The sequence below is a fragment of the Nicotiana tabacum genome, chromosome 1 (genome assembly GCF_000715075.1).
Source record: "Nicotiana tabacum cultivar K326 chromosome 1, ASM71507v2, whole genome shotgun sequence".
NCBI lineage: Eukaryota > Viridiplantae > Streptophyta > Magnoliopsida > Solanales > Solanaceae > Nicotiana > Nicotiana tabacum.
Genome location: NC_134080.1, coordinates 101,382,321 through 101,526,499, shown reverse-complemented (window position 1 = coordinate 101,526,499; position 144,179 = coordinate 101,382,321).

Genomic DNA, 144,179 nt, shown 5'->3' with positions numbered 1-144,179 from the left:
AAGAATATGGAAAATATCAAAAACAGAAGTAAAGAAGATGTCTTTCTATTTCATAAACATTGGCTTACAATGGCCCTGGAAGGGTCCTTACATACAATTATAAAAGCCTGCAAGGGGTCCTTACATAGAAACAAAGGGGTATACACCCATAGTGAAAACCTAAGAACCTAGTCCGTCCTCGAAGGTTCATCTCCGATAGCAGCATCTTCAAGCGCCGCCTCCTCGAGCTTGCATCCTCGAAGGCAACTCCTTCAATCGCCACCTCCTCTAGGTTCCCAGCTCGATCCCGTGGAATAACCTTGCAGAAGGAGAAGATGAGGAAAGGGGGGGGGGGTGCAGAAGAGGCAGAAAAAAGAGACATAACCTGCCGAAGCCAAAGGATGAAGATTCAGCGGGCCCCAGCCTCAACGGCCGGTTGTGCCATTTTATCTCTCGGGAAAGAAAAAATCCAAGGGATGAAGTGTCACACCAGGCTAGGGCAGGAGAGTGAGTAGCGGTGTATAGTCCGAATAACTTTTTGAAAAAGGGGAAAGTCGATTCCCCGTCTATCGTCATCTCGAGCCAATAAGGACAGCAATAACAATTGCGACAACAACGACAACAACGACAAGACGATATAATCTTGCTCGACAAAGGGAAGCTCAGGCAAAAGGCCATCACCCGGCCGGTGGGGACGCAACCAAACAACCTTAAGGCCGTGAACTTCAAACATGGTGATTAACAATATAGAAAGATAGTGAGAAGGAGGGGATAAGTGAATGGAGAAAGACACTTGGATAGAAAAATGACCAGAATGCCCCCATTTATAGGGGATAATGACACGACTATCAATGCCTTTGGAAGATTGACCGGCGGGTATAATTAATGTGTTCTTGAAGAGCCGAATCGACGACGGTATTGTCACTTTGAAGAACGAGAATCGACAACGCATTAAATGGCGTCGAAAAGACAAGTCCATGGGATGTCCCGATTATCGTAAGAACTTACGCCATAGGTTGCATCATAGGAACCCCGAGAAGTCGGGTATCAGAATCGTTTCCCATCGCTTCGTTCTGAGAAAAGCGGAGACTATCTGTATGCGGCAAAATCAGAGGGTCTAATTTTTTGCTATCGAGTCACTTCAGAAGAACACCTCGAAACCCCGAGGACGCGAAGGTGTGACCGAGTTCCCTCCCCCGGAGCTCGTCGAGGTTCGACTTAAAGAGGACAAATCGAGGCTAGAGTAAAATGGGTAATTCCCAAGGCACACGGCTAAGAGACAAAGCCGGCCTACCTAGAGCCTGTATCAAGGCGTCGCGTCTAGCCGTCCCATCTCCATGCCTTTGCAATTAATGTATTTTGTACTATGACGGGATTCCCCTCCTATATAAAGGGGATCCTCACCACTTTGTAAGGTGCTGCTGTTGCTCCAACTATTCTACACAAGATCAATAACAACTCTCTGTTTTCTCTCTAATATATTCTCTCGACGCTATTGTTATTGCTTATTACTTTCATACTTGTTCTTCATTTATCGCTTGGTATCGTCCATAAAGAGCCTCCTTTAATTATATTCCAACTGTTAGTCCCTTCCCGGTTACCCCCGACAGCTCGAGCCCGAGCCCAGGCATTAACCTCGAGGCCCTTCACCGGTTAGTCCGAGGCCCGGACGGCTAGCCCCTCGGTTCGATTATAACTCTGCTTTAGTTCGTAATTCCGTCGTTAAGCTTCACATATCTAGCATCAACTGTTCTAACAACTAGCATAAAAATAGATCACGCATTTTTAGAGTCCCATCAACAAATTAAATAGATATAAGTATCACGGAAGCTCATGCGCTAGTGCATACACTATTAAACTAACCCCATTTCCAGTTCCTTGCTCTATAGCACTTTAAGCGGTCATTTGGTAGGGTGTATAAGAATAGTGCGGAATAATGTGTATTAGTAATGCATGTATTAGTAATGCAAGCATTAGTTATGCAAATATTATTTCTTATCTATTGTTTGGTGTGGTGTATTAAAATTATAATGCATTGCATAATTTTTAAAAAAAATAGTTGCTTACAAAAATGTCCTCCATATTCTCTAGCTTTAAGGGACTTTAAGGACAATTTTGTCTTTAACCATGCTAATGCATGCATTAAAGCCTTGGTATTACTAATGCCATGGTTTTCTATGCATTACTTATGCATAGGATAATGTCAAGTATGATGTATTAGTTATACACAAGTTGAAAAAAGATAAGTTGAAAAAAGGTACCAAACAAGGTATTAGTAATGCATAGAGCTAATGCTTGCATTATTTTTTCTAATACCTCCTGCAAAAAGACCCCCAACGACTATATATACAGCTATATTGTCAAGAAAGTGTATGAAAACTCAACCAAGGAGGCATCTTGCAACTGAAACATTGTATATAATTCTGAATGAGATTGGGATACTTTATTTTAAATGGGAGGCTAAAAACACAACAATTGAATTTCACAGATGTTTGGGCAACTGATGCTCCTGATAACTAAAACTTATAAACCTCCCTTCAGTTAAATATCACAAATTCAATTTTTTACACCCAAAATTAGTTTTCTTGAGTGTTGGATACTGCATAGGTGATTTTACCAGATTGAGTTTCTCTTTGACAATCAGAGATAACTTAGTATCGAGATAGATGTAGAAACAAACCATTCATTGTCATAAAGACACATGTAATATGATTATAACACGTGTCTCCTTATTTCATTTGTACTGATTCACGTTTCCAGAAGCTACACCCTGCACCAAATCTTAGTAGACCAGTTTCCAATATCCTCATCATTAGTTTGTTCTCTGTGGGCTTCACTGGTCTAATAGTTAAATTTCTAGATTTGAATTTTAAGTTCTCTATGGTTTGAGGCTTTGAGCTTTACTTTTTCCAGTTCAAGCTTGGTTCTGTTCAATTGTGTAGTTTCGGGTAGACAGAATGAAATTCAAATATGAGTAAGGGATATCCATTAATCTTCCGAGGAGGGAATAGTGAATACATTCTGATTTGGTGGAGAAAAAAAGAAGGATCAAATGCATGAAGTTTATGAACCATGCAATACAATACAGACGTTTACAGATCACAAGGAAGGGCACAAACAAGTACACCAGCAGAGCATCTTGAATGGTGATTTTCTCATCAACTGTTGCAGCTCTGTCTTCATCTATTCCAGGGTAATGTAAGGGATCGTTTACACTGGTATATTAAACAACTGAAGTGAACTTTCTGTGCATCAAAGAGAGGGAGGTAATACTCTATTTCCTATATTTTCATTATTGTTGTCCCCTGTTGAAATGAAGAGGATTATATGTTACTCTTTTACATTGAATAAAATAAGAAAGTATTTATTGACTTTAGGCTTTAGGTTGTTTATACATCATTAATTAGTTGCTTTATTATTTTACTACCTTGCATGATGAAGCAGTGGGATGAAAGCTAATTTCAGAAATTGGAACTCTTAGAAATATTATATAACTTAATTGTCTTTGCCTAGGTCCTAAGTAGCTCTCCGAGGCAATTCTTTAGCTCTTCAATTATGTCATGTCGAATTGCATTCTTTTTTTCTAGGTCACTATCTCTAGGGATGACATTGTCATTCTTGACTGTGCTGGTTGGAGACAAAGATGAAAGGTGTGAATATGTTGTTGAGCTTGCATATAAACTAATATCAACATAAGAGACATAATTACTATCCAAAATGTGTTATTGAATATATGTTGGTCATCTGTATTTTGACATATTAAATTAGTACTAATTGTGTTGAGAACACCTTATCATGACAAAGAGAAGTTATAGGAAGGATTAACTATGCTTTTTTTAATTACCCCAAAAATAAATAACAACTTTTTGTATATGGACTTTGCAACTTTTAGTTTGGGATAACTATTCAAGGAACTTTTCTTTTCTTTTAGTCTTAAGTTCTTTTATATGTCACTCTCTCTAATTTCTATTTATGAACTTTTTGTACAATTTTGTTTTGCCAACGGAGATTTAAGTATCGAGTTCAGGGTGAGAACATTTCGTTGTATTTAAGATATGTATGATATTAATTACTAATATTTTTCACTACCTATAGATATTTTATTCGTCTAATTGCTACTGATTGAATATTTATCCTATTTTTCTAAATATAACTTTTTTTATTTACGCTTCAGATGTTCCGGATTCAACTCTTTGGTGCTCTAATTTGAAAAGCGACATCAAAAACTACAAACATGCTTCACAAGCAAGGTAATACCCTCATTCACCTTATCATTTTTTTTCCAAATGCCGGTATTCAATTAATCACATATTGTCTTGTATGAAGAAAAACAATTGTGACGTAGAGAGTTGCATTATGAAATGCTATGTGTGAATCTTTTCTCTGAAATTCAGTTAGAGTTGAACAAAGTCAATAAAACTTCATAGTAGAGTTGTCAAATTGGATGTAGATATATACATCGTAGAGGCCAGGCATGTTGCCTCTTAGGACATTGTATACTCAACTAGCAGTTGCTCCTTCAAGGTAAGCTACCAAGTCACGGTTAGATTCAAAATTCTATAATTTAATTGCATTTACTTAATGACTTGCTACCATACTTTCTTAAGGAGAGGATTGGTAACTGTTCATGTTACGAACAGTGCAGGGACTGAAGAATTAGTGTAAAATTAAAAAATTGGTGTGGCTGTTGCTCTTTCTCAATAGACTGTCTTTTTTTAATTTTTTTTTACCTTTGTTCTCGATATGAGTATACTACTAAATGCTACCAGATAACGAAATAGTGCATTTGGGATGCTGAAAACTATTTCTATCTCTCTTTTGGATTCATTTATTCTAGAAAAATTATGCCAGGTAAGAAGAAAATTATTTATAAAGAAAGAGTTGTAAGTATTTTATGACCCCAAAACCGACCCGGTCGTGATGGCGCCTATCGTGAAACTAGGCCAGCCAACCCATTTCCAAAATAAATCATATTTCATTTTAAAACTTAAGTAAAACCATTTTTCAACTGAAATCCGATAAAAGATATAAAGTCAAAATCAAACAAAGCGGAAAATACAATCCCCATCTTGGGTCTCACTAAGTCATGAGCAACGCCACAATAGTTCCGAAACAAGACAAGACCAAAATAGTCTGGAAATAACAACAATGTATTAATAGGAAGATAGAGAAGGAGAAAAGCGGAACTGTAATCGCCAGGAAGCTACCTCGCTATCTCCGTGAAGTCCACGACTAGAATATCAACAGCTGCTACTGTGGCCTGAGATACCTGGATCTGCACACAAGGTGCAGGGAGTAACGTGAGTACACCAACTCAGGATGTAACAAGTCCAAACTATGGACTGACAGGTAGTGACGAACCAAAACCTCAAGAGATAATACAATTAAACTGTACAGTAAAGTAGGCATGCTTGCAGTTCGAATATTCAACTCAACAGTAAATAAATACAATTTGAACAGTGTGGAGTATAAAGCTCAACGAAACTCTATGTACCAATGCATAGAAGGAATGAAAAATGCACCATGTACCTCCACTCTCAGGTCCTCAACCACTCGGTACTGCATATGGCCATCCGGCCCAGGGAAGATCCATCCCGGAATATATACACATTATAACCGCAGTCAACCAGTACCGAGGAAGGCCATTCCAGCCCTATGGAGAAAATCCATCTCCAGGTATACATACTTCGGACAAGATACATGTCTAGGGAAGATCCATCCTTCAATAATATCAACTGCGCTCACTGGAGGTGTAAAGATTCTGGAGGGGTTCCTTTCAGCCCAAGCGCTATAACAAGCCAACGAATGCATAATCAATATCCTGCTGCGACGTGAAGTCCGATCCTATACTGTCACTCAATGCCAGGCTCTCGGCCTCACTCAGTCATCACTCTCCAATCTCACACACACGGGCTCAAAATGCCATGATACTAGCCCGAAACAATGATATGATGTGCCAAATAATAATAATCGAGACTGAGACATGATATAATATGCATAAACAGGATTGAGTATAGAATAACAATGAAGCTAATGATATGACAGCAAGAAACGACCTCCCGGGTCTCAACAGTATCGACGTGAAGCCTTAACATAATAATTAGCATGATTTACAACTCATTAACTTAATCACAATAATCACAACACAGATATCAGCAAGAAAGAGTCACTAAGCGGTGCCATGGAATGATCCAAGCCGCTATTCTCACGGTGCACGCCCATATGCCCGTCACATGGAATTTGCGTCACCTTAGTATTAATCATAGAACATATAGTTCAAGGTTTCTAACCCTCATAACCAAGTTTGGAAGCATTACTTACCTCAAGCCAAGCCAAAACTCTAGCCCACGACGCCCTTGCCTCTCGATTCGGCCTCCAATTCCCCGAATCTAACCAAAATTAGTATATTACTAGCAATATACGCTAAAGGAATGAAACCCATACGAAAATCATCAAATTAAGTCAAAATCCTGAAATTGGTCAAACCTGACCCCCGGGTCCACGTCTCGGAATCCGATAAAAATCGCAAAACTAGAAAGCTCATTCGCTCACGAGTCTACCAATATCAAAATTCACAAAAATCTGACATCAAATGGCCATCCAAATCCTCAAATTCAATTCTCCAAATTTTCTTCAATTTTCCCCAATTTTCACCCAAAACTCCCAAATTAAATGATAAAAATCAAGACCTAATCATGGAATTTAACCAAATTTGAGTGAAGAACACTTACCCCAATCAATCCTCTAAAAATTCCCTCCAAAATTGCCTTCTCCCGAGATCCCTAATGAATTTTGGAGATATGGACGAAAACCCTCGATTTTGATCTTAAACTTTCTGCCCAGATGTGTCCTTCATCGCGAACACGACCATCTTCTCGCGTTCGCGAAGAACAAACCTCCACTGCTCACTTTTTTCCTCTTTCGCGAATGCGAGCTCCTTCTCGCGAACGCGAAGCTTCAGCTGCCAAATCCTTCGCGAACGCGACCCTTCCTACGCGAATGCGATGAGCAAACTCCTGGGGTCCCAACTACTCCAACTTCCCTATGCGAACGCGACACCTCTCACGCGTTCACGATTCTCTGGAGACCAAACCTACGCGGACGCGTCCTTTGACTCGCGAACGCGAAGAGCATTTTCTCCCCTAGGCCAAGCTCTTCTTCGCGAACGCGACTGCAATAAAATACCAGCAAAAATCTGCCATCTCCCAAAACCAAGGATTGGTCCGTTAACCACCCGAAACTCACCCGAGGCCCTCGGGACCTCAACCAAACATGCCAACACATCCCATAACATCATTCAAACTTAGTCAAGCCTTCGAATCACTCAAAACAATACCAAAACATCAAATCAACCTCGGATTCAAGCCTAAGAACTTAGAAACTTTCAAATTCCACAAACGACGCCGAAACCTATCAAATCAACTCCGAATGACCTGAAATTTTGCACCACACGTCACAAATGACACTACGGGCCTACTCCAATTTTCGGAATTCCATTCCGACATCAAGATTTCCACTGCCGACCGAAAATGCCATAATTTCCAATTTTGCCAATTCACGCCTAAATCTACCACGGACCTCCAAACCACATTCCGAACATGCTCCTAAGCCCAAAATCAACTAACGGAGTTATCCGAATCATCAGAATTCATGTTCGAGACCTTCTACACATAAGTCAACGTCCGTTGACTTTTCCAACTTAAGCTTACTCAAAAGAGACTAAGTGTCTCATTCCTCTCCAAAACCACTCTGAACCCAAACCAACCACCCAATACCACATAATATAGTTGAACAACACATAAAGAAGCAGAAATGAGGGAAACGAGGCTGAAATTCAATAAACTACCGATCGAGTCATTATATCCTCCCCCTCTTAAACAAACGTTCGTCCTCGAATGAGTCAAGAAATATACCTGAAGCCTTAAACAAGTGTGGATATCTGCTCCGCATCTTGCGCACGGTCTCCCAAGTAGCCTCCTCCACTGTACTTTCACTCCCGCTATATCTTTTGATCTCAACTTTCAACCTGCCGCTCCAAAATAGCCATTGGGTCCACATCATAAGTCAAATCACCATCTAACTAAACCTTGTTGAAATCCAAAACATGAGACGGGTCACCAATATACTTCTGGAGCATAGAAACATGAAATACTAGATGCATACTCAGCAAGTTAGGTGGCAAAACAAGCTCATAAGCCACCTCCCCAATCATCCGAAGCACCTCAAAAGACCCAATGAATAGAGGACTCAATTTACCCTTCTTGCAAAATCTCATAACACCCTTCATAGGCGAAACCTTTAGTAGGACCTTCTCCCTAACCATATAGACACATCTTGACCCTTTTTGTTAGCATAACTCTTTTGTCTTGACTACGCTGTACGAAGTCGCTCCTGAATCACTATCACCTTGTCCAAACCATCCTGTACCAAGTCTGCACCCAACAGCCTAGCCTCACCCGGCTCAAACCAACCCACTAGAGACCTACACCGTCTCCCATATAAACCCTCATATGGAGCCATCAGAATACTCGACTGATAACTATTGTTGTAAGCAAACTCTGCGAGCGGTAGAAACTGATCCCATGAACCCAAAATCAATGACACAAGCGTGCAACATGTCCTCCAATATCTGAATAGTGCGCTCGGACTGTCCATCCTTCTAAGGGTGAAAAGCGGTGCTCAACTCGACCTGAGTACCCAACTCTTGCTGTACGGCTCTCCAAAACTGCAATGTGAATTGAGTACCTCTATCTGGAATGATGGAAATTAGGACACCATGCAGGCTAACAACAATTTCTTGGATATAAATCTTAGCTAACCGCTCTGAAGAATAGGTAGTGCACACAGGAATGAAGTGCGCGGACTTGGTCAGCCGATCCACAATCACCCAAATAGCATCGAACCTCTTCAAAGTCCGTGAGAGTCCAACTACGAAATCCATGCTGATCCGATCCCACTTCCACTTGGGAATATCCATCCGCTGAAGCAAGCCACCCGGTCTCTAATGCTCATATTTCACCTGCTGATAATTGAGGCACCGAGCTACAAATCCCACATTATATTTCTTCATTCTTCTCCACCAGTAGTGATGTCTCAAGTCATGATACATCTTCGCGGCACCTGGATGGATGGAATACCGCGAGCTGTGGGCCTCCTCCAGAATCAACTCCCGAAGCCCATCCACTTTAGGCACACATATCTGGCCCTGCATCCTCAATACTCCATCATCATCAATAGTCACATCTCTGGCATCGCTGTGCTGAACTCTGTCGTTGAGGACAAGCAAATGAGGATCATCATACTGGTGCTCTCTGATACGATCAAACAAGGAAGACCGAGAAACGACACAAGTTAAGATTCGACTGGGCTCTGAAATATCTAACCTCACAAACCGATTGGCCAAAGCCTGAACATCAACCGCAAGAGGTATCTCCCCAACAGGAATAAATGCAAGACTGCCCATACTCACCACCTTTCTATTGCAAGCATTGGCCACTACATTGGCCTTCCCCGGGTGGTACAAGATAGTAATATCATAGTCCTTTAGCAGCTCCAACCATCTCCGTTGCCTCAAATTGAGATCCTTTTGCTTGAACAAGTGCTGAAGGCTACGATAATCAATAAACACCTCACAAGACACACCATAGAGATAATGCCTCCAAATCTTCAACGCGTGAACAATGGAAGCCAACTCCAAATCATGAACGGGGTAGTTCTTCTCATGAGGCTTCAACTAACGAGAAGCATAAGCAATCACTCTACCCTTCTGCATCAACACACACCCGATACCAACTCTAGAAGCATCACAATATACTGTTTAGGAACCTAAAGTTGATGGCAACACTAATACTGGAGCTGTGGTCAAGGCAGTCTTGAGCTTCTAAAAGCTCACCTCACACTCATCCGACCACCTGAAAGGAGTACCCTTTTGAGTCAATTTGGTCAAGGGTGATGTTATAAATGAAAACCCCTGAACGAACCGACGGTAATAACCCGCCAAACCAAGAAAGTTGCAAATCTCTGTGGTTGAGGACGGTCTGGGCCAACTCTGGACCACCTCTATCTTCTTCGGATCAACCTGAATACCCTTGCTGGACACTACGTGCCCCAAGAAAGCCACTGAGCTGAGCCAAAACTCACACTTGGAGAACTTTGCATATAGTTTCTCCTCCCTCAACCGCTGCAATACAACTCTCAAATGCTCGGCGTGCTCCTCCTGACTACGCAAGTACACCAGAATATCATCAATGTAAACAATTACAAATGAGTCAAGATAAGGCCGAAACACATTGTTCATGAGATGCATGAACGTTGCTGGGGCATTGGTTAGCCCAAATGACATCACAAGGAACTCATTATGACCATGTCGGGTCCTGAAAGTTGTCTTAAGAATGTCCGAATCCCTGATCTTCAACTGGTGATACCCTGAATGAAGATCAATCTTGGAGAACACTCGCGCTCCCTGAAGCTGGTCAAATAAATCATCAATACGAGGCAAATGATACTTGTTCTTGATTGTGACTTTGTTCAACTGCCTATAGTCAATGCACATCCTCGTCGTGCCATCCTTCTTCTTCACAAATAGAACGGGCGCACCCCTAGGTGACACACTAGGTCGAATAAATCCCTTATCAAGGAGTTCCTGAAGCTGCTCCTTCAATCCTTCAACTCTGCCGGTGCTATACGATACGATGGAATAGAAATGGGCTGAGTGCCTGATACCAAATCAATACCAAAGTCAATATCCCTGTCCGGTGGCACACCCGGCAGGTCTGCAGGAAACACATCCGGAAAGTCCCTCACTACCGGAACTGAATCAATGGTAGGATCCTCTGTACCAATATCCCTCACGAAGGCCAAATAAGAAAGAAAACCCTTCCCAACCATTCGCTGGGCCTTCAAAAAATGAAATCACTCTACTGGGGACATAATCCGTCGAACCTCGCCACTCAATCCGTGGCAACCCCTGCATGGCTAACGTCACTGTCTTAGCATGACAGTCCAAAATAGCACAATACGAAAGTAACCAATCCATGCCCAATATCACATCAAAATCGACCATACTAAGCAATAAGAGATCCACTCGGGTATCCAAGCCCCTAGTAGTCACCTCACACGACCGATATACGCGGTCCACAACAATAGTATCGCCCACCAGAGTAGATACACGAGCAAATAAAAAAGAGACTCGCGGGGCGTATCCAAATAATGAGCAAAATATGACGACACATATGAATAAGTAGAACCAGGATCAAATAATGCAGAGGCATCTCTGTAGCATGCAGAGACAATACCTGTAATTACAGCGTCTGAAGTAATAACATCTGGCCTGGTTGGGAGTGCATAGAAACGGGCCTAACCACCACCTGATCGACCTCCCCCTCTAGGGCGAGCCCTAGTTGACTGTCCTCCATCCCGAGCTAGCTGGGCGGGTGGGGAAGTAACTGGTGCTAAAGCGAAGGCTGACTCCTCTACTGGGATGGACCTCCCGTAAGACGGGGACAGAACCTCTTGATATGACCCAAATTTCCACACTCGAAGCAACCTCTCCCAGCAAATGGCGGCGGGGACTGAAGGGAGCCCTGAGCACCGGGATACCCACTAGAAGAACCTGGCATAGATAAGCCCTGAACTGATGGTGCATGAGCCGAAATCTGAGCTGGAAGGGCATTAATAGATGAGTGACCCTGATGTGAACTGTGAGAACCATGACCAGATGATCCACCACGGTGACCCGAACGGGCTGGCTGAGCATGTCTGAATGGACGGCCTCTGCCGTGCTGAAACTGACCTCCCAAAGGAACACCACAAAAACTACCAGATCCCCGAGGCCTCTTGGCCTCCCTCTCATCTCGCTCCTGGCGGCGAACTGACTCTATCTCTCTAGCAATGTCAACCACCTCCTCAAAAGAAGTGCTAGATACTCTCTCTCTGGTCTGAAAAATCTATAGCTGATAAGTGAGGCCATCAACGAACCTCCTGATCCTCTCCCTATCCATGGGACCTAGCCAGATAGCATGACGGGCCAACTCGGAGAATCTCATCTCATATTGCGTCATGGTCATATACCCCTAACGCAGCTGCTTAAACTGCCTGCGCAACTCCTTTCTGCGGGAATACGGTACATACTTCTCTAAGAAGAGAATGGAGAACTGATGCCAAGTAAGGAGACTGCACCAACAGGCCTACGCCTCTTATAAGCCTTCCACCAAGTGAAGGAAGCTCTAGAAAACTAAAAAGTAGTAAATGAGACCCCACTAGTCTCCAAAATACCCATTGTAATAGAATCCTCTGGCACTTGTGCAAGAAACCCTGGGCATCCTCGCCCTCTGTACCATTGAAGGTCAGAGGCCGTAGTCTACCAAATCTCTCTAATCGACACTGCTCGTCATCAGGCATAACTGGAACCACATAATCCTGAGCAGGTGCAACCGGCTGGGCTGGTGGTGCCTCCGATTCTGGAGTCCCTGCACAACCTGCTCCGGTGTACGAACGGCGGGAGTCTGAGTACCTCCCCCGACCTGAGAAGTAGCTGTTGTAGTGGAAACTGCGACCGCCTGAGCAAGACTAGTGCACATGGTCAAGATCTGAACCAAGGTCTCCTGGAGATCCCGAATAACAATAGGCACAGTCGGTGCCTGGGTTGGTCCTGCTGGAGCATCCCCTACTAGAGCCTGATCATGAACTGGGGCGGCTGGTGGATCTGCAGGTGCTGCCCTAGCTGCTGTGCGGGCTACACCCCTGCCCCTACCACGGCCTCGACCGCGACCTCGGCCTCTAGTGGCCCCAACTAGTGGTACTAGTGGTCGTCCGACCTAACCGGTAGCACGTGTCCTCACCATCTGTGAGAGAAAAGAATAACAGAAGTTTAGTACCAGAATCAACAGATTCATACGACAAGAATTCAAGAATGTGAAGTTTTTCCTAAAGGTTCTGCAGCCTCCCGAGGATAAGTACAGACGTCTCCGTACCGATCTGCGAGACTTTACTAAACTTGCTCATGACCCGTGAGACCTATATAATCTAGGCTCTGATACCAACTTTTCACGACCCCAAAACTGACCCGGTCGTGATGGAGCCTATCGTGAAACTAGGCCAGCCAACTCATTTCCAAAATAATCCATATTTCATTTTAAAACTTAAATAAAACAATATTTCAACTGAAATCTGATAAAAGATATAAAATCAAAATCAAACAAAGCGTAAAATACAATCCCGACCTTGGGTGTCACTAATTCATGAGCAATGCTACAATAGTTCCGAAACAAGACAAGACCAAAATAGTCTGGAAATAACAACAATGTACTAATAGGAAGATAGGGAAGGAGAAAAGCGGAACTGCGATCACCAGGCAACTACCTCGCTATCTCCGTGAAGTCCACGATTGGAATAGTCATCAGCTGCTACCGTGCGATGAGATACCTGGATCTGCACACAAGGTGCAAGGGGTAATGTGAGTACACCAACTCAATAAGTAACAAGTCCAAACTATGGACTGACACGTAGTGACGAACCAAAACCTCAACAGATAATATAATTAAACTGTACAGTAAAGTAGGCATGCTTGCAGTTCGAATATTCAACTCAATAGTAAATAAATACAATTTGAATAGTGTGGAGTATAAAGCTTAGCGAAACTCTATGTACCAATGCACAGAAGGCATGAAAAATGCACCATGTACCTCCACTCTCAAGTCCTCAACCACTCGGTACTGTATATGGCCATCCGGCCCAGGATCATGACCGTAGTCACCCAGTACCGAGGAAGTCCATTCCAGCCCTATGGAGAAGATCCATCTCCAGGTATACATACTTTGGACAAGATTTATGTCTAGGGAGGATCCATCCCTCAATAATATCAACTGCGCTCACTGGGGTGTAAAGACTCCGGAGGGGCTCCTTTCAGCCTTAGCGCTATAACAAGCCAACGAAGGCATAATCAATATCCCGATACGGCGTGAAGGCCGATCCCATACTGTCACTCAATGTCAGGCTCTGAGCCTCACTCAGTCATCACTCTCTAGTCTCACACCCACATGCTCAAAATGCCATGATACTAGCCCGAAACAATGATATGATGTGCCAAATAACAATAATCGAGACTGAGACATGATATAATATGCATGAACATGACTGAGTACAGAATAACAATGAAGCTAATGATATAACAGCAAAAAACGACCTCCCAGGTCTCAACAGTATCGGCGTGAAGCCTTAACATAATAATTAGCATGATTTACAGCTCATTAACTTAATCACAATAATCACAACACAGATATCAGCAAGAAAGAGTCACTAAGCGGTGCCATGGAATGATCCAGGCCGCAATTCTCACGGTGCACGGCCACATGTCCGTCACTTGGCATTTGCGTCAATATTAATCATAGAACACATAGTTCGGGGTTTCGAACCCTCAGAACCAAGTTTGGAAGCGTTACTTACCTCAAGCCAAGCCAAAACTCTAGTCCATGACGCCCTTGCCTCTCGATTAGGCCTCCAATTGCCCCGAATCTAACCAAAATCAGTATATTACCATCAATATACGCTAAAGGAATGAAACCCATATGAAAATTATTAAATTAAGTAAAAAATTCTGAAATTAGCCAAACCCGACCCTCAGGCCCACATCTCGGAATCCGATAAAAATTACAAAACTAGAAAGCACATTCGTTCACGAGTCTACCCATATCAAATTCACCAAAATCCGACATCAAATGGCCATCCAAATACTCAAATTCAACTCTCCAAATTTTCTTCCATTTTCCTCAATTTTCACCCAAATTAAATGATACAAATCAAGACCTAATAATGGAATTTAACAAAATTTGAGTGAAGAACACTTACCATAATCAATCCTCTGAAAATCCCCTCTAAATTCGCCTTCTCCCTAGATCTCTAATGAATTTTGGAGTTATGGACTAAAACCCTCGATTTTGAACTTAAACTTTCTGCCCAGATGCGTCCTTCATCGCGAACGTGACCACCTTCTCGCGTTTGCGAAGAACAAACCTCCACTGCTCACCTTTTTCCTCTTTCGCGAGCGCGAGCTCCTTTTCGCGAACGCGAAGCTTCAGCTGCCAAAGCCTTCGCGAACGCGACCCTTCCTACGCGAATGCGATGAGCAAACTCCTGGGGTCCCAGTTACTCCAACTTCCCTACGTGAACGCGACACCTCTCACGCGTTCACGATTCTCTGGAGACCAAACCTACGCGGACGCGTCCCCTGACTCGCGAACGCGAAGAGCATTTTCTCCCCTAGGCCAAGCTCTTCTTCGCGAACGCGACTGCAATAAAATACCAGCAAAAATCTGCCATCTCCCAAAACCAAGGATTGGTCCGTTAACCACCCGAAACTCACCCGAGGCCCTCGGGACCTCAACCAAACATGCCAACACATCCCATAACATCATTCAAACTTAGTCAAGCCTTTGAATCACTCAAAACAACAACAAAACACCAATTCAACCGCGAATTTAAGCCTAAGAACTTAGAAACTTTCAAATTCCACAAACGACGCCAAAACCTATCAAATCAACTCCGAATGACCTGAAATTTTGCACACACGTCACAAATGAAACTACGGACCTACTCCAATTTCCGGAATTTCATTCCGACTCCGATATCAAGATTTCCACTGCCTACCGAAAAATGCCAAAATTTTCAATTTTGCCAATTCATGCCTAAATCTACCACGGACCTCTAAACCACATTCTGAACATGCTTCTAAGCCCGAAATCACCTAACGGAGCTATCAAACTATCAGAATTCACATCCGAGACCTTCTACACATAAGTCAATGTTCAGTTGACTTTTCCAACTTAAGCTCACTCAAAAGAGACTAAGTGTCTCATTCCTCTCCAAAATCACTCCGAACCCGAACCAACCACCCCAATACTACATAATATAGTTGAACAACACATAAAGAAGCAAAAATGGGGGATTTGGGGCTAAAATCCATAAAACGACCGGCCGGGTCGTTACAAAGTATTTTATTATTATGTTTTGCGCTGAATATGCCAGTTAAATCCCAAAGCATCTCCATATTGGAAATATAGTTTCTCATTTGAATCATTTCTCAGAATCAAGTTATTCTGAAGATAGTTGAGACATAAATTTAGTTGAAAAAATAAGTAAAGTGGCAAGAACTGTCACACCTCCTTTTTCCGCTCCCGCGAGGGTGCAAAGGAGTTTTCTCCAATTAAAGGACAGTCGAAACGGGATTTGTTTATTTGTTTCAGAGTCGCCACCTAGGAATTTTAAGGCGTCCCAAGTCACCGGTTTTAATCCCTGAATCGAGGAGAATATGACTCTGTTTGTTATTCTGCGAACCAGAAATCCTGAGTAAGGAATTCTGTTAATTCGGGAGAAGGTGTTAGGCATTCCCAAATTCCGTGGTTCTAGCACGGTCGCTTAACCATTTTTATATTTGGCTTAATTATCTTGATTTACTAAATACCCTTTTTTTTGTTACCTGAATTTTATTACCGCTTTTGTTTAGATTGTTTACAATTATGTAAACGAATCACGCGTACGTATATTCGTATTATATTCCCTTTGTAAAAAATCGTGCCACGCATACGTGTACACAGAAAGGTTAATAATATTATTTCTTGTTTATTTTTATTATAAAAAAAATAAACTTATGTTCGAAATTGTGCTTAAAATTAAGAACGTTCGTCGCTCTTGTATGATTAAATAGTGGACTGCATATCTCGGGTTATGTGAAATTAATATTGATATTCTCCGAAGAACCCCCTTTTTATTAAATGTTCGCTCGAAGTTGCGCGAACGCATAATCCGAATTGCTTTTAGAAATATAATCAGGTTACGCGAACACATCCCTAATCACGCAAAATATTCTTAATAGTAGTATAGATTTTCCATAAATTGTTTATTACGTCCATGCATTTTTATGTGAAAGTCATGAGAAATCAATATTTTTCTAGTCTCTAAATTCCTCGTTGATCACAAATTATATTTTTTTTTCGTGTATAAATTATATTCCTCCGAGCCATTCTAATTTAAAGAATAAAATAAACAACGTGTGATTAATACTACCATTTTTCTCGTAAATACAGTATATGTATACTCAAATGCGAATGTATATGAAACTAAAAAAAATTTAACTCATGACAGGGAATGCTATTTTTGAAGAATTTTCATTATTCTATTTGTAACGAATGCTATTTTTGCACTCTTAAAATTGTTACACATTATAAATCTAATCTACTCTTACATCGTTTGTTCTTAATCTAATAGGCGAAATTATTTTGATTAATTCTGCTTATGATTGAGTTTGGGATGGATATATATATAATCAAACCAATTTGATTCTCAATCTATGTGAACTATTGCTAAACACTAACTTTCGCATAGTATAAATTCCTAGGCCATTTGTTATTAAGAAAGAGAACAAATTTACCTGTTGACTTAATAAGATGATATTACATATAACATTATTCACCATATTTCAACATTATGAACATAACGGCGGATTGTACTAATGCATCTTTCAACTATTGATTATAAACATAACCATTATTATGCCATATATGAACAAAATAAACTAACATCATTTGATCTACAACTAAATCGGATGGTTGACAAAATAGGCTAGCGATATAGTTTTTGCCATTTCCATACTATTCTTTACTTAACTAACAATGCCACAAGACTTAATTAATGGCCAACTTTATGCCGTATTTCCTATTTCTTGATAATTCAATCACAACTATACATAATGAAATTCTGAAATATATAATACTATTACAACACTTATGCGAACTCCAAATCGGAATGATTAACTATAGTCGTTATGTCAAGCATACTACCATGTTAAATAACTAAAACAAAACTGAAATTGAAACTAATAGATTTAAACGAGTAAAAGACATAATCATAATCCCAAACTTCATTTTTTCTTCCAATGTTCTTTTCACAACATGAGTCTTAAAAAATATGTACCTGGAAATGAGGGCAGAAGGGGTAAATTTCAGCAGTTGCAGCAGTAACAAAATCAGCAGATTTGAGCAACAAATGGGACCCGTGAAACCCAGATACACAATAGCAGTATTTTTTTTAGAAATTTCAGATTTTTAACTAAACAATAGGATCACATAAATCCGGACAGATTCAATGAAAAACAATATTTCTGATTTTTGAGACTTAGGACAAAGCAGACTGAGAATAAAAAAATTTTCAATTTCAAAACACAGAATCAGCTTCAATACTAGTTTCTGATGTAGAATTCTATTTTACTGTTTCTGCTTTCCTTTCTTTCTATCTTCCTCTTATTTCAGATTTCTTTCTATATGGTTGTTCTGTTCTCTATCTCACTCTTACAGGTCTGCCTTTTTTTTTTTCCTTCCAAAATCAGTCCCAACTCCTCTCTTATATAACTCATTCCCCTAATGCTGTCCGGACCCTTTCTTTCTTTTAAAATCAGAAAATCCTACTGAAATTCTGTTTTTATTACTTTAAGTTCGATTAAGTAAAACTTTTCCTGATTTTCAGCACTCCCATTACCCTTTGTTTCCCATTATCTCATTAAGTAATAGCCATTATCACTCCACTATCAGCACACTACTATTATCACATTACCCTACTGTTTCTATCCCAGAAATACCCTTGAAAATCCCTTAATATTACTGTTATTACTGCCCCAGACCAAAGACTGCCTAAACCTTAACAGATTTATCTGAATTAAACTATTTAGCAGCTAATAACCAATTCCTAAATCAAACAAACATTCTGTCCTTACAGACTATGCTAAATAGGGAAATGCATTAGTTAATGTACAAAAGCTAAATTCAGATTGAACACTGAACTTGCATACAAACATATTAACAAATAACAACTTAACAGAACAAAATTTGAATCGAGATTGAAGTTGGCATGAATTCAGGGGCATTGTCAGTATTGGCATTACCTGAAACTAACTGCCCAGAAATCAATATACACACAACATCCATTTGACGGACTCATTGATTTACAAACAAGCATGATTTAAAAGACTAATCAACTGACTATCTATAACAATTGTCAACAAACAATAGGTAAACAGATTGTTTCAATCAGTATTATCATAAACGGGAATCCATAATATAACTAATCGACGAACCTAATCGAGTCGATTACACACATTGTAAACAAACATAACATACAGAGACAAATGCCATTATTTGATCACAGGAACAGGTATGAGACAGAATCACAAAACTAAATAAACAAATATGAAAAGCACGCAGGCTATTGAAACAGGCAACAATATACACATAAAATACAGAAAGAAATAAGAAAATACCTCTGAATCTTCAAATGAATACGGACCCAAGCTTAACTTTGAATTCGAACCTTTTTGAGGCTAAACAGACTTTATTCGAAGTATTCTCAATTGAGAATACTTCGATTAAAGTCTCTTAGACCTAAATCCCTCACTTGAATTGAACAGATTCCATGACTGGAAATTTTTAGGGTTTCAAATTCTTCGATCTCAAATCCGAACATTTCTAGGTATATTCGAATCAAAGCAATGGTGTTCTAGGCACGAGGGGGGTGAAGTGGATAACTAGTGTGAGTTTGAGGTAGGTTGGAATAGGGTCAGGTTTCACTCGAATCTTCAAATGAAGATTCGAGCAGTTCCAGGCGGATTCGAACCATGCTACTAACAGATCCGTGATGAGGATGGACAGGGGAGACTGTGGTGTTAATTTGGAGGCCATCGGAGAAGGTTGGTTTTTCAGACCAACCTTCAATCGAAGATTCGAGACTATGTGATCTGATTCGAAGGAAACTAATATTAGATCCGTAAAGAGGGGGTTGTGAGGAATCGAGGGTGTTTAGGAGGTGACCGGCGGCGTTGTTGCCGCCGGGTTTCAGGCAATGGGGAATTAGGGCGGCTAGGGTTAGGGGTGTGTTTCGGAGATGACGATGAACAGGAGAGGAGGGGGGGTGTTTAGTTAGGGGGCTGGGGTAGGGATTTGGATTTATATAGGATTGGGGTGGATGGATCAGGGCCGTCGGATTAGCCGAGATCAAAGGCCTGGATTAATTGGTATGAGAGGAACGGTGTCGTTTGAATTAAACTGGGGTATGGGTTGGCCCGGGTACTGGATCGGGTAGGGATCACGTGTTAGGTCAAAATCCTGGGAGCCCTTGGATCAGAAATAATGAACGGCCCCGATCTATTTCAACCATACGACGCCGTATGGTTTGCATTTGTAATTAAATGACCGGGCATCATCAAACGGCGTAGTATTTGCCCTATACTACGTCGTTTGATGGTCTTTGGGTTGACTGACCTGGGCTGGGTAAAATGCATTGTTTTGGGCCTGAATTTTTTGTCAAAATAATGGCCCAGTCCGTTTTTCTTTACATTTTAATCAACTTTTTTCCTTTTCTAATTTTGTTCCTTAATTATTAAATTCTTAATTTTAATTATAAAAACAAAATTACCCTTACAAAAAATATTAATTACCTTTTAACAATTATTAACACATAGACAAAACATTAATCACACAATGACATAATTAAATGACCAAAATAAGGTAAATGCATATTTTTTTGTGATTTTCTTTTAATTATCTTTTAAATGCATAATTAAATCCTAGATATGCATGCAACATGTATTTTTTGTTTTATTTATTATTATTTAACTATAACAAAGTAAACATTTACGGACAAAACACAAATAATTAATAAACGCCACATAAATTCTAAAAACTACATACTAAGAGAATTTTTGTTTTATTTTTTGATTTATTTTAGAGTAGTTTTTGTGAGGAAAAAATTACGTGCTCACAGGTGCCCCTCTTTATTAATAAACTCGAAGAGTTTACGTGCAAAGATAAAGTGAGCGGATACGAGCGATTTTTGCCTGTTCGAATATTCTGTGGGAAGCATTTTTTGAAAGATTTGACCGAACCTCTGCTTCAAAGGTTTCCTACATATCCTTGGCTATAAAGGAATCAGGTCAATGTAGTTCGGGAAGTTTTGGGTAGCTGGGACTACCCTGGGACTGCCTTCTGCTGTTGCTACTGATGTTACCTCTTACTGACCTCCTTATTACACCCCTGCTTTAAAGGTAAAATAAAAGCTAAACTAGACTATGGTATATGAATTACAAGATCTTATCTAGATCATGCCCTTGCGTTTCTTGTTGTCTTGATGTCTCGGTGACTCTCGGGCATCTTTTGCTTCTGACTTGTTCCGCATTTCCTTTCATTGTGCCTCATATTTCCTTTATTTGTTTGGGGCTCTTGTTGTTTCTTGCTGGGGATTTGGTTGGACTCCTCTGCTTTATTGACTTTACGTGTGCTCCTTTCTCATATGGGCGAGCTTTTGACTTCAACCCGTAATGTCAAACTACATTGCCATTCTGTTCTTCAGGTGGGCGTCTGACTGCTGATCCATCAATTGTATTCCCTTATTCTCCAGGTGGGCGCCTGACTGTTGATGCTTTAATTGTATTCCCTTATTCTCCAGGTGGACGTCTGATTGCCTTTTCGATTCTTCATCCTCATTCTTCAGGTGGACGCCTGATTTCTTCTTCAATTTTTCATCCTCATTCTCCAGGTGGACGCCTAATTTCATCTTTAATTCTTCATCCTCATTCTTCAGGTGGACGCCTGATTTCTTCTTCAATTCTTCATCCTCATTCTCCAGGTGGACGCCTGATTTCTTCTTCAATTCTTCATCCTCATTCTCCAGGTGGACGCCTGATTTCTTCTTTAATTCTTCATCCTCATTCTCCAGGTGGACGCCTAACTTCTTCTTAAATTTTTCATCCTCATTCTCCAGGTGGACGCCTGACTTCTTCTTAAATTTTTCATCCTCATTCTCCAGGTGGACGCCTGATTTCTTCTTTAATTCTTCATCCTCATTCTCCAGGTGGACGCCTGATTTCTTCTTCAATTCTCCATCCTCATTCTCCAGGTGGACGTCTGACTTCTTCTTAAATTTTTCATCCTCATTCTCCAGGTGGACGCCTGACTTCTTCTTTAATTCTTCATCCTCATTCTCCAGGTGGACGCCTGACTTCTTCTTAAATTTTTCATCCTCATTCTCCAGGTGGACGCCTGATTTCTTCTTTAATTCTTCATCCTCATTCTCCAGGTGGACGCCTGATTTCTTCTTTAATTCTTCATCCTCATTCTCCAGGTGGACGCCTGACTTCTTCTTAAATTTTTCATCCTCATTCTCCAGGTGGACGCCTGATTTCTTCTTTAATTCTTCATCCTCATTCTCCAGGTGGACGCCTGATTTCTTCTTTAATTCTTCATCCTCATTCTCCAGGTGGACGCCTGATTTCTTCTTTAATTCTTCATCCTCATTCTCCAGGTGGACGCCTGATTTCTTCTTTAATTCTTCATCCTCATTCTCCAGGTGGACGCCTGATTTCTTCTTTAATTCTTCATCCTCATTCTCCAGGTGGACGCCTGATTTCTTCTTTAATTCTTCATCCTCATTCTCCAGGTGGACGCCTGATTTCTTCTTTAATTCTTCATCCTCATTCTCCAGGTGGACGCCTGATTTCTTCTTTAATTCTTCATCCTCATTCTCCAGGTGGACGCCTGATTTCTTCTTTAATTCTTCATCCTCATTCTCCAGGTGGACGCCTGATTTCTTCTTTAATTCTTCATCCTCATTCTCCAGGTGGACGCCTGATTTCTTCTTTAATTCTTCATCCTCATTCTCCAGGTGGACGCCTGACTTCTTCTTAAATTCTTCATCCTCATTCTCCAGGTGGACGCCTGACTTCTTCTTTAATTCTTCATCCTCATTCTCCAGGTGGACGCCTGACTTCTTCTTAAATTCTTCATCCTCATTCTCCAGGTGGATGCCTGACTTCTTCTTTAATTCTTCATCCTCATTCCCCAGGTGGACGCCTGATTTCTTCTTTAATTCTTCATCCTCATTCTCCAGGTGGACGCCTGACTTCTTCTTAAATTTTTCATCCTCATTCTCCAGGTGGACGCCTGACTTCTTCTTAAATTTTTCATCCTCATTCTCCAGGTGGACGCCTGATTTCTTCTTTAATTCTTCATCCTCATTATCCAGGTGGACGCCTGATTTCTTCTTTAATTCTTCATCCTCATTCTCCAGGTGGACGCCTGACTTCTTCTTAAATTCTTCATCCTCATTCTCCAGGTGGACGCCTGATTTCTTCTTTAATTCTTCATCCTCATTCTCCAGGTGGACGCCTGACTTCTTCTTAAATTTTTCATCCTCATTCTCCAGGTGGACGCCTGATTTCTTCTTTAATTCTTCATCCTCATTCTCCAGGTGGACGCCTGACTTCTTCTTAAATTTTTCATCCTCATTCTCCAGGTGGACGCCTGATTTCTTCTTTAATTCTTCATCCTCATTCTCCAGGTGGACGCCTGACTTCTTCTTAAATTTTTCATCCTCATTCTCCAGGTGGACGCCTGATTTCTTCTTTAATTCTTCATCCTCATTCTCCAGGTGGACGCCTGATTTCTTATTTAATTCTTCATCCTCATTCTCCAGGTGGACGCCTGACTTCTTCTTAAATTGTTCATCCTCATTCTCCAGGTGGACGCCTGATTTCTTCTTTAATTCTTCATCCTCATTCTCCAGGTGGACGCCTGATTTCTTCTTTAATTCTTCATCCTCATTCTCCAGGTGGACGCCTGATTTCTTCTTCAATTCTTCATCCTCATTCTCCAGGTGGACGCCTGATTTCTTCTTTAATTCTTCATCCTCATTCTCCAGGTGGACGCCTGATTTCTTCTTCAATTCTTCATCCTCATTTTCCAGGTGGACGCCTGACTTCTTCTTCAATTCTTCATCCTCATTCCCCAGGTGGACGCCTGATTTCTTCTTTAATTCTTCATCCTCATTCTCCAGGTGAACGCCTGACTTCTTCTTAAATTTTTCATCCTCATTCTCCAGGTGGACGCCTGATTTCTTCTTTAATTCTTCATCCTCATTCTCCAGGTGGACGCCTGATTTCTTTTTTAATTCTTCACCGGGTGTTTCCTGACTCAAATGTTGTTTTTGCCCCTATTTCAAATCAAAGAAAACTTCGTTAGTTTAAAGCAGGGTGGTTAACTGGGGCATTCTTGCCGACGGTGGGGCTTCTCTTCGTCTTTGTTTTATTGCCTTGGAATGGTTGAAAAGACTGTTTTGTCCTTATAATTAATCCTTAACTATAGGATCCCCAACTGTATGTTTTCCTTCAAACCCTTTTAACCCTAATCATATGTCTCTCCTGACATTGCTGATCCACTTTTGATTCCACTTTTCTTACACCCATATCTTATTTTTTGTCCTATTACCTCCTGCCCATCATGGCCGTATTTTTGTCCTATGCAACCTTGAATTTTGGTAGTATACCTTGACATTCCTCCTTATTTGTTTGGAACAAAGCTCATCTCAAAAGCTTTAGAAGAGTAAGATTATTAGTGACGAAAACATGACGATTTCGACAATCTAAAATGAAAAGAAAAATCCAAATTTGGATGACTGTTGGAGAAAGAATAAAGGACTTATCTGATTGGAGTCACTGGCACCAATGATCATGGTATGCATTTTGGATTAATCAACCCAGTCTTTTAATCAATCTCCTTTCAATTGTTTCATTTTGTTTTCCCAAAATTTCCATAACCCAACTTCACTTTTTTTTTATTTGACTTGCAATATCTTAAAGAGTTTTCACCGACAAACCTTCCTCATTTGTTCATTTCTTAATTCCTTTTCGCCTTATGGTGCCTGCGAAGGTTTTCACCAATAAAACTCTCTCATTTTACTTTCTCTCAACTTCCGTCGTCTCATGGTGCCCGTGTGGGTTTTCACCTATAAGACTCTCTCATTTTTACTTTCTTTTCTTCCGTTGTCTCATGGTGCCCGTGTGGGTTTTCACCTATAAGACTCTCTCCTTTTTACTTTCTTTTCTTGTTTGGACCAGAGTGTTATGAACCATTTTTATTTGCTCAACTCGGCATTTTTCTAAGATTGATCGAAAGGTCTTTTTTGGTATGTGGATGGAATCAAAAGTTAAACAATTTTGATATGGGTTTAAAATTACAAGTTTTGGAATCTTTTCTTATTACCAATACAATTCCTGCCCCAGTTTCTTGATTGGGGTCTCTTGATGTTTCTTTTTGTGCACATTATGCATATCGTGCACCCTATGACCGAGCCGTGAGGCGCCTACGTATCCTCTTTGAGGAATCAGGTCAAACGTAGTTCACTACAATAATAGTGATTTTCTAATTTTATCCCTTTTATTTTTCATATTTGATTTATATATATTATTTTATTTGACTTTCATCGATTCCAAGAGAGGGCAAGAAAGAAACGAATGTGGTTCAAAGGGGAAAACAAAGGGTACAGTGTTTGGATAGCAGAATAAATTGCCTTTGTCATCCCAATCTTCGAAATAATGCCGAATACAAACATTTAATAATTATACCAAAAAATCATGCATAATATCTCTTTACCGCATCAGAATTGATAGCCATGTCTATGCATTTGCCTTCAATATCTGTTAAACATAATGCACCATTGGATAATACTCTGGTCACGATGAATGATCCTTGCCAATTCAGGGCAAATTTGCCTTTTGCCTCAACCTGATGTGGAAGAATACGTTTCAGCACATGGTGACCCACTTCAAACTTCCGAGGACGCACCTTTTTGTTGTATGCTCTTGCTATTCTTCTTTGATACAATTGGCCATGACATACTGCGGTCAATCGTTTTTCATCAATCAAGTTTAACTGTTCCAGACGGGTTTTGACCCATTCATCATCATCAATCTTAGCTTCGGCGATGATCCGAAGGGAAGGAATTTCAACTTCTGCAGGAATTACTGCCTCAGTGCCATATACCAACAAATAAGGAGTTGCTCCTACTGAAGTGCGAACAGTAGTGCGATATCCCAATAACGCAAATGGTAATTTTTCGTGCCATTGTATTGAACCTTCTACCATTTTCCGAAGTATCTTCTTTATGTTTTTGTTGGCTGCCTCGACTGCTCCATTCGCCTTGGGCCAATATGGGGTAGAGTTGCGATGTGTAATCTTAAACTGTTGACATACTTCCTTCATTAAGTTACTGTTAAGATTAGCACCGTTATCTGTGATGATCACCTTTGGGATTCCGAATCGACATATGATATTTGAGTGGACAAAATCGACCACAGCTTTCTTGGTTACTGATTTGAATGTTTTGGCCTCAACCCATTTGGTAAAATAATCAATGGCTACCAGAATGAACCTGTGCCCATTGGATGCTGCCGGCTCAATTGGTCCAATCACATCCATGCCCCAAGCGACGAAGGGCCATGGTGCCGACATTGTGTGCAATTCGGATGGTGGAGAATGAATCAAATCTCCGTGTATCTGGCATTGATGACACTTGCGCGCAAAACTGATACAATCTTGTTCTGTGGTAAGCCAATAGTAACCAGCTCGGAGGATTTTCTTTGCCAACACATATCCGCTCATGTGGGGTTCGCAAACTCCCGAATGTACTTCAGACATGACAGCCGTAGCTTGTCGGGCATCTATGCATCTTAATAATCCAAGGTCTGGTGTTCTTTTATACAAAACTCCTCCGCTTAAGAAGAATCCATTTGCCAATCGCCTAATGGTTCTCTTTTGATCCCCTGTGGCTTGTGCTGGATATATCCCCATTCTGATATACTCCTTGATGTCGTGGAACCACGGTTCACCGTCAAATTCCTCTTCAACCATATTGCAGTAAGCGTGCTGATCGTGGACTTGAATATGTAGTGGATCCACATAAGCTTTGTCCGGATGGTGCAACATCGATGCCAGGGTAGCCAATGCATCGGCAACCTCATTATGGATCCTTGGAATATGCCGGAACTCCACTGATCGAAACCGCTGACAAAGATCATGTAGACATTGTCGGTATGGTATGAGCTTCATGTCTCGGGTTTCCCATTCTCCTTGAATTTGATGTACCAGAAGATCCGAATCTCCCATGACTAAGATTTCCTGGATACCCATGTCTGCGGCTAGCCTTAACCCCAAAATACAAGCTTCATATTCAGCCATATTATTGGTGCAATAAAATCGTAGTTGAGCCGTAACAGGATAGTGATGCCCTGTTTCAGAAATGATTACAGCTCCTATCCCGACTCCTTTCATGTTAGCGGCCCTATCAAAGAAAAGTTTCCAGCCAGGTTTTTCAATTTGCTCCATCTCATCTATATGCATTATTTCTTCATCGGGAAAATAGGTTTTCAATGGCTCGTACTCCTCGTCGACCGGGTTTTCAGCTAAATGATCAGCCAGTGCTTGGGCTTTCATTGCAGTTCGAGTCACATAGATGATGTCAAATTCTGTGAGCAATATTTGCCACTTTGCAAGTCTTCCCATTGGCATAGGCTTTTGAAAAATATATTTCAACGGATCCAGATGCGAAATGAGGTAAGTAGTGTAGGATGACAAATAGTGTTTCAATTTCTTAGCTACCCAAGTTAGGGCGCAACATGTCTTCTCCAGATGAGTATACTTAACCTCATAAGCTGTGAATTTCTTGCTAAGGTAGTAGATGGCCTGTTCTTTTTTGCCGGCGAGGTCATGTTGCCCCAATACACAACCAAATGAATTTTCCAAGACCGTCTAGTAAAGAATCAGAGGTCTTCCTGGCTCTGGCGGGACCAACACGGGTGGGTTCGACAGGTATCCTTTTATCTTATCAAACGCCTCTTGACACTCATCGGTCCATTTGACCGTAGTTTTTTTTTTCAAAAATTTGAAAATAGGCTCACAGGTTGTTGTGAGCTGAGCAATAAACCTGCTGATGTAATTCAACCTCCCCAACAAACTCATTGCTTCAGTTTTGTTCCTTGGAGGTGGCAATTCTTGGATGGCTTTGATTTTTGATGGGTCTAACTCGATGCCTCGCCGACTGACTATGAATCCCAGCAACTTTCCAGATGGAACTTCAAATGCGCATTTGGCAGGGTTAAGCTTGAGGTTGTACCTGCGAAGTCTTAAGAAGAATTTCCTCAAATCCCCAATGTGGTTGTCCTGATGCTTTGATTTTATGATCACATCGTCCACGTATACCTCAATCTCCTTGTGTATCATATCATGAAACACTGTGGTCATTGCTCTTATGTAAGTTGCTCCGGCGTTCTTCAAACTGAATGGCATTACCCGGTAGCAATAAGTTCCCCATGGTGTGATGAATGCCATCTTTTCTGCATCTTCTTCATCCATTAGAATTTGATGATACCCGGCATAACAATCCACGAAAGATCCTATCTCATGCTTGGCACAATTATCGATCAAAATATGGATATTGGGTAATGGGAAATTATCCTTCAGACTTGCTTTGTTGAGATTGCGGTAGTCGACGCATACTCTAATTTTGCCGTCTTTCTTTGGTACAGGAACGATATTAGCTAACCAAACAGGATATCGAGTGACTCGAATGACCTTTCCTTCTAACTGTTTGGTGATTCCTTCCTTAATTCTCACACTCATATCAGGCTTGAATTTTCGCAGCCTCTGCTTGACAGGAGGCACCATTGGATCGGTGGGCAATTTGTGAACCACTAAATCAGTGCTCAAGCCCGGCATGTCGTCATATGACCATGCAAAAACATCTTTGAATTCTATGAGTGCTTTAATTAACTCTTCTCGGATCCTTAGTTCGAGATGGACGCTTATTTTAGTTTCCCGGATATTATTCGTGTCCCATATATTGATGTCTTCGGTATCACTCAGGTTAGGTTTGGTTTTTTCCTCAAAGTGAATTAACTCTTTACTAATCTCTTCAAAAGCCTCATCTTCATCATATTCTGATTCATAATCACAATATATTTCTTGAATTATTATTTCGGAACCATATTGATTTTTAAGACTGGGCTGAGGATTCCTCATGCATGTCATATCACTAGAGCCAGCGTAAAAAGAACTGTACAGAAAAAGAAGAAAAGGCAAAGAAAACTATCAGGAATGATAATGAAAAGGGAAACTGTATTTTATTGGATGATGAAAGATAACAAGGTTTGCACACTTCAAACAAACTGTAAGATAAGCATTGGGATTACAACCCTGAAGTAACCCAAACAAACTGAAGGAAAATCAAAAATAAACTACCAAGACTCCTTTCGAATGGGGAGAGGAGTGACTTTCCAATTATTAAGCTTTGTTTTTGGCCCAACGAATTGAACTTCTGCGTTGCTACAACCTTCCCCGCTTTCCACCATATTCACATCGTCAAACAATTTCTCGAATCTTTCAGTTAATTCCTCCTCAGGATTGACCACGGATTTAGGAATTGTTGTTATCGGGCGATTTTTAGCACCGGTCTTGACAAAAGACTTTGATAGATGTGGGACTGGTTTTGGAAGAACCCATGCCTTTTGTTTCAGCTTTCTGGCCTTTCTCACGTCGGTGACAGTGGGTATGAATCCCAAACCAAATGTTCCCCAGTTCTCGGGGAGAGATACTGGTTGTATAATTCCTTGCAAAGATGAGCCCAGACCTTTGCCGAGTATAAAACCATTTTTTAACATTTCATAGGCTACCATAACTGATGCAGAGGTTATCTTTGGATTCGGAAGGTACTTCCCCTTTGGAATTTTCTCTACCGACACTGTATCGGACACTTGGTATACCCATGGTCCCTGGTCATTTTCTATTCCCTCGACTAGTACAATGGCACTGCTGTGAGCATTTAAACTTTCTTCCCCATGAATAACTATTTCTTGATGATCCCATTCAAACTTGACCGCCTGGTGTAGTGTTGACGGGACTGCTTTAGCAGCATGGATCCATGATCGACCCAACAACATATTATAAGAAATAGTTATGTCCAGTACTTGAAACTCCATCGTGAATTCAACTGGCCCTATTGTCAGTTCCAACACTATGTCTCCAAATGAATCTCTGCTTCCACCGTCAAACCCCCGTACGCAAATGCTATTCTTCTGGATCCTCTCCTATTTGATTTTCAATTTGCTTAAAGTGGAGAGAGGGCAGATGTTGGCACTTGACCCGTTGTCAACCAATACCCGGGTTACTACGGAGTTTTCACATTTCACGATGAGGTAAAGAGCTCTGTTGTGCTCAGTCCCTTCCACAGGCAATTCATCATCAGAAAATGTAATTCTGTTCGCCTCAAAGATTCTGTTGGCTATTCTTCCCAAATGATTTACAGAGATTTTATCGGGAACGTGAGCCTCATTCAGGATTTTCATCAAAGCCAGAGGTGCTCCTCTGAATGGATCAGTAATGACAATAATGAAATTTGAACGGGCGTCTTCTTCAGTTGATCCACAACAGAATAGTCATGGAGCTTCATTTTTCTTAAAAACTCTTCCGCTTCTTCTTCCGTCACAGCTCTCTTTATTGGTGTTGGATTATTTTTAGTTTTTCTTAACTCTTCGGGAGTAAAACATCTTCCCAAACAAGTCAAGCCTTGCACCTCACAGACTTCTTCCTTGACTTCTTTTCCCTTGTACATTACAGTCACCCGTTCATAGTTCCATGGAATGGCCTTGTTGTTGATCACTGGTAGCTGGGTTACAGGTTTGATAATAACCCGATCTATACGGTCTCCTTCCACGACTATAATGGGTTTGCTGGCAACCCCTGGTACTATCACTTTCGGCCTTTCTTGCTTTGTGGCTACTTTGCTCGAAGATCCCTTCTCGACTACCACAGATGGTTCATCACCATTTCTGTTCTGCTTAGGTACCGACTTCTCCTCTGTTAACTGCTTATCCGGCTTGGCTTCATGAGACCTGATCATCATGACGGTTTGTGACGGCTTCTTTGTCTCCCCATCAACCTGTACTATTTCTATCATATTAGCCTCCTGATGGGCTGGCATTGGATTTCTATTGATATTGGGAGCTTCGGGGGTTTGAACCTCGATTTTATTAGTATCAATCAGCTCTTGTATTGCATTTTTTAAATGCCAGCATTTTTCCGTATCATGGCCTGGTGTACCGGAACAATACTCACAGCTAATGGTATAGTCCAGATTCTTTGGAGGAGGATTGGGTAGCTTAGATTGTATTGGTCTTAGCATGTCCAGCTGTCTCAGCCTGTGGAACAGACTAGTGTAGGACTCTCCCAATGGAGTGTAGGTTTTCTTTTTCTGCCCCCTTTCACCCCTGAATACTGGACTAGGTCTGAAACCTGGTCCGGAGTGGGCTCGCGGATAAGGGTAGGTACTTGGTATGACAGGAGCACGCCAATTAGCGTGAGCAGGTGGATGATTGTATGCTTGTGCATGGTTGATGGAAAAATGAGGTTCCGAAGGGTGATAGTAGTGTTGAGGTGAATTGTGGTGGTGAGTTGATTGGTGAGGTCGATGTTGATTATAGTAAGGAGGTGAACCTCTGGATCCCGACCAAGTTCCTGAATCAACTACCGCTGCTTCCTTCCTCTTCTTTCTTCCGATTCCTCCTATCCCGCCTTGAATAGCTTGAGTAGTCGCCTTAATATCCGAATAGCTCATGATTTTATTTGTCTTGAGGCCTTCTTCCACCATACCTCCCATCTTCACTACTTCGTTGAATGATTTTCCTACCGCTGAAACCAAATGGGCATAGTAAGTTGGTTCCAAGGCTTGAAGGAAGTAGTCTACCATTTCACTCTCCTTCATAAGAGGATCCACTCTTGCTGCCTGTTCTCTCCACCGGAAGCCATACTCTCTGAAACTTTCATTGTGTTTTTTCTCAAATTTTGTGAAAGATAGTCGATCTGGGATGATTTCCAGATTGTATTGGAAATGGTATGCAAATGCCTGTGCTAGGTCATCCCAGGTGTACCATCTCCCATGGTCCTGGCGTGTATACCACTCCAAAGCTGATCCGCTTAAACTTTGACTGAAGTAAGCCATCAATAATTTGTCCTTTACCCTAGCTCCTCGCATCTTGCTGCAGAAACCCCTTAAGTGGGCTACTGGGTCGCCGTGCCCATTGTATAGGTCAAATTTAGGCATCTTGATGCCAACTGGTAATTGTACGTTTGGGAACAAGCACAAATCCTTGTATGCTACACTGACTTGCCCACCTAACCCTCGCATATCTTGGAACGATTGTTCTAGGCTTTTGACCTTTCTGAACATCTTTTCTTGTTCAACATTTTGGCTGGCTTGTCAATTTCGGTTGGGAGGTCAAAACGAGGAGTAGTTGAATGGATTTCGGAGGCTTTGAGGGTGGGCTCCGGGGGGTAATATTGGTTGTCCTGGGCTAGGAATGTAGGCTCACTAGGAGATTTGTGGAGTGTAGCTGTGGGAGGTGTCACAAAGACAGGAGTTACAGGTGGAGGAAAGTATGGAACTGGTTTAGGAGGGGGAGACTGCGGTGTCTGAGAGGTGGTGCCTCGGTAGTGTTGGTAGATGGGGAAATTTGGGGATAATTCAGTGGTAAGATTATCCTGAGTTTGGGCCATTGATGGAGCAGGGTTAGTTGGGTAAGATGGGGGTAACTGCCCTATAGACCAGGCCTGGTACATTTCAGCCATTTGCTGCTTGAGTTTAAACATCTCTTCTTTCATTTTCCCGACATCCATCTCCTCTAGCTCAATACCTATGTCAACATCTGGGATAGACATACTTTCGGGTATTGGTCCTTTTGATCTCGTGTGATAATGATAATATGCCAGTATACTCTTTAGAGAAACTAACTGCTTGAATTCTGGAAATGAGCAAACTTGTTAGTTTTGAGAGTTTAACACATATATAATTACACGTTGAGATGCAATGCTCCTAGACAAATAACCCATTTCTATTATGCATTTGCTTGGCTGCTTGTGTCATCCCAGCTTTTATTGGTCTTTTATTGTTGTTCACTCTTATTTTATTTTATTTTTTATATATTTTTTATTGTGGTCGAATCTTATAGAGATTGCCTACGTATCATGACCCCGCATGAATCAGACCTTACGTAGTTCGGACGTAAGGCAAACATTTTTATTTATTCTTGAAAATAATACAAAGATGGAACAAACATTACATTTGAAAAACTTATAAGAAAATGGTCTGAAACACACACACCTAAATCAAAATAAAAGACACAACTCTTAACATCTCTCATCATGCTCCACTTTCCACTTTTGTTGTCAATCATTGGATTATCTGCTCAATGTGGGGCTTGACCTGGATGACCTCCCAGCGTACGATACATCCTTTATAACTCCATTGCCAGATGACGGGCAAAAATAGGTGCATGTTCTATAAACCTTTCATAATCCATCTCTTGGCAGTTCACATAACTTTGAGAGGTGTAAACCGCTAAATCATGGATTTGTGCCCTGAAATCTTGGAGACGTTGGTCTTGGTTTTGCAGTTGCTGTTGGCGAGTGGTGGCTATATCTCTGATACGGTCCTCACGATCTAAAGCTGACTCTAACTAAGCTCGGAGTCTGGCCAGATCGAGTCTTACCTGTGCCCTTTCTCTATCGATGTCCGCATGTTGATGTTCTCTGTTGTATCTTCTCGCCTCTTCCAGTTGTGTACGAAGTTGGTCTTCTGAACGTATCCAATGGTCTTTTTCCTTCTTGAATTGTGCCCTGTCTTCTTCGGATTGCCTTACTTGGAGTTCCTTATTAGATCTGGCTTCTTCGTTTAATTGTTGGATTCTTTCTTTAGCTTTGCTCAACGCCCTTTCGTTTTTTGCAAGAATGGAATCATAATCTTGCATTCTTTCAAAAAGATTGGCGATGGTTTTTTGATCCTTCCAACTCCTAATTGGTGTTTCAGAAGCTTTTTTCATTTTTTGAAATCGAGCATGAAGATTTTCATTCTCACAAGCTAGACTCTTCTTCTCGCCTTCGGCTTCTTGTGCTTGCAAATCTTTCTCCAGACTGAGGCTCCTCAGATTTTCCTTTAGGGCATGGATAGTTGCTTTGTACCCTTTTTCCTTTTCTCCCCAAATCAACCGCTCTTGGATTTTATCATTAAAGGTTTGAACATGGGGTCTTTTTGTTGGCCTTCTTAGCTCGGGTTCTGGTACATCATCCACGCGAGACCGTTTCTCAAACCACCTTGCATATCCTGGATTTATCTCGCCCCTTGTAGTGTCTGGGACTTGAGTATCACTTTTCAAGTATCGACATCCATTCCACATCTGCTGAATTAGAGCCTCGGGAATAGTGGCTTCAGGGTGTAATTCGATTACTTGCATACTCAAATCTTCATCATCAGGAACTACTTGGTATCTCCCTAGTTGTCTTAGAACTCTTAGTGGCGCATATGGCTGGATGCTTCTCAATCCCAATAGTAGCAAATAACTATTTGAGGTTGACATGTGTATCACTTCCCTCATCGGGAGCCATCCCAAAGTCCACTCAATTTGATTTGCCGTTAAAGCCCTTAGATGAGATACCAGGCTTCTATCCTTTCTGGGGACTTATAATCTTTTATTCTTTCCTCATAACTCTCGATGGAATTATCATTGCTTGGCCCATACTGTATGATCTTGGGCTGATGTTGGAGATGTTCAATCACCCACATTTGCAACAAAATTTTGCATCCTTCGAAGACTTTTGCCCCTGATTTACATAAAGTCAACGCCCGATAAATGTCTGAGAGAATGATCGGGACAAGGGTGTGATTTTCCTTGGTGGTGAGGACCTGTACAACTTTCGCTGTGCGAATATCAATTGTTCGCTCTTTGTTTGGGAAGACCATGATTCCTAGAAAAGCCACCATGAAGGTGAAGCGACGGTGAATCTGCCAGGTGTCTTTGTTTTTCTTGTTAGTAAGGCCTTTCTCATGAATTTCAAATCCATCTGGCTTTCCGAACATTGAATACAAGAAGTTGAAAGAACAACATCCGTTGATGACCTTGCTTTTCCTGATTTGATTACTGATGTTCAGAAGACCGAAGAATCGATGTACCGAGGGAGCCTTTGTGAATATCAGGTTTTGATTTCTTAGACTTCCGTCAAAACCAGCATATCCAGCTATCTCTTCTAATGTAGGAGTAAGCTTGAAATCAAAGAAACGAAAGACATTGTGATCAGGGTCCCAAAAAGTTACTAACGCCGCAATCAAATCATCACGTGGTTTAACTTTCATAATATCTGTGATATTTCCCAAATGCTTAACGACCCATTTTTGACCATCTTCGCCTAACTCATACCACCACATTTGAAGCTGAAATAGAAACTCGTTTGTATTCGTGGACGGGGGTTTTGTGTGGTGCTCATTTTGTATCTGAAATTTAATTTTAACAAAATCAAGACTCATTTTGAAAATATACACTCAAAAAAATCATTTTTATTTATATAACACTTTTTTTTTCAAGATTTAAAAATATTTTTTGGGAATTTTCTAAAACAACCCATTTTATTCCTTGGCTCTCACAATGATTTCAATTAAGCTGGTCAACAAGCAAATCCGAGGCAAATGAATGCACAGGTAGCAAGTAGGATGCATCAGGATAGTCATTTCATCTTGGGTTCACCTGTCCTAGACAGACCCAACCTCTGTGTTGAGTCTCCAAGGCCAAATGTACATGATGCAAATAGACGTTCCTACTAGGGATCCGGTACATGGCTGAGTTATTCTAGGTGAAAAACCTGAGGCATATTGTTCTAAACCTGGCTCACCCAAATGGACAGTTTGAGCCGAAGTGGGGGCAACGTACCAGGAGCACGAAAGTCTACCCGGCCTAGTTACTTGTCCCAACTTCGTCTTATTTGGTATGACCTTTAATAGAAAGGTGGGCCACGCGCACGTGTGCACCATAAATTCAGAAGACTCAGAAAGAAGGGGGTTTCGTAGGAGTTGTATATATTCACAATTCAAATAATATTAAAGCGGTAAAAGCAACATTTAGCATATTAAGCATAAACGTGTGAAAATCATATAATAAATAAAGCCAACTATAACAATTATTTTAAGCTCGAATTCTTTAAACCCTCAACCAGTGGTTCTGGGTTACAGTTTTCACTTTTGTCCCCAGCAGAGTCGCCAGAGCTGTCACACCTCCTTTTTCCGCCCCCGCGAGGGTGCAAAGGAGTTTTCTCCAATTAAAGGACAGTCGAAATGGGATTTGTTTATTTGTTTCAGAGTCGCCACCTAGGAATTTTAAGGCGTCCCAAGTCACCGGTTTTAATCCCTGAATCGAGGAGAATATGACTCTGTTTGTTATTCTGCGAACCAGAAATCCTGAGTAAGGAATTCTGTTAATTCGGGAGAAGGTGTTAGGCATTCCCGAATTCCGTAGTTTTAGCACAGTCGCTTAACCATTTTTATATTTGGCTTAATTATCTTGATTTGTTAAATACATTTTTTATTTGTTTCCCAATTTTATTACCGCTTTTGTTTAGATTGTAATTATGTAAACGAATCACGCGTACGTATATTCGTATTATATTCCCTTTGTAAAAAATCGTGCCACGCATACGTGTACACAGAAAGGTTAATAATATTATTTCTTGTTTATTTTTATTATAAAAAAAATAAACTTATGTTCGAAATTGTGCTTAAAATTAAGAACGTTCGTCGCTCTTGTATGATTAAATAGTGGACTGCTTATCTCGGGTTATGTGAAATTAATATTGATATTCTCCGAAGAACCCCCTTTTTATTAAATGTTCGCTCGAAGTTGCGCGAACGCATAATCCGAATTGCTTTTAGAAATATAATCAGGTTACGCGAACGCATCCCTAATCACGCAAAATATTCTTAATAGTAGTATAGATTTTCCATAAATTGTTTATTACGTCCATGCATTTTTATGTGAAAGTCATGAGAAATCAATATTTTTCTAGTCTCTAAATTTCTCGTTGATCGCAAATTATATATTTTTTTTCGTGTATAAATTATATTCCTCCGAGCCTTTCTAATTTAAAGAATAAAATAAACAACGTGTGATTAATACTACCATTTTTCTCGTAAATACAGTATATGTATACTCAAATGCGAATGTATATGAAACTAAAAAAAATCTGACTCATGACAGGGAATGCTATTTTTGAAGAATTTTCATTATTCTATTTGTAACGAATGCTATTTTTGCACTCTTAAAATTGTTACACATTATAAATCTAATCTACTCTTACATCGTTTGTTCTTAATCTAATAGGCGAAATTATTTTGATTAATTCTGCTTATGATTGAGTTTGGGATATATATATAATCAAACCAATTTGATTCTCAATCTATGTGAACTATTGCTAAACACTAACTTTCGCATTGTATAAATTCCTAGGCCATTTGTTATTAAGAAAGAGAACAAATCTACCTGTTGACTTAATAAGATGATATTACATATAACATTATTCACCATATTTCAACATTATGAACATAACGGCGGATTGTACTAATGCATCTTTCAACTATTGATTATAAACATAACCATTATTATGCCATATATGAACAAAATAAAACTAACATCATTTGATCTACAACTAAATCGGATGGTTGACAAAATAGGCTAGCGATATAGTTTTTGCCATTTCCATACTATTCTTTACTTAACTAACAATGCCACAAGACTTAATTAATGGCCAACTTTATGCCATATTTCCTATTTCTTGATAATTCAATCACAACTATACATAATGAAATTCTGAAATATATAACACTATTACAACACTTATGCGAACTTCAAATGGGAATGATTAACTATAGTCGTTATGTCAAGCATACTACCATGTTAAATAACTAAAACAAAACTGAAATTTAAACTAATAGATTTAAACGAGTAAAAGACATAATCATAATCCCAAACTTCATTTTTTCTTCCAATGTTCTTTTCACAACATGAGTCTTAAAAAATATGTACCTGGAAATGAGGGCAGAAGGGGTAAATTTCAGCAGTAGCAGCAGTAACAAAATCAGCATATTTGAGCAACAAATGGGACCCGTGAAACCCAGATACACAATAGCAGTATTTTTTTTTTAGAAATTTCAGATTTTTAACTAAACAATAGGATCACATAAATCCGGACAGATTCAATGAAAAATAATATTTCTGATTTTTGAGACTTAGGACAAGGCAGACTGAGAAAAAAAAGCTTTCAATTTCAAAACACAGAATCAGCTTCAATACTAGTTTCTGATGTAGAATTCTGTTTTACTGTTTTTGCTTTCCTTTCTTTCTATCTTCCTCTTATTTCAGATTTCTTTCTATATGGTTGTTCTGTTCTCTATCTCTCTCTTACAGGTCTGCCTTTTTTTTCCTTCCAAAATCAGTCCCAACTCCTCTCTTATATAACTCATTCCCCTAATGCTGCCCGGACCCCTTCTTTCTTTTAAAATCAGAAAATCCCACGGAAATTCTGTTTTTATTACTTTAAGTTCCATTAAGTAAAACTTTTCCTGATTTTCAGCACTCCCATTACCCTTTGTTTCCCATTATCTCATTAAGTAATAGCCATTATCACTCCACTATCAGCACACTACTATTATCACATTACCCTACTGTTTCTATCCCAGAAATACCCTTGAAAATCCCTTAATATTACTGTTATTACTGCCCCAGACCAAAGAGTGCCTAAACCTTAACAGATTTATCTGAATTAAACTATTTAGCAGCTAATAACCAATTCCTAAATCAAACAAACATTCTGTCCTTACAGACTATGCTAAATAGGGAAATGCAATAGTTAATGTACAAAAGCTAAATTCAGATTGAATACTGAACTTGCATACAAACATATTAACAAATAACAACTTAGCAGAACAAAATTTGAATCGAGATTGAAGTTGGCATGAATGCAGGGGCATTGTCAGTATTGGCATTACCTGAAACTAACTGCCCAGAAATCAATATACACACAACATCCATTTGACGGACTCATTGATTTACAAACAAGCATGATTTAAAAGACTAATCAACTGACTATCTATAACAATTGTCAACAAACAATAGGTAAACAGATTGTTTCAATCAGTATTATCATAAACGGGAATCCATAATATAACTAATCGACGAACCTAATCGAGTCGATTACACACATTGTAAACAAACATAACATACAGAGACAAATGCCATTATTTGATCACAGGAACGGGTATGAGACAGAATCACAAAACTAAATAAACAAATATGAAAAGCACACAGGCTATTGAAACAGGCAACAATATACACATAAAATACAGAAAGAAATAAGAAAATACCTCTGAATCTTCAAATGAATACGAACCCAAGCTTAACTTTGAATTCGGACCTTTTTGAGGCTAAACAGACTTTATTCGAAGTATTCTCAATTGAGAATACTTCGATTAAAGTCTCTTAGACCTCAATCCCTCACTTGAATTGAACAGATTCCATGAATGGAAATTTTTAGGGTTTCAAATTCTTCGATCTCAAATCCGAACATTTCTAGGTATATTCGAATCAAAGCAATGGTGTTCTAGGCACGAGGGGGTGAGGTGGATAACTGGTGTGAGTTTGAGGTAGGTTGGGATAGGGTCAGGTTTCACTCGAATCTTCAAATGAAGATTCGAGCAGTTCCAGGCGGATTCGAACCATGCCACTAATAGATCCGTGATGAGGATGGACAAGGGAGACTGTGGTGTTAATTCGGAGGCCATCAGAGAAGGTTGGTTTTTCAGACCAACCTTCAATCGAAGATTCAAGACTATGTGATCTGATTCGAAGGAAACTAATATTAGATCCGTAAAGAGGGTGTTGTGAGGAATCGAGGGTGTTTAGGAGGTGACCGGCGGCGTTGTTGCCGCCGGGTTTCAGGCAATGCGGAATTAGGGTGGCTAGGGTTAGGGGTGTGTTTCGGAGATGACGATGAACATGAGAGGAGGGGGGTGTTTAGTTAGGGGGCCGGGGTAGGGATTTGGATTTATATAGGATTGGGGTGGATGGATCAGGGCCGTCGGATTAGCCGAGATCAAAGGCCTGGATTAATTGGTATGAGAGGAACGATGTCGTTTGAATTAAACTGGGGTATGGGTTGGCCCGGGTACTGGATCGGGTAGGGATCACGGGTTAGGTCAAAATCCTGGGAGCCCTTGGATCAGAAATAATGAACGGCCCCGATCTATTTCAACCATACGACGCCGTATGGTTTGCATTTGTAATTAAATGACCGGGCATCATCAAACGGTGTAGTATTTGCCCTATACTACATCGTTTGATGGTCTTTGGGTTGACTGACCTGGGCTGGGTAAAATGCATTGTTTTGGGCCTGAATTTTTTGTCAAAATAATGGCCCAGTCCGTTTTTCTTTACATTTTAATCAACTCTTTTCCTTTTCTAATTTTGTTCCTTAATTATTAAATTCCTAATTTTAATTATAAAAACAAAATTACCCTTATAAAAAATATTAATTACCTTTTAACAATTATTAACACATAGACAAAACATTAATCACACAATGACATAATTAAATGACCAAAATAAGGTAAATGCATATTTTTTGTGATTTTCTTTTAATTATCTTTTAAATGCATAATTAAATCCTAGATATGCATGCACCATGTATTTTTTGTTTTATTTATTATTATTTAACTATAACAAAGTAAACATTTACGGACAAAACACAAATAATTAATAAACGCCACATAAATTCTAAAAACTGCATACTAAGAGAATTTTTGTTTTATTTTTTGATTTATTTTAGAGTAGTTTTCGTGAGGCAAAAATTACGTGCTCACAAGAACTAGCAACCTTGAGAAACTATTTTAACTTTTCTCATGAGATCGAACCTTTGCAAAGCCTGCAAGTGAATCTGCTTCAAGGAAACTAGTAGTTTCTTTTATAATTTGTCTCTACAAGGTCTTAACTTTATTAGCTGATTCTAATCTTATAAAAAATGTTGAGCCTATGACTTGGTATAAATGTGATCATGATCTATCATTGAAATATCGTGTACTCGCTCTGCCATTTGAGGTACGTCAACAATCAAGCTATAATACTTAGAATTATCATGCTAAGAAAGTGCTACTACCTTTCAGATTTGTTGCATAAGAAGAGCTAATCCTCAAAATTATTGGACAGCTAGCACGGGAAAAAAGGTTCTTGAACTTCCATTGGATACTATCTTTATGTTGCAAAGAACATTTGTGAGATAAAATGTTTTTACTGGGAAAATAGGTTATGAAGAATTTAATTAACAATCACGAGAAGTGAAATGTAAGATTGACCATTAGAACTATGATAAGAAAAGAGCCTAATTAAATTAGGAATGACCATTAGTACATTGCTATTTTAAGTGTTGGATTTAATAAGGTTTATGAATGACTTTATATATAATATGGCTCTTCCCTCACCACTGTTTATATCTCTTATGCAATCATTTGTTTTGCTTTCAGGTGTATGGAGGATTGACGATACCTTTGATATGCTTTATTTGGTTGGAATATCAAGTTTGATGTCATTCTTCTGCATAGCCTCTCAAAAATCTGTAAGTCACCCAATTGCAATTAAGTATGATAGATTAGTTAAGGTGATACCAGTCTCGATAAAAGTTTTTGTAAGTGTTAGTACTTGAAGTACTTGATGGAAAAATCTTTTGCCAATTGTTTAATACATGAAATATATCTACTTTTAGCCTGATGATATTACAATTGAACTTTTATGATCTATATGAATCTACAATATCGATTAGCCCCTTAACCCCTTCCCCGAACATGTCCACGTATGTACATATAAATATTATATTCATAATAAATATTTGTCCCGCTTTGGTCTTCTCAAGTTGAGGAGGAACATAATAAAAGATATATAAAAATTCATGAATGGTTAAATAGGAGGCCAAATTTAAGCTTTTAGTTTTCTTAAAAGGCTGTAAGGCTAGATAATTGAACGTGGAACTTGTAGACCTTTTCTTTGTTGGATTAGTGATTTATTTCATGACTCCCTTTCTTGGAAAGATTGGTAAAAATAATAAAATGAATTCAAAGATTCTTAATTATTTATTTTAATTGAATATGTTGGTTTTTCTTTTGTTGAAAGCAATTGGTCTATTTACGACACTTTGTAAGAGAAAGAATAACAAACAACTTTTGCTAGCCAAAACACATTTCCTTTAATATGCCTTTTAGAAACAAACTTTTAGGATCAAAACAAAATTGTTGGTAATGCTGTTTCCCAATAAATTTAATGTAAATCTCCGGATCCCTAATCAAGAAATGCGTTTGTAAGCTATTTACTAACAAAATATTTCATACAGAAAGAAAAATATAGTTCGTGCATAACTTTGATATGAGATATCTAAAAAATAGGTTTACTATACTTTTAAGTTAAGTAGGTATCATTGTGAGACAACCTATAAAAGAAAAGTGATCATTCAATTTGAGATGAGAATAGTACAAGTTTTCGCCAAAAAAATAATTCAGCAGGGAAGGGTCAAACTATGGATATTTTAGTCTATATTTAGGTGTCAAATTCTTTACCTACTGACTTCATATAAAATACAATTATGAAAGTATTTGTGTGCCCTTTTCATGTACTTTTTGACTGGTCAGAAATTTAAAAATGTGTATAAGGAATCAACTGCTCAATATTATACTTTAAAATTTTAAATTGCCAATAACAATTGGATATCTGAGAGTGCTTCTCTGCTATCTTTATTTCTTCTCACATATCTATATTTACATAGAAGATTGATGTTTGCTTGTCTTTTGAAGGAAATAAAAACTTCTCCTATATTGTTCTGTTCACTATGCTCTTGTTTCGAGTATAACAAGAGTAACTTCTGAGCTGGCCAATGTAGCTGATACTTAAAAGGGAACGATGAGTCAGAATGTGCTTGTGATGTGCTTTTAGACACACATTCCCTCTATTTTGTGGGTGTTGCATCAATAATAACTTATTATAATAGGTACATGAAAAGCAGTAGAGTAGTAGAGTGTTTTTACGTCCTCTTTTGCATATGTTATACTAGCCTACTATTTATGATGTCTTTTTTTATTTCTAAGGAAGGAGCACTATTCTATTGGCACTGGAATACTTGGACAAAAAAGAAAAAGTTTCTTATGTTCTAAGTTTACTCTTTTACAATTTTAATTATTAGATGCAAGGATTGGTACCATTTAACTTTCCTGAAAAGGAATCATATATTGCATATTTTAAATCAAGTTTAAAACCTTTAAGTTTGCTTTTGTATTCTCTCTCTGCATGTGTACTTATCTTACTGTCTAGTTGTGACGATCCGTCCAGTCGTCTCATGAGTTACCGCTCTGTTTTCTCCATTTCTGTTTCTTATTGCTTTATCTATCGATTCTATATGTGATCGGGTTGGTTCGCTCAGGTTCGGAAATGATTTGGTAAGGTTTGAGACACTTAGTCTCTTTTGAGGAATGCTTAAGTTGGAAAAGTCAACCGGATGTTGACTTATGTGTTAGAGGGCTCGGATGTGAGTTTTGATGGTTCAGATAGCTCCAGGAGGTGATTTGGGACTTAGAAGCATGATCGGAATGAGTTTCGGAAGTTCAGAGTAGATTTAGGCTTGAATTGACAAAGTTGGTATTTTGGCGATTTCCGGTTGGTAGGTGAGATTTTGATATAGGGGCCGGAATGGAATTTCGAGAGTTGCAGTAGTTCCGTTGTATTATTTGGGATGTGTGTGCAAAATTTCAGGTGATCCGATTTTGGAATTCGGAAGATTTTGGAAACTTAGGATTGAATCCGATGAGTTTTGGTTGATCCGATGTTGTTTGAGGTGTTTTGAAGATTGGTATAAGTTTGAGTAATGTTATGGGTCATGTTTGTGCTTTTGGTTGAGGTCCCGGGGGCCTCGGGGTGATTTCGGATGGTTGAAAGAGGGTTTGGAAGTTTGATGAAGCTGTAGATTTTCTGCTTCTGGTGTTTCCGTACCTGCGGATTAAAGTGACAGAGATGCGAAGAAGCGGAAAGGGCCTGGGAAGGTTGGAGCTGCAGAAGCGGCTAAGGAGCTGCATCTGCGATGGCGCAGGTGGGGGAAAGGGATCGCAGAAGTAGAAGTGGGCGTTTAAGTGAAAAATTGCAGAAGCGGTGTTTGGACCGCAAAAGCGGTGCCGCAGATGCGTTGGATTGACCGCAGGTGCGAAAATGCCTGGGTCAGAATGTATATATTTCTTCCTTCGCGATTTTCAGAGGGTTTTACCATTTTTAAATGCGAGTTCTGGAGTTTTGGGCTATTTTGAAGAGAGAATTCAATGGGACTTCATTTAGGTAAGGATTTTGGATATAAAACTCGTTCCTATGGTGATATTTCACGGATTAGAGCTATAATTAATGGAATTTAAGGGTTAAAAATTAGGAAAAACTAGGGCTTGGTATTGGAGACCTAAACTTGAGGATTACAAGGGCCATTTGTGGTCGGATTTCAGAACTTTTGATATATATGAACTCGTGGAGAGATAAGGAATCTATTGATGTGAATTTATCGAATTCTGAGACGAGGGCCCGTGGGTCGGGTTTTGACAACTTCGAGATTTTTGGTATTATTTGATTATTTTCGCTTGGGCTTCGTTCCCTAAGCATATTTTGACGCCGTGATTCTGATTTTTGATAGATTCGATGCGAGTGGGGGCCGATTCGAGGGGCAAAGGCGCCGCAGAGTAGTATTTTCATCGGTTTCAGGTAAGTAACCATTGTAAATTTGGAACTGAGGGTACAAAACCCCGATATTTGAACTGTTTTGATAAATACGGTGACACACATGCTAGGTCGTGTGGGCATGCACGGGTAGGGATTGTGACTTGGTCCGTCCCGTAACGACTATTAAGCCGCGTATTTGATTTGAAATCTTATAATATTCCGTACTTTAGTCATTTGTACTGTATTATGGGCTGTATGCCATGTTTGAGGCCTTGTGCCGACCTGTTGAGACCCATAGGGGCATTTCTACTATTTTTCCTCACTCTATTTGTTTGAAAGCACATCCTCAGTCATGTTTTACCTGTTTATTGTTTAAAAACTGGTTTTTCATTGTACATCTTAAAATGTGAGAACTGTTCGGACCGAGTTCCCTTATTCCCACTGTTATGTCCGAGTGACTGTGAGGTTAATGACTGAGAGAGGTTGAGAACCTAATGGTGAGGATATTCATATATATGCAGTAGGCCTTATAGGCTTTATTATTATATGGATCGGGACTGTCCGCCTGCGGTAGGCCATATTGGCTTTATATTACGCTTGGGCTGAAGGAGCCCCTCCGGAGTCTGTACACCCCTTGTGAGCATAGATGATTATACATATTCGGGATGGACTTCATGCCGTAGTGGTTATTATTATTATTATTATTATTATTATTATTATTATTATTATTATTATTATTATTATTATTATTATTATTATTATAAGACATTAGTGAGCCTGAGTGTTGAGATTGTGTACTGAGTGACGAGAGCTGAGTCACGAGTGACTGAGAGGTAGCCCGAGAGGCCATGTTCTGAGTGATACCTTGCCCGGGGGGCCCATTTATGATAGTTTTCACTGATTTTACTCTTCTCTTAAAATAAGCCTCTATTGAAAATTGCTAAGTAAATGATTTCAAGTATTCCAATTGAAACTGAAGTTTTTATGACAAAGTTGGTTTATAAACTGTGGAATTTGATCTGTTATTATGTTGTTTACTCCTTTATATGATTTTAACTGCTCGTCACTGCTTTCAGACCTTATTTACTTTAGTTATTTACTGAGTTGGCGTACTCACGTTACTCCTTGCACCTTGTGTGCAGATCCAGGTGCCCGAGTGGCAGAGTGAGGGTCCTCAGCTTATCCAGAGTTTGCCGAAGATAGCAAGGTAGCTGCATGGCGTCCGCAGCCCTGCTGTGCTCCTTCATATCTTGTTCTTTTCTGTATTTTTAGACTTATGATGTATTAGACAGTCGATTGTGTATTTAGAGGCTCTAGACTCGTGGCACCAGATGTTTTAGCTGTGTTGTCTTATGTTTTATTGATTTCCACACATTTTTAGTTGTTTTAAACACTTATGAAAATTGGTATTTAAACCCGTGTTAGAAAAATTTCTTTATAAAAGAAAAAGGGTTGTAATAAATGTTTGGGTTGTCTTGCCTAGTAATGTGATAGGCTCCATCACGACCGGTTATTTGGGGTCATGACAAGTTGGTGTCAGATCCTAGGTTACATAGGTCTCGCGAGTCATGAGCCGATTTAGTAGAGTCTCGCAGATCGGTACGGAGACGTCTGTATTTATCCTCGAGAGGCTGCAGAACCTTTAGGAAAAACTTCATATTCTTGAAATTCTCGTCGTGCGAATCTGTTGACCCGAGTACTAAGCTTCTGTTATTCTATTCTCTCATAGATGGTGAGGACACGTGCTACCGGGTAGGATGGACGACTACCAGTTCCACCAGCTGGGGCCACTAGAGGCCGAGTACGCGGTCGAGGCTGTGGTAGGGGCAGAGCAGCTAGGACAGCACCTACAGGCCCACCAGCTGCCCCAGTTTAGGATCAGGTCCCAGTTGTGGATGCTACAACATCACCAGCTCAGGTACCAACTGTGCCTATTGTGATTCCAGACCTTCAGAAGGCTTTAGCTTAGATTTTATCAGTGTGTACCAGTTTGGCTCAGGCAGTCTTAGTTATTACGGTCGCATCTACTTCTCAGGCTGGGGGAGCTACCCAGACTCCTGTTGCTCGCACACCTGAGCAGGTCGTGCACAGACTCCAGACACTGGGGGCACCTCCAGTCCAGCCGGTTGCACCAGCTCAGGAGTATGTGGTACCAGTTATGCCGGACGATGAGTAGCGTCGACTCGAGAGGTTTGGTAGACTCCAGCCTCCGACTTTCAGCGGTGCAGAGGGTGATGATCCCCAGAGTTTCTTGGATAAGTGTCAGAGGATGCTTCGTACAACGGGTATTCTAGAGACCAGTGGTGTAGCATTTACTACTTTCCAGTTTTCTGGAGTTACCTTTACTTGGTAAGGGGCTTATGAGAGGCGTAGGCTTGTTGGTGTAGCGCCCCTTACTTGGCAGCATTTCTCTGTTCTCTTCCTGGAGAAGTATGTACAACAGTCGAGTAGTTGCGTCAGGGAGAGATGACTGTGACACAATATGAGTTGCGGTTCTCTAAGTTAGCTCGTCATGCGGTCTGGTTGGTTCCGACAGATAGAGAGAGGATTAAGAGGTTTATTGATTGTCTCACTTATCAACTTCGTATTCTCATGACCAGAGAGAGGGTGACAGGTGCTACCTTTGAGGAGGTTGTAGACATTTCTCAGGAGATAAAGTCAGTTTGTCACCAGGAGCGAGAGGAGAGGGAGGCCAAGAGGCCTCGGGGATTTGGTAGCTTTAGTAGTGCTCATTCGAGGGGTCAGTTTCAACACGACAGAGGTCGTCCATTCAGGCAGGCTCAGTCAACTCGCCCAGGTTATCGTGGGGCATCATCGGGTCATGGATCTCACAGTTCTCATCAGGGCCATTCATCACTCAATGCTCTTCCAGCCCAGAGTTCGTCCCGTGCTCCATCGGTTCAGGGTTCTTCCATGACAGGTCCTTCTACTGGTTATTTCGGTGCTAGGGGTTCCCTTCAGTCCCCATCTCCAGCACCGGGGAGTTATTATGAGTGTGGAGAGTTTGGGCATATGAGGAGGCAGTGTCCTCATCTTCATGATGGTCCGTCTCAGCAGAGGGGTCAACCCTCGACTTCAGCTCCAGTTACTTCACCACCCACCCACCCATCTAGGGGTGGAGGTCAATTGGCTAGGGGTCGCCCTAGAGGGGGAGGTCGATCAGGTGGTGGTCAGGCTCGTTTCTATGCCCTCCCAGGTAGACTAGATGCTGCTGCTTCAGATGCCGTGATTTCAGGTATTGTTTCAATCTGCCACAGAGATGCCTCTGTATTATTTGATCTCGGTTCCACCTTTTCTTATGTGTTATCATACTTTGCCCGTTATTTGGATACGCCCCGTGAGTTTATTGTTTTACATGTTCATGTATCTACTCCGGTAGGCGATACTGTTGTTGTAGACCGTGTGTACCGGTCGTGTGTGGTGACTATTGGGGTCTGGAGACCCGAGTGGATCTTTTATTATTGTGTATGGTGGATTCCGATGTCATTTTGTGCATGGATTGGCTATCTCTGTGTCGTGCTATTCTGGACTGTCATGCCAAGACAATCACATTGGCTATATCGGGTGTGCCATAGATCGAGTGGCGAGCTTTGACTGATTATGTTCCCAGTAGGGTGATCTCATTCTTTAAGGGCCAACGTATAGTTGAGAAGGGATGTTTTTCGTATCTAGCCTTTGTGAGGGATGTCGGTGCAGAGACTCCCGGTATTGATTCTGTCCCAGTTGTGAGGAATTTTCCTGATGTGTTTCCTGCAAACCTGTCGGGCATGCCGTCGGACAGGGATATTGATTTTGGTATTGACCTGGTTCTGGGTACTCATCCCATTTCTATTCCGCCGTATCGTATGGCATTAACGGAGTTGAAGGAGTTAAAGGAACACCTTTAGGAACTCCTTGATAAGGGGTTCATTCGGCCTAGTGTGTCACCTTGGGGAGCACCGGTTCTATTTGTGAAGAATAATGATGACACTATAAGGATGTGCATTGATTATAGGCAATTGAACAAGGTAAAAATTAAGAATAAGTATCCCTTGCCTCGCATTGATGATTTATTTGACAAGCTTCAGGGAGTGAGTGTTCTCCAAGATTGATCTCCGTTAAGGTTATCACCAGTTGAAGATCATGGACTCGGATATTCTTAAGACATCTTTCAGGACCCGATATGGTCATTATGAGTTCTTGGTGATGTCTTTTAGGCTGACCAACGCCCCAGCAGCGTTCATGTATTTGATGAACAACGTGTTCCGGCCTTATCTCGACTCGTTTGTCATAGTCTTCATTGATGATATTCTGGTGTATTCGCATAGTCAGGAGAAGCACACGGAGCATTTGAGAGTTGTGTTGCAGAGATTGAGGGAGGATAAGCTTTATGCAAAATTCTCCAAGTGTGAGTTTTGGCTCAGTTCAGTTGCTTTCTTGGGGCATGTGGTGTCCAACAAGGGTATTTAGGTTGATCCGAAAGGGATAGAGGTGGTTTACAGTTGGCCTAGACCGTCCTCAGCCACAGAGATTCGCAATTTTCTTGGTTTGGCGAGCTATTATCGCTAGTTTGTTCAGGGATTCTCATTTATCGCATTGCTCTTGACCAAGTTGACTCAGAAGGGTGCTTCATTTGTATGGTCGGATGAGTGTGAGGAGAGCTTTCAGAAGCTCAAGACAGCCTTGACCACAGCTCCAGTGTTGGTTTTGCCATCAGCTTCCGGTTCATATACTGTGTATTATGATGCTTCGAAAGTTGGTATTGGTTGTGTATTGATGCAGGAGGATAGAGTTATTGCTTATGCTTCTCGTTAGTTGAATCCCCATGAGAAGAACTACCCCGTTCATGATTTGGAGTGGGCTGCCATAGTTCACGCATTGAAGATTTGGAGGCATTACTTGTATGGTGTTTACTGATCATCGTAGCCTCTAGCACTTGTTCAAACAGAAGGATGGCAGTGGAGGTGGTTGGAGTTGCTAAAGGATTATGATATCACTATATTGTACCATCCGGGAAAGGCCAATGTGGTGGACGATGCTTTGAACCGAAAGACGGTGAGTATGGAGAGTTTGACATATATTCCAGTTGGGGAGAGACCTCTTGCAGTTGATGTTCAGGCCTTGGCCAATCGGTTCGTGAGGTTAGATATTTCGGAGCCCAATCGGGTATTGGCTTGTGTGATTTCTCGGTCTTCTTTATATGATCGCATTAGAGAGCGCCAATATGATGATCCAAATTTGATTGTCCTTAAAGACAGAGTTCATCATGATGATGCCATAGATGTGACTATTGGTGATGTTGGGGTGTTGAGGATGCATGACCGGATTTGTGTGCCCAATGTGGATGGGCTTCGGGAGTTGATTCTGGAGGAGGCCCATAGCTCGCGGTATTCCATTCATCCGGGTGCCACGAAGATGTACCAGAATTTGAGGCAGCACTATTGGTGGAGGAGAATGAAGAAAGACATCATGGAATTTGTAGCTCGGTGTCTCAATTGTTAGTAGGTGAAATATGAGCATCAGAGACCAGGTGGCTTGCTTTAGCGGATGGATATTCTAGAGTGGAAGTGGGAGTGGATCACCATGGACTTTGTAGTTGGGCTCCCACAGACTTTGAGGAAGCTCGATGCTATTTGGGTGATTGTGGATCGGCTGACCAAGTTCGCGCACTTCATTCCTGTGTGTACTACCTATTCTTCAGAGTGGTTGGCAGAGATATATATCCGAGAGATTGTTCATTTGCATGTTGTCCCAGTTTCCATCATTTCAGATAGGGGTACTAAGTTTACTTCACAGTTTTTGAGGTCTGTGCAGCGAGAGTTGGGTACTCAAGTGGAGTTGAGCACAGCTTTTCACCCTTAGACGGACGGGCAGTCCGAGCGCACTATTCAGATATTGGAGGACATGTTGCGTGCTTGTGTCATTGATTTAGGAGGGTCATGGAATCAGTTTCTACCGCTTGCAAAGTTTGCTTACAACAACAACTACCAGTCGAGTATTCAGATGGCACCATATGAGGCTTAGTATGAGAGACGATGTAGATCTCCAGTTGGTTGGTTTGATCCGGGCGAGGCTAGGCTATTGGGGATAGACTTGGTGCAGGATGCTTTAGAAAAGATGAAGGTGATTCAGGAGAGGCTTCGTACAGCGCAGTCGAGGCAAAAGAGTTATGCTAATAGGAAGGTTCGGGATGTGTCCTACATGGTTGGCGAGAAAGTTTTGTCGAAGGTTTCGCCCATGAAGGGTGTTATGAGATTTGGGAAGAAAGGTAAATTGAGTCCTCTGTTCATTGGGCCTTTTGAGCTTGCTTTGCCACTCAGTGTCGAGTGTGCATCCGGTATTTCATGTTTCTATGCTCCGGAAGTATATTGGGGATCCGTCTCATGTTCTGGATTTCAGCTTGGTTCAGTTGGATGGTGATTTGACTTATGATGTTTCCAGCCAGCAGCTATTTTGGAGCGTCAGGTTCGAAAGTTGAGAACAAAGGATATAGCTTCAGTGAAAGTGTAGTGGAGAGGTCGGCCCATGGAGGAGGCTACTTGGGAGACCGAGCGAGAGATGCGAAGCAGATATCCTCACCTATTTGACGTTTCAGTTATGTTTCTTAACTCGTTCAAGGACGAACGTTTGTTTAAGTTGCGGAGGATGTGACGACCTGGCCACTCGTCTCATGAGTTACTGCTCCGTTTCCCCCATTTCTGTTTCTTATTTCTTTGTCTATCGGTTCTATATGTGATCGGGTTGGTTGGCTCGGGTTCGAAAATGATTTGGTAAAGTTTGAGACACTTAGTCTCTTTTGAGAAAAGCTTAAGTTGAAAAAGTCAACCGAATGTTGACTTATTTGTTAGAGGGCTCGGATGTGAGTTTCGATGGTTCGGATAGCTCCGGGAGGTGATTTGAAACTTAGGAGTGTGATCGGAATGGGTTTTGGAGGTTAGGAGTAGATTTAGGCTTGAATTGGCAAAGTTGGTATTTTGGCAATTTCTGGTTGGTAGGTGAGATTTTGATATAGGGGTCGGAATGGAATTTCGAGAGTTGCAGTAGTTTCGTTGTGTCATTTGGGATGTGTGTGCAAAATTTCAGGTCATTCGGACGAGGTTTGGTTGGGTTTTTTTATCAAAAGCGGAATTCGGAAGATTTTGGAAACTTAGGCTTGAATCCGATGAGTTTTTGTTGATCCAATGTTGTTTGAGGTGTTTTGAAGATTGGTATAAGTTTGAATAAGATTATGGGTCATGTTTGTGCTTTTGGTTGAGGTCCCGGGGGTTCGGGGTGATTTCGGATAGTTGACGGAGGGTTTGGAAGTTTGATGAAGCTGCAGATTTTCTTCTTCTGGTGTTTCCGCACCTACGGATTGGGCACTGTAGGTGCGATGCCGCAGATGCGAAGAAGAGGGGCGCAGAAGCGGAACGGGCCTGGGAAGACTGGAGCCGCATCTGCGATGGTGCAAGTGTCGGAAAGAGATCACAGAAGCGGAAGTGGGCGTTTAAGTGAAAAACCGCAGAAGCGGCGCTTGGACCGCAAAAACGGTACCGCAAATGCGGTGGATTGACCGCAGGTGCGAAAATGCCTGGGTTTAGAATGTATATGTTTCTTCCTTCGCGATTTTCAGAGGGTTTCACCATTTTTAAACGCGAGTTCTAGAGTTTTGGGCTATTTTGAAGAGAGAATTCGAGGGGACTTCATTTAGGTAAGGATTTTGAATCTAAAACTCGTTCCTATGGTATTATTTCACGGATTAGAGCGATAATTATTGGAATTTAAGGGTTAAAAATTGGGGAAAACTAGGGCTTGGTATTGGAGACCTAAACTTGAGGATTTGAAGGGCCATTTGTGGTCGGATTTCAGAACTTTTGATATGTATGAATTCGTGGGGAGATAAGGAATTTATTGATGTGAATTTTATCGAATTTCGAGATGTGGGACCGGGGTCGGGTTTTGGCAGCTTCGAGATTTTTGGTATTATTTGATTATTTTCGCTTGGACTTCGTTCCCTTAGCATATTTTGATGTCGTGATTCTGATTTTGAATAGATTTGACGTGAGTGGAGGCCGATTCGAGGGGCAAAGGCATCACGGAGTAGTATTTTCACCGATTTAAGGTAAGTAACTATTGTAAATTTGGAACTGAGGGTACAAAACTCCGGTATCTGAACTGTTTTGATAAATGCGGTGACACACATGCTAGGTGACGAGTGTATGGGCATACACCGGTAGGGATTGTGACTTGGTCCATCCCGTAGCGACTATTAAGCCGCGTATTTGATTTGAAATTTTATAAAATTCCGTACTTTAGTCATTTGTCTTGTATTATGGGCTATATGCCATGTTTGGGGACTTGTGCCGACCTGTTGAGACCTTTAGGGGCATTTCTACTGTTTTTCCTCACTCTATTTGTTTGAAAGCACATCCTCAGTCATTGTTTACCTGTTTGTTGTTTAAAAATTGGTTTATCATTGTACTTCTTAAAATGTGAGAACTGTTCGGACTGAGTTCCCTGATTCCGAATGTTATGCCTGAGTGGCTGTGAGGGTAATGACTAAGAGAGGTTGAGAACCTAATGGTGAGGATATATATATATATATATATATATATATATATATATATATATATATATATATATATATATATATATATATATTGGATCGGGCTGCGCGCTGCAGCGATATGATGCTTGGGCTGTAGGAGCCCCTCCGGAGTTTGTACACCCCCAGTGAGCGTAGTCGACTATAAATTATGGATCGGGCTGCACGCCACAGCAGTTATTATGATTATTATTATTATAAGATATTAATGAGCCTGAGTGCTGAGATTGTGTACTGAGTGACGAGAGCTGAGTCACGAGTGACCGAGAGGCTGCCAGAGAGGCCATGTTCTGAGTGATACTTTGCCCGAGGGGCCTATTTATGATAGTTTTCACCGATTTTACTCTTCTCTTAAAATAAGCCTCTGTTGAAAATTGCTAAGTAAATGATTTCAAGTATTCCAATTGAAACTGAAGTTTTTATGACAAAGCTGGTTTATAAACTGTGGAATTTGATCTGTTATACTGTTGTTTACTCCATTATATGATTTTAACTGAACGTCACTGCTTTCAGACCTTATTTACTTTAGTTACTTACTGAGTTGGCATACTCACGTAACTCCATGCACCTTGTGTGCAGATCCAAGTGCCCGAGCGGCAGAGTGAGGGTCCTCAGCTTATCCAGAGTTTGCCGGAGATTGCAAGGTAGCTGCATGGCGTCCGCAGCCCTGCTTTCCTCCTTCCTATCTTGTTCTTTTCTGTATTTTTAGACTTATGATGTATTAGACAGTCGGTTGTGTATTTAGAGGCTCTAGACTCGTGACATCAGATGTTTGGGCTGTGTTGTCTGATGTTTTATTGATTTCCGCACATTTTAGTTGTTTTAAACACTTCTTATAAAAATTGGTATTTAAACCCTTGTTAGAAAAATGGCTTTATAAAAGAAAAAGGATTGTGATAAATGTTTGGGTTGACTTGCCTAGTAACGTCATAGGCGCCATCACGACCGGGTATTTGGGATCGTGACACTAGTCAAACATCTTCTCATATTTTTCTACTTTAATTACTAAGCTAATTTATTTTGGATCAGTAGCTACCGAGGAATAATTGGAGTTTTATTCTTTTTTGTCTCATAATGTTTACACGTGAGATTTGGTTGGAAACAAGTTTAGAATGTTGCAAAGTTTGTGATCATTTGCCGATAGCACCGGTTAGTCTATATGCCTTTTAGATTATGGATAAGAGAGCCTCCTTAACCTAATGTACGTAATCGTTTTTTTCCCTTTAAAACTGAGGATTGCTTCAGTTTAGGGTCATACGAATTATAGACTTGCTTTAATACCTTTTACCGGGAATTAAAATTTGTGTTTGGTGTGAATGCTTTTAGAATGATTTGATAGTATTTCTATCTTCAACAAATTCTTCTCTATTTTTTACCTGTTTTGCATGATGACCTTGTATCTTAAGTATCATCTGGTAAAATACTATGCCAATAATACTTCTAATTTCTTATTAATTATATGTATAATCAATCTTAAGATGTTTAGTTTGAAGAGAACTAAACAAATTGATGAAGGATATCTCACGTTGGAGGTCATTGTCCGCAGTGTATTTTAATCCTTTTAAAGTTTCGATTTTTTTTTTAAAATTTTCATATATTGAGAACATTAGGAAACGTTACAAATATTTTATTTTTGAGCCTTTGTCTTTTTATATTTTTACATTAGGAAACATTACTAGGATTCTGGATAGGATCCATTCACCTTTAACTAAAGGTTTTGGGTTCGAACTGTGGGAATGGAAAAAAAATCTTGGCCTAAAGCACCTTCCCTTTAGTGGATCTCACAAGGTACAAATTGGATTAGTCGAGGCCCAATGCAGATATCGAACACAGAATATTTCCAGGTTAACTTTTGTTTAAACTATGGTACTCTTGCAGAAAGAAGATAATTGTTTACCTTGAAAATGGTATTAACAATTATATTTGATTTTTGTGGTTCTAAAAATATGTGATTATTTCAATACTAGTTGTTAGGCAATAGATGCTAAGTGTAAGTAAAGAGAATAAGATATGCAAACTGATGCTGTCGCAAGACTGGGTCTCGAGCTCGCTGGAACAGGGGGCCTCGAGGTCTAGTTAAGGTAGTTAGCAATGAACAATTGACGAAGAAACAATGATATCGTAGGCCTTGAAGATAGCCTTTTGCGGTTAACAATGGACTATAAATGAAGAACAATAAATGAACAAGTAATAAATCTGTAAAGTAATTGTTGAGCACGTTTAGGCAAGAAAAGCAGAGAATGTTCTATTGTATTGAATATTCATGTCCGTTACAAAATAACAAGGGTCCCCTTTATATAGGAGGGGAACCCCAACATAGTATATATCTAATAATGATGAGGAAATGCTATTGGTACAGATGTATAGTGGCTCAGTACGAATTTGTACTATTCTAGCAGACCTAGTCAGCTCTAACCACGTGTCTTTGGGAGCTTTACCGCCTTTCCATGACGATCATCGGTGTGTACTGCTCCGAGATAGACAACAGTGAACCTTCGATTTTTGTCAAAAAGTCGAACTCTCCAATTTTGGCCGTATATAGATAGTCCCCGCGTTTCTTAGAATGAAATGATAAGAAACTGTCACGACCCTAAAACGGATCCGGTCGTGATGGCGCCTATCGTGAAACTAGGACAGCTGATATAAACCCCCAAACCAACTAAACAGTTATAATAAGCCTTTTTAAAATCATTAATAAGCTATAAATCCCAAAATATAGAGTAGAATAGAGCAGTGCGGAAACAAACACAGCCCGACATCGGGGTGTCACCAGTCATGAGCATCTAAAATTTGTCTAAGAGTATGACAAGACAACATAGTCTGATACAAAACTAGTACAAAATGAAATAAAGATAGGAAGGAGAAGCATTGGGCTGTGAACACCGAGCAACTACCTAGTCAACTCCGAACAAGCTAGCTGGAAGGCAAATCAGCACTCGCTAGCGTGACCCGAGACTCCTGGATCTGCACACAGGGTGCAAGGAGTAATGTGAGTACGCCAACTCAGTAAGTAATAAAAGTAAAGGCAGTTGAGCGATAAGAAAATACGTAAAATACAACATAATGCTACAATAAAACAATATAAAATCAGAACCATGCAATAAAACTGTAAAAGCTCGTAAAAACACCTTAGTTCAGTAGAAACCTCTTTAAAACATCTTTCAGTAGTTCAAACGAGTGATGAAAATAGGGAGAAAAGGATAGAAGCATAAATCAGCCCCTCGGGCAAAATACCAACAAAACCAGCCCCTCGGGTTATCTCACAATCACTCGTATCAGCCCCTCGGGTAATAACATGAAACAATAACAGCTCCTCGGGCAATATCACATCTCACACTGGGCACCCGCGCTCACTGCGAGTGTGTAGACTCCGGAGGGGCTACTACAGCCCAAGCGCTATATCAAGCCATCTCGTGGCATAATCAAACTTGCCCTCGGCCTCATAACAAGCTACCTCGAGGCATAACAAATCAGGCCCTCAGCCTCATAATCATGAATCAATATAACACTATTGCGGCGCGCAACCCGATCCTATAATATCCTCACAACAAAGGCCCTCGGCCTCACTCAGTCAGAAATCTCTCAAGCCACTCGATCAACAGTAAAACATGATGCTCAGCCCAAAAATATCATTTAAAAAGTCAAAACGGAGTAAATATGGCTGAGTTATGAAAACAGTAGAATATAATATGATTGAGTACAAATATGAAGTAAAACTAGTGAGGAACATTAGTTAAAATCCCCTAAGGGTCCAAAACAGTTGGCACGATGCCAAAATAAGGCATTTAGCCCAAAACAACATAATACTTTCCATAACACGATAATACTTTCCAAAACACAATGATAACAAACAGTTTTTAATCAAATACGCGGTTTAACAGTCATACGGGACGGACTAAATCACAATCTCCAACGGTGCACGACTCCATGCTCATCATCTAGCGTGTGCGTCACCTCAAAGTAGCACAACGATGTGAAATTCGGGATTTTATACCCTCATGATAGCATTTACAATTATTACTTACCTTTATCCGGTCCAAACTCTAGCCTGTGATGCCTTTGCCCTTCGAATTGGCCTCTGGATGCTCCAAATCTATCCAAAAATAGATTTATACCATCAAAATATGCTAAGGTAACAACTCCCACTTGAAAATAACCAATTTACATAAAAAATCCCGGAATTGGCCAAACCTGACCCCCGGGCCCATGTCTCGAATTCCGATAAAAATCACAAAACTAGAATCCTTACACTCTCAAGAGTTCATACATATCAAATACATCATAATCCGACCACAATGACCTATCAAATCCTCAAATCAAAGTCTCAAATTTCAAGCACTAACTCTCCAATTTTAGGCTTTAGATTCTACAAATTTCATGTTTAATTAGGTAGAAATCATAATAGGATCGAGTATTAAGTCCATAAATCTTACCTCCAAGTGTTCCCCTTTGATTCCCTTTTCAATCCTTCTCAAAAAGCTTCAAAATCACTCAACAATAGTGTAACATAGACCCAAAATCACGGAAGTGGTCTTTTAAACATTCTGCCCAGCACTTAAATCCCTTCTTCGCGAACGTGGTCAATACCTCGTGTTCGCGAAGCACAAACTTCCGTTGACCACTTATTCCTTCATTGAAAATGAGACGCCCTGTATGCAAACGCGAAGCTCCGGCTTCTCAATTCATCGCGAACGCGAAGCACAGATGACCTGGACCCAAGTGCTCCTATTAGCTCTACGCGAACGCGGTAATACCATTGCGAACGTGATGCACACTGACCTCAGCCCTTCGCGAACGCGGGACCCCCTTTGCGAACATGAAGGCCAACCCTCTTGCCTCACATCCTACCCCTTCATGAACGTGAGAGCCCACTCGCGAATGCGAAGGCCAAACGTCTACAATACCAACAACAGATTTTCTGAAACTTTTTCCGACATGAATTGATCCGTTCAACCACCCGAAACTCACCTGAGGCCCTCGGGGCCTCAACCAAACATGCCAACATATCCCATGACATCATTCAATCTTGTTCCAATCTTCAGAACACTCAAAACAACATCAAAACACCAATTGACATCGGATTCAAGCCTAAGAATTTCAAAAACTTCCAAATTCTGCTTTCGATCAAAAAGTCTATTAAACCTCGTCCGAATGACCTAAAGTTTTGCACACCCGTCACAAATGACACAACGTACCTACTCCAACTTCCGGTATTCCATTTCGACCCCTATATCAAAATCTCACCTATCAACCGGAAAATGCTAAAATTCCAATTTCACCAATTCAAGCCTAAATCGACTTCGGACCTCCAAAACACATTCCGATCACGCTCCTAAGTCCCAAATCACCTCCCGAAGCTATCTGAACCATCAGAATTTAAATCTGAGACCTTTTTCACATAAGTCAACTTCCGATTGACTTTTCCAACCTAAGCTTACTCAAACGAGACTAAGTGTCTCGTTCCTTTCCAAAACATCTCCGAACTCGAACCAAGAAACCCAATAACACATGATATAGCTGAAAAAGACAATAAGAAGCAGAAATGGGGAAAACAGAGCAGTGACTCATGAAACGACCGGCGGGATCATTACAGAAATGATATTGTGTTCTTGCCTCTTCGATACCCCCATTGTGATGTCAGCCACGTTAGATCATTAAATGATGTGACAGAAAAGTCATACATAGGTCTTGTCAACACGGTTCTCGAAAAGCCCACGAATCTCTATTGTTCGCCCTTTCGAATCCTCCAATACACTTAGATGACTCTTATAAATACTCCAATTCCCTATCTTTTAAACCTTTACAATATCTTCAAATCTTCAAATCTTTGTTAACAGTTACCTGTCTTCATCCTTTTTCTGTGTTCACTTCTTTGTCAGCTTACTTTGAAACTTTGTTATAACCATAGCCAAAACTTCTAAGATTGTACCTCAAAAAGAGGAAGCCCTTTCTTTGTCATGCTCGTCTAAAAGCAAAAAGATAGTGCCTCCTCGTTTTGAGGAGTGTATTCCTGGGCCCTTTGAGACATCCTCTGATTTCAAAATTGATAAACCTTCTTTGGTACCCGGCCGACGCGAGCCCATGTCCCGGTACATTAGTGTAATAACCGACATAGAGAAGGTGAAAACAGATTGCTACTGGGGAGAGGTGGTACAAGTAGAGATCCCTTCATCAGAAGAGGATATAATTACACACAGGGCTGGTTTCCTCAGCGTATATACGTATCCCTTTATCTTAGGTCCTGTAGATTCTTCTTCTCCACTGATAGACCCAGTGATCCTCGATTTTTTCCGACAATATCGAGTGACGCTTGGTTAAATTTATCCTTCTTTTTGGAGAATCTTCTATTTGATTAGATATTTCTCGAACATGGTCGAGGGGATGCCTTTCACTCTTGATCATCTAATTAGATTGTATATCCCTCGTCTCTATCGAGGGGGCCTAGTCAAACTGCAACGTTGATCCACCAAAGTATTTTTTGCGAGCATTGATAAAGAAAAAGATCGAGGGTGGATGAGCCGCTTCGTTCGAGTCAGGACCTCGGACCTCATCCCTACTAAGAAGATGCCATTCCTTGAGGAATGGAATATGAGACGTATGTGTCATTACATCGAGCATGTTTTATCATCTGAATGTCCTCTTTTCCTCTTTCGAACTAATTCCTTTCTTTTTTGAATTGATTATCCTCTGATTGCGTAGCCATCGTGTGGTTCCCCGGCGCGGTCAAGGACGTCCCGGGCTGGATTAAACTCTTAGACTCCACCTCCTCATATGACAAACGCGTTTGGCGTGATTTGGCCAAAACTCGATGGGAGGTTAAAAATCATAGTACGCCCTCACCACTGTCACTTCTAAATTCCTTATAAATATATTTCTTGGCGGTATGTTTGACATTTTATGCTTGTACAGACCTTCAATGAGACCACCTCCTCTTGACGAAGAGAAGACCCAAAAGCCCGCCAACGATAGAAAGAGAAAGAAAGAAACGCCGGCGGAGTCCTCAAAACCAAAGAGAGTTAAGGGTCGAAAGCGTAGGGCCGATGCAACGGTCCTAACTCTGGCAGCTGTTGAGAGTCTTCGTGTTGAAGACGAAGACGATGACAGTTGCCCACTGGTACATAGGGCAAGACAAAGCGCTGATGCTTCGAAGGTTGCTAGGTAGAAGACTGTCGAGTTAAAGGTGGCCGATGCGGTCCCACCTCGTATTGAGGAGACCCTGGAGGAGGGTTTGGATGTAGTCCCCGAGCCAACCATTGAACATGATACAACTTGTGTCGATGAGCACTTGGTTGGCGCATTCCGAGTATCCAACTCTGAGGCCCTTCGAGGGCGAGAGGAAGCCCCGATAGAGGTTGATTCCATAGGCGATCTTCAACCAAGCTCGTCGTTTTCCCTAGGGCAAATACGGGACACCCAGAATAGGGAGACTCCGGACGTAGGGGCATCCCGGGGAGAGGATTATGCATTTGGAGATTTTTTTGCCGGTGTTAAAGAGGATGCTAATCTCGATGCCCCAGTCGTTCTAGAGGAGGTTGCGAAGATCCAAAAATATGTGATTTTTGACATAACCTTTGTGCCTTGAGTTTTGATCTTTATTTTTCTAACTTCTTTCCTTCGTGCTATAGGTCACGATGCTGTACGACCGGGCCTTTTCAAAGTTACGAGCTGAACTGACTCATTGTGAGGAGGAGTTCAAGAAGCTCGCTTCGGAGTTGAATGAGTTAAAAACTCTATACGCCCGAAGGGAGGAGGAACTGAACAACCTTCGAGCAAGCTCGAAGAAAGTGCTCCAAGAGCGGGCCAACTTCATCGAGCAGGTAGTTCGGTATTCATGAGCATGCCTTATGTTTTCATGACTTGGTATTTATTACCTTGACTCAGCATTTGTAGATTGGGCAAAAGAATGCCCTAGCAGGGTAGCTTCGGGAAGAGATTGCGGCTAAAGATGGCGAGATTCTTGAGCTAAAGTGGTACAAGGATATCATGGCCTCGAAAAGGGATATTCTCCGACAGGAGCTGGCCTCGACTCAGAGTCTTCTTCAAGGTGCTAAAGAGGAGGCTTACAAATTTAAGACGCTTCATGCTGAGTTAGCGGCCGCATTATTCGCAGCCAAGTAGGTGGCTGATGCACTTATATTCTCATATCAGGAAGATGCTACTGCAACGAATACTCGAGCCAGGGAGATATCTGAAGAGACCGAGCTCAAACTGGATCGCGCCCTTGCACATGCTTGATTAGAAGCTCGGAGACAGGTCATTGAGGAAGTGCACGCCAAGGGTTTCGATCTCTCTGCCGAGATCAAAGAAGCGAAGGCCTTGGAAGAGGAGTCAGCAACTCCGACTACTTCGGACGAGGGCTCTGCAAGTAGCTTGGGGAGTAGCAAAGATGAAGACTAGGCCACCTTTGCTCTTTTTACTTCTTCTTATTTTGTATGTGGACTCCGCATGAGAGTTTTGTAAATTCACCTTTGTAAATATATTTATGGAATGCAAAGGATTTTCTTGTTTAATGTCTTCAATGTTTTGCCTTTTAGTGTTCATGCAAAAGTCAAGCTTCGAACTTGAATTTAACTTCTTCGAGCTCGGTCTTGGAGTAACAGAGACCCTTGAGATCGGGTTGTTCTGATTTCAATCGCATACCTTCCCTAGGTCGGGTTGGTATGGAATTGATTTGACTCATCGATCCCTCAAACACTGTGTGGTGACATCATTCCTGTGACATAACCGTGAAGTGACCAAAATGGCCCCGTCGGTACATTTTCCCAAAAAGTCATAATTGCTTTGTCAGAGATGATTGGCTATCAAAGTTAATGAATAGTCACCTCTCCTCTTATATATACTTACTTTCCTTTCATTGAGGGCTTTGCCGCTTTTGCAACTACCTTTCTCTATAGAGTTCCTTTTTTGCGCTAGTTCTAGTGCCGTATCAGATCAAAGCATTCGCCTGAGTTTTCATCTTCCCTTTCTTGTTTTGAAGGAATCATGGCTATCATGCCCAAATATGCTCACTAGAAAGAGGGAGCTAACTTAGATTGGCGAAAAATGCCCAAATCCAGCATTTGGAGAGCTAACTTCGAACTATTTCATCTCGATGAAAGATTTTACGATAGAGAAAACTCTCGACATTCTGGAACATCAAGAACATGCATCGAGGTTCATTCGATCAATAGAAGAGAGACACCTTGAGGCTGTGAGGAGAGACTACGGATGGGGAGAAAAGGTGAGGCTGCAGATACCCTCCCAGGAAGAGGATATTATGGCCCACGTAGAGGGGTTTCTGAATGTGTACAAGTAACCTTTTACATCGGGTCCTCTCGACTGACTCGTGCTCGAATTCTGTCAAAGATATCGAGTTACTTTGGCTCAGATCCATCCGTCTTTCTGGCGGATCATGTTGATGATGAGATTTTTCGCTGAAAAGGCCGAGCTCGAGTTCACTCTTAGCCATCTCATCAGATTGTATCGGCCTTTGCATCATCGAGGTCTAATTACACTACGACACTGATCCACCAAGCCCTTTATTGCCAGTGATGACGAGAACATGGATAGAGGGTGGATGAGTCGGTTTGTTCGAGTGAGGGCTGTTGATATTATTCCTGCGGAGTTTCTACCGTTTCCCAAGAAATGGAATTTCAAGTGTAAGTGATATGCTGTACTCTATTATTTTTGTTTTTGTTGGAGCCAAACTCCGTAAGGACATTTTCTTTCCTTTTCCGCAGCTATCCCGTGGATGCCAAATGGTGTCCCCGATCTTGAGGACTTGGCCCGCAAACTGGCGGCCTCTTCGACTTATGACGAGCGCAAGTGGCGAGATTCGTCAAAGGGAAAATGGAAGGCTAAGCACCATGGTATGTGCTATGTAGTCCTTCTCTTGAGGAGTACTTTCCTTTACGTACACTAATTTCTTTATTGCAGGCATTAGTGAGTTTTTTGAGGTGAAATCGTCCCCTTTCGAGGAGGAGGAAGGACCTTCGACTTCCGAGACAATGAACGATAATAAAAGAAAAATATCTCCGAAGGACGAGGATTCCCACAGCAAAGCAGGACCCGCCTGGGGGCATGAGGAGGACGTTGCTGCTGACGAAGATCTCATATTTATCAGTTGTTCTGTGGACATCAATGCACCTGGAGAGGATGATTCTACATTGATGGCGCGAACCAGAAGGCCCATTGAGACTGTTGAGCCTGCAGAGATTGAGTCCCCTAGTCTCGAGGGAGAGATACCACAAGAGAGGAGGGGTGAAGGTTCTTCATTACTTGATCTGGCAGCTGGTTCTCGAACGTCGGGAAGTATTTCGAGGGAAATGGGATTCAATGTATCTCCGCCCAATCAGAGCGCCTCGGGTTGCTCTACCGTGGTCGATGAGACCGAGCGGGTAGATGCGAAATCGACCTTCGAAGAAGCTTAGCGACTCTGCTCTATGGTGAATTTTAAAGTCATTATAACTTTTCTAACTTCATACTTTCTTCTTTTTAGCTGAACCTTCTTTCTCATAGGCCTTTGATAAGCTCAAGTCTGAGTTGCTTCGCTGTGAGGCTAAGTTGAGTAAAGCCTTGAATGGGGAGAAATTTCTCAGGCTTCTTTGTGATAAGAAGACAAGAGAGCTGATACATCTTTTATCGGAGTTGAAACGAAGTCATGATTACGAAGGCAACCTCGAGAAATAGGTAACCTCTTTTTTGAGAGAATATAGGTTTCTTCTCCCATCTTCGTAAAATAACATTTTTGGTATCTCCGTTGCAGAGAAAGACGGAGATGCTGGAATGCCTTCGGTGCGAAGCCAACCAGGTTAATTCTGAATGCAATGAATTGAAGGCACAGATAGATGCTCATGTTGTGGCCAAAAGGAATGCTTTGGCTAAGGCCTCCGCCCTCAAGATACAACTTCGTAATGCTCGATAAAGCAACTTGGTCAAGACGAGCAAGATTGATAAGCTTGAAATAGATCTTTTAAAGATGAAGGACGAAGTTGTGGACGCTCGAGCCGAAGCCGAAGAAGTCCAAGAAATGGCTGATAAGAAAGTGGCCATCTATCTGAAAGATGCTGCTGAAGCTCATAAATATTTGAGGGGGGCTTCCGATTGAGAGAGGAGAAGCAATGAATATGTCCGATGCAGATCCCGGAGGGAAACTCTCGAGGAGATTCATGGTAAGGGCTTCGATCTCTCGGAGCAGATAGAGTAGGCCAAGGCAGAAGAGTTTGATGCCAAATTCCTCGTTTCCAATGCTGAAGACAACGAGGAGGAGGCCGGTGAGGGAGCTGGTCCCGAGGGAGCCGATGGAGACATAGTCCCCTAGGGGGAAAGGCTAGGTTTGCGAGGGTAGACTAGGTTTTCTTTCTTGTTCTTTGTATAGGGCTCCCTGTGGGAGTGTTGTAAATGTATCAATGTATCTTTATTTATAATAAAAAAGGAACCCTTTGGTTTTCCCTTTATATAAATTTTCACTTGCTTGTGTCTTTGTTTATGTTTTGAGTTTTGATGCTTGCCGATAATTAGTCCGATATGTTGGACTTTAAGATAAGAACCATTAGGTTGTGCTTGATGAGTAATTGACAATAGTTGACCGTTTAGGGCTCGATCCTCGAATCAAGCTTTGACTCGGGCTCATTGACCCTTAGGCTTTCAACATATTGGTCCTTAGGCTCTTTAGCTCAGCCCTGAGTCTCCGTGGATCAGCCCTGAGGCTCTTTATATTGGCCCTGAGGCTCTTTATGTTGGCCCTGAGGCTCTTTTTAGGTTGGGTCAATTCAACCTCTAATTTGGCTATAGTTTTCCCCTATTTCGGCTGAAGGCTTTGAAGTTTTGATTATGCCTTGGCATGTTTTGTGTTCGTTCGACTCTTCGAGGGCTCAAATAAGAACCTCGATCACGAGTCGATATGTGACAATAATTGAGTACCTCGGGAGGTTCTTTTGAAGGCTGATTTTTTGAAGCCTTTTTACTGAAGGCTAATTGTCTCGAAGCCTTTTCATTATTTGGAGTTGATATGATCGAAGCTCCTTTGCTTATGCTTGGGATAGCCTGATTAACCGGTTCTTTTCGAAGTATTTTGGAAGTATTATAAGGCCTTTAATTTTATGGCGATGGTCGGACGTCTCCAAGCTGTGTTAATTCGGCCGTAGCCTTTTATTTTGACCGTAGTCTTTATGTTTGTCCGTAACCTTTAGTCCCCGAGGGCAGTGACCTTGGTGTCTATATCGAGGGTATGCATTTTTAGTGGTTTTACAAGTTCAAATATATAGCCTTGGCCTTAATATCGAGGTTATGCCTTTTTAAGGTCTTATAAATTTTAGTACGCCTCGTTGAGATCTTATAAGCTCGGTATTGCCTCATTGAGGTCTTATAAGTTTGGGCATGCCTCGTTGAGGTTTTACAAATTCGATGCTGCCTCACTGAGGTCATACGAGCTCGAAGTTGCCTAATCGAGGTCTTACAAATTCGAGTTTTTGATGGCTTTGATGAGCTGACTGTCGATGGTAGTCCCCGAGTGTTAGAGAATTTTTGGCTCTTGACCCGTTTTGAGTGAAAGTAGTAAACTTCTTTGAGGCACACAGTGTTTTGACAAGCAAAGAGGCTTCATTGATTACTTGATATATGTGTACATGTTCTTGGCTTCGGAGGCTCGATTGTTCTACATAGACACAGTTCATTCGGCTGTTTGGCCCAATATAATATTTTCCTATTGAGGTCCCCTTAGGCGTAACTCGATTTTTTTGAAAAGATAACCTCCGAGGGGGATGCCCCCAGTATTCGAGGCTGATTGAGAAGAAGCCTTGAATACTTGTTGAGTTCTCCTTAGGTAGCATATAGATGTTGCCTCGTTAAAAACCTCACCGGTAAAACCTGTTTGGGATAAAACCCGATCTAAGGGAAAAAAAGTGGAACACATGCTTTAAAACCCAAGGTCTTTGAGATGGAGGGTGCTTCGTTTCCTCTCAATAGAACACCTGCAATAAGTTAGTATTAAAAATAAATGAAAAGGGAGAGGGTTGTACCTTAGCAATGATAGCATCTGAGCCTCAATATGTTTCAATTGCTTGATCCGAGGACGCAACACAGTCATTTATTCACTCATTCGGGTGTAGCCGGGAGTGTAGGTTATGGTTGCTACTTGGCTGTTTGATTGTCTTGTGGCTTCTTTGATGTAGAGGGCGTCGATGTTAGTGCCACATCATGCACCGCAAACATCTCTCTTGCTGCATGTTGCTCCCCGTACATTGCTTTTACTCTATCCTTGGTTGGAAATGTCATGCCCCAAACTTGGGGGGGGGGGGGGGGTGGGTGAGATCGGCACCCGGTACCTTACTCAAACGAGTACCAACATGACGTATCTTTCTTATTTCATCATCATATACACGTGACATACGCGCCTAATAGGCCAACATGATCATTTATAATCTCAAAGCATAGGCCGCCAAGGCCGTACAAATTTTCACGTACACGATATATGTCTACAAGTCTCTAAGAGTACATAAATGTCATAAAGGTCGGGATAGATTCCTGCCATACCAAACATTACACGTCAAGTCATACTAACCAAACAAGCAACTTCGAAGCAAATGGAGCGCACCAACATCTTCCGCTGAGCTGATAGCCTACCTGGAGGGCTCTCGATCTGTCTATTGGGACCTGCGGGCATGAAATGTAGCGTCCCCAGGCATAAGGGACGTCAATACGAAAAATGTACAAAGTATGTGTGGCACATAAATAAGTACATAACATACATGGAAGAAATATAGAGTAATTGACTCAACCTGCAAGTCTGGATAACTCTGTCAATCATGAAATACTTTTAGCATCATGCATATGCGTATGAATATCATGTCGTATATAGGTACATATTTCATAACATCATCAGCTTCTGAGGGCATCCCATCATATCATATCGATCATTGTGGGCAAAATCATCAATGTATACTAGCTGATCAGGTGGTGGTGCATATATAACGTCATAACCTTTTCCATATCCCATATATATATATATATATACATACATATATATGTGTATATAACTCCATCTGGTCACGGGTCAATGTACCTGAATGCAATGCATGAAAAGTACGTTAATAAAATCTTTCGGAATGTCATAAGACCATTTTGCCTTAGAGTAATATCATAACGTAAAATCTTTTCAACTTTCGTATTTTTCTGAGACCTATGAATAGATGATAAAATATTATGACACATGGAAATTCAAGAACATAGATATCTCTAATACTTCTATGAATAGAGTCATTTATGGAATTTGTGCATTTGCACGTTTTATTCGTATTGTATGGATCATGCCAAAAGAAAGAAGGGATAACCTTAACATACCTGAGCTGATTTACTTGACAATCCCTCTAAGATACGTCAATTGCAATAACACGTAACGGCATATCAAATTAGGAGAAAATCCATATAATATTCTTGAGAAAGATTGCACCGTACTCCCTTAAAATCACAAAATCCCGTTACTATTACACTGAGTAATTTCGTATGAAATTTCTGAGGCAAACTCACGTCAATCTTCTTACTTTTGTAAAGGAGTCATATGTGTCTTGTTTGAGATTTTTGTCCGTATGAAAAAGTCTTAATAATGAAGATACAGAAGTCTCTTTACTTTGAAGTTTCAATCACCTTAGCAAATATGCATATCCTTCTTAAATGATATAGTTATCTTTGATGTTTGTAGGCCCCACTTGATAAAGATGACTCTTGCCCAAAATTCCCTAATTAAGCCACCTAGTACCTAATTTACCTAGTCATTATAAGGCTTATCTAACAATCCTACATTGCTGCCACGTTTTGGAGGTATTTCCATTAAGCTTATCTACCAATTTCTAGTTAATTTCTAATCTTCCCTCAAAAATTCACAAATATCAAATACTCACATAATTAAGAATTATCTCAAATTACTTAAAATACTACTCACTTTTAACACACTTTATACATCTTGCTATCATAGTCATGTGGTACCTTGTATGGTACTAGTCCATAAATACCGGGTATTATAGCTTGGACCGTATTTTATCCTAAATTGTCAAACTTCAACGAAACTCATTTTCTTTGATTCGCTTACCCTTTAACCTTCACGACACTTACTCATCGCTTGTTATAAATAGCATAAATACTTATAACCTCAAGATAATCTCATCCTCAAGTCTGCGTCGATTAACTTACGATAAAACTTTTATGTACAAAATGCGGGATATAACACTTCCATGTATGGAAACATAGGGTGTAATAGGAAACTTCATCATTTGATGAAGGATCGATGGCACTGCCCTCATACTGTGTATCCACGACCTTCCAAGTAACAATTGTATCTCATGTCATCGAAGATGACATGAAACTTGGTATCTTAGATTGTACCGACCATGTTGACCGAGAGAATGATCTCCCCTTTCGTTGTCTCGCTCGCCATGTTGAATCCATTGAGGACTCGAGAGGTGGGTACGATCTGGTTGAGCAGTCCGAGCTACTCCACCATCCTTGACCGGATTATGTTGGCCGAGATACCTGGATTCACGAGCACATGTTTAATTTGAAATTTATTCAAAATAAAAGAAATTACCAGTGTATCATTATGAGGCTGAGACAAGGTCTCGATGTCCTCTTCACTAAATGTGAGAGCATCCTATAGTATGTAACCCCGAGTTAGCTTTTCCCTGGTGATGGATATTTTTGTTCGCTTGATAATGGGTCCCTGTGGGGCGTCAACCTGTCCAATGATCATGTGGATGACGTGCTGTCGTTCTTCTTATTCATTCTTCCTGTTTGTCTCTCTTTCCGAAAATTGGTTTTTAGCTCGGTCGCTGAGGAACTCTCGAAGGTGCCCTTCGCTGATCAGTCGGGCTACCTCTTCTTGAAGCTGTCTGCAATCCTCGGTCCTATAACCGTGAGTGCCGTGATATTTGCATACCATGTTAGGGTTCCTTTGTGAAGCATCTGACAATATGGGTTTTGGCCACCTGTTATCTTTGATTTTACCTATGGTCAATATGATGTCCGATACATCGACGTTGAAGTTGTATTCAGATAACCAGAGTGCCTCTACCGGCCCAGTGTGCCTATAGAACCTGGATTTACTCAGGAGTCCCCGGAAACATTGACCTCAATCTGTCCTTCGATCGCCTCCAGGTGTATTATGCCTCTAGGCGTTTCTTTGATCTTCTACATACGGTCGGTATCTTTCCTTGTTTGGTCTCGACTCCCTTTCTGTAAATTTTTGTTCCTTTGTTAAGAGCCTGCTAGGATATACTGAGCCCGAGGGGGCTCTTAATTGGTCGTTTTCGACCCTGATCTTTGATTGATACCTGTTGTGCACATCCGCCCAGGTCACGGCTGGATATTCGATCAAATTTTGCTTTAGCTACTTCACAACTATCGAGCTTCGTTTGTTCAAGCCAAGAGTGAAGGCCTGCACTGCCCAGTCATCGAAGACCGGTGGTAATTCTATTCGCTCCATCTGGAAGCGAGATACAAATTTCCTCAGCATCTCGTTCTCCCTTTGTTTAATCTTGAAGACGTTGGATTTCCTTGTAGCAACCTTGATGTCACTAGGATGTGCCTTTACAAGAGAATCTGCCAAGATGGCAAACGAATCTATCGAGTTCGGGGGTAGGTTGTGATACCACATCATGGCCCCCTTCGACAGTGTTTCTCCAAATTTCTTCAGCAAGACAGATTCAATCTCGTCATCCTTTAAGTCATTCCCTTTTACAACACATGTATAAGGGGTAATGTGCTCATTGGGGTCCGTGGTCCCATTATACTTTGGGATATAGGGCATTCTGAATTTCTTCAGGATGGTCTTCGGAGTCGCATTTGATGGGAATGGTTTCTGCACGAACTTCTTTGAATCTATACCCTTCAGAATCGGGGGTGCGCCCGAGATCTGATCGACCCTCGAGTTATAAGTCTTCACCTTTTTATCGTTAGCCTCTATCTTCTTTTATCCTGATTCAATCCTTTTGGTGAGGTCCTCGAGCGTCTTCATAATAGCGGGGTCTACTGCTGACCCATTGTTACTCGATATCTCTGGTGTCTGCTCGACTCGAGGAGCCGTTTCCGATGCTGCTGTGCTTGGAGATTTTTGTTGACTTTGTAACTGAGATGTAACATCTCAAAAATGACTTGAAGGCTAACTTCTCTTTCCTCCCGAGCTGGTGTCCCCTGTGCTTCATGTTGGTTTTCCCCGTGCAAACTTCTGCTGGTATAAGAGCTCACATTGACATGCACAACATTGTGTGAGCCCACGTCGATGGGGATTTGTGTTGGTGCCATCCTAGGGTTTTGCGGTGGTACACTGGCATCTGCACCGTTCTCTCCATGAAGCTCAATACCGTTGTTTTCGTGTGCATTTGCTGAGTTAGACATTTTTTGACCTGAAATCAAAGATTCTAGGACAAGAAAAAGTATGAAGAATAACTTATGTTTTCGGAAAACTAGCACCAAAACAATCACTATTATTTTTAGCCCCACAGTGGGCGCCAAACTGTTTACCTTGAAAATGGTATTAACAGTTATATTTGATTTTGTGGTTCTAAAAATATTTGATTTATTTCAATACTAGTTGTTAGGCAATAGATGCTAAGTATAAGTAAAGAGAATAAGATATGCAAACTAATGCTGTCGCAAGACTGGGCCTCGAGCTGGATGGAACAGGGGGCCTCGAGGTCTAGTTAAGGGAGTTAGCAATGAACAATTGACAAATAAACAATGATATCACAGGCCTCGAAGATAGCCTTTTGCGGTTAATAATGGGCAATAAATGAAGAATAATAAATGAACAAGTAATCAATCTGTAGAGTAATTGTTGAGCACGTTTAGGCAAGAAAAGTAGAGAATGTTCTATTGTATTGAATATTCATGTTCATTACAAAATAACAAGGGTCCCCTTTATATAGGAGGGAGGAACCCCAACATAGTACATGTCTAATAATGACGAGAAAATGCTATTGGTACAATTGTATAGTGGCTCAGCATGGATTTGTTCTATTCTAGCAGACATGGTCAGCTCTAACCACGTGTCATTGGGAGCTTCCCGCCTTTCCATGACGATCATCGATGTGTACTGCTCTGAGATAGACGACAGTGAACCTTCGATTTTTGCCCCAAAGTTGAACTCCCCGATTTTGGCCGTATACAATAATAGAAGTCGACAAACTTCTCGAAGGTATAATTGGTTCTGTATTATTATTTTCTTGTTTGGAATTGAGGATTATTTTTGTTTAGGATCATATATAGTTATAAAAAATTGAATCAGAAGATCAACGTTTCTTTGTTTAGTTATTTTTTCTGATTATTATACTTTTGATTCAATCCAAAAGGCTATTTTTATTCTCAGAAGCCCAAGCGAATTATCCTCAAGGATCATCGACGGGTTCCAAAAGGCCCAGGTTTTAAAATTCAAAGCCCTACCCTCATTCAACTCAAAGTCGGGGGTCTAGACGGCCTAAGATCGTATTAAATTAATCTAGGCTCAAACCGAGGAATGGAAAAGGGCTCCACAAGATATCGTATTAATTGATCAAGGACCGGGAAACACCTACACCCAGGTCCGGCATTCACACCGATCGGTAGAATTATACACTCAGATGTTTCACAAACACAAGCAAAAGGAGCGAGGCGCCGCACAGGGTAATTAGGGGAGATGAGTAGAAGTTCGCGGTCCACATATCCTTTAATGCAAAGATAATTTGAGATTTCTCTCTCATTACCTCGGGAAAACAACAAAAAATTAGTACAATCTCGCTCAGTAAGGGAAAGCTCTGGAAAAGGGCCATGGCATAACTAATGAGAACGCTGCCACGTAACCTTAAGGCCACGAGCCTCAAACTTGGGAAATAACAATGGATGAGGATGAAGAGAAGAAAGGGGTATGAGACTGTTGAAGAACACTTGAATGTAGTCTTGGTTCAAGAAGGCTTCCATTTATAGAAAGGGTGGCAGCGTAACCGACGAGCACAATCAATGCGTTTTAGGAACTGGACCAACGGAGGTATTATCACTTTGGAGAATATAAATCGGCGGTACATTGAATGATTCTAGAAAGGTGAACCGATGGGACGCCTCAGTTATCGGAAAGGCTTATGTCATAAGCATGACATCATCGCGGGAAGTTCGAAGAGATAGATATCAAAGTCATTTCTTATCATTTCACTCTAATAAACGTGGGGACTATCTGTATACGGTAAAATCGGAGGTCCAATTTTCGGTCATTACGACACTTCATAAGCACATTTTCATAGACTCGAGATTATGGTCGAGATTAACACCCGAAGGGTCATCGACGTTCGACCCCGGGACAGTGTAGATCGAGAATTATGGTGAAAAAGTGGGAAGCTCCCAAGGCATATGACTAAAGCTGACCTAGTCTATTTGGCTAGTTCAAGCCCGTACCGTGGAATTAAATAGCTGTACCAACCATGTATCTTGGTAATAAATGCATTTGTACTATGTTGGGATTCCGCCTCATATATAAAGGGAATCCTTGTCATTTTGTAAGGGCATCTGATACACAATATTGAATATACAACAATATTTTCTCTGCTCTCTAATATATTGTCTTGATTCCATTACTTACATTTATTGGTTATATTCATAGTGTTCTATTTATTGTTCTTCATTTATTGCTCATAATTAATCATGAAGAGCCGCCATCGTAGCTCTCATAACTATTAATCCTCCCTCGATTGTTCTTCAAAGAAGTTTGTACAAAAGCCGAACTTCCTATAGGAAGCGGCCCCAAAACCCATTCCAAAGAAGTTCAGAATGCCCGACCTTCCGAAGTAAACAGAACCTCAGACCCCAATGAGCACGCACTCCTTACACTTGTGCAGTGAAGGGCAACGACCTAAAGGACGATGAGATCGAGTCCGTCCTACTGAAAAAGTTTGAGGAGATGCTTTCAAAAGGGGCAATGATGTGGTATCACAACCTAGCCCCAAACTCGATAGATTAATTTGCCATGCTGGCAGATTCTTTCATAAAGGCATATGCTGGTGCCATCAAAGTAGCTACAAGGAAATCCGACGTCTTCAAAATCAAGCAAAGAGAGAACGAGATGCTGTGAGAATTCGTATCTCGCTTTCAAATGGAACGAATGGAACTGCCGTCAGTCTCCGACGACTGGTCAGTGTAGGCCTTCACTCAAGGCTTGAACGAGCGAAGCTCGATAGCTTCAAAGCAGCTGAAGCAACACTTAGTCGAATATCCTACTGTAACTTGGTCGAACGTCCACAACCGATACCAATCAAAGATCAGGATCGAAGACGACCAACTAGGAGTCCCCTCGGGCTTAGTATATCCTAGCAGGCTTCCGGCAAAGGAGCCAAAACAAATCAAAGAAAGATACCAACCATATACTGAGGATAGAAGGAATGACCCGAGGTGCAACATACCTAGCAATGACTGAAGGAAGGATCGAGGCCAGAATTCTCGAGGACTTGTTAGTAGGGCTGGTTTCGATAGGCACACAGGGCCAACAGAGGTTCCCCTCTTGTCAGAATATAACTTCAATGTTGACGTTTCAGACATCGTATTCGCCATCGGTAAAATCAGAGACACCAGGTGGCCAAGGCCTGTACAATCAGATTCTTCACAAAGGAACCATAACTTAGTGTGTGAATTTAAAAACACACACGGTCATAAGACCGAAGATTGCCGACAAGTCCGGGAGAGGTAGCCCGACTACTCAGCAAAGGTCACCTCTGAGAATTCCTTAGCGACCGGGCCAAAACTCAGTTCTAGGAAAGAGAGGCGACCAAGAAGAATGAAACAAATGAGCCACAACATGTCCTCCACATGATCTTAGGAGGTATCGAAGCTCCACAAGAACCCATGACCAGAAGAACAAAAATATCCATCACCAGAGAAAAGTGAACTCGAGATTACATACCCGAGGACGCTCTCACATTGAGCAATGAGGACATCGAGACCTTGTCTCAGCCTCACAACAACTCACTAGTAATCTCTTTCCTTGTAAATACATTTCAAATTAAACGTGTACTTGTGGATCTAGGTAACTCGGCATATATTATCAGGTCGAGGATGTAGAGCAGCTCGGACTGCTTGACCAAATCATACCCGCCTCTCGAGTCCTCAACGGGTTCAACATGGCGAGTGAAACAATGTAAGGGAAAATCACCCTCCTAGTCAACGTGGCCGGCACAACCCAAAATGCCAAATTCCATGTCATCGAAGGAGACATGAGGTACAACGCCTTGTTCGGGAGGACATGGATACACTGCATGAGAGTAGTACCATCCACCCTCCATCAAATGATGAAATTCCCGACAAAGGATGGGATAAAAACCGTCTACAGGGAACAACATGCGGCAAAAGAGATGTTCGTGGTGCACGATCTGAAACCGACACCAGTACCTCCATCATCGAATGAGCTGAAGGATAAGCAAATAGTAAGATAGTGATAACAAGTTACATTCTCGGCTACGCCCGACTAAACAAAATGAAGGACCGTACCGAGTCCTCATAACAAATGATTGAACCATATTGAGGTCCGAAGCGCCGTCAGCACTAAGATATGATTATCTCCCTTTTTAGTTACATTTTATACTAACTTGAGTGCAGGTATCCGATTGAAATGGCCTAAGCTCTTTCCAACTCGAAGGCCTTAGGTTGCAAAAGCATAAATTGCACTATTTTCCTTCGATCGAGTTTTTATCCCAAGAAGGGTTTTACTGGCAAGGTTTTAACGAGGCAACATTTATATGCTACCTAAGGAAGACTAAACAAGTATTCAAGGCTTCTTTTCAATCAACCTCGAATACTAGGGGGCATCCCCCCGGAAGAACATCTCCTTAGAGAAGCCAAGATGCGCTAAATGGGGTCTCGATAGGAAAATGATGTACCGGGCCAAACGGTCAAAGGAACTGTGTCTGTATAGAATAACTGGGTCCTTAACAACGAAAACGTGTATTATTTTACCAAGTAATCGAAGAACACTTCCCCCTCCGTCAAAGCATTTCGCGTTTCTAAGGAGTTCGGTATTTTTTTCAAAAACGGCTCTAGAGCCAAAAATCTCCAGAACACTCGGGGACTAGCATCAAAAAATCAAAGCTAAGCCCTCAATGAGGCAACATCAAGTTTACAAAATGGCTCCAGAGCCAAAAAACATCCCGAGCACTCGGGGATTGGCGTAAAAAACTCGAGGACGTATGACCTCCGGGTCAGAAGATTAGAACTCGTAAGCCCTCGATGAGGCAATACCAAGTTTTCAAGGAATGGCTCCCGAGCCAAGAAACTTTCGATGACTCAGGGACTGCCGCCAATCTCCACCCCCATCAACTTATCAAAAACCCGAGGCCATAAGACCCCATATGGGTAGCCTCGGTCTTGTAAGACCTATATAAGGCAATAACAATATATGTAAGACCTCAAGTAAGGCATGAACCATAATTGTACCAAGTAACCAAACCTATAAAACCTCAAGCAAGGCATGAACCATACTTGTACCAAGTAACCAAAACTGTAAGACCTCAAGCAAAGCATGAACCGTACTTATACCAAGTAACCAAAACTGTAAGACCTCAAAGGCATGCAAAAATTTATAAGACCTTACAAAAAGCATAATCTCGATATTAAAGTTAAGGCTATATATCGACCTTGTAAGACCCCTAAAAAGGCATACCCTCGATATATACGCCGAAACTACTTCACTCGGGGACTGAAAGGCTCCGGCCAAACACAATGACTATGGTCACAAGGCTGTACCAGCCAAACTAACGCAACTCGGGGATGCCCGACCGTCACTATAAAATCACAGGCCTTCAATAACTTTGAATATACTTCGAAAAGAACCGGTTAAGCAGGTGATCGCAACAAACTCAACCTCACACAACGGTAGGAAGAGCGGGCGCTAAGACTTTTACCCCAATAGTGGTATCGGGGTCAATATCCATAGGGAGCTTGGAATGGAGTTGCATATTTGTTCAGACTAGGAATGCGTGCTTGCTCCTAATTGTACTTCTAAAAGTTTTTGGGGTTTTTGTTTAATAACTACTATTATCAACTACAAATTTAGGCTATTTTATGCTAAAAGGGTATGTTCTAAGTTGTAATTAATATAGAGGAAGGCACTAGGGTCGTGGCATCACCTAGGTGGTTAACTAACGGGTAGAGACTACTAATAATAGATTGACAGAGTTGGGATCAATGTTATAACCGTTGCACAACTATACCCACTCTCACACCTCTCGGTAGTGAGAGCGATTTTGCCCAATTGACTCTCTCGAGACCAATTGGGTAGGCCAATTAGACCAAGCAACTAGGGTTCAAGTAGGGTGATTACTCTCTCGAGGTTTAACCCGTTAATTGGGACTACCATTTCTCATGGGTCCACCCCAATTCCTTGTTGGGTCAACTTTGGGATCATAGACTCTCTTTCTCAAGAAGAGTCAAGACCCACTAAGCTAGAATCAATGTTTGCAACCATCAATCCTTAGTTAAACCATAAAATTAATCCAAATAACAAATACCCAATATCAATCTACCATTAAGAAGCAACACCCATTAATTACCCACACTAGGGTTGAGCCACAACCCTAGCTAATGGATTTAGCTAGACATAATTAAAGAAGAAACTGAAGAAATAGAATATGAAACAACCATATTAATTAATTGCTAATGTTAAACTACAATAATCTATGATGAAACTAAGCTAAAAATGCACAAGATAGGCCAAAACATAAGTCTCACGAGTGCAGCAGCTATCAGATGTACAAAAAACTCCCCTAAAAATGGTAAAATGTTCTATTTATAGTGGGCTGGAAAAACTGGACAAAAATGCCCTTGCGGGGTTAGTGCGGACCGCACAAAGTTGGCACGCAGCCGCACTGGGTTGCTTGACCTCTGAATCTTGCTCTCTGAAGATGGTGATGCAGACCGCATAAAGATGGAATGCGGCCACATGAAGACTGACGTGGACCGCACAAAGTTCTTGTGCGGCCGCATGAATAGTTTGGCAGCTTCTCTGAACTTCTTGGACGCGGACCGCGTGACCACAGAGTACGGCCGCATGGAGAGGGATGCGGGCCACATGAAGTGGGACGCGGCCGCGTGGTTTGCTTCTGGAATATGACACTCTCTGATCTTTTTTTGACGCGATCGCATAGCAAGATTGTGCGGCGGCATGAGTGAGACGCGGGCCGCATGAAGTGGGACGCGGCCGCATGAGCTTGACTTGTAGTTTCACAGTCTCTGAACTCCTATGGTGCGGCCGCATGACATGATGGTGCGGTCCGCATGAAGTTCTGAATGTCCTTACTTTAATGATCTTTGACACTTGAGCAGGTTTCACTCTGATTTGAGCCGATCTTTGACGATTTGTCACTTTATAGCTCAAACCTGCAATCAAGCGCAATCTGTAAGCATTTTGGGACTATTTTGTAGCAAATTACACTCAAAGCGCAGGCAAGTATGGGTATAAAACATATTAAAATCCTACTTATCAACTCCCCCAAACTGAAACCTTTGCTTGTCCTCAAGCAAACAAAACAAGACCCACCCCTCAAAGTCAACATCCAAGCAATTTCAGCTTATCCTAAAGTAACCTCAACAAGCATCAATTGGGACTAACAATTTCCCTTAATGCGAATGCATCATTAACACATTTAAACTTTGAAAACTTGTGGATCGAGTGTGACACAAGAGCATCAAGATCATGTAGAACCTCACTTTTTAAAGTATTGACACACAAACTGAGGTTGATGGATTTTCACGCATCTCTCTCAAGGAAGAGGCCACAAGTTCGTCTCTAAGTACCATATGCTTACCCTTATGTAAGTATCCACTAATGTAGGTTCCCTTCAACTAAAAATCATGTAGGGCTTTTGTGGAGTCATTGTGAAGGCTTTTGGGTAAGGGTAGGACATATTTTTATTCAAGTAAGTTCAATCTTCCCTTAAGCACTTCTTTTGATTCATTTTGGAACACTTTATTGACTCATTTGAGTATTCACTTCTTTTTCAAGGGGTTAGAGAGACACATTGTCACCCTTTCTTATGCAATTCAACATATTTCTCTTTTTTCTACTTTTTCCACACCCTTTTTCACTTTTGTTTTCTTTGAATCCCCTTTTTGACCTTATTCAATTAGGTCTTTCTTTTTGTCTTATCTTTTTTTTTTCTTACCTTATTACCTTTCTTTTCTTTTTGTTTTTGTACCTTTTACCGCATTGTTTCCTTTCTTGTCTCCCCCCAAACTTAGATATTTGCCATCTACTCAAGGAAAGATTTGGGTGCCAAGAGAGGGTATTATTAAGAACGGGTATAGGCTTGTAGCATTGGTTCTTGAAAGAAGAAGGTTCAAGGCTCAAAAGGGTTAACTAATGATCATTTCATTGGTAGATCATGGAGTTGTTCAATATTAGCATTTTGGATCAAGGAGAGCCTACAATCACTTCTCAAGTCAAATTTCACCAAAGATTTCGCCTCAACAAACAATCGGGGCAAGTTCTAGACCATCGGCTCGGGACTTGGACTCACAAATCGAATTTTCACCACACACTCTCAAGGATTGCTAAAGATATCGAGTCAATGGCCCACAACGACCTTAGTTATGATTCAAGCGCACAATGGTACAATACGACCACATGATGACTGTTTGGTCAACACAAGAGTCTCAAGGCCACGACTTTCACCATCCTAAGCACAACATTATGTCTTTGACCATGGGATCAAAGGCAAATGTGTTAGGCCTGAGTGAAGCTTTGCCTAAGGTACCTTTGACTGCAAAACTTGAAAAAAAAAAGAAAAAAAAATGGACTCAAACTCTTAAGAAGGTTGTCACGCTATCTCTCATTGGGAAGAGCCACCCGGTTCGCACAACACTCTACCCTTGGAAAGAACCGTGGCATTAAGAAAACCAAGGGCTTATTTCAAATGCCAATATAAAACAAAAAGGTTACGAGCCTGCTATGAAACTAAAAACAAAATTTTTTAACGAAAATAGAATAACCGAATGAATATGTACAATAGGGGAGTAGAATATACAACGAGGGGGAAATGAATATGTACATAAAGTAGAAAAGTAACTAGAATGAAAAGTTATGTACAGGCCAACTATCAACTAGCAACATAAGCTAAGAGTCAAATAAATATGTACAGTCATCTCAAATGTATCAACCATCAAAATACAAAATAGTAGGGCGCACCCCCACGAATAAAAGCTGGCATTGTCCCCAATGCCAACTACCAAAATAAGCATATAAACAGAGAAAGGATATAGAGTAGCTCCTCAAGCCTGATCCGTCGTCATGGGCTGATCAGTGGTCCCCTGGTCCTCTGTATTGGCGGGAACCTCAGACTGGTCCCCGGCCTGCTGCTGCTCTACTGCTGGGACAGGGGCCGGGTCATGGACCGGCTGAACATCTGGTGGGGCACTGAAAGCGTCCTCCTAAACCTGTGCTACCTCTATCACAACACTCTCAGTGCTAGGAAGCATCCTCTTCTTCCTTGGGTGCCTAGGCTCCTCCTCCTGTTATGGCTCCGGTATAGCTACTGCTGGTGGAGGTGCTGACTCATCAAAGAACAAGTCTAAAGGCAGCTGGTCTGCCTTTAGCTTGTCAACCTCAGCTTGGAGCTCCTTCACCTCTTCCTTAGATGCACGAGATTTTCTCATCTTCTTGTGTTCTCTAGCAAGCTCCTTTAGAGCTTTGCCCTGTGCATCAACTACCTTTGTCAAGGCAGCCTGAGTAGCCAAAATCTTCTCCTGGTTGGCTAGGAGTGTCTTCAATGTCTCCTCAATGGACTGAGGAATCTCAACGGTGGCTGGAACAGACTGGGCCGCAACTGTGGTAGCCAAAGTGGACAACTTGGATGTTGAGACTGACATCCAGTTGTTCAAACTGGCCAATGTCTTTGCTAACTGTTGGGCCGTGAGGGGGTTGGATTTGGATGTGGGAACCACTGGGCCACTTGAAGAACTGGGACCTGCAGAGGAGGATGGGATGTCTGGAACAGTAGTGGCAGCAGGAGTAGGTGGCTCAATAGAAGCCTCTACCGCAACTGGCTCCTCAGACTGGCCAGTCGGGGCAGAGGTGGATGCTTTTCCCTTCTTATCCCCCTTCAGGTTGTCCGGCCCCTGAATATTAAACCATGAGAATGGGGATACCGTCCGGAATCCAACATCGAAAGGGTATTTTTTCACCTTTAGATCTTCAAAGTACATTGTTAGGGTGTTCGGGTAGGGGTAGTTTCTCTCCGTATCAATGCCAATGGATGTGATCACACTGTACATAACATTCCCACATTGATGGGGAAACATGCCATGATGGATGCAATGAGAACCACTCGGGTGATTGGAATGGTCATGGGACGAAGGGTCGAACCTGTTGTTTACAAAAGTTAACCATCCTCTCTCCTCAAAATTGAGGTCCTTTCGCAGTATTTTCTTCCCCGCCTGAATCCACTCCGGAACAGTACCCGGCTGAGCTAAGAACTGTGCCACCCAAGGACGAGCTTCCTCTTTCAACGCTAACTTCTCTCTGTATAGAGAGTCATCCTCGTCATTGAAACCCAAGTACTCGTTCAATGCCTTCCCCGAGAACACTATCTTCTTATCCCGTACTTTTGTTGCAATTGACCCTTCTTTTGTGTGTGCCACATTGCTGTAGAATTCCTTCACCATATGTTCATTTGCATCAACCAGCTCATCTTTAAAGAAATCCCACCCCACTCTAGTAAGAAATTGTTTATGGACTCGGGGAAGGTAGGGTAACAAATCCCGGGTGACTACTCTTCTTTCTGGAATCACCTTCTTCTTGGGCCACACTTCCCGGAATTTATGAAAGGCCACCTCGCTGACAAATCTGTCCTGCCATACAACTGGGTTTCTAGTTCTTTCAATTCCCCCAACTCTAAGTACCCCACTGTCCGGGACCTCCTCATCACTCTTGTTTTTATCTTCTGCACCCTCCCCGGATTCTGAAGCTGTGGGGGAGGTGGAGTATTTGGCACTGCCTGCTTCTGAGCCCTCAGACGACTCAGGTTGTATAACAGTTGGAGCTTTAGCTGGGCCTACGAGGGCTTTCCCCGAATCAGTTGAGACATCCTGGTAGGGGAGGTACTCACTCCCCGACTGCTCCTCAACACACAACACCTGCTTTCTTGTTTTTAGTTTTGATTGGGGAGTGAGTTTCTTCAATTTTGCTTTACCTCCCCGGGAGGGGTCACTTCTCGTCTGGGTGGTTTAGCTCCACGCCCTCGTTGTTTAACCATTTTCTGCACACAAATAATTCTAACATTGTTAGTTCAGGCAATTGCAGAGTTTCAGTACAGAGCAGAAACACAAATAGAGAACAGATGATAGTAGTGCGGACCGCACAAACAAGGCATGCGGACCGCACTGACCAAGTTAGGAAATGAACCCTCTCTGATTAGGAACTATGCGGACCGCATGAACAGGGGGTGTGGCCGCATGGGGGCCAACGCGGTCCACACAAACTGGTCATGCGGCCGCATTGGCCATACTATTAAAAACTGGTGCCCTCTGAACCTCACCCACGCGGACCGTGCAAACATGGGATGCGGAAGCGTGGGGTATGGCGCGGACCACACAAACTGGGCATGCAGCCGCGCTGGGATAATCAACCTTTAGGTTCAAGGTTTACGCAGACCGCGTAGCAGAATGATGCGGCCGCGTAAAAGGCATGCGGACCGCATAATTAGGGGTTGCAGCCGCACTGAGCTTTAATTACAGGGGCAATTAGGGTTTTACAAAAAAACTCAAATTTTTCACGTTTTAGCATCCTACTTTGTCCCTACTCATTTATAACATGCCCATCATTTCAAAGAACAACAAGAACAGTATAAAACTATCCTAATCATGAAATGACGAAGAACAAAAAAGAAAAACGAAGAAGTTATGACTAGGAGAACATGTATAAAGTTTAAATTAATACTAAGTAAAGACTAATGTGAGAGATATGTTACCAGGAAGGCAAAGAAATGCTCTTGATATTAACACTAAGAGGGGTCTCTGAATGTGAACAGTAACTTTTAGGGCTCAGGGGTTAATTTTGGCGAAAAGTTCTAATGAAGATCCTAATGGTCTATTTATAGGAAACACAATGGGGCCCATAACTTACCGTCCAGTGCGGCCACATAATTAGGGGGTGCGGGCCGCACTGGGACTTTACCATTTACCGGTAGCTGCAGCGAAGGCACGCAGACCGCATGAGACGGGCTGCGGCCGCATGAGAACCATGCGAGATGCACAAAGTGGGACGCGGCCGCGTGAACACAGTTTAGAGACTTGGCAATATTTTCTTTAGCTGGTGCGGACCGCACAAAGTGGGATTGCGGCCACACGGTCACTGTTCAGAGACTGTGCACTTTTTGCATAGTTGTTTTGCACTGGTTCAATCATAATTCCTGCAACATCTCACAAACCATTAGCTCAAAAGTCCTAATCTACAACAGAAATCAAAAAAGAAAGAAAAAAAAAGACATGGGTTGCCTCCCAAGAAGTGCCTGATTTAACATCGCGACATGACGCATATTACCATCAAAGTCACTTCAAATGAATGAGTGCCACCACGGGGGTGTCATCAAACTTTCCCAAGTAATGCTTGACACGATGCCCATTGACTCGGAAAACTTCACCATTTTTGTTTTTGAGATCAGTAGCTCCAAATGGGGTTACACCAACAACTTCAAATGGACCACTCCACTTAGACTTAAGCTTTCCCGGGAATAACCTCAACCGGGAGTTGAAAAGAAGAACCATGTCACCAACTTTGAATTCCTTCCCTCGGGCATACTTATCGTGAAGGTACTTCATCTTGTCCTTGTACAAGGACGCACTGGAGTAGGCATGAAATCTAAACTCGTCTAGCTCATTGAGTTGCTCAACCCGGAGATTCGCAGCGACATCCCATTCTAAGTTCAATTTTCTCAAGGCCCACATTGCCTTATGCTCCAATTCCACCGGAAGATGACAAGCTTTCCCAAACACCAACCGGTACGGAGACATACCAATCGGGGTCTTGTAAGCTGTCCGATAGGCTCAAAGAGCATCATCTTGTTTCTTCGACCAATCGGTCCTATTGGCATTGACAGTTTTGGACAAAATACTCTTGATCTCTCGGTTGGAAACCTCAACTTGTCCACTCGCTTGAGGATGATAAGGAGTGGTCACCTTGTGATTTACACCATACTTGGCAAGAAATGAATCAAAAGCCCGGTTGCAAAAGTGAGAACCACCATCACTAATGATAGCACGTGGAGTGCCAAACCTTGTGAAGATACTCTTTTTCAAGAACGCCACCACACTTCGAGCTTCATTTTTGGGCAAAGCAACAGCTTCGACCCATTTCGACACATAATCAACCGCTACCAAGATTAGGTGTTCCCACAAGAACTCACGAACGGCCCCATAAAGTCGATACCCCACACATCAAAAATGTCCACCTCTAGAATTGTGTTGAGAGGCATCTCATCCTTTTTAGAAATCCCACCGTCTCGTTGGCATTCATCACATCTCTTGACAAAATCACCGGCATCTTTAAACAAGGAGGGCCAATAGAAACCGCAACTAAGCACCTTAGAAGCCGTCCTCAGCCCGCCATGATGGCCACCATAGGGAGAGGAATGACAAGCCTCCAAAATACTCAATTGTTCCTTTTTTGGGACACATCGGCGAATCACACCATCGGTGCAAATCTTGAACAAATATGGCTCATCCCAATAATAATCCAAACTATACCGCTTGAGCTTCTTCCTTTGGTTAGAAGGGAGATCATATGGGATTATACCAGTCACAAGATAATTTGCCACATCGGCAAACCACGACATATCATGCATAGATACCGCAAGGAGTTGTTCATCTGGGAACGCATCATTGATCTCAAGGCCGTCATAAGGCCTCCCCTCTTCCTCCAAGCGGGACAAGTGGTCCGATACTTGATTTTCACTTCCTTTCCGATCCACAATTTCTAGATCAAACTCTTGAAGAAGTAGCACCCATCTCATCAACCTTGCTTTTGAATCTTTCTTGGTCATCAAATACCTAAGGGCGGCATGATCGGTATGGATAATCACTTTGGCCCCCATAAGGTATGGTCAGAACTTTTCCATGGCAAACACAATAGATAGCAACTCCTTCTCGGTGACTGTATAGTTTCTTTGAGCTTCATTCATCATCTTGCTTGAGTAGTACACCAGATGGAACATCTTGTTGATCCTTTGGCCCAAGACCGCCCCTACCGCAACATCACTAGCGTCGCACATGAGCTCAAATGGCAAGCTCTAATTGGGTGCGGTAATGATTGGGGTAGTTGTCAACTTGTGTTTTAGAAGCTCGAACACCTCCATGCATTTCTCATCAAAGACAAACTTGGCCTCCTTCTCTAACAACTTGCACAACGGGTTAACTACCTTAGAGAAATCTTTGATGAACCTTTGGTAGAAACCCGCGTGCCCCAAAAAGCTCCTCACCCCTTTGACAGAAGTAGGGGGAGGTAACCTTGAAATGACTTCAATCTTGGATTTGTCAACTTCAATACCTCTCTTCGAAATCTTATGACCCAATACAATACCCTTTTCTACCATAAAATGGCATTTTTCCCAATTGAGAACTAGGTTTGTATCTTCACATCGGGCTAACACACGATCCAATTTTGTCAAGCATTCTTCAAAGGAGTCCCCCACCACGCTAAAATCATCCATAAAGACCTCCAATATATCTTCCACCATGTCGGTGAAAATTGCCATCATACATCGTTGAAAGGTCGCTGGGACATTACACAATCCAAACGGCATCCTCGAAAATGCGAATGTGTGTAGGGACAAATAAATGTCGTCTTTTTCTGATCTTGCAGGGCGATGAGAATCTGATTGTACCCCGAATACCCATCTAAAAAGCAATAGAATGATCGACCCGCAAGACGATCAAGCATTTGGTCGTGGAACGACAACGAAAAATGATCCTTTCGAGTCACCTTGTTAAGCTTTCTATAGTCCATACAAACTCTCCATCCCGTCACCATCCGAGTAGGAATCAACTCATTGTTAGCATTGGTTACCACAGTCATCCCGCCCTTCTCCGTCGGTACACATTCACCTCACAATCCAAAATAACAAAATCGGCCGGCAATATGAACTTATCAACACGAACAAGGACATCATAAATAATCCCCAAAGGCTGCTTCATTGACCGGTCCGCCATTTGAAGCCTCATAGAAGTTGGACGAGGTTGTCCGATTCCCAAGGTCTTGAAGACCGAATATGGCATTAAATTGATACTTGTCCCCAAGTCACAAAGGGCTTTTGCAAAGTCGGCACTTCCAATGGTACATGGGATAGTGAATGCATCGGGGTCCTCAAGTTTCGGAGCCATAGAATGCACAATTGCGCTCACTTGATGGGTCATATTGACTGTGTCACACTCCATTGATCTCTTTTTTGTAACCAACTCTTTCATGAACTTTGCGTACCCCGGCATTTGCTCAAGCGCCTCCACCAAAGGCACGTTGATAGTCAAACAATTCATCATCTCAATGAATTTCTTAAATTGGTTTTCATCCTTTTGCTTGGCCAACCATTGAGGATAGGGCGGGGGAGGTCGAGGTAAGGGTGCTTGGGCTTTGGGCACCGCCGGCTCGGGCATATCAATCACGTGTTCCCTAGATGGGTTCACGGCCTCTTGTGTTTCCTCCTCAACCTCATGAACATCAATCCGCACATCATCTCTCACACTTGGTTCAACTACATCTTCAACCACCAAAGGCATTTCACTATCTCGTAACTCATCTTCATCCACCATAACTTGGTTTCCTCTTGAGGCATGCACATCACCGCCTCTTCCACTTCGCGTTGTCACCGCCATCACATGATTATTGTGCCTACCCTTGGGTTTTACTACCGTATCACTTGGTAGAGCACCCTTTGGACGAGTATTTAAAGACTGAGAGATTTGGCCTAATTGCACTTCCAAGTTCCGAATAGATGTGTTATGCGAAGCTAATTGGGCACCGGAATCTTGGTTCTTTTTCATCATTTGCTCGAACATGCTTTCAATTCTCCCCATCTCGCTTCCGGACGAACTCGGACCTTGAGAAGGAAAGGGGGTTGATTGTTTGGTTGTTGGTACATTGGGGGCCTTTGAAAACCTTGCCCCCGGTTGCCTTGGTTCCCGTTATTGTTCCACCCTCCTTGATTGTTGTTGTTGCCCCAATTATTGTTACTACCATGCCAATTTCCTTGGTTGCCTTGATTACCCCAATTGTTGTTTTGGTTGTTGTTATTCCAATTACCTCCGCCTTGTTGTTGACTGCCCCAATTACCTTGAAAATGTCATTGTTGATTTGAAGAGTTACCTCTATTCCCTTGATAGTTGTTGACATATTGGACTTCTTCGCTTTGATCATCATAGAACTCATTTGAATAACCACCACCATCATTGTTGTTGTCATATTGTTCACAATTAGCTTGAGTTTGTTGTCCTCTTTGCCTTCTTTTCAACATAGAAACACCTTCCATTGCATTGACTTGGCGCGGGTTTTGGACTTATTGCAATTGCGCCTTTGCCAATTGATTCATAGTTGTTGTAAGCTCGGCAATAGCTTGGCCATGATCGTGCAATTCCTTGTGCAAATGGATGACCGTGGGGTCACTTTGGGGAACGTTTGCTCGGCTTTGCCATGCCAAAGAGGTGTCGGCCATTTCATCCAGTACATCACATGCCTCTTGGTAAGAAAGTTTCATAAAGTTCCCTCCGGCCAATTGGTTCACGATGCATTGATTTGTGGTGTTGATGCCCCTATAAAAGGTTTGTTGAATCATAGCCTCAGTCATATTGTTATTAGGGCACTCTTTCAGCATTGTTCTATATCTTTGCCATATCTCATGCAATGGTTCCGTCGGCTCTTGCTTGAAAGCTAGAATTTCATCCCGAAGAGCTGCCATATGACTTGGAGAGAAGAACTTGGTAATAAATTTGTCCGTTAATTCATCCCATGTTGTAATAGAATGATTGGGGAGCCTTTCTAACCAATCCAATGCTTTACCCTGAAGAGAAAACAGGAAAAGCCTCAATCTCAACGCATCCTCGAACACGTTTGTCTGCTTGCTACCCCAACATGTATCCACGAACCCCTTCAAGTTCTTGTAGGCATTTTGATCAGAGGCACCCGTGAAATAACCTCTCTGCTCGAGCAAGGTCAACATAACATTTGTGATTTGAAAGTTACCCGCCCGGATGCGGGGAGGAACAATAGCACTGGCGTATCCTTGATTTGGTAAAACTCTAGGAGCCACTCTCGATGGTGCCGGAAGAGGGTCTGGAATATTGTTGTTCTCATTTGTATTTATATTGACATGTCGTCCCCTCCGTGGAAGTTAAGGTAAGACCTCATCTTGTTCTAGATCCTCTACCTCCTCCCCCGCTATCACATTGCCGAGAGGGTCATTTGCATTAAGAGCCATTGTACCTGATTGATCGACACAAACAAAATTAGTAATCAAGAAGGAAAGAGAAGCAAAACACAAAACTAGCTACACAAATAGTCAACACCGTAAGCTCCCCGGCAACGGCGCCAAAAAGGGATCGCAGCAAACTCAACCTCACACAACGATAGGAAGAGCGGGCGCTAAGACTTTTACCCGAATAGTGGTATCGGGGTAAATTTCCACAGGGAGCTTGGAATGGAGTTGCATATTTGTTCAGACTAGGAATGCGTGCTTGCTCCTAATTGTACTTCTAAAAGTTTTTGGGATTTTTGTTTAATAACTACTATTATCAACTACAAATTTAGGCTATTTTATGCTAAAGGGGTATGTTCTAAGTTGTGATTAATATAGAGGAAGGCACTAGGGTCGTGGCATCACCTAGGTGGTTAACTAACAGGTAGAGACTACTAATAATAGATTGACAGAGTTGGGATAAATGTTATAACCGTGCACAACTATACCCACTCTCACACCTCTCGGTAGTGAGAGCGATTTTGCCCAATTGACTCTCTCGAACCAATTGGGTAGGCTAATTAGACCAAGCAACTCGGGTTCAAGTAGGGTGATTACTCTCTCGAGGTTTAACCCGTTAATTGGGACTACCATTTCTCATGGGTTCACCCCAATTCCTTGTTGGGTCAACTTTGGGATCATAGACTCTCTTTCTCAAGAAGAGTCAAGACCCACTAAGCTAGAATCAATGTTTGCAACCATCAATCCTTAATTAAACCATAAAATTAACCTAAATAACAAACACCCAATATCAATCTATCATTAAGAAGCAACACTCATTAATTACCCACACTAGGGTTGAGCCACAACCCTAGATAATGGATTTAGCTAGACATAATTAAAGAAGAAACTGAAGAAATAGAAGATGAAACAACCATATTAATTAATTGCTAATGTTAAACTACAATAATGTATGATAAAACTAAGTTAAAAATGCCCAAGATAGTCCAAAACATAAGTCTCACGAGTGCAACAGCTATCAGATGTACAAAAAACTCCCCTAAAAATGGTAAAATGTTCTCTTTATAGTGGGCTGGAAAAACTGGACAAAAAATGCCCCTGCGGGGTTAGTGCGGACCGCACAAAGTTGGCACGCGGCCGCACTAGGTTGCTTGACCTCTGAATCTTGCTCTATGAAGATGGTGATGCGGACCGCACAAAGATGGAATGCGGCGGCATGAAGACTGACGCGGACCGCACAAAGTTATTGTGCGGCCGCATGAATAGTTTGGAAGCTTCTCTAAACTTCTTGGACACGGACCGCGTGACCATAGAGTGCGTCCCCATAGAGTGCGGCCGCATGGAGAGGGACGCGGCCACGTGGTTTGCTTCTGGAATATGACACTCTCTGAACTTTTTGGACGCGACCGCATAGCAAGATTGTGCGACCGCATGAGTGAGACGCGGGCCGCATGAAGTGGGACGCGGGCCGCATGAAGTGGGATGTGGCCGCATGAGCTTGACTTGTAGTTTCACAGTCTCTGAACTCCTATGGTGCGGTTCACATGAAGTTCTGAATGTCCTTACATTAATGATCTTTGACACTTGAGCAGGTTTCACTCCGATTTGAGCCGATCTTTGACGATTTGTCACTTTATAGCTCAAACCTGCAATCAAGCGCAATCTGTAAGTATTTTGGGACTATTTTGTAGCAAATTACACTCAAAGAGCAGGCAAGTATGGGTATAAAACATGTTAAAATCCTACTTATCAGCAGGCTACCCTCGACACAGGCAATAGAGCTTCGACCATGTCAGCTCCAAACTATAGGCTTCGAAACATTCAACCACCAAGTAAAACCTCCCGAGGTGCTCGATCATTGCCATATAAGGACTCACAATTGAGGCTTTCTATGGAATCATCAAAAGAGTCAGGCAAACACAATTTCAAAAAAGTCCTTAACGAGGGAAAAATAAAACATATAAAAGGTCATATCGACCCAATGCGTAAGAGCCACTGCCGCCAGCCCATATAAAAGGTCATACTGATCCAATGCATAAGAGCCACTGCTGCCAGCCCATATAAAAGGTTGTACCGACCAAACGCGTAAGAGCCTAAGGGCCAGCTTTAAATTCAAAAACTTAAGGGTCGATGAGCTCGAGTTGAAACCCGACTCAGAGACTGAACCCAAAATAGTTAACTAAATATGCCTAAGAGCAAAAGCATAAGATCTCAAACGTTGGCTTATACTAAAAGGTCATACCGACCAAGCGCGTAAGAGCCTACGGGCTAGCCCAATTATCCCCAGGGTCGTACCATAAATCTTAGGATTCCTTTTAACTCGAAGTCCAATTCATCTGGCTAACAACTGACAAACATCAAGGCAAAAGGAAGTGCATTAAAAATGAAACCGCAAGGCTTCCTTTTATACATATATGTGAAAGAATACTAGCTTCATTTACAAAGTTCTTTGAAAGCACTATACAAAAAATAAGAAAAGAAAGGCCTAATCTACGTCCTCCTCGGGGACTATGGCCCGTCGGTCTCCTTCTCACTATCTTCGGCATTAGACGGAAGGAACTTAGCATCATATTCGTCCACCTTTTCCTGCTTGATCTCTTCTAAAAGATTAAAGCCCCTAGTGTGGAACTCCTCGAGGGTTTCCCTTCGATATCTGCACCGAGTATACTCCTTGCTTCTGCCCTCCTGGTCAAGAGCCCCCCTCAGCTCACTATGAGCATCGGTAGCATCCTTCAAATAGACAACCACTCTCTTATCAACCTTAGTTTGGGTCGTTCCGGCTTCAGCTCGGGCATTCACAATTTCGGCCCTCATCTTCAGAAGCTCAGACTCGAGCCTTGTGATCATGTCCGTTCGGATCAATCTGTTCTCCTGAACGTTACGAAGTTGTACTTTGAGGGCGGAAACCTTGGCCAAAACATCCTTCTTAGCCGCAACCTGGGCGTCCAATAGAGCCTTTAGCTCATCACGCTCACACTTGGCTTGACCAACTTCGCTCCGAAGGCATTCCAGGTCCTCCGTCTTTTTCTGCAACTGAATTAAACAAGACATTAGCCTCAGACGGTAAAAGAAGATGGCAGCGGAGGAGGGATCATTTTTCTAAAACCAGAAATCTCGGGCGCTAGAGGTTTGGCTGATACACCCTCTCTGAGCCTCCGGGCTGGACTCGTCTTGCTATAATCACCGTCGCACTACAGAGGTCTTTTTTGCTTATTATTATTATTATTATTATTATTATTATTATTATTATTATTATTATTATTATTATTATTATTATCCTGGCTCCTAAAGCCTACGATCCTTCTCCCTCACATAGAGGGCACAATCTTGCATCAAAGAACTCCCTAATACCTACGATGAGAGAGTTAGTACGCAAAAAAAAAATAGTGCCTTTCAAAAAAAGGAGCGAATCACATAGCACGTACCGTGGTGTTTCACCCAAGTCGTACTCTTTTTCCCTCATCTGGGTTTTGTCCCAATCTGGTTTTCTCGGTGAGGTTTTTAATGAGGCGACAAGGGGGACGTTGATAACTAGGGATTATGGTTCATTTTACACTCCTTCTTACTTGAGTTTTGATTAAAAATGTGTACAAAATAGTCCCAAAGGCTTACATGTTGTACTTGTTTGCAGGGTTTGGTCAACAAGGTGACAATTAGTCAAAATCAGCTTAAAAGGGAGTGAAACATGCACAAGTACCAAGAACAAGTCCAAGCACAGTGCAACAGGTCCAATGCGGTCGCACTCCATTTTATGTGGTCCGCAGTGAGGAAGTTCAGAGAGGTGCTCATGTCAGACACTCAAGCAATGCGGCCGCAAAGCAGTTTGTGCGGACCGCATTGGGCTCATCGCGACCGCACTCGATATTGTACGGTTCTTAAAGCTGGAGTTTAGAGAGTTGGGAATTTTGAGGTTGACACCAATGTGGTCCGCGACCCTTTTTGTGTGGACCGTAATAGAAGCCACCATGGCCGCGGTGCATTTTGTGCGGCCCGCGGTGGCCAAGTTTAGAGAGTAGAGTTTAAAACCAATAAGCCTCATTGCGTACACACTCGATTTTGTGTGGACCGCACTACCCCCGCAGTGGTATTTTTGTCTAGAAAATTCAGGCTAGTATAAATAGTTTCTTTTCCCATTCTTAGGTCATCAGTTGTATTTTAACTTCCAGCTGCGCTCGTTAACAGGGTTTCTTAATCATTTTTAGTAATTTTAGAGTAGTTTTATCATTGAATCTTTAAGTATTAGCTTGTAAATAAATATTATGGGTTTTTCTTCATCTATTTCTCAGTTTTCTTCTATTATCATGATTAGCTAGACCCAATAGCTAGGGTTGTGGCTCAACCCTAGTATGGGTATTTGATGGGTCTTGAGTTTTAAGGCTTGAATGTCTATGTGTGTTTGATATTTGGATTAATTTGTGTTTTCCATGTTGAATTAGTGGTTGCAAACACTAATTTGTGCCTATTTGACTTGGGTTCTTCTTGAGAAAGAGAACTTGAGTCTAGGAAAATTAGTCCAACAAGGAATTGGGGTGTATTCAAGAGATTGATAGCCCTAATTAAAGGGTTAAACTTAGAGATAGTAATACCCTACTTGAACCTCAATTGCTTGCACAAATTATCATACCCAATTGGTATTGAGAAAGTCAATTAGGGCAAAATCACTCAAACTACCGAGAGGTATAGAGTGAGAAGTTTAGTGCATTGGTTATATCGTAATCCCAAACATGACCACCTTGCCTTAGATTGGAGAACCTGTCAAGTATCCACTTAGGAGAAAGTCATTTCCCTAGTGCCTTCTTAACTATTTAGAAAACCTTTCAGGTATCTTACTCTTAGCTTAACTTAGTTTAATTTAGCATCTTATTAGTATAAATTTAGAAGTAATATCAAAACCAACTATGATTAGAAGTGCAACTAAGAGCAATTACGCATCTTAAATTTAGATAGGAACCCAATTCCCATTTCTAGCTCCCTGTGGAAATTGATCCCGACCTTCTCGGGTAAAAGCTGCTTCGACCACTCTCGCTACTTTGTAGTAGTCCAGGATTGGCTCCGATCACTTTTTGTCGCCGTTGCCGGGGTGCTAACGATTTTGGCTATCTATCTAAATAGTTTTGTGTATTGTTCTTCTTTCTTGCTGTGTTACTAATTTGTGTGTGTCACAACTTTAGGTACAAAATGGCAGCAAACAACCTACCTCTTGGAGATCTTCCGCCGGGGGAGGAGGTAGATGAATATGCTGATGATGAGGTCCCTATTGGGCCTCAAGGTCAAAGGAGAGGCCTCCAGGCCAATGATAATATTCTAGACCCTCCCCCACCACCTCCAAGAGTGGCTCCCCTAGTGCATCCCAACCAAGGATATGCTTGTGCAATTGTCCTACCTCGGATCTGGGCGGGGAATTTTCAAATTACCAATGGGATTCTCACATTGCTGGAGCAGCGTGGGTATTTCATGGGCGCTGCCAATCAGAATGCTTACAAACATCTCAAGGGTTTCGTGGATACCTGGTGGGGGAGCAAGAAAACTAATGTGTCGGAGGATGCACTTCGGTTGAGACTCTTCCCTTTCTCACTTAGAGGGAAGGCATTGGATTGGCTTGAGCGACTTCCCAATCATTCCATCACTACTTGGGATCAGTTAGCGGATAAGTTCATTGCAAAGTTTTTCTCAACGGGGCACATGGAAGCATTGAGAGATGAGATCTTAGCTTTCAAGCAGGAGCCCACCGAACCATTAAATGAGATTTGGGAGCGATATAGAACCATGGTAAAGGAATGCCCCAACAATGATATGACCGAGGCAATGATCCAATAGACTTTCTACCGAGGCATTAACAAAACAAACCAGTGCATAGTCAACCAACTTGCTAGGGGTAACTTCATGAAGCTGTCTTATGATGAGGCTTGTGACATTCTTGACGAGATGGCTGACACGTCCTCCGCTTGGCAAAGTAGAGCCAATGTGCCACAGGGTGACCGCACGGTCACTCACTTGCACAAAGAGCTACATGATCATGGGCAAGCTATAACAGAGCTGACAACAACAATGAACCAGCTAGCAAAGGCATAGTTACAATAGGTTCAAAATCCGCGCCAAGTAAATTCTATGGAGGGTGTCAACATGCTAGTGAACGAAAGAAGACAAAGAGGTCAACAGAACCAAGGGAGTTATGATGGTTATGATGGGCAGAATGAAGAGGTGCAATACATGAATAATTATCAAGGCCAAAGGGGCAATTCTTCCAACCAACAACAATGGAGACCCCAAGGCAATTGGGGCAATCAACAACAACAAGAGAATAGCAATTAGGGGAACAACAACCAAAATTCCAATTGGGGTAATAAGAATAATAATTAGAACAATCAGGGTAATTGGAATGGCAACAACAACAACTGGGGTGGTAACAACAATTAGGGAGGTTGGAACAATAGTAATCAAGGGAATCAGGGGCAAGGCTTTCAAAGGCTCCCAATGGATCAACAACCGAATAATCCACCCCTATTTCCATCCCAAGATCCTAGCTCTTACAACAATGAAATGAGGAGAATTGAAATGATGTTTGAACAGATGATGAAAAAGAATGCGGATTCTGATGCTTAGTTGGCTTCCCACAATACTTCAATCAAAAACTTAGAGGTTCAATTAGGCCAAATCTCTCAATCTTTGAATACTTGTCCTAAGGGGGCTATACCAAGTGATACGGTAGTTAACCCGAAGGGTGAGAACAATCATGTTATGGTGGTAACTACAAGAAGTGGAAGAGACGGTGATGTGAATGCCTCCAAGAAAAAAGCAATTTTGAGTGATGAAGTTGAGTTGCAAGAAGATGAGATTCCTTTGGTGGTTGAAAATATGGTTGATGAGAACGTGAATGAGGAAGTGAGGATTGATATCTAAGATGCCGAGGTGGAGACTCAGAATGACATGAACCCGTTTAGGGAACACGTAATAGACATGCCAAAAATGGTTGTGCCTAAAGCCAAGGCTCCTTTGCCAAGGCGACCTCCACCTTATCCTCAAAGGCTCGTGAAGTAGAAAAATGAGAATCATTTTAAAAAGTTCATTGACATGATGAAGAGCTTATCCATTAATGTGCCTTTGGTGGAGGCTCTAGAACAAATGCCAGGCTATGCTAAATTCATGAAATACTTGGTGATAAAGAAAAGATCCATGGATTGTGAAACTATCAAGATGACCCACCAAGTTAGTGCAATAGTGCATTCAATGGCCCCGAAGCTAAAAGATCCCAGTTCTTTCACCATTCCTTGCACCATTGGGAGTGCGGACTTTGCTAAAGCTCTATATGATTTCGGGGAAAGTATCAAATTGATGCCATACTCAGTTTTCAAGACTTTAGGTATTGGGCAACCGAGGCCGACTTCCATGAGATTGAAAATGATGGATAGAACTATGAAGAGACCATTGGGTATTATTGATGGTGTTCTTATCTGGGTGGACAAATTTATCTTGCCAGCTGATTCTGTGATCTTGGATTGTGAGGTAGATTATGAAGTTCCAATCATATTGGGAAGACCTTTACTTGCTACTGGGAAGGCCTTAGTTGATGTGGAAGCAGGGGAACTCACCTTCTGGGTGGGTGATGAGAAAGTGGTTATTCATGTGTGCAAGTCCATGAAGTAGCCCAACAGTTTTGAGATGTGCTCTTTTGTGCACCTTGTCACGACAGTGATTGTTGATGATACCAGTGCAATGATCAATATGGAAGACCCTCTAGAGGTAATCTTGTTTAATCTTGATGTAAATGATGATGAAGGCCGAGTGGAGTGTGTGAATGTTTTACATGGAATGGGCTCTTACTCTTATGAGCCTAGGAAACTATCTTTGGATCTGAAAATAGGAAGACTCCACCAACAAAACCTTCAATCGAGGAACCTCTGGTGTTGGAGTTGAAGCCGTTTCCTCCATACCTCAGGTATGAGTTCTTAGGCCCTAGTTCAACTTTGCCAGTTATTCTTTCTTCTTGTCTTACTAACATGCAGGTTGATGCCACATTGGCGGTGCTTCAAAAGCAAAAGAAGGCAATTGGATGGACCTTAGCTAATATTCGGGGGATAAGCCCCACTTTTTGTATGCACAAGATTATTATGGAAGATGATACAAATCCCTCCTTGGAACATAAAAGGAGGTTGAACGAAACAATGCAAGAAGTTGTGAAAAAGGAGGTGATCAAGTGGTTGGATGTCGGGGTTGTGTACCTCATCTCTGATAGCTCTTGGACTTCGCTGGTGAAATGTGTACCGAAGAAAGGTGGCATGACCGTGGTTGCAAATTCACAGAATGAGTTGATTCCTACCAGGACCGTCACCAGGTGGAGGGTATGCATGGACTACTACAAGTTGAATAAAGTGACCCGCAAGGATTAATTTCCATTGCCTTTTTTTTATCAGAAGTTAGATCGACTTGCTGGGCGTGCCTTCTACTATTTCTTGGATGGGCATTCTGGATACAACCAAATCTTGATTGCTCTGGAAGATCAGGAGAAGACCACATTCACTTGTTCATATGACACCTTTGCCTTTTCTCGGATGCCTTTTGGGTTGTGTAATGCACCGACTATATTTTAGCGCTGTATGATGGCCATTTTCATCGATATGGTAGAAGAATTTTGGAGGTGTTCATGGACGACTTTAGTGTTGTGGGTGATTCATTTGAGGAATGTTTGGAAAATCTTGATAGAGTGTTGGCCCGTTATGAAGAAACCAATCTTGTTCTTAATTGGGAGAAATGCCACTTCATGGTGGAAGATGGAATAGTTCTTGAGCATAAAATTTCAAATCATGGTATAGAGGTTGACAAAGCAAAAATTAATGTGATTTCAAGGCTCCCTCCCCTACCTCTGTCAAGGGAGTTAGAAGTTTTCTTGGGCATGTGGGGTTCTACCGGAGATTTATCAAAGACTTTTCAAAGGTAGTGAAACCTTATGCAAGTTATTGGAAAAAGATGCCAAGTTCGTGTTCGATGAGAGATGTATGAAAGCATTTGAACTTATTAAGCACAAGTTGACCACCACTCATATTATTACCGCACCCAATTGGAGCTTGCCTTTTGAGCTCATGTGTGATGCGAGAGATGTTACGGTTGGGGCGGTTTTGGGTCAAAGAGTAAACAAAATGTTTCATCTGGTGTACTATGCAATCAAGACAATGAATGATGCTCAAGTTAACTACACGGTGATCGAGAAAGAGCTTTTAGCTATTCTGTTCGCAATGGAGAAATTTTGATCGTATCTTATGGGTGCCAAGGTCATAGTCCATACCGATCATGCTGCACTACGATACTTGATGACGAAGAAGGATTCCAAAGCTAGACTGATGCAATGGGTCTTTTTACTTCAAGAGTTTGATTTGGAGATTGTGGACCGGAAGGGTAGTGAAAACCAAGTGGCGGACCACTTGTCCCGCTTGGAGGAGGGGGGAGGCCTCGTGATGGCCTAGAGATCAATGATTCATTTCCCGACGAACAACTCCTTTTGATGTCACTGAATGGTATGCTATGGTTTTCGGACGTTGCTAATTTCCTTGTGATTGGTATAATCCCATGTGAGCTCTCTTCTAACCAAAGGAAGAAGCTCAAACGGGATAGTTTGGATTTCTATTGGGATGAGCCTTACTTGTTCAAGATTTGCACAGATGTTGTGATCCGAAGGTATGTCCCAGAGGAGGAACAATTGAGTATCTTAGAGGCTTGCCATTCCTCTCCCTATGGTGGCCATCATGGCGGGACGAGGACGGCTTCAAAAGTTCTTAGTTGCTGGTTTTATTGGCCAACTTTGTACAAAGATGCAAGTGAACTTGTGAAGAGGTGCGACGAATGTTAAAGAGCGGGTGAAATTTCGAAGAAAGATGAGATGCCTCTCAATACCATTCTCGAAGTTGATATTTTTGATGTTTGGGGCATTGATTTTATGGGCCAGTTTGTTAGCTCGTATGGGAACACATACATTCTTATGGCGGTTGACTATGTTTCAAAGTGGGTTGAAGCCATGGCTTTACCCAACAATGAGGCCCGGAGTGTTGTTGCGTTTATCAAGAAGAACATTTTTACAAGGTTTGGCACTCCTCGTGCAATCATAAGTGATGGGGGTCTCATTTTTGTAATAGAGGTTTTGACACTTTGCTTGCAAAGTATGGTGTCAATTACAAAGTTTCTACTACTTATCATCCTCAAGAGAGTGGCCAAGTTGAAGTTTCAAACAAGGAAATCAAGAGTATATTGTCAAAGACGGTAAATGCAAATAGGACCGATTGGTCAAAGAAGTTGGATGATGCTCTATGGGCTTATAGAACTACTTACAAGACTCCGATTGGTATGTCTCCGTATAGCGTTGGTGTTTGGTAAAGCTTTCCATCTACCGGTTGAGTTAGAGCACAAGGCCATGTGAGCTTTGAGGAAGCTAAATCTTGAATGGGATATGGCAGCAAATCTTCGTGTGGAGCAACTTAATGAACTTGATGAATTCCGATTCCATGCCTACTCTAGTTCATCTTTGTACAAGGACAAATTGAAGTACCTTCATAATAAATATGCTCGTGGCAAGGAGTTCAAAGTGAGTGATTTGGTTCTCTTATTCAATTCTCGGTTACATCTGTTTCTGGGAAAGCTTAAGTCAAAATGGAGTGGACCTTTTTAAGTGGTGTTTGTGACTCCGTTTGGTGCACTTGACTTGAAGAACAAAAATGGGGAGGTTTTCAGAGTTAATGGGCACAGGGTCAAGCATTACCTGGGCAAGATTGATGATAGCCACGTGGTGGCAATGCTCTATCTAAAGTGATTTGATGGTAACCTGCGTAGTGCCGCGACGTTAAATCAGGCGCTTCTTGGGAGGCAACCCATGTGTCTTTCTTTTTGTTTTTCTTTGATTTTCTTTGTAGTATAGGATTTTCTTTTGGACTAACTAGTTGTGAGTTGATGTAGGATTGTTTTGATGCAGTGCAAGACTCAGTTGGAAAAATGCACGCTCTCTGAAGTTTGCTGTGCAGACCGCAATGCATTTTGTGCGGGGGCAAAAACTCAATACGGACCGCAGAGTTGGTTAGGGTAGGAAATGTTTGGTCTAAATAATGGTAAAATCACAAGGTAAAGGCGATAAACAGACAGGGAAAGGAGAGTCCTCCTGGAGTAGGGGACGAGGCATGATAAGATTGACCCCGCAAGCCCGTCAAAACATCAAAAACACTAGGAGGATCATAAAGGCTACTGACAGAGCTATTGACCAATAGAGTATTATGCCTCCTGTCAGTAGAGTATTATGGTCTGACTCTGGCTTGAGTTTTGATTAAAATTGTGTACAAAATAGTCCCAAAGGCTTACATGTTGTACTTATTTGCAGGGTTTGGTCAACAATGTGACAATTAGTCAAAATCAGCTCAAAAAGGAGTGAAACATGCACAAGTACCAAGAACAAGTCCAAGCACAGTGCAACAGGTCCAATGCGGCCGCACTCTGTTTTGTACGGTCCGCAGTGAGGAAGTTCAGACGGGTGCCCATTTCGGACACTCAAGTAATGCGTCCGCAAAGCAGTTTGTGCGGACCACATTATCCTCATCGTAGCCGCACTCGATGTTGTGCGGTCTACAAAGCTAGAGTTCAGAGAGTTGGGAATTTTGAGGTTGACACCAATGTGGTCCGCGGTCCTTTTTGTGCTGACTGCAACAGAAGTCACCACGGTCGCGGTGCATTTTGTTCGGCCTGCGGTGGCCATGTTCATAGAGCAGAGTTTAAAACCAAGAAGCCTCATTACGTCCGCACTCGATTTTGTGCAGACCGCACTACCCCCGTCGGGTTATTTTTGTCCAAAAAATTTGGGCTAGTATAAATAGTTTCTTTTCCCATTTTTAGGTCATCAATTGTATTTTAACTTCCAGCTGTGCTCGTGAATAGGGTTTCTTAACCATTTTGAGTAATTTTAGAGTAGTTTTATCATTGAATCTTCAAGTATTAGCTTATAATTAAATATTATGGGGTTTTCTTCATCTATTTCTCAGTTTTCTTCTATTATCATGAGTAGCTAGACCCATTAGCTAGGGTTGTGGCTCAATCCTAGTGTGGGTATTTGATGGGTCTTGAGTTTTAAGGTTTGAATATCTATGGGTGTTTGATATTTTGACTAATTTGTGTTTTCCATATTGAATTAGTGGTTTCAAACACTAATTTGTGCCTATTTGACTTGGGTTCTTCTTGAGAAAGAGAACTTGAGTCTAGGAAAATTAGTCCAATAAGAAATAGGGGCGTATTCTAGAGATTGATAGCCCCAATTAAAGGGTTAAACCTAGAGATAGTAGTACCCGACTTGAACCTCAATTGCTTGCACAAATTATCATACCCAATTGATCTTGAGAAAGTCAATTAGGGCAAAATTACTCAAACTACCGAGAGGTATAGAGTTAGAAATTTAGTGCATTGGTTATATCGTAATCCCCAACATGAACACCTTGCCTTAGATTCGAGAACCCGCCAAGTATCCACCTAGGAGAAAGTCACTTCCCTAGTGTCTTCTTAACTATTTAGACAACCTTTCAAGTATCTTAATCTTAGCTTAACATAGCTTAATTTAGCATCTTATTAGTATAAATTTAGAAGTAATATAAAAACCAACTATGATTAGAAGTGCAACTAAGAGCAATTACGCATTTCCAATTTAGATAGGAACCCAATTCTCATTTCTAACTCCTTATGGAAATCGATCCCGACTTTCTCGGGTAAAAACTGCTTCGACCACTCTCGCTACTTTGTAGTGGTGTAGGGTTGGCTCTGATCAGGGACCTCGCATGACGTCCATGAAATTGCTGCAAAAAGGGAACGAGAGGCGCATTTACGGAGCCTGCCTCCGCTATCGCGCCCCCTTTTTTCCCTCCGCGGAGGGAAGTTCGGGTTTCGACGTTTATGTGGGTAATAACTCATTTACTTTTGGGAATTTGGGTTTTGAAGAGTCGCCACCTAACGAATTATGGTGCATTAGGGCATCCAGAGCGATTAACTCTTGGATTGGTTTGCATTACCAGAGATTTAGGGTAAGGGCTCGAAATAACCTTAAAGGGAAGGTGTTAGGCACCCCTCTTGGTCCACAATGGTGGGTCCCGGCCGAACTTATAATTATGAACTAGTCTATTAACAAATAAATAGTTTTAAACACATAATTACAAATAAGAGCAGGTTTGGACATTACATGACTCAAATAATGAGACAAAGGAAAAGCTTAAACAACATGTATATATATAGGAAAAGTTTAAGCAAGGAATTTTTGGAAAGGAGAGGTCCTAGGTTGGTTAGCCTATAGGATCACCCCATACAATGTCTAGTAAACACTCCTCAATGAGGGGCTACACGTGACATTAGCCCGTAATCATCATATCCATATCTACCCTTCCCACCCCTTAGCGGTTATTAAAGCGAGTGTTGTTTAGCGATCTCTATTGGGTGCTGTTACCTATCCCTTCTTAATGGTCCTGGAGGAAATCAGGACCTCTACCTATAAGCAGTTCTAGACAGACCCTTACGGTTTAAAAGGAGAAAATACTAGGCGACAGGCAAGAACAAATAGGAATTTAGCAAATAAGGTAGAAAAGAAGCAATTAGAGGCTCAGGTTTACCTCCACAAATAATGCACATAAGCAGCACAACTCAAACACAAATAAGGGAAATATTATTAAACAGGATCCTAAGGCAAGATGTCTAAGTGAATATCAAAACATAGAAGATAGGCAATTTAATTTATAAACTCAGAAGCAATGGTCCTATCAGTTTGCCTACTGATTTTAAGCATGTTAACCATTAAACAGTAAATATATAATGAGGCAGTTTCCAGTTTTATAAAAATTTGGTTACCTAGGCGTGGGATCATGCACAAGATTTACCAGAGCTTTTAAAAATAATTTAGAAGTTATTATACCTAAAGTATGTTGTTCTAAGCGTTGTAAATCTGAGAATACATGGAGATATTACCAGTCTATTTAAAACAGTAGAATCAGAGGTGATACCATCTTATGTCCTTTTTCATGCATAAGTAGTTTAAGGTGTGACTAAGTGAGTATGAATGAGGTCCTAAAATAGGGTATCTAATATGCACATATAAAATTCAGAATGATTTATATGAAAAATTCCTGAAGCATGATTTCTAAATGCACAGAGAGTTACAACATTGTTAAGCATGACTTCCAGATGCATAGGAGTAACAATTTTGTGTTAATGCTGTTATTTAACCTAGAAGCAGGATTTTAAGTGATAAATAAGGTCAAATGAGATGCTGAAGCAGTAAACCTAAAACATGATATTTATTGCATGACATGCTTTGAATGTGTTGGTCCTAGACATGAATTCTAATGCGCATATAGGAAATGTAAACCTAAGGCATAGTTTCTACCCATTGATATTGATAACATATATAACTACCCTCCCCTTTTCACTACCCAACCCCAATATTCGTTTACAATAATTATTACAAACCAATATTAAAATGAATTACATAGATAAAGAAAAATAAGAAGTTACACTATAGGGAGCCTGAAAATAGGCCCAGATTTCCTGAACCTCAAATGCCTAGATTATTTCATAGCCTTTCTCATATGCAGGTGTGTCAGAGTTCCCTAAGCACCTCAAGGGATCCCGGGCAGTGCTCACACCCAAATTTCAAAACCATAACTGAGTAAGTGTAGTATGGAAGAGCCAGCTCCAATGCATCAGAGTTCATAGGGATCTCATAGGGATCCTTAAGCAGTCACACATTTGAGGGGCCAGAACTTAAGGACCTAAGAGTAGTATGAGAGTGCTTGACATAGTTTTGAAAAGGTTTGAATTAAAACAGTATTGAGAGAGACTCAGTTGAAATAGTTTTATATAATAAAGACAGTTGCTCAGTAAAATAGTTTTTTTACAAGAGTTGTGGAATTAAATAAACAACAGACCCAACACAGAGCCAAAACAAGTTCTGCAACATTCAAAGAACAGCCTTCACATAGGGGTAATGGGAATTGGGTACATATAAAGCATATGCAGTGCACATAATAGATAGAAGTGCACATAGCTACAGAATCAGAAGTATTCTGGGGGGTTCATGGGATTAGGGTACAACATGAACTTAAGAATTAACACAAAACCAAGTAACTTAAGGTACAAATTGTTTTGCCAAAGAAAGGTTCATACTAAAATCAGGTAAACATAAAATGGAACTGAGTCACATTGAGACATACTACAAAGGGTGTGGGAGTGGGGTAACATTTCATAAGCATGTTGATCCTAATGAGGGCAGTACATAACATATCTAGATAGACAAGAAAACATCTCAACTACAGGTTACACAACAAAACCACAGATAGAAACATACTAGAAACAGGATGAACTGGAGTAGTAAAAGAAACATATTATTTTTGAAACTTGAATTGAAGTCAGAACATACTAGTAAAGAAGATAGTAAAAAAAAGTGGAGTATAGGAGAGCACAATTATTAGCCTTGGCTCACAGCCGGCTAATTCAAGACAATAGCAAGTAGCAAAGAAATAAAGCAGGAAGCTTTGAGTGTGGGAGATAGTTTTTTGAACCAATGTGTTCGTGTGTTTGTGTTAATGAGAGAGTATGTATATATAGTTTGAAACTAGGTAGAATAATAAGGTAAGAATCAAAGTCAAGAAGTAATTATAGGGACTCAGAATCAATCAATATAAAATCAATGTAAGTACTCCTTAATTAAGGGAGTTAACTTCAAACGGTAAAGACAAATAAGGAAAGAGATCACATAAGACTGGAACATGGAACATAAGGAAATATTTTTAGGCATAGTAAGTATGGCCAATTTTGACCGGGCAAGATGCTTTGAAAAACTGAGGCCGGACTCCGGTCTTCGAGTTGCTTACATATCCCTTGTTTTATAGGAATCAGGTCATGTGTAGTTCTGGATTCATTGGCGAAATATGCCGATGAAATCATTGCAAGAACGGATACGAGTTGTCGAAGTGGCTATGGTGAGTGGTTAAGGTCCGAGACAGTTAAAGGAACTGGATCAAGATCGCTCTGGCTAGGATAATGGTTGCTTACTGGTTACCTGCAGATAAAAGATGCTACAAACTTGTATTTGCAAAATTTTAAACATGATGCAGATTCCCTTTGGACCATGAAGGTTGTCTTTGGACGTTTAAATATGACTTCCTTGGACCATGACGTCCTGGACCATGAATTGTTTAGTGAGGGATTCGCAGGCCATGAAATAATGTTCTCGGGCCATGAAAAATGGTGCCTCCAAACCATGACGCCTTTGAATAATGATATGCAAGTTTGAGGGATCCTCAAGCTATGGCATGGTGCCTTCCGGCTATGAGGATGATACCTTTTAGACTATGATGACTTTGGATAAATTGGCTATATTTCAGCCCATGATATGCAGTAATATGATGTTAACAAGACAAGGCTCAGTCTTGTGAAACGAAGCGCAGAGCTTAGCCCGATTGAGAAGCAAATAAAGAGTACTAGAAATCGAGCAATATTTGTGCAAAGAGGGACAGTGCTTAGTCCCATGCGAATGGGGAGGCAAGGATTAGCCTCATGCAATTATGGAGGCAAGGATTAGCCTCATAAAAATATGGAGGCAAGGATTAGCCTCATGCAAATATGGAGGCAGGGATTAGCCTCATGCATAAGCCTCATATATATAGGGAGGCAAGGATTAGCCTCATGAAAATATGGAGGCAGGGATTAGCCTCATGCAGATGGGGAGGCTAGGATTAGCCTCATGCAGGTATGGAGGCAAGGATTAGCCTCAACAAATATGGAGGCAAGGATTAGCCTCATGCAGAGAGAAAATAGCAAATAAGAGTAGTGTATGTCTTAGATAGAGATATATTCGGTGTCTGATGTCTTGATTGATAGCAAATTTTGTTATGCGTATATATTTGCGGATGTTATCGCTACGTCAGATGTACCTACATTCAAAGAAAAATTGTAAGTTTTGTGAGGGGAGGTTGGTTCGTGCTTTCATCCTCTGGCCTTGCTTTGCTCTGCTCTGGAGGCCTTTTCGAGTTTCCCTAGATAACACCTGATTGTTATGGAAATAGAGTTTTTGAAAAATATGCAATTGTTGATAAAAATAGAGCTATTTTAGAAATATATTGATACATTAAGTAATTTTTGATGAACCAGTGACTATAACACGTTTCAAAGGCATTGCAGTTCTCTTATGTCGGAATTTTGAGGGCCCTCCTCAAAATTCTGCCCCAGTTTAGTAGATGATTTTTCGGCTGTTTGCGGATAATGGATCTTGCTGAACCTAATTCGGAATTTTGAGAATCCTTCTCAAAATGCTTCCCCCGTTTCTTAACTGATTACTGACCGTCTGACAAATGTTAGCGTTGGCTGGACTTGCTCCAGAATTTTGAGGATCTTCCTCAAAATTCTGCCCCAGTTTTTGATCTTGGGGAAATGAAGATTTTATTATGATATGACCGAACCCACAAGGCTTAATACATATCCCCTCTTAAACGGGAATCAGGTCAAGCATAGTTCAATTACATCAGATGAGGAAGTGTAAATAATCTAAGCATAGTATCTCTTGATTGCGTGTGAATTGATTGGTTTTGACCAGATTTCTACATCCATTTCTGCAAGTATGAGTGCTCTTCCTGTCAGCACCCTGTGAAACATGTACGGACCTTGCCAGTTGGGGGAAAATTTCTATTTGGCTTCATCATGATGTGAGAAGATCTTCTTCAGCACCAACTGAACTGGTGCAAATTGCCTTGGTTTGACCCTTTTATTGAAAGCTTTGGACATTCTATTCTGATAAAATTGGTCGTGACACACTGTGTTCATCCTCTTTCCATCGATAAGGCCCAATTGTTCATAATGACTTCTTATCCACTCTGCATCGCTAAGTTCAGCTTCCTGTATGATTCTTAAAGAAGAAATCTCTACCTCAGCTAGGATGACAGTCTCGGTACCATAAACAACATGTAGGGAGTTGCCCTGGTTGATGTGCTAACTGTAGTACAGTATCCCAATAAAGCAAAAGGTAGCTTCTCCTGCCATTGTTTGTGGTTCTCTACCATTTTCCTTAGTATCTTCTTGATATTTTTATTGGCGGCTTCTACGACTCCATTCATCTGAGGTTAGTAGGCCGTGGAATTTTTGTGATTGATTTTGAAAGTTTCACACATAGCTTTCATCAGATCACTATTGAGATTGGTGGAATTATCAATAATAATGGATTGGGGAACACCGAATCGGCAAACAATTCGATCCGTGAAAAAATCTGCGACGACTAACTTGGTTACAGCTTTGTAGGACATAGCCGCTACCCATTTTGTGAAGTAATCAATGGCTACCAGAATAAGCCTGTGTTTGTTTGAAGCAGTGGGCTCAATTGGACCAATAACATCCATTCCCCAAGCGGCAAATGGCCAAGGTGAGCTTGTTGCATTTAGCTCATTTGGCGGCACTTTTATCATGTCGGTATGCACCTGGCATTGAAAGCATTTGCGGACATACTGGATGCAATCCGTTTCCATGGTCATCCAAAAGTAACCAGCCCTAAGTAGCTTTTTAGCCAAGAAAAAACCATTCATGTGCGGGCCACAAGTCCCGGCATGTACATTCTCAAGTAGCGTAGAGTCTTTCTTTGCGTCGAGACATCTTAGCAAACCCAAATCGGAGGTTCTCCTATACAGGTTTCCTCCGCTGTGAAAGAAGTGATTGGACAATCTCTGGAGTGTGCATTTCTGAGTGTGGTTTGCATGTTCCGGATATTCTCACTTTGACAAATACTCCTTGATGTCATGAAACCAACACTTTCCATCTGCTTCTTCTTCAACATAGGCACAATATGTCGGCTGATTATGGATCTTCACCGGAAAGGGATCAATATAATTCTTATCTGGATGTTGTATCATAGATGACAAGGTGGCCAATGCATCGGCAAACTCGTTCTGAATTCTTGGCACATGTCAGAGTTCTATCTTCATGAACCTCTTTCTTAATTCCTACACATGGTGCAGAGATGGCAATATCTTGGAATTCTTGGTGGCCCACTCTCCTTGTACCTGGTGCACAAGCAAAGCTAAATCACCGATTACCAGTAACTCCTGAATGTTCATGTCGACTGCCACGTTGAGACCTAGAATGCAGGCTTCATACTCTGCCATGTTGTTGGTGTAGGGAAATATGAGTTTAGCAGATACCAGATAATGTTGACCCGTTTCTGATACCAAAACTGCTCCAATGCCCACTCCTCTGAAATTTGCAGCTCCATCAAAGAACATCCTCCAATCGTCGTATGCTTCGGTAATGTCTTCTCTTACAAATGATACTTCTTCATCAGGAAAATACATCTTCAAAGGTTTGTATGCTCCTCCCACTGGATTTTCAGCAAGGGATCTGTCAATGCTTGCCCTTTGACCGCCTTTTGAGTTACGTAGACGATATCGAACTCACTTAATAATATCTGCCATTTGGCCAACTTTCCAGTCGGCATGGGTTTCTGGAATATGTACTTCAGAGGGTCCATCCTGGATATAAGGTATGTAGTGTAGGAATAGAAATAATGCCTTAACTTTTGGGTCGTCCAAGTCAAAGCAGAGCAAGTGCGCTATAGTAGAGAGTACCATGCTTCGTAAGGTGTGAAATTCTTACTCAAGTAATATATGGCTTGCTCTTTTCTTCCTGTCTCTTCATGTTGTCCAAGAACACCCGAAGGCTCCATCCAACATAGATAGATAGAGTAGCAAAGGCCATCCTTGTTCCAGCGGGACCAAAACTGGTGGTGTGGACAGGTACTCCTTGATTTTGTCCAAAGCTTTCTTACAATCCTCGGTCCAGCTTGTCTCGGCATCTTTCCTCAGCATTTTGAAGATTGGTTCACATATGACTGTGGACTGTGCTATGAAGCGATTGATATAGTTGAGACGTTCTAGGAAGCTCATCATGTCCTTTTTACTCCTGGGTGGCGGTAACTCCTGAATAGCCTTGACTTTAAATGGATCCAGCTCGATCCCTCGACGACTGACGATGAATGCTAATAATTTTCCTGTGGGAACCCCAAATGCACACTTGGCGAGATTCAGTTTCAAATTGTACCTTCTTAGCCTGTCAAAGAACTTTCTCAGGTTCGCTGTGTGATCTGCGACCCTCTTGGATTTGATAATAACTCCATCCACATACACCTCTATTTCTTTGTGTATCTTATCATGGAAAATGGTTGTCATGGCTCTCATGTAAGTGGCCCCAGCATTCTTCAGACTGAATGGCATCATCTTGTAACAGTATACACCCCAAGGTGTAATAAAAGCTATCTCCTGTACATCTTCTTCATCCGTCCAAATCTGGTGATAGACCGCGAAGCAATCTACAAAGGATTGGAGTTCATGTTTGGCGCAATTATCGATCAGTATGTGTATATTTGGCAGTGGGAAGTCCTCCTTAGTACTTGCTCTATTTAAATCCCGATAGTCAACACATACTCTGACCTTCCCATCCTTCTTTGGGACTGTCACAATGTTTGCTAACTAGGTTGGGTACTCAACCACCCTGAGAACTTTGGCCTTGAGCTGCTTGGTAACTTCCTCCTTGATTTTTAGGCTCATGTCTGGTTTGAACTTTCTGAGTTTCTGCTTTACTGGCAGACACGTGAGATTAGTGGGCAGCTTATGAGCCATTATGGATGTGCTCAAACCGGTCATGTCATCATATGACCATGCGAAAATATCCTCATACTCTTTTAGGAAACAAATGTACTATTCATTCTCTATTGGTGACAAGTGAATGCTAAGGCGAGTCTCCTTGATGGTCTCGACATCTCCCAAATTTACTGCTTCGGTCTCGTCCAGATTGGACTTAGGCATATTCTCAAAATTTTCAACCTCCTTGATAATTTCTTTAGGTATCTCATCTAAATCACTATCCTCATGTTGTGTTGCCTCATTACATGTCACAGTCATGGGTTTATCATGAAAAGTAATAATAACGCTATATAAAGAAAAGTGTAAAAATAGTAATGAATAATACAGAGCAAATGCATTTGATCAAAACTGAAAAATCATCCAGACAAGTACGGTTCGATGAATCAAGCATCTATTTTGAAACAAGTAAATCTTAAAACAAAATTACTGAAAATTTTAATGCCTAGAATGGCTATAGAAGTAAAATCTGCCAAGCTACCTAGGGACTCAGCAGGCTCGGATGTTGTAGCGGTCCAATTCCTAAGAACAGCTCCCTTCTTTATGGTCTGAATGGTGAGGCCTTCTTCCTCCTCCTCCTCCTCAATTATGGTATTGTAGTCCATGTCCTCATCCTCCAAGAACAAATTATTCAACCCAGCTAGTGCTTCCTCTTCTGTAGTCCCCCATATTGTATCAGCTTGGTGAAAACTTGTTCCAAACGTGGCACTGGTTGCTTGAGAGTGTAGTACAGTCCACGCCTTGGAGGCGACCAATTTCTATACTCTTGTCATGTGTACTGGTATCCGAGCCCAAAGGTGGTACCATGAATTTTTAGCTGTATTGGTTTGGTGATACCTTGGAGGTTCTTTCCCAATCCTTTACAGGGTTCATATCCAGACAAAGCCAATATACTTTCTATTTTACTACTCCACCATTTATCTTTCTTGATGGCATTTACCCGTTCAATGTGATGATAAGTTTCCCCTCCTAGCCTTCTTTTATGTCCAATAACTGGGATGGTTTGACTAGTGTAAATGGGGTTACTCCCATCTCCGTGAATTGTCACCTCCTGACGATTCCATTCGAACTTCACGGCTTGATGTAGTATGGAAGGCACGGCTCCAGCGGCATGGATCCATGGCCGGCCCAACAGAAGATTATATGAGGCTGGTATGTCAAGCACCTGAAACTCGACGTCGAACCAAGTTGTCCTCATCTGCAAGCAAAGATGGATTTCCCCGATTGTGGCCTTTTGGGACCCATCGAAAGCTTTCACGTTCATGCTTTCTACCCGTATTTCATGGAAACCCTTGTCCAACCTTTTTAGAGTGTCCAATGGACAAATATTTAGGCTCGAACCTCCATCAACCAAGACCCTGGCAATGAATTTGTCTTCAAATTGCACTGTAATGTGCAATGCCCGATTGTGATTCAGCCCCTCAGGTGGTAGTTCATCTTCGTGGAAGATAATCTTATGACTTTCCAATACTTGCCCCACCATGTTGGCCATTTCTCCGCCAGTGATGTTATTGGGTACATAAGCTTCACTCAGTACTTTCATTAAAGCATTTTTATGCGCCTCTGAATTTTGCAATGATGACAGGATAGATATCTGAGCTGGGGTTTTGTTCAGATGATCAACGATGGAATACTCCTTTGCTTGTACTTTCCTCCACAGGTCATCCAGCCCTGTCTTAATGATACGCTGCCTGGTAGTGGCATCTTTACTTGAACTTCCCAAATGTTCAGGCGTATAGACTCTCCCAGTCCTGCGGCATAAGATTCCTCTACCTTGGCCTTCCCTTTTCGCCGAGCCTCAGCAATATAATCCCAGGGTATTGCTTTTGAGTTGAATGGAGGTGTGATTGATACTGTCACAGTGAAAGGTGTGACCACTTTTACTTCAAATGGAGCAGGGGTGGCTGCAGGCGGAGCCACCTGCACCTCGAATGGAACTGATGCAGTTACCTCAACCTCGATTGGTGACTGAGTCTGTACCACGATAGGAGTAAGTGTGACTGCAACTTTAAAGTCATCACCTTCTCGAATAAGCCCACTCTACCCCTCAGGCTTGCCACTCATCGTTCGTCTCTATAACATGTACTGCACCACTTCTATGATCAGGGAGGGGGTTGTCGCGAACATTAGGTGCGACTTCCTTTGCCTATATGACCTTGTTGTCAATTAGCATCTGGATCTTATCCTTCAATGTTTGGCACTCAGCAGTGGTATGCCCCTTCATATCAGAATGGTACGCACAATCTTTGTTCGGATTGACCCATTAGGATGGGTTTTCTAATGCCACAGTGGGAACAAGAGTGACGTAACCAACGGGTTTCAACATTTCATACAACTGGTCGATGGTTTCAGCAATGGCGGTGTATTGTCTGGGTGGCTTGCGATCGAAGTTGGGTCTTGGTCTTGGAAAGTTATGGTGAGTTGGAGGTGATTGGAAATGGGATGGTTGGGAGTTCTAGGTGTGATGGACAGTGGCTAGTTGGGAATATCTAGGAGATGAAGGCTGATATATAGGCAGTGATGCTTGGTATGTGGGTGCAGGTATTTGATATGTGAGTGGAGATGTTTGATAGATAAGTGGAGATTTTGGGCCCTGGGCCACCATTACTGCCCCAACATCTCTCTTCTATGATATGTCGCCTGATTGTAATGCCTTATTTGTGGCCTGTAGTGCCTAATAATTCATTACCATCCCGCTCTTGATCCCTTCTTCGATTCTTTCTCCTAGTTTGATGATATCAGAGAATTTATGATTTTCCATAACCATCAACCTTTCATAATATTGTGGATCCTATGCTCTGACGAATAATTTGTTCATCTGTTCTTCGTCCAAAGATGGCCTGACCTTGGTCGCTTCTGACCTCCAACGAGTAGCATACTCACGGAAGGTCTCAGTAGGTTTCTTCTTAAGATTCTGTATGTAGAAAATATCTGGTGCGTTCTCTGTATTGAACCTGAATCGGTCCATGAAATCTGATGCCATACTTACCTAATTGGACCATTTCTTAGGATCTTGGCTGATGTACCAGGATAAAGCATCCCCAGTAAGACTCCTCATAAAGAGCTTCATCCGGGTCTTTTTGTCTTTTCCGACCCCAACAAGTTTGTCGCAATAGGCCTTCAAATGGACTCTGGGATCACCTGTGCTGTTGAACATCTCAAATTTGGGAGGTTTGTATCCTTCTGGTAGTTCTACATCCGGCTGTATGCATAGGTCTTCATAATTCAAACCTTCTATTCCTTTGCCGCCTTCGACACCTTGAACTCAGCATGTCAACTTCTTGAGTTCTTCAGCCATGTTTTTAATGAGCAAGTCCTTTTCGGAGGATTCTGGTGTATATGATATGGGTTGGATGGAGTGAGGTACAGTTTCTACGTATATATGGTTGCTTTGATGGGTGCCAAGAACTTGGGCATAATGATGGTTCTTGGTGGAGTTTTGGGGATCGGGAATGGGTTGTGGTGTGTTTTGGGGAGTGTGGTAAGTGGTGGTTGGTCGGTACTGAGTTCGCTAATGGTGATGTGGTGGCGGAGTCAGTATTGGCAATGGATTGAGATTTTGGGGTGGAGTTGCATATTGATTTGGTGCGGGAGGTTTTTGTGAATGTTGGTTTTGTGCGTTTTGGGGAGGTATTGGATTCTTTGTGTTTTGTTGGTTAATGTCGGAGATATTCAAGGTGAGTGACAAGTTTGCCAAGTTGCGAACCTGCTCAAGTTCTCCTTGCAATTCCAATATCTTTTGTTCCAATCTCAGGACTAGATCATTTGGGGCCGGAGTACTACCACCATCTGAAGATTCTGCGTTCTCAACATTCTCTTTTCGGATACCACTTTAATCGTCCATTTTTGCTTTTCCTTTGCCTTTTGTATTGCTTGGAGGAGGAGGAAGTGGAGGGCCTCTATATCTGGTGTGGTACGCTGATGAGGCCAGTATGAGTGAACCAACCTAAGGGGATGAGAATAATAATAAAAAAAAGCAAAAACAAAAAGGTAACAAATTAGTGAGGATCCTGAGATGTTTGCAGTGTTTAAACACATATTACAGAAATGTAAATTCGTGTCCTATTTTTGGAACCTCGCTGTGCCCGAGGTAGGCTTAGCGAAAAATAAATTTGGAGAACTTTAAGTGCCAATAAATGTTTCATTTCATAATATAAAAATAGACGAATCCCAAAATGACACTAAGATAACAGAAAGAAGTCACTACTGGCACTTAGCCTTATTACATATAGGAAAGCAAATAATTCTAGCCTATTTGGTCCCAGAAGGACCTTCCTCAGGCTGAATGCTCTCGTTGATCAAATCCTCCAGTTCGCGTAGGTTCATCAGTAAGAATGTCTTTGCTAAATTTCCTCCTTCGTTTCCCTCAGCGTTCTGGCAGTCAGTGACTCTCTTCCTCACTTTTCCTTCCAATTCCAATAGACTGTATTCTAGATATTCCAGCTTTTCGCTAGATTTGACGGACCTCTCTTTCCATTCATTGATTTGGTCACTTTATGGAAGATTCCTCCACCAGTCTAGCAAGAGTGAGGGTGTGCTAACCATACCGAAGCTGGGGGACCTCGTTCCTCAATTTCTGCAAAACAAAGGGTTAGGCCTTTCTCCCCCACCAGACTCGACTATCTATACATTCATGATTAGCATATTGGTATTTAGTTCTCCAAATCAATGCACAAAACGTGGTTGTGCCCGTTGGGATTATGGAAACCCCAGTGGACTTTGGATAAGGCTTATCTTAAAGGATCATTATGTGGACAACATAACTGATCTGACTAGGTTCGACCATGATGCATGCTCAATTTCGATCAGTGTAAGGTTACTATGGGGTTTTAGACTGGTACCCTCAAGCGAACAACTTGAGGAAGGCACGGAACCGTCGACTGCACTGTTGATCGATTGATTTTACCGCAAATAAGACTTTACGAATTTAAGGGTAATAAATAAGAAGACCGCAACCACTCAATAAGCGTTGCTATAGGATTTGATACGCACAAGTGGAATATGACGTGGAGCATGATTTATAAAGCAATTAATAGCATGTAGTCAGGTATTTTCATGTAGAAAAAATAAATACAATATTTAAATAATTGAAATACAATTACGGAAAGGGAAAACAAAGAGATAAGTCAATCTCAAGAATAAAAAAACCATAAATGCTTAAAAGAAAATAGACAGTTATATCCAAATAAGGGGAAAAGGTATGGGATAAAACATGTTTGGACTAATTCACAAAAGATAAGTGCGTTATGGTAAGAGCCTAATGGTATCCCCAGCAGAGTCGCCATGCTATCATGCCCCCTTTTTTCCCTCCGCGGAGAGAAGTCCGGGTTTCGACCTTCATGGGGTAATAACTCATTTCCTTCTGGGAATTTGGGTTTTTGAAGAATCACCACCTAACAGATTATGGTGCGTTAGGGCAGCTAGAGCGATTAACTCTTGGATTGGTTTGCATTACCAGAGATTTAGGCTAAGAGATCGAAATAACCTTGAGGGGAAGGTGCTAGGCACCCCTCTTGGTGCACAATAGTGGGTCCCGACCGAACTTATACTTATGAACTAGTCCATTAACAAATAAATATTTTTAAACACATAATTACAAATAAGAGTAGGTTTGGACATTACATGACTCAAATAATGAGACAAAGGAAAAGCTTAAACAAATTGTATACATATAGGAAAAGTTTAAGCAAAGGAATTTTTGGGAAGGAGGGGTCCTAGGTTGGTTAGCCTATAGGATCACCTCACGCAATGTCCGGTAAACACTCCTCAATGAGGGGCTACACGTGATATTAGCACATAGTCATCATATGCATATCTACCCTTCCCACCCCTTAGCGGTTATTAAAGAGAGTGTTGTTTAACGATCTCTATTGTGTGCTGTTACCCGTCCCTTCTTAATGGTCCTGGAGGAAATCAGGACCTCTACCTATATGCAGTTCTAGACAGACCCTTAATGTTTAAAAGGAGAAAATACTAGGCGACAGGCAAAAACAAATAGGACTTTAGCAAATAAGACAGAAAAGAAGCAATTAGAGGCTCAGGTTTACCTCCACAAATAATGTACATAAGCAGCACGACTCAAACATAAATAAGGGCAGTATTATTAAACAGGATTCTAAGGCATGATGTCTAAGTGAATATCAAAACATAGAAGATAGGCAGTTTATTTTATACACTTAGAAGCAATGGCCCTATCAGTTTGCCTACTGATTTTAAGCATGTTAACCATTAAACAATAAACACATAAAGATGCAGTTTCCAGTTTTATAAAAATTTGATTACCTAGGGCTTGCCTGGGTGTGGGATCATGCACAAGATTTACCAGATTTATTAAAAATAGTTTAGAAGTTATTATACCTAAAGTATGCTATTCTAAGAGTTGTAAATCTAAGAATACAAAGAGTTATTACCAGTCTATTTAAAATAGTATAATCAGAGGTAATACCATCTTATGTCCTTTTTCATGCATAAGTAGTTTAACTAGGTGTGACTGAGCGAGTATGAACGAGATCCTAAAATAGGGTATCTAATATGCACATATAAAATGCAGAATGATTTATATGCAAAATTCCTGAAGCATGATTTCTAAATGCACAGAGAGTTACAACATTGTTAAGCATGACTTCCAGATGCATAGGAGTAACAGTTTTGTGTTAATGCTGTTATTTAGCCTAGAAGCAGGATTTCTAAGTGATAAATAAGGTCAAATGAGATGCTGAAGCAGTTAACCTAAAACATGATATCTAATGCATGACATGCTTTGAATGTGTTGGTCCTAGACATGGATTCTAATGCGCATATAGAAAATGTAAATCTAAGGCATGGTTTCGACCCATTGATATTGATAGCATATATAACTACCCTCCCCTTTTCACTAGCCAACCCCAATATTCGTTTACAGTAATTATTACAAACCAATATTGAAATGAATTACATCGATAAAGAAAAATAAGAAGTTACACTATAGGGAGCCTGAAAGCAGACCCAGATTTCCAGAACCTCAAATGCCCAGATTTTTTCATAGCCTTTCTCATATCCGAGTGTGTTAGAGTTCCCTAAGGACCTCAAGGGATCCCGGGCAATGCTCACACCTAGATTTCACAACCATAACTGAGTAAGTGCAGTGTGGAAGAGACAACTCCAATGCATCAGAGTTCATAGGGATGTCATAGGGATCCCTAAGCAGTCACACATTGGAGGGGCTAGAACTTAAGGACCTAAGAGTAGTGTGAGAGTGCTTGACATGGTTTTGAAAAGGTTTAAATGAAAACAGTGTTGAGAGAGACTCGGTTGAAATAGTTTTATATAATAAAGAGAGTTGCTCAGTAAAACAGTTTTTTGACAAGAGTTGTGAAATCAAATAAACAACATACCCAACACAAAATGAAAATAGGTTATGCAACATTCAAAGAACAACATTTACACATGGGTAATGGGAATTGGGGACATACAAAGCATATGCAGTGAACACATAACAGATAGAAGTGCACGTAGCTACCGAATCAGAAGTATCTAGGGGGGTTCATAGGATTAGGGTACAACATGAACTTCAGAATTAACACAGAACCAAGTAACTTAAGGTACAAATTGTTTTGCCAAAGAAAGGTTCATACTAAAACCAGCTAAACATAAAATGGAACAGAGTCACATTGAGACATACTACAAGGGGGGGGGGCATTTATAAGCATGCTGATCCTAATGGGGGTAGTACATAACATAACTAGATAGACAAGAAAGCATCTCAACTACAGGTTGCACAACAAAACCATAGATAGAAACATACTAGAAACAGGATGAACTGAAGTAACAAAAGAAATATATTATTTTTGAAACTTCAATTGAAATTAGAACATACCAGTAAAGAAGATAGTAAACACAAAGTGGAGGATAGGAGAGCACAATAATTAGCCTTGGCTCACAGCCGGCTAATTCAAGACAGTAGCAAAGAAAGAAAGCAGAAAGCTTTAAGTGTAGGAGATAGTTTTTTGAACCAATGTGTTCGTGTGTTTGTGTTAATGAGTGAGTATGTATATATAGTTTGAAACTAGGTAGAATAATAAGGTAAGAATCAAAGTCAAGAAGTAATTATGGGGATCTAGAATCAATCAGTATAAAATCAATGTAAGTACTCCTCAATTAAGGGAGTTAACTTCAAACGGTAAAGACAAATAAGGAAAGAGATCACATAAGACTGGAACATAGAACATAAGAAAATATTTTCAGGCATAGTAATTATAGAACAAGTAATTAGGCTAGGTTCAGAAAATCTAAATAAGGAAACTATTAAGAATCAATTGACAGCATAGTCGACCAAAACATAAGGCAAGAAAATATCTTCAAGGTTGAAAATCAGTAAGGAAATCATCACAAAAAATTAGTGAAAGGTATCAATTACAGGAAATTAGGGATTCAGACGAGAGTAGTACTGATTAAGGGGAGATTACCACAAGTCTCTATGCATACACGAAATAAACACATAATAGGCAAGAAGAGGCAAAAAATCATAAACCCTAATTAGCATAGTAGTAAAAATCACATAGAATCAGGGATTCAACTGGAAAAAGGTAATAATTAGAGGAATTGACAGAATAAACATAATATAAGCGGAAGAAGCAAAAATCAGAAACCCTAATGAATATAATAGGGTAAAATTACAGAAACTCAGAACGTTCATGAGAAACAAGCACACATACGAATCAAATCATCAGAGACAGACTCAGAACCCAGGATTAGGACCAAGGGACTTAGGGTTTTAACATAATAAATCAGATAAAAGAGGAAAAATATGAATACACATTTAAAAGTAGTAAATATCATAGCATAATACGGAAAATCAGAAGGAAAACTCATTTTGAAAAGGGGTTAAGAAACCCTAGTTTGAAGATGAAAAGGCGTTTTTGAAAAATCAGAAAGACTCTTAACAAAATAGTAAAGATAACTCAAAATATACTGAGATCTGTGGTAGATCTGAAGAGTCAAGAGATGATTTAGGGTTTCAGAGAGAGATAACCCAGAGATGAAGAGATTCTGACTTAGAAGCCATGGATCTAGACGGAAAATATAAGGATCTTACTCGGACGGCCAAGGGTGGCCTGAGAATGGCATGAAAAGGCCATGGGTGTGAGTTGAACAACCTCTGGTCCCCTTGAGGACCTCAAGGTAGCAATGATCCGGTATGTGAGGGAGCCATGGAGGCTAGGGATGGTGGTTGAGACACCATTGTTATCGGAGAGCCAACAGCCGGTGAGAGGAGCTTAGGGTTTAGCAGAGAGAGCTTGAGAGAGATGAGAGGATGTAACGGCAGAGCGGGAGAGATAATGAGAGAATGGGAATGAGGGTTTGGGGGGGTAGTCTTTTAGGTTAATTATGGTATAGAAAGATCTGGTCTGTTGATCAAAATCGATCAACGGTCCAGATTAAACCAGACGTTGGGTCAGGTGGAATTAATGGATTGGGCCTGGTATTTGGGCTGTTTTAATTGGGTTTGGGGTCTAGTTAATTAGGCTAGAATTGAACTGAACATATGCTATTTGTTAAATACCCAATTAAATTAATTAAATTAATTTGTAAAAATAGCTAATAATCACAAAAAATGAATTTCATGCATAGAAAATAATTTAAAATGATTATTTAGTATTTTAAAATACAAATGACTAAATTTTGGATAAAGATGGTATAAAATTATATGATTGGGCTATAATTGCAAATTTATTGCAATTATAGCCAATGATGCCAATTTGGCTAATTATGAAATAATTTGATTTAAATATGACCATGAATAATAAATTAAATCAATAAATGCTTTTGAGATCATTTGTAATGCCATTTTGTAATTATTTATTCGAAATAAAATGCTGGCTAAATTAATAAAAATATAGGAACATTATGGAAAAATACCAATTGCTATTAATGTATGATTTTGAAGGTATATATGCAATTTTAAAATGTTCTGGGGAAAAATTGGGTATCAACATCCTCCATAAGCATAACTACGAAGGCACAAGCGTACCATTTACGTGTAAAATTCCATTCATCAGGAAATGGAAGAAACTTCACAGGGATAATATCGATAGTCCGTACTCTGACAAATCAGCTCATCCAGCCCCAATCCCCATCTTTTTCATCATCAACAACAAAAGGCGTGGTGGATCCGCATCGTAGGGTTAGCAAACCTCGATAGTGGAAAGGCTGGTACAGCCTGATAGGATGGCTAAGAGTGAATCCAAGCCCTGCTTCTTTCGCAAAGAAACCCATCATCAATGCTATCCTCCAAAATGACGGATGAACCTGTGCAAAGGTAACCTGGTACTTTCGGCAGAAGTAAAGCACGACCCTGTCAAGGGGGCCCAGTGTAATGGGGTACGTGTATACGTTTAGAAACCCCTCGGCATGATCCATGATACTCTCTTTTGGGGAAGGCACCCGCAGTACTACCTTTTCCACCCATCCACAATCTTTCCTCACTAACTCAAGGTGCCCTTCTCCTATTAAAGAAGTAATCTTCGAGGCATACTCCCAATGACCCCGAACATTGGGAGGTTTTTCTGACGGAAAGTCCCCCCTCGAAACAAAATGTCCAGAGGATGGCTCGCCTGGCACCAACGACACACCGCCAACCAGGTGGGAACCAGAGGCGGAACTCTCTTCTCTTTGCCGAGCGGACCCTGACGTAGCAGCCATGATTGTGGTAAAACTAGGGAGTTGAAGAGGGAATTTGAGCAAGGGCTTCAAAGTTGAAATGGTGAAGGACCTGAAGCAGGAAAGAAGAACTCTATAAAGGAGGATAACTAATCAGCATAGCAGAATCTTCAAAAGAGGGAAGACAACCCTATATATGGAGAAAGCGGTAACTATCCGCCTGCCTCAAAGGCCAGTTGACTAAGCCATTTTTTGCTTTGGGAAGATGTATCAGTGGGATTGGTTTGGTCGTTTCATAGCCATGTCATGCAATTAACACTGTCGTGCGATGCTTCGGGGATCAAAGATCCCCGTATCATTACAAGCCTAGAGATGGTACCCGATCTCGAGAACCTCTATTATGAGGAAGATAGGATTTAAGGAGCCATTAATATGATTATAAGCCTCGAGATGGTACCCGATATCGAGGATTTTTGCCATAAGGAAGATAGGCTCTAAGGAGCCATTAATATCATTACAAGACTCGAGATGGTACCCGATCTCGAGGATTTCTGTCAAAAGAAAGATAGTCTCTAAGGATCCATTAAAGTCATTACGAGCCTCGAGATGGTATCCGATCTCGAGGACTTATGTCAAAAAGAAGATAGGCTCTAAGGAGCCCTTGATATCGCTACAAGCCTCAAGATGGTACCCGATCTCGAGGACCTCTATCAAGAAGAAGATGTGCTCTAAGGAGCCATTGATGTCAGTACAAGCCTTGATATGGTACCCGATCTCGAGGACCTCTGTAAAAAAGAATATAAGCTCTAAAAACCTACTCATATGGGCTTGACCTCGAGGTGGTACCCTACCCCGAGGATTTCTTCTATTACAAGTATGAATCATTTACCCGATCCTCCGGCTCTCGAGCTACCTAAGCCCGAGCCAACTTCCACTCAAAAACTACCAATAAAGCCTTAGGGCTATCTTTTGCCTTCGGATCAAGTTATACGTTCTCTCGGTTACTTTAACCTAGCATCTATCCGAATCTAGGCTTCTGTCAATTTTATATGCCATTGTCTAGGTGCTTGTTTTAGGCCGTATAGGGATTTAATAAGTTTGTATATCCGCTTCTCAACCTACCCATTAAATTCTTAGGAATCTGGAAGCCATGTAGAAGGGCTATATAAATGTAATGACCCGGCCGATTTTTTCGAGAGTAATAGCCCCGTTACCCCTATTTCTTCTTCTTTTTGAATTCTTCAGCTATATTATGATATGTCGGTTTGGTTGGTTTGGGTCTGGAGTGGTTTCGGAGAGAATTTGAGACACTTCGTCTCTAAAGTAGAAGCTTAAGTTGGAAAAGTCAACTGGATATTGACTTATGTGTAAACAATCTCGAATTTGAATTTTTATGGTTTTGCTAGCTCCGTTAGGTGATTTTAGACTTAGGAGCATGTCCAGAATGTGAATTGGAGGTCCGTAGTAGAATTAGGCTTGAATTGGCGAAAGTTGAAATTTTGGCGATTTTGGTCGGCTGTTGAAAATTTGATATCAGGGTTAGAATGGATTTCCAAAAGTTGGAGTAGGTTTATTTTTGACGTTTGTGTAAAATTTGAGGTCATTCGGACGTAGTTTGATAGGTTTCGACATCGTTTGTGGAATTTTAAAGTTTAGAAGTTCTTAGGCTTGAATCCGAGGGAAATTTGGTGTTTTGATGTTGTTTTGAGTGATTCGAAGGTTCGACTAAGTTTGAATGATGTTATGGAACGTGTCGGTATGTTTGATTCTGGGTGGTTAACGGAAGGTTTGTAACTTGGAAAATGAAGCTGAAGCTGCTGGTTTTGGTGTCTTCCGCACCTATGGAGTGGGAGCCCGCAGGAGCGACTTAGGAGTCGCAAATGCGGCCATGGAGGACCTGGGAAGGAACCGCTTGTGTGAAGGCATTCCTGCACCTGCGCGTAGGCATGCGCATGTGCGAGAGTGAATCCGCAAGTGCGAGGTAGTTTCCACTCCTGCGATGATTGTAGATGCAGTTGCGAGGCACATAAGTGGTCCCAGGGATTTTAAGTGATTTCTCCAGAAGCGGAACTTGGCCCGCAGATGACGAGAAAGGACCGCAGGTGCGGCTTCGCTGGGCAGAATGTATAAATAGGGGACTTCATGATTTTTCCTCATTTGCACCATTTTCAACTCGGACTTTGGAGATTTTGAGGTGATTTTTGAAGAGGATTCAAGGATTTTCACTGAGGTAAGTCTCTTAAGCCTAAGTATCCTCAGCTATGGTATTTTCCCGTTGATTTCTCATCTAATTAATGAGTTTTTTAAAGTGAAAATTGGGCGTTAGGGCTTGGGATTTTGGAGAGTGTAATTTAGGGATTTGAGGGACCTAATGATGTCGAATTTTGATAAATTTTATATGGTTAGACTCTTGAGTAAATGGGCTTACGGGTTTTGTGACTTTTGTTGGATTTCGAGACATGGGCTCGGTGGCCGAGTTTGAGCCGATTTCGAATTTTGGCTATGAATTGGCGTTTTCTTTGTGGAATCGATTCCTTTAGCCTATATTGATCGTATTGTATTGCTTATGGCTAGATTCAAGACATTTGGAGGCCAATTTGAGAGTCAAGGGCGTCGCGGAGTAGGAGTTTAGCTTTGTTTGAGGTAAGTAACGCTTTCAAACTTGGTTCTGAGAGTTCGAAACCCCAAACTACATGTTATGTGGTTACTATTGAGGTAATGCACATGCCAAGTGACGGGCGTGTAGGCGTGCACCATGCGAATCGGGACTTGGTTCATTCCATGGCATCGTTTAGTGACTCTTTCTTATTAATATTGTGTTTCCATTATGTGATAAAGTAATTGAGCTGTAAAACATATTAGACATCATGTTAGGGCTTCACGCCAATACTGTTGGGACCCTTATGGTCGTTACTTGCTGTCATCTCACTAATTTCATTGTTATTTTGTACTCAGTTATATTCATGCATTTCATATCATATCTCAGTCTTAGTTGTTATTATCGGCATAACATATCATTGTTTCCGGGATAGTTTCCATGACATTGTGTTCCCGTGGGTGATACTGGTAGTGATGACTAAGTGAGGCTGAGAGCCTGATTATGAGTGACAGTTATGGGATCGGGCTGCATGCCGCAACGGTTATATTGATTTTTGATAACGCTTGGGCTATAGGAGCCCCTCTATAGTCTGTAACACACCCCAGTAAGCGCGGATGATATTATTGAGGGATGGATTTGTCCGAAGAATTGATATATAGAGATGGATTTCTCCAAAGGGTTGGATTACCTATTTTCCTTGGTACCAGGTGACTTATAGTCAGTGATGAGTATGTTTCAGGATGGATTTCCCTGGGCCGAATAGCCATATACGGTACCGAGTGGTTGAGTATTTATATATACCTGGGATAGATTTATCCACAGGGTTGGATTGCCCTTTTTCCTCGGTACTGAGTGACTTATAGTTTGTGTTATATATATGTTCCAGGATGAATTTCCCTTGGCCGGATGGCCATATTCAATATCGAGTGGTTGAGCACTTGAGAGTGGGAGTACATTGTGCATTTCATATTGTTGGTGCATGACATGTAGAGGTAGTTGAGTTATATATCTTAAACTCTTCAGATCTGTATTTACCTTATTGCTTTGAGCTGTCTATTTAACTGAAAGCATGCCTATATTTCTATACATTGACTCTATTATATCTTTTGGATTGAGTTCGTCACTACCTTTCAGTCCATAGTTTGGACTCGTTACTTACTGAGTTGGTGTAATCACTTTACACCCGCACCTTGTATGCAGATTCATGCACTTTTGGACCCAATGACAGTCACTGATCGAGGCTTCAGGCTTTAGGAGACTATCGAGGTATCTGCACGGCGTTCGGAGGCCTTGACTCTCCTTCCTTATCTCCATATGTATTTTAGTTTGTTTCTTTAAACATTGTAATAGACTATGTTCTCATCTAGACGCTCATGAACTCCGTGGCACCCCGATTTTGGGCAGTTGTATCGCAATTTGGATTTTATTTTGTTTTGATAAATGTTCCTTAATGAATTGTCGCTTCCGTGTTTATGTTTAAAAATACTTTTGCAGTGTTAGGTTATTGAGTTGAGTCTGGCCTAATTCCACGATAGGCGCCATCACGACATGTTGGGTTTTGGGGTTGTGACAAGTTGGTATCAGAGCCTAGATTACATAGGTCTCACGAGTCATGAGCGGGTTTAGTAGAGTCTTAAGTATCGGTACGGAGATGTCTGTACTTATCTTTGAAAGGTTGCAGAACCTTTAGGAAAAACTTCACATTCTTGAATTCCTATCGTGCGAATCTATTGATTCTTGTAACTAAACTTCAGTTATTCTATTTTCTCGCATATGGTGAGGACACGTACTACCGGGCAGGACAGACAACCACCAGTACCACTAGTTGGGGCCGCGAGAGGCCGAGGTCGCGATAGAGGCCGTGGCAGGGGCAGGGGTGTAGCCTACACATCATCTAAGGTGGAACGTGCAAATCTACCAGTTGCCCCAGTTCTGGATCAGGTCCCGATTATAGATGCACCAGCGGGACCAGCTCAGGTACCGGATGTGCCTATTGTTATCCCAGGCCTTTAGGAGGCCTTAGCTCAAATTTTGACCGTGTGCACCAGTCTTGCTCAGTTGGTCTCTCTACTAGCCGCAGCAGCCACTTCTAAGGCCGGGGGAGGTGCTTAGACTCCCGCCGCCTGCACACCAGAGCAGGTGGTGTAGGGACTCCAGACACCGGGGGTGCCACCAGCCCAGCTGGTTGCAGCTGCTTAGGACTATGTGGTTCCTGTCATGCCTGATGATGAGCAGTGTAGATTGGAGAGGTTTGTTAGACTTTAGCCTCCGACTTTCAACGTTACAGAGGGCAAGGATGCCCAAGGTTTCTTGGATAAGTGTCAGAGGATTCTCCGTACAACAGGTATTTTGGAGACCAGTAGGGTCTTGTTCACTACTTTTCAGTTCTCTGGAGCTACCTTCACTTGGTGGGAGGCTTTTGAGAGGTGTAGACTAGTTGGTGCAGTGCCGCTTACATGGTAGTAGTTCTCCATTCTCTTCTTGGAGAAGTATCTACCGCAGTCTTGCAGGGAGGAGCTACGTAGACATTTTGTGTAGCTGCGCCAGGATGACATGACTGTGACATGATAAGATTTTTTGAGTTAGCCCATCATATTGTTTGGTTGGTTCCCATAGACATAGAGAGGATTAGGAGGTTCGTGGATGGCCTCACATATTGCTATGGATTCTTATGACCAGAGAGAGGGTGTCTAGTTCTTCTTTTGAGGAGGTGGTTGACATTGCTCGGGAGATAGAGTCGGTTCACCGCCAGGAGCGAGTTGAGAGGGAGGCCAAGAGGCCTTGGGGATCTGGTAGTTTTGGTAGTGTTCCTTTTGGAGGTCAGTTTCACCATGGTAGGGGTCGTCCATTCAGACATGCTTAGACGGCTCGTCCAGTTCACCATGGTGCATCATCTGGCCATGGTTCTTACAGTTCTCAGTAAGGCCACTCATCTCTCAGTGCCTTTCCAGCTCAGAGTTCGTCTCATGCACCATAAGCTCAGGGTTCATCTATGCCTAGTCCTTCTAGCGGGTATCCCGGTGCTCGGTTCTCCCTTCAGTCCCCATTGCAAATGGCCGGTAGTTGGTGGGCGATATTATTGTTGTGGACTGTGTATATCGATCGTGTGTAGTGACTATTAGGGGACTAGAGACTAGAGTGGATCTGTTGCTGCTTTAGTATGGTTGATTTTGATGTGATGTTAGGCATGGATTGGTTGTCTCCGTGTCATGCTATTCTAGACTGTCACGTTAAGACGGTGACGTTGGCTATGCCGGGATTGCCACTGATTTTGTGGCAAAGTTCGTTGGATTATGTCCCCAGTACAGTGATTTCATTTTTGAAGGTCCAGCGGATGGTTGGGAATGATTGCCTTTCTTATTTAGCCTTTGTAAGGGACGTCAGTGTAGAGACTCCTACTATTGATTCAGTTATGATGGCGAGAGATTTTTCGGATGTGTTTACTGCAGACCTACCGAGCATGCCACCAGAAGGGATATTGACTTCGGTATTGATTTGGTGTTGGGCACTCACCCCATTTCTATTTCACCGTATCGTATGGCACCAGCGGAGTTAAAGGAATTGAAGGAGCAACTTTAGGAACTCCTTGATAAGGGATTTATTCGACCTAGTGTGTCACCTTGAGGTGCACCAGTTCTATTTGTAAAGAAAAAGGATGGCACCATGAGAATCTGCATTGATTACAGGCAATTGAACAAGGTCAAGAACAAATATCCTTTGCCTCGTATTGATGATTTATCTAACCAGCTTCAGGGAGAGAGGGTGTTCTCTAAGATTGATTTGAGGTCAGGGTATCACCAGTTGATGATTAGGGACTCAGACATTCTTAAAACATCTTTTAGGACCTGATATGGTCATTATAAATTACTTGTAATGTCTTTTGGGTTGACCAATGCCCTAGCAGTGTTCATACATTTGATGAATAGTGTGTTCCAACCTTATCTCGACTCGTTTGTTATTGTTTTATTGATGATATCCTGGTGTACTCTCGTATCCAGGAGGAGCCCTAGCATTTACAGATTGTGTTGCAACGGTTGAGGGAGGAGAAACTTTATGCTAAGTTTTTTGAGTGCAAGTTTTGGGTCAGTTCAGTGGTGTTCTTGGGGCACTTGGTGTCCAGTGACGGTATTTAGGTAGATCCGAAGAAGATAGAGGTGGTCCAGAGTTGGCCCAGACCGTCCTCAACCATAGAGATTCGTAGCTTTCTTGGTTTGGCGGGTTATTACCGTCGGTTCATGCAGGGTTTCTTTCCTGTTGCATTGCCCTTGACCAAATTAATCCAAAAGGGTGCTCCTTTCAGGTGGTCGAATAAGTGTGAGGCGAGTTTTCAAAAGCTCAAGACTGCCTTGACCACAACTCCAGTGTTAGTTTTTGCCATCAGCTTCTGGTTCTTATATCATATATTGTGATGCTTCTCGGATCGGCATTGGGTATGTTTTGATGCAGAAGGGTAGAGTGATTACTTATGCTTCGCACCAGTTGAAGCCCCATGAGAAGAGCTACCCTTTTCATGAATTGGAGTTGGCTTCCATTGTTCACGCGTTGAAGATTTGGAGGCACTATCTCTATGGTGTATCTAGTGAGGTGTTTATTGATCATCGTAGACTCCAACACTTGTTCAAACAGAAGGATCGGAGATGGTTGGATCTGCTAAAGGACTATGATATTACCATTTTGTATCACCAGGGAAAGGCCAATGTGGTGGCCAATGCCTTGAGTAGGAAGAGTATGGGTAGTCTTGCATTCCTGCCTGTTGGGGAGAGACCTTTTGCAGTTGATGTTCAGGCTTTGGCCAATCGATTTGTGAGATTGGATATTTCGGAGCCCATTCGGGTTCTAGCTTGTGTGGTTTCTCGATCTTCCTTGTTTTATTGCATCAGAGAGCACTAGTATGATGACTCTCATTTACTTGTCCTCAAGGACAGGGATTAGCACAATGATGCCAGAGATGTGACTATTGGTGATGACGAGGTCTTAAGTATGTAGGGCCGGATATGTGTGTCCAATGTAGATGGGCTTAGGGAGTTGATTCTAGAGGAGGCCCATAACTCACAGTATTCCATGCATTTGGGTGCCGCAAAGATGTACCAGGATTTAAGACAACACTACTGGTGGATGAGGATGAAGAAAGATATAGCTGGGTTTGTAGCTCGGTGTCTCAACTGTCAGCAGGTGAAGTATGAGCATCAGAGACATGGTCGTTTGCTTCAGTAGATAGAGATTCCAGAGTGGAAGTGGGAGCGGATCACCATGGATTTCGTAGTTGGGCTCCCACGGACTTCTAGGAAGTTCGATGCTATTTGGGTGATTGTGGATCTGCTGACCAAGTCCGCGCACTTCATTCATGTGAGCACTACCTATTCTTTAGAGCAGTTGGCTGAGATTTATATCCAAGAGATTGTTCGCTTGCACGGTGTTCCAGTTTCCATCATTTCAGACAGAGGTACGTAGTCCACATTGCAGTTCTACAGAGTCATGCAGTGAGAGTTGGGCACTCAGGTCGAGTTGAGCACAACATTTCATCCTCAGAGTGACAGATAGTTCAAGCGCACTATTCAGATATTGGAGGACATGATACGTGCCTATGTCATTTGATTTTGGGGGTTCATGGGACTAGTTTCTGCCGCTCGCGGAGTTTGCTTACAACAATAGTTATTAAACGAGTATTCAGATGGCTCCATATGAGGCTTTCTATGGGAGGCGGTATAGATCCTAGTGGGTTGGTTTGAACTAGGCGAGGCTAGGCTATTGGGTACTGACTTGGTTCAGGATGCTTTGGACAAGGTGAAGTTGATTCAGGAACGGCTTCGCACAGCGTAGTCGAGACAGAAGAGTTATGCTTATAGAAAGGTCAGTGATGTGTCTTACATGGTTGGGGAGAAGGTTTTGCTGAAGGTTTCACCCATGAAGGGTGTTATGAGATTTGGGAAGAATGGCAAGTTGAGCCCTCAGTTTATTGGACCGTTTGAGATGCTTCGGAGCATCGGGGAGGTGGCTTATGAGATTTCTTTGCCACCTAGCTTGTCGGGTGTGCATCCAGTATTTCATGTCTCTATACTTCGGATGTATATTGGAGATCCATCTCATGTTTTGGATTTTACCACGGTTCAGTTGGATGGTGATTTGACTTATGATGTGGAGCCGATAAGCGGCAGGTCCGAAAGTTGAAATCAAAGATATAGCTTCAGTAAAAGTGCATTAGAGAGGTCAGGCCATAGGCGAGGCTACTAGGGAGACCGAGCGGGTGATGCGGAGCAGATACCACACCTATTTGAGACTCCTGGTATGTTTCTAGACTCGTTCGAGGACGAACATTTGTTTAAGAGGGGGAGGATGTAACGACACGGCCGGTCATTTCGAAAGTTATAGTCCTGGTACCCCCATTTTTGTTTTTTTGTGTTCTTCAGCTATATTATGATATGCCGGGTTGGTTGGTCTGGGCCTGGAATGGTTTCATAAAGGATTTGAGACACATAGTATCTAAAGTAGAAGCTTAAGTTGGAAAAGTTAACCGGATGTTGACTTATGCGTAAACGATCTCGGATTTAAATTTTATGGATCTGTTAGCTTTGTTAGGTGATTTTGGACTTAGGAGCACATCCGGAATGTGAATTGGAGGTCCGTAGTGGAATTAGGCTTGAATTGGCGAAAGTTGGAATTTTGGCAATTTTGGCCGGTAGTGGAAAATTTCATATTGGCATTAGAATGGATTTCCGAAAGTTGGATTAGGTTAATGGTGTCATTTTTGACATGTGTGAAAAATTTTAGGTCATTCAGAAGTAGTTTGATAGGTTTCGGCATCGTTTGCGGAATTTGGAAGTTTAGAAGTTCTTAGGCTTGAATCTGAGGGTAATTTGGTGTTTTGGTGTTGTTTTGAGTGATTTGAAGGTTCTACTAAGTTTTAATGATGTTATGGGACGTGTCGGTATGTTTGGTTGAGGTCTCGAGGGCCTCAGGGTGATTTCGGGTGGTTAACGGAAGGTTTGGAACGTGGAAAATGCAGCTGAAGCTACTAGTTCTGGCATCTTCTGCACCTGCAGAGTGGGAGCCGCAGGAGCGATGGAGGAGCTTCAGATGCGGCCAAGGAAGACCTGGTCCTAAACCGCAAGTGCGAACGCATTCCCGCACCTGCGGGAGTCGCAGATGCGGGCAGGCATGCGCAGGTGCGAGAGTGAATCCGCAGGTGTGAGGTAGTTTCCATACTTGCGATGATCGCAGATGCGGTCGAGTGGCGCAGAAGCAGTCCCAGAGATTTTAAGTGATTTTCGCAGATGTTGTCTCGCAGATGCAGAGAAGGGACCACAGGTGGGGCTTCAATAGGCAGAATGTATAAATAGAGGACTTCGTGATTTTTCCTCATTTTCACCATTTTCAACTCGGACTTTAGAGCTTTTGAGGTGATTTTTGAAGGGGATTCAAGGATTTTCACTGAGGTAAGTCTCTTGAGCCTAAGTATCCCTAGCTATGGTGTTTTCCCGTTGATTTCTCATCTAATTAGTGGGGATTTGAAGTGAAAATTGGGGGTTAGGGCTTGGGATTTTGGAGAGTGTAATTTGGGGATTTGAGGGACTTAATAATGTTGGATTTTGATAAATTTTTTATAGTTAGTCTCATGAGTGAATGGGCTTTCAGGTTTTGTGACTTTTGTTGGATTCCGAGACGTGGGCCTAAGGGCTAGGTTTGAGTCGATTTCGGATTTTTGCTGTGAATTGGTGTTTTTCTTGGGGAATTGATTCCTTTAGCCTATATTGATCGTATTGTATTTCTTGTGGCTAAATTCGGGACATTAGGAGGCCGATTTGAGAGGCATGGGCGTTGCGGAGTAGGATTTTGGCTTGGTTTGAGGTAAGTAACTCTTTCAAACTTGGTTCTGAGGGTTCGAAACCCCGAACTATGTGTTATGCGGTTAGTTTTGAGGTGATGCACATGCCAAGTGACGGGCATGCACCATGAGAATCGGGACCGGGTTCATTCCATGGCACTGTTTAGTGGCTCTTTCTTGTTGATATCCGTGTTTCTATTATGTGATAAAGTAATTGAGCTACAAAACATGCTAGACATAATGTTAGGGCTTCACGCCGATACTGTTGGGACTCCTAATGGTTGTTTCTTGCTGTCATCTCACTGATTTCACTGTCATTTTGTACTTAGTCATATTCATGCATTTCATATCATATCTCAATCTCAGTTATTATTATTAGCATAGCATATCATTATTTCCGGGCTAGTTTCCATGACATTGTGTGCCGGTGGGTGAAAGTGGAGAGTGATGACTGAGTGAGGCTAAGAGCCTGATTATGAGTGATAGTTATGGGATCCGGCTGTATGTCGCATCCGTTATATTGATTTGTGATAGTGCTTGGGCTGTAGCTGTCCCTCCGGAGTCTGTAATACACCCCAGTGAGCGCGGATAATATTATTGAGGGATGGATTTCCCTGGACATGGATTTGTTCGAAATATTGATATATGGAGATGGATTTCTCCACCGAGTTGGATTACCCTTTTTCCTTGATACCAGGTGAATTATAGTCAGTGATGAGTATGTTCTGGGATTGATTTCCCTTGGGCCAGATGGCCATATACGTTACCGAGTGGTTGAGTATTCATATATACCTTGAGATGGATTTCTCCACAGGGTTGGATTGCCTTTTTTCTTGGTGCCGAGTGACTTAAAGTCAGTGTTATATATGTTCTGGGATGGATTTCCTTGGGCCAGATGGCCACATTCAGTACCGAGTGGTTGAGCACTTGAGAGTGGGAGTACATTTTGCATTTCATATAGTCGGTGCATTGGCATGTAGAGGTAGTTGAGTTATATATATTAAACTATTCAGATCTGTATTTACCTTAGTGCTTTGAGCTGTCTATTTAATTGAAAGCATGCCTACGTTTCTGTACATTGAGTCTATTATAACTGTTTTGAGGTTGAGTTCATCACTACTTTTCAGTCTATAGTTTGGACTCGTTACTTACTGAGTTGGTGTACTTACATTACCCCCTGCACCTTGTGTACAGATTCAGGCACTTTTGGTCCCAGTGGTAGTCGCTGATCGAGGCTTCAGGCTTTAGGAGACTATCAAGGTATCTGCACGGCGTTCGCATGCCTTGACTCTCCTTCCTTATCTCCAGATGTATTTCAGTTTGTTTCTCTTAACATTGTAATAGACTATGTTCTCCCCTAGATGCTCATGGACTCAGTGACACCCCGATTTTGGGCAGTTGTATCGTAATTTGGATTTTTTTTTGTTTTCAAAAATGTTCCTTAATGAATTTTTACTTTCGCGTTTATTGTAAAAACATACTTTTGCGGTGTTGGATTATTGAGTTGAGGCTAGCCTAGTTCCACGATAGGCGCCATCACGGCGGGTCGGATTTTGGGTCGTGACAATAAACTTCATCATTGATGGTTGACTATAATCCTATATTATAGTCGCTTATTGCACTTTAATTCACTGCGCTTTACTTGTGTTTGAGCTTTAATTGGTAGTGTTTTGCATTGATTGTGTGTTTTATGCTTTGTAGGAGATGATGCCGAGTTAAGAAAATGTTTTGGAGCTAAATCGAATAATTTGAGCTTTGAAGTCTAGGTAAAAGCCAAGGAATTAAATCGGGATCGCGTCCGAGGCTCGTGGACCGGCGTGGCATACGAAAATTGGAAGAAAAAGCTAGGGCTAGAGCAAAAAAGTACTAGTGCGTCGCATAAGGCGTGGCATTAAGCATCGCATTAGTACAAAATTTCATCAGAAGTTTGAGAAGTTCAAAGACTTGGAGTTTTTGGGTCTGACAGAAAAATATACTAAAGCTAGGCATAGTGCGTGGCATAGTACGTAGCATCGGTACAAAATTTTATCAGACAAGATAATTTCAGAGAGTTTACAACCGAGAAAATTGCACTAATGCTACGCACCCTGCGTAGCATAGTGCGGCGCATGAAAAGTAATAAGTTTGCAAATTTTCCTATTTTGGCTAGGAAATGGAGGTTTCGTCTGGGCCCGTTCCTACTTGGTATAAATACACGAAAAATATTTTTTTTTTAGACTTTTGACACATATTCGACCTAAGGAGGCTAAGGAGGAGTTGAAAGAACACAAGCACTAGGATTTCATCATTCCTTCATCACTCAAGACCCGAGTTTGGATCGAATCTATGTTTTCCTATATTATAATTATATTTGTGATGAATTTATCCATGTCTATGGAGTAGTTCCCTTTAGGGTTTGATGGATTTGGTGTATTGATGATTGTTTGTGGATTATAACTCTAGTTTTATGTATTGAATCGTTTTGGAAGATTTAATTGTTGCATCTATATTTACTAGTTCATGTAATCGAAAGAGGCATAACTTGTACTATCTTTGCATTATATTGTTGGTTGAGTTCATAGATTCTTCTAAGTAACCAAAAGAGGCTAGTTAAATCATTGGCTAAACCTAGTTAGGGGAATAATCGAAAGAGATTTTCCTAAAGACCATTTCACTACGCGTTCTTGCATATCTTCACAGTGTTTAATTTGGTTCGTCTTGTAAGGTTAAGGCTTAATCGAGAGAGGAGTTTTTGCTGAACGTTTGAACCAATAATTGAGTGAATTTGAGAGACTCACTTGAACATTAGAAGTGAATTATCTAGAGTTATATCCCGAACAATTATTTTGCACCTATTCTATCAAAACCCTACCTTCTCCCACTGATAACCTTATTTGCTTATTCCTTGTCTCGATAATCACTAGTCAATAGCTTTAGATTATTAGTTAATTGTAATTATTAAACATATAAATCTCAATTGTTGATCCACCTGGATAGCAATCAAGCTAGAAACTAAGAGTATACTATTTAATTCCAATCCCTGTGGATACGATATTATATTATACTATCTTTGATTATCGAGCATAATTTAAGTGTGTATTTTGAGCTCATCAATCATACAAATCTCCTTGAAGAAAAGTAGCGTACACATTCATTAGGTGCATATGCCAGTATTCAGCTGCAACTAGGGCCAAAATAAACTTGATAGTGACCATCTTCATAACACGTAAAAATGACTCTTGATAGTCCAAACATTCTTTTTTATCGAAACCCTTAACCATTAATCTAGTCTTCAACCTATTTATTTCTAAAGTGGATTTGTACTTGATCTTAAAAATCCCTTTGCAACCAAATAATAGATTTCCCATAGGCATAAGGACATGTATGGTTATTCTCCAAGTTGTTGTTTCAGCTTCCATAGCCTCAACCTATCTAGGGTCTTGGCAGGCCTCCTCAAAGGTAGTAGGTTCAGCTTCAATAGAAAAAATTGCAACTTAGGTAGGTACTTGGGAGCGATAAGTTTGTAGGATAGATAATTGGCAATGGATCAAGGAAGTGCACCTCCAGTGGAAAAGGACTGTATAGTAGTGGTTACAAAGTCTTGCATCCAAATACGTGGTTTGCTCACTTCTTAAGACCTCCTTAGAGGCTGGGGAGACTCAACAATAAATGGAAAAAGAACAAGGCCATCACCAAAATAATAGTTGAACCTAGATTATAACCACTGAAAGAACCATCAGAGGTAGAGAACATATCATGGTCTACAAAGGCAAAATGTATATTAGTTCCTATAAGTATAGTTGCAGAGAGTTGGTGAGGTTGCACTATTAAAGACACTAGGAGTGCTACCATCAAGAAGGAATGTTTTCCACTCAGTAGAAGAAGACCATTGAAGGGGAATACAGATTCTTTAAAGATAGCATCTATGCTAAGGAAGAAGTGACTATCCTTCAAGTTGTAAAAGATGTAACCATTTGTATTCTGGACATATACCATATGAATAATTGGAATACTTTTGAACTGAAACTTATCTAGTTTATGTAGATTCAAGGCAAAATACAAGCAACCAAGAATTCTGAGATGCTACAAGGATGGTTTTCTCTTGTGAAATACCTCATAAGGATACATCCCTCTGGGAACTGCTAAAGGTAATTTGTTGATTATGTATGCAGCTCCTAAGATATAGTGTCCCTAAAACCTGTGAGGAATGTGATCCTAAAATCTGATTGTCTTGGCCACGTCTAGAATGTGTCTATAATTCCTATCAGTTATCCCATTCTGTTAGGTCTGTATACACAAGTTCTTTGATGTATAACACCAAGAATGCTGAATAATTAACTACATTCATTACTAATAAACTTTGGTTCATTGTCTGTCCTAATACACTTGACAACTACACCAAATTAAGTAGTGACACGAGTAAAGAAATTCTTAAGAGCAACTATTTGCATCACTTTTTAGCTTGATTAAGAAAATTTATAAAATTATTGAACGGTCATCCAGAATTATCATAAAGAGTCTATTACCATTAAAAGTAGTTCTCTTATAAGGACCCTACACATCTATATGTAGTAGATGAAATGCAACTGCAGAGCTAGAAGTTCTAGTAGAAAATGATAATCTAGTCTATAGCACACTTATGGATTTCATTACTACAAACTTTAGAAGAAAAATATAAAAGTTCAGTTAGTGGTCTCGAATAAGTATGTCCAAATCTTTGATGCAAAAGAGTAATGTCAGAAGCATCTGGTGTAGTACCTGAATGAGCATTCAAGGCCTGCGCTTTATTGAAGTCACCTCTACTATGAGCTTAAGTGGACAGAAGATAGATTTCACATCTCTCCTTACCAATCGCCTTCACCTTACCACTATAGATTTTGCACTTCACTTCATTAAGGGTATTTTTACTTGATATAAACACTTTCTAAATACGATTTTTCGAGGGGATTCGGCCTAAGAAAGCTTTGGAGGGCGGTTAAGGCATGGAGAAACAAGAATTTATCAATTTCTTATGGACAATCGATTTAATACGAGAGTTTGTATCAATATCGTAATGTTGTTGTAATGTTACATGTCTCTAAACTTGTCTATAATAAATTCCTTCGTATTTATGAAGTAGTTTACCTTAGGGTTTGACACATATATGGTGTTTTGATTGTTGTTTATGGATTTAATTCTCATTTAATTTCTTGGATTAGTTGAAGGAGCTTTAGTTTTAGTTGTGAAGTTATTCTTTATCTTGTTTAATCAAAAGAGGAATATCTTATTGAATATGATTGCAACATATACCTCAGATTGTTTTGGTGACTCTATGAAGTAATAAAAAAAGTTTTTGTGTTATACTTGAATTAAGATAGGAAAATATTCGTGAGAAATTTCACTTAAACTCCATTCCTTTCAACGAATTTCTTGTATACATTCATTGTGATTAACATTAGTTTATTTCATAAAGTTTAGGTTTATTCAAGAGAAGAATCTTGACTGTAAAAATAAGCAGATCACGTATTGAATTCATGAAAATCAATAGAACCTTTAAAGTAACTTAACAAAGTTAGATCCTGAAAAATAATCTTGCACATATCTTGTCATACCTTTCCTTCTCATATTGATAGTTAACTGTCATAGCTCAATTCTCAAGTTTTCTGTGATCAATCTTTATTGTTGCAATTTTAGTCAACTAGTTGTAGTTTTGAACCATCTAAATTTAAAGGTTTATTCACCTAAATATCAAACCAAGAATTACTAATATATTATTTAAGTCAATCCCTATGGAGACGATATCTTTCTATACTATCTCTAACTAGCGTATACACAGTAATTTGGCTCGTTATATTTTTACGCTGTTGTCAGGGACTACAAATCAATCGTGTTCAAAATAATTTTTGGTAGTAATTCGGGAATTAGATTTTATTTTATTATTTTATTAGGAAGTCCTGTAATCTGGACCACGTGAGGTGTATAAAAGATGAGGAGGATAGAGTTTTGATGGATAAGGCACATATTAGGCGGAGATGGCAGTCATACTTCCATGAACTCTTGAATGAAGGGGGAAATAGGAACATTGTGCTGGGTGATTTAAAGAACACCAAGAGTCATCGAAATTTTGGGTACTATAGGCACATAAGAGTGGGGAGGTCGAGGGGGCGATGTGTAGGATGCGTAGCAATAAAGCAGCCGGGCCAGATGAAATCCCTGCAAAATTTTGGAAGAGTGCAGGTAAGGCAGGCTTGTAATGGGTCTCTATATTGTTAACATCATTTTTAGGATAAAGAAAATGGCTAAAGAGTGGAGGTGGAGTGCGATGATTCTGTTGTACAAGAACAAGGGTGATATCAAAAATTGCAACAACTACATAGGTATCAAGCTGCTAAGCCAAATGATAAAAGTATGAGAGATGGTGGTAGAAGGGAGGGTGATGAGAAGTGTGTCTATCTGTGAGAACCAGTTCGGTTTGATGTCAGGTCATTCGACTACGAAAGACATTCATATGGTAAGGTAAGGAGATTGGTGGAAATAATACAGAACTATGAAAAATGACTTGCATATGGTGTTCAATGACCTAGAGAAACCGTACGACAAAGTACCAAGAGAGGTTCTATGGAGGTGTTTGGAGGCTAAAGGTGTGCCCGTAGCCTATATTAGGGTGATTAAGGACATGTATGATGGAGCTAAGACACTGGTGAGGATAGTGGAAGGAGACTCATGACACTTTTTTATTGTAATGGACTCCACAGGGATAAACTCTTAGCCCGTTTTTATTTTCTTTGGCGATGGACGCACTGACGTGACACATTTAAGGGAGGTGCCATGGTATATGTTATTTGTGGATGATATAGTTCTGATTGACGAGACACGAGGTGGTGTTAACGGGATACTAGAGGTTTGGAGATAGACTTTTGAGTCTAAAGATTTCAAGTTGAGCAGGACTAAGATGGAGTACTTAGAGTGCAAGTTCAACAACGTTACCCAAGAAATAGACATGGATGTGAGGCTTTACACACAAGTCATTCTTAGAAGAGGAAGTTTCATGTACCTTGGGTCAATAATACAAAGTGATGGAGAGATTGATGAGGATGTCACGTATCGTATCGAAGCAGGGTGGATGAAGTGGAGGCTCACTTTCGATTTTTTGTGTGATAAGAATGTGCTACTGAAGCTTAAAGGTAAGTTCTACAAAGTAGTGGTTAGACCGACTATGTAGTATCGGACAGAGTATTAGCCGGTCAAGAACTCATGCGTCTAGAAGATGAAGGTAGTTGAGATGAGGATCTTGAGATTGATATGTGGAAATACCAGGTTAGATAAGATTAGGGATAAAGTTATTCAGGATAATGTGAGTGTGGCAGCGAGGAGGATAAGATACAGGAGGCGAGGTTGAGATGGTTCGGGCATTTTAAGAGGAGAAGCACAGAAGCCCCTGTTAGGAGGTGTGAGAGGTTAGCCTTGGTGGGTATGGGGAGGGGTATAGATAGGCCAAAGAAGTCTTGAGGAGAGATTATTAGACGGGACATGAAACATCTGGATATTGCTTAGCACATGACTGGAGGTAAAGGATTAGGGTAGTAGGTTAGTATGTAGTTGAGAGTTTTCCCTCCATTTTCTCAGTTCGATAGCATTAATGATTATGATATTTTTTATTCTTAGATTGCTATTACTTCCTAGCATATGGTTGATGCCTTGGATTCGGTTCTCTTTTTATCTTTTTGTTGTTACTACTTGTTGTCTTTACTTCTTTTCATTATTTCTTTAGCCGAGGGTCTATCAAAAATAATCTTTTGCGTTTTCAAGGAAGGGGTAAGATTGCATACATCTTACCCTTCGCAGACCCTACTTGTGGGAATTCACTGGTTTTGTCGTTTTTATTGTTGTATTAGTTAACTTGTCTTCAAAATTTCTTTTGTAGTACTTATAAAGTGCTAGGGAGAAAGGTTTGAAGAACATATTCCTGATATTAAAGTCTAGATATTGTGAAGACAGAGAACAACCAGCCTAAGAAAATAATTACAGAATTGGCTGCTGAATATTATCAAAAGTCTAATACATGGTTTAAATATAGTGGAAATCATCAATTGTTAGATTGTCAAGAAGGCAACTATTCCTCTCATGGTTCATCCATTAAAAAATCTCTCTTTTTCTAGTCTTTATAGGTATAAGGTTTCAAATGGTCACAATCTTTATTTTATGTTTTATGACTTGTGCACATGATCCGTTTTGATTTTCGAAAAGTTTAGATGTGTTTTTATAAAGAAGTCTTGATTTTAGAACTTTAAAGTTGTTAGAGTTGATCATGGTCAACGTTCTTTGTAAACGACCTCGGAATAATTTTTTGACTATTTTGGTAGATTCTCATGATGATTTTGGACTTGTACGTATGTAACAATATGATTGGTCGTTTTGAGATTTAGCACTTCGTTCGTGAGTTTGAAACTTTGAGTAGCTTCATATTATGCATTATGACTTGCGTGTATAGTTTGTTTTGACTTTGAAGAGGTTCAGAGTTAATTTAGACGAGTAATTCTTAATTCAGAAGCTTTAAGTTGGAAAAGTTGACCAAGATTTGACTTTTGAGTAAACGACCTCGGAATCGGGATTTGATGATTTCAATATGTTCTTGTGGTGATTTTGGACTTGGGAGTATGTTTCGATTTGAATTTGGATGTTCCTAGAAGCTTTTAAATTTGGATGTTCCTTGAATTTGGAGTTTTTATCGAGTGTTGGCAATTTGAAGAATTTAAGAGATCATATGTTTGACCAGAAGTTGACTTTGATGGTATCAGGTTCAGATTATTGTTCCGGAACTTGAAATAGGTGCTTTTCTGTAAATTGGAACTTGTAATCTAGTGTCACGACCCTAAACCCGGACCCGATCGTGATGGCGCCTCTCATGAAGACAAGGCCAGCCGATACTTACCCATTTCAGTTTTAGGCAATTAAACAATAAGAATCAAGTCTAAAATAGGATAAATAATCCAAAAGTAAGCAGTGAACATTATAGTTTGCGGAAATAAAACCCAACACAGCCCGATACCGGGGTATTACTAGTCATGAACATCTATCAATTCTAACATAAGTCTGAAAAGTCTACAAATCTATTACAAAGTCACTAATAAGGAAAAAGAAATGAGATAAGGGGGAGAAACACGGGACTGCAGACGCCAAGCAGCTAACTCATGAACTCCGAAGTCTGCCGGAAGCTCTCAACTCGCGCTAGTAGGATCAGCAACGCCTGAATCTGCACACGGGGTGCAGGGAGTAAAGTGAGTACTCCAACTCAGTGAGTAATAATCATAAATAAAAATAGAAAGCAAGAAATCACGTAAGGCACATTACAGGCTATAATGAAGCAGTAAAAGCCAGTAAAACATTGAATCATTAAAGATATGTAAAAATCATTTCAGTTCAGTTGAAACTTCATATAAGGCCTTTTTAACAATTAAGCAGGTCAATGACAAGCAATAAGAAAAATAAACACATAAAGGTTCACCCCTCGGGCACAATATCAATAAATCCGCCCCTCGGGCAATATCTCAAAACAATACCAGCCCCGCGGGCTATATCTCACATCACAATGGGTACCCGTGCTCACTGGGGGTGTGCAGACTCCTGGAGGGACCCCTTACGGCCCAAGCGCAATATCAAGCCATCTCGTGGCATCATCACTAGGCTCTCGGCCTCATATCAACAAGCCACCTCGTGGCGTACATATCTCAAGCCCTTGTCCTCATAATCAAAATCAGTGTTTCCTCACAACATAGGCCCTCGGCCTTACTCTATCAAAATCCCCACAAGCCACTCGGGCAATAGTAAAACATGATTCTCAGCCCAAAAGATCATTTAAAAGATCATTTAAGTGTTAAAACAGAGTAAACATGGTTGAGTTATGAAAATAGTGGAATATAGCATGACTAAGTTCAAGTATAAAGTCAAAATAGTGAGGAAATATCAATAAAAATCCCTAAGGGTTCAAATAGTTGGCACAAGGCTCAAATATGGCATTCAGCCCAAACATGATGATAACAAATAGTTTTTAGTCAAATACGCGGTAAAATAGGCATTCGGGGCGGACTAAGTCACAATCCCTTACAGTGCACGACCCCACGCTCGTCATCAAGCGTGTCCGTCACCTCAATATACTACGATGATGTGCAATCCGGGGTTTCATACCCTCAGGACATCATTTACAATCATTACTCACCTCTACCCGGTCCAAATTTCTAGCTCGCGATGCCTTTGCCCCTCGAATCGGCCTCCGGATGCTCCAAATCTAACCAAAATCATAACCACGATGTCAAAATATGCTAAGGGAACGAAGCCCAAGCAAAAATAATCAATTTACAACTTAAATCCCGAAACTACCAAAACCCGACCCCCATGCCCACGTCTCGGATCCCGGTATAAATTACATCAATGGGTTCCTCATCACTCCCTGAGTTCATTCATACCAAAATCATCAAAATCCAACCACAAACGACCTCTCAAATCCAAAATTCTAGGTCTCCAATTTCAAGCCCTAGTTCTTCAATTTTAGACTTAATTTCCATGATTAATTAGGTAGATTTCATATTAGAATCGAGTTTTAAGTCCATGAATCTTACCTCCAAGTGATTCCCCTTGAATCCCTCTTCAATCTTCTTCAAAAATCTCAAAAAACGCTCAAAAATGGTGGAAATAAACCCAAAAATCGCGGACAAGACAACTATTTAAATATTCTGCCCAAGCCTCAGTTCCTTCTTCGCGAACGGGGGACCTCCTTCGCGATCGCGAAGCACAAATTCTCAGAATCCACTTTTTACTCTACACGAACGCGTCATCTCCCACGCGAACGCGATGCTCAGGCATCCTACACCTACGCGATCGTGGATAGGGGACCGCGTTCGCGATGCACAATCTCAAGGTCCATCCCCTGGTCCACTTAACCCTACTCAAACACGACCTTCTCCACGCGTTCGCGAACAATAACCTTACCGCCTTACGCGTTTGCGTCTCCAACTTCACAAACGCGAGCAACAACCTGGGCTGCCCCTACAAAAGCTCTACGCGATCGCGAAGAAGAGAACTCTGCAACAGCTGAAGCTAAAAATCTGCAACTTTTCCAAAATATGAAATGGTCCGATTGACCACCCAAAACTCACCCGAGGCCCCTGGGACCTCAACCAAACATGCCAACATATCCCATAACCTCATTCAAACTTGTTCCAACCTTCGGAAAGCTCAAAACAACATCAAAACACAAAATTTGCATCGGATTCAAGCCTAAGAATATCAAAATCTTCTAAATTACGCTATTGATAAAAAACCCAACCAAACCACGTCCGAATGACCTAAAATTTTGCACACACTTCCCAAATGACACAACGGAACTACTGCAACTCTTGGAATTCCATTCCGACCCCTATATCAAAATCTCACCTATCAATTAGAAATCGCCAAAAATCCAATTTCGCCAATTCAAGCCTAAATCTACTTCGGACCCTCAAAACTCATTCCGATCATGCTCCTAAGTCCCAAAGTCCCAAATCACTTACCGAAGCTATCCGAACCATCGGAACTCACATCCAAGCCCTCTAACACATAAGTCAACATCCGGTTGACTTTTCCAACTCAAGTATCCTCAAAAGAGACTAAGTGTCTCAAACCTTACCAAATCCTTTCCGAACCTGAGCCAGCCAACCTAACAAACATAGAACCGATAGACGAAGCAATAAGAAGGAAAAATGGGGGAAATAGAGTGGTAACTCATGAGACGACTTTCCGGGTCGTCATATCCTCCCCAACTTAAACAAACGTTCGTCCTTGAACGAGTCAAGAAACATACCTAAAGCCTCAAACAGGTGAGGATATCTGCTCCGCATCTCTCGCTCGGTCTCCCAGGTAGCCTCCTCCACGGGCCGACCTCTCCACTGCACTTTCACTGAAGCTATATCTTTTGACCTCAACTTCCGAACCTGACGACCCAAAATAGCTACTGGCTCCACATCATAGGTCAAATCCTCATCTAACTGAACTGTGCTGAAATCCAGAACATGAGACGGATCCCCAATATACTTCCGGAGCATAGAAACATGAAATACCGGATGCACACTCGATAAGCTGGGTGGCAAAGCAAGTTCATAAGCTACCTCCCCAATCCTCCGAAGCACCTCAAAAGGCCCAATGAACCGAGGACTAAATTTATCCTTCTTTCCAAACCTCATAACACCCTTCATGGGCGAAACCTTCAACAGAACCTTCTCGCCAACCATGTAGGACACATCTCGAACCTTGCTGTCAGCATAACTCTTTTGCCTCGACTGTGCTGTATGAAGCCTCTCCTGAATTACTTTCACCTTTTCTAAAGCATCCTGCACCAATTCTGTCCCCAATAGCCTAGCCTCACCCAGCTCGAACCAACCAACTGGAGATCTACACCGCCTCTCATACAAAGCCACATATGGAGCCATCTGAATACTCGACTGGTAGTTGTTGTTACAAGCAAACTCTACAAGCGGTAGAAACTGATCCCATGACCCTCCGAAATCAATGACACAAGCACGCAACATGTCCTCCAATATCTGAATAGTGCACTCGGACTGCCCATCCGTCTAAGGGTGAAAAGTTGTGCTCAACTCAACCTGAGTAACCAACTCTCACTACACATACCCCCAAAACTGTGAAGTAAACTGAGTGCCCTATCTAAAATGATGGAAACTGGGACACCATGCAAATGAAAAATCTCCTGGATATAGATCTCTATCAACCGCTCTGAAGAATAGGTAGTACCCACACAAATGAAGTGCGCGGACTTGGTCAGTCGATCCACAAACACCCAAATAGCATCAAACATCTTCAAAGTTCATGGAAGTCCTACTACAAAGTCCATAGTGATCCTCTCCCACTTCCACTCTGGAATATCCATCTGCTGAAGCAAGCTACCCGATCTCTGATGCTCATATTTCACCTGCTGAAAATTGAGACACCGAGCTACAAATCCCACAATGTCTTTCTTCATTCTTCTCCACCAATAATGTTGCCTCAAATCTTGATACATCTTTGCGGAACCTGGATGAATGGAATATTGTGAGCTATGGGCCTCTTCCAGAATCAACTCCCGAAGCCCATCCATATTGGGTACACAAATCCAGCCCTGCATCCTTAACACTCCATCATCACCAATGGTCGCATCTCTGGCATCATCGTGCTGAACTCTGTCCTTAAGGACAAGCAAATACGGATCATCATACTGGCGCTCTCTAATGCGATCATATAAGGAAGACCGAGAAACCACGCAAGCCAATACCCGACTGGGCTCCGAAATATCTAACCTCACTAATCGATTGGCCAAGGCCTGAACATCAACTGCAAGAGGTCTCTCCCCAACTGGAATATATGCCAAACTCCCCATACTCACTGCCTTTCGGCTCAAAGCATCAGCCACCACATTGGCCTTTCCCGGATGGTACAATATAGTGATATCATAATCCTTTAGCAACTCCAACCACCTCCGCTGCCTCAAATTAAGATCCTTCTGCTTAAACAAGTGCCGGAGGCTACGATGATTAGTAAATACTTCACAAGACACACCATACAAGTAATGCCTCCAAATCTTCAACGCGTGAACTATGACAACCAACTCCAAATCATGAATGGGGTAGTTCTTCTCAGGGGGCTTTAACTGACGAGAAGCATAAGCAATAACTCTACCATCTTGCATCAAAACACAACCAATACCAACTCTCGAAGCATCACAATACACGGTATATGAACCTAAAGCTGATGGCAAAACTAACACTGGAGTTGTGGTCAAGGTTGTCTTGAGCTTCTGAAAGCTATCCTCACACTCATCCGACCATACAAATGAAGCACCCTTTTGGGTCAACTTGGTCACGGGCGATGCGATAGACGAGAATCCTTGAACAAACCGGCGATAATAGCCTGCCAAACCAAGAAAGCTGCGAATCCCTGTGGCTGAGGATGGTTTGGGCCAACTCTGAACCGCCTCTATCTTCTTCGGATCAGCCTGAATACCCTTGTTAGACACCATGTGCCCCAAGAAAGCCACTGAACTGAGCCAAAACTCACACTTACAGTATTTTGCATAAAGCTTCTCCTCACCAGAATATTATCAATGAAGACTATGAAAAACGAGTCGAGATAAGGCCGGAACACGCTGTTCATCAAATGCATGAACGATGTTGGGGCATCGGTCAGCCCAAAAGACATTATCAAGAACTCATAATGACCATATCGGGTCCTAAAAGTTGTCTTAAGAATATCGGAGTCCCTGATCTTCAAGTGGTGATAACCTAAACGGAGATCAATCTTGGAGAACACTCTCGCTCCTTGAAGCTGGTCGAATAAATCATCAATACGAGGCAACGGATACTTGTTCTTAACCGTTACTTTGTTCAATTGCCTATAATCAATGCACATCCTCATAGTGCCATCCTTCTTCTTCACAAATAGAACCGACGCACCCCAAGGTGACACACTAGGCTGAATGAACCCCTTATCAAGGAGTTTCTGAAGTTGCTCCTTTAACTCCTTCAACTCCGCTAGTGCCATATGATATGGTGGAATTGAATTGGGTTAAGTGCCCTGCACTAGGTCAATAACAAAATCAATATCCCTGTCTGGTGGCATGCCTGACAGGTCTGCAGGAAACACATCGGGAAAATCCCTCACAACTGGAACAGAATCAATACTGGGAGTCTCTACACCGACATCCCTCACAAAGTCTAGATACGAAAAACAACCATTCCCAACCATGTGTTGGGCCTTCAAGAACAAGATCACTCTACTGGGAACATAATCAGTCACACCTCGCCACTCAATCCGTGGCATACCCGGAATAGCCAATGTGACTATCTTGGCATGACAGTCCAGAATAGCACGACACGGAGATAGCCAATCCATGCCTAAAAGGACATTGAAATCCACCATACACAATAATAAAAGATCCACACGGGTCTCCAGACCTCCAATAGCCACCACACACGACTGGTACACACGGTCTACAACAACAGTATCGCCCACCCGGGTAGATACATGAACAAGTAA